This window comes from Ochotona princeps, chromosome 2 (assembly GCF_030435755.1).
Source record: "Ochotona princeps isolate mOchPri1 chromosome 2, mOchPri1.hap1, whole genome shotgun sequence".
Classification (NCBI taxonomy): Eukaryota; Metazoa; Chordata; class Mammalia; order Lagomorpha; family Ochotonidae; genus Ochotona; species Ochotona princeps.
Genome location: NC_080833.1, coordinates 6,990,430 through 7,123,164, shown reverse-complemented (window position 1 = coordinate 7,123,164; position 132,735 = coordinate 6,990,430). Strand labels below are relative to the sequence as shown.

The window sequence follows — 132,735 nt, the reverse complement described above, 5'->3', positions numbered from 1 at the left end:
GGCCCGGGGTGTTCATTGCTGAGCTCCGTTCTCACGTGCGCACTCCCCACCCCTCCAAGTCATGCATGAGTGTGACCCTCCGGGGTTGGCTGCCACCCCTCTGTGCTCTCACTCTGCTTGCTGCTCCTTCTCCTCTCCTTCTCCACCTGCAGAGCATCATCAGGACCTAAACCACCGGATGATCCTTCACGGTGAGGTTCGGGCACTCATGCTGCAGTCTAACAGATGTGCTTGCGCGGTAGGAAGCTGCTCTTTGCACGGCGTCAAGTGTGACCTTCCACAGTCTGCTCCTTCCGTGAGGAGCCCTGGATGTTCTCCTTGCCCTCAGGACAAACAGCCCTGTTAAGAGGCCCCTTGCCAGCCCTGAGACCCTCAAACTTTCCCTGAGACTTTCATGAAACACCTCATCCTGACACCTTTATCCTTGGGACAAATATCAAAGATAAAGGTTCTCAAGCAGGCGCAGTGTGGATGGGTGATGTATTTCGCTCACTAGTGCCGTTGCCAACTGCCCACAACAGTCTGGTGTTGGGGTTCAATGAATTTGAGCGAAACTCCAAGGCAAGTGAGATGACTTTAATTTCCAGCCCAAGGGGCAACCTCTTGCCACAGGCAAGAAGCACCCTGGGTCCAGCGCGATAGCGTAGTGGTTAAAGTCCTAGCCTTGAATGCGCCGGGATCCCATATCAGCGCTGGTTCTAATCCCGGCGACCCCGCTTCCCATCCAGCTCCCTGCTTGTGTCCTGGGAAAGCAGTTGAGAATGGGCCAAAGCCTTGGGACTCTGCACCCGCGTAGGAGACCCGGAAGAGCTCCTGGCTCCCGGCTTTGGATTGGCTCAGCTCCAGCCGTTGTGGCCACTTGAGGAGTGAACCATCAGATGGAAGATTTTCCTCTCTGTCTCTCCTCCTCTCTGTATATCCGCCTTTCCAATAAAAGTAAATAAAACCTTTTTTAAAAATTAAAAAAAAAAGCAAAAAGTGCCCTGAACGAAATGATGGTGGGTTTTTTATAGTAAGAGAATCAAAAGCAACGTGACAGTGAGGAAGTACATGATTAGGGGCTAACAGTGACACAAAACAGAAGGCATGTGACAGGAATTGACAATGGATAAGTTGGGGGTTCTGATCACATCACTTCAATACAGACAGTAATGAAACAGAATGCCTCAAAGGTAGCTGCTTTCCCGTAAATCCAAAAGCTCCTAGATTCTCTCGATGTCCTGCCTGCCTCCTGGTCTTTCAGGAAACAGGAGCTTTGCTCATAACAGGATGCAGGTGTCTCTTGGAGATTCCAGACTTCCAGGAGCACTGTCACTGGGCTGGGCCAAGCCAAAGCCAGGGACCTAGAACTCTCCAGGTTTCCGTAAGAGGCACGATGCCATGGTGCTTGGGTCGTCGTCTGCTGCCTCAGGAGGCTGTACCCACAACTAGAGCCACGAGCTCCAGTGTGGGAAGCAGGCACTCCAGGGGGCTGCTCCTACTGTCTGCCCCGATGTTTGTGTTTTTATTGCTGACTTGTAGGAGCTCTCTGCATATTCTGCAGCTTTATAAATTATCCGTTTTGCAAAAGTTTTCAAACGTGGGATGCCTTTACTTTTTTTTCAAGATTGATTTTATTTATTTGAAAGGTTGAGAGAGAAAGATCTTCCATTGGCTTGTTCAATCCCCAAATGTCCACAATAGTTGGGGCTGGTCCAGGCAGAACCCAGAAGCCAGAACTGCATCCAGGTTAGCCCTATGGCTGCAGGACCCAAGCCCTTGGTCCATTCTCCGCTGCCCTCCCAGGCACATGACAGGGAGCTGGGTTAGAAGTAGAGCAGCTGTGGTGGGATGGATCCAACTGGCTCACCATGGCTAACTATGACAGCACCAGAACAGCTTAGACACTGGGGGAGATGGGAAGCGGGGTGCCATGTGGGGGGAACCTCTCTCCCAAGGCCACGTCTCCTCTCCGGGCGCTATCCCTTGCGCAGGGGCACTGGGCTGTGCTGCTGCTGACTTCAGCGATGAGATAGCTTGGGGATGTGAACGGACTCGCAGGCCTGGTAGGATGTCAGGACATTTCCAAATCCTGAGTCAACAGAAAGTGGTGAAATGGCAACAGTGACCTCAGCCTTCTGGTAAAGCCGCTTTCTTTTTTATCCTAGAAAAAAAAAGAAGAAGAAGTGGAGCAGTTGGGACTCAAACCCCACATTCTGATATGGGTTACAGAGCTTGCAGGTGAAGGCATAACCCACTGTGCTACACAGCACCATATTTTCAGTTTCTTGATGGTGTCCTTTGAAATGCAAAATCTTTAATTTTAAGAAAGTTCAATTTATCTATTTTTTTTTTTTTTAGAAAAGATTTACTTTATTGGGAAATAAGCTTTACAGAGAGAAGGAGAGAAAAAGAGAAAGACCTTTCATCCACTGGCTCACTCCCCAAGTGGCTACAACAGCCTGAGCTGAGCCAATCTGAAGCCAGGAGCTTCCTCCAGATCTCCCACGCGGGTGCAGGGCCCCAAGGCTTTGGGCCGTCCTCGACTGCCTTCCCAGGCCACAGGCAGGGAGCTGGAAGGGAGGTGGTGGACAACCGGGACACAAAATGGCGCTTACATGGAAGGTGAAGGATTAGTCACTTGGGCCATTGCATTGGCCCCCAATCTATCTATTTTTTTCCATACTTGCTTATTCTATAAGTGCATATCTTGCTTAATCCAAAAGACAGAAAATAAGCGTGGCAAAATATTTTTAGAGGATTGTGTCTGGGTAAGGAGTATATTGAAGTTCTTAGAATTATTCTTGTGACTTTCCTGTAAGATTTCAAAACCAAAGCATCAGCCGCTTGGAAGGCCTTGAAGGCCCCCAGGGATGCGGCTGTCGCCTTGTGTAATATGTCCCTGCAGGGATCACGTAGTCCCTGCAGCCAACCCCAGACCCTGTCCTTGCACGCCTCTCTCAGCTGAGTCGCTTGAAACACTACATCTTGTGTGGTTCTGGGCTAGAGGCCTTCATCTTTCCTGGCCTCTGTTTCCCCAACAGTTAAACAAAGAGGGACCTGGGGTCGGTGCCATGACAGCAGCTTAAGCCTCCTCCTGCAGCATCGCCATCTCATATTGCCAGTTTAAGTCCCAGCTGCTCTGATCTCACTGCCTCCCCTACTGTCTGTGGGGCTCTACTTTTCAAATAAAATGAAATAAGTCTTGGGAGAGAGAGCGAGTGAGCAGAGGTTGACTCTGAGAAGCTGTGGGGAGAAGGAGTAGAAAGGACCATGGCAGTTCTGGGGGAGCAGTGGCTCTGAACTTGACCAAAACAAAGCAAAATCACATGACCTGCCCCTTGTGAGAGCAAAACCACATGATGCTCCCTTGTCGTGCTCTGAGGCCTCCTCCGATTGTCCCCAGCATCCTGGTTCCTAGGTTCTGACCTGCTCGGGCAGGTTCTAAGGAAGGAGGCGCCTGCCTGCACGCCACCCTGCTGGCCGCACAGGCCCTAACCAGCTGCTTCCTCTGCCTGGAGGGGATGGGACCCACGACCCTGGCGAGAAGGTGACTTCCCAGAACAGCGCTTCATCTCTTGTCCTCTGCCAGCTCAGCCTTTCTGTGGAGGCAGCTCCACCCGGAAGTGGCATCAGCAGAGGAAGTGCCAAGGGTGGGAGAGAAGGCATGGTTGACCACCATCACACTTTCAGAGCAGCCACTTGGAGACAGGGACCCCTACACCCAGGCCACTGGGTCAATAGTGGCTGACGGGTAATGAAGACAGGTCACCCCCACAGGCGATAGCTTTCCAGAGAAGTCCTGCATGGCCTGGCTCCTGCAAGCTGGGAGGAAAGTGCTGGCAGCTCAGATCGGCTGCCAGAAACGCAGCTGGGAGAGACAAAAAGACAAAGAACAGCCAAGGTGCCTGGGAGCTCCGCACCTGCCGGGTGCCAGAGAAGATCATATTGTTCCTGGATTTCTGTGTGGAAACAGCAGTACAGAGAGGCTGGGTGACTGGCACCAAGTGGCACAGCTGGTAGTGGGTGGTTCTTGGCACCCAGAGTAGGTAGCTTTCAGAGGGCGTGGAGTGCATGACAGAGGCAGGGCTGAGGTCCAGAGCTGATAGGGAACAGGAGACTCGGGGGATGGTAGGGGACAGAAGCAGGGGAGACAACTGAGGATTCACGAAGACCACAGGGGCAGGCAGGGCTGCGCAGCCAAGTTATCCCTGGAATTAATCCTCAGCCTTCTCTGCTGGGGGTGCTCCTGGGCCCTACTGTCTGTGGGGTTGTCAAAGTTGTGGCCTTGGCACATTTGAAGCTGGGCAGGAGCGGGACATTGGTACCTGAACACAGAGAGGCGCAAAGAAGGGGATGGAGCTATAGAAAGTTTGGAATCACACCTGATCATGCATGGTCCTACTTCCAAGTACCTCGGGACAGAAAGACCCCTCTGTGGGGGAGGCAAGTGGGCGGTGCTGGGCCTTGCACACAAACCAAGGACTTCATCCAATACAGGGCTCCCCAGCTGACCCCTTGGGCTTTATCAAAAGGGCAAATAAAAATAAAGAAAGCAGGGCAGACTTATTGGCTTGCATACCTTGAAGGTCCAAAGTGAACATCAGGGATTGCTGGATCCAGGAACATGAGTGCTTTCATCAGATGCTGTGGGGACAATGTTTGCTGGAGGTGGTGGGAAGGATACGGCGATCTTTTCAGAGCTCTGATATCCTTATGAGGTTAAAGCAGTGGTGTTGAGGGGAGAGAGAGAGAAGTACCTTGCAACACACAGGCATTCCAAACAGCCCTCAAATACTCAAACACTGCTGGGAAGGCCAGACACGGGGGAGTGGGAAGTTAATAGCTGAGTTTTTCCAGGCTGCCAAGTTCAGCCTCCCACCCTTACCGTCAGCCTGGAGACTTACATGGAGGGCAGAGCTGGTCTACAAACCCATGCTGGCTTCCAAAGGCACACACCTCCAGTCCTCCCTACGCCCTCCTCATCCTCTTCACTCACATGTCTTCCCAGCTGGCCAGGCTCCAGCAGCCCCCTGAAGATGCAGGTGGATTCTGGTTGTTTGAAAATATCTGTGAATCACTGAAGGAGTGGATTTCCGAGGGCTAGGAATTGGCACAAACCCCAGCACGCGGTGGTGGAGGGTGGTTTACTAAAGTTGAGGTCTCAGTGCTTGACAGTGGTCCTGGGCTTCTTTCTTCGTGGTACTCAGGCAAGGCAGTGGCCCAGTGCACAGCAAGGAGCCCACAGAGCCACACAGCCAGCAGAGACCAAGACACCTGAGTGCTTCCCCATTCCCTGGCCAGGCACAGTGCTTCCTTCCTCATCCATGCTCAGGTGCCTGGCCAGTGCTCTCGCACCCACTCTTGTGCTTGTCCACAGCTGGGCTGGACATAGGAGCCCAAGGAGGGCTGTGGAAGAGTACCATTGCCCACGATGCCGGACTCCTCTCAGTTCTCATGATTAACTTGTTTGTTTTTATCTGAGTGATTATCTGAGTGACAGGAAGACCGGAAATGGATGTGGGGGAGGAAGGAGAGGGAAGGAGAGCTCTTCTGTTCACTGGCCCACTCCCTGAATGCCTGCAACAACCCAGGCCACAGCCAACAGCCAGCAGCTCAACCCAGGTCTCCCTCATGGAGGCAGAGACCCAGTCACATGAGCCAGCACCTCGGCCTTCGGAGTCTGCACTAGGAACACTGGGTAGGAGCAGGGCTGGGTTTTGAACTCAGGCACTGCAAGGTGAGATGTGAGCATCCTAACCTCTAGACCAACCTCTGCTACTGCATTCCTGTCCTTTGACGCCTCAGCCCAGCCCTCCTTCTTCAGCCAGTGCTCCCGCTGCGTGCACACAGCATCCAGGACTACCCACCACTGTCCGTCACTGTGCCCTCCTGACTGGGTCTGCCTTTCCTTCTGCTCTGACAGCTGCTTAGCGCACATCTAAAAAAAGATCTTATTTGTTTATATGAAAAGCAGAGTTACAGAGAGGGAGAAGCAGAGAGAGGAAGAGATCTTCCATTCATTGGTTCACTCCCCAAATGGCCTCAGTGACGAGGACTGGGCCAGTAGCTTCATCTGAATCTCCCATGTGGGTGTAGGGGCTCAAGCACTTGGGCTATCTTTTGCTGCTTTACCAAGTACATTGACAGGCACTCGAACCAATGTCCATATGGGATGCTGGCACTACAGGCATCCGCTTTACCCACTTTGCCACACACTGTCCCCCCCACACCTGCACATTTATGTATACACATTCATTCTTGCAATAACCAGGATCGCACAGGCAGCAACATGTTGAGGCAAGATTGAATCCAGTCTGAGTGTGGTCCTTGGAACACTATAGCTCCAGATCCTCAATGTCGTGTGTGTGTCTGTGTATAGAGTTACAGAAGGAGAAAGAGTCCTTCCATCAGTTGGTTCATTCTCCCAAGTGGCTGCGGCAGCTGGAGCAAGGTGAGGCTAAAGCCAGAAGCCAGAACCTCCAGCCAGGTCTTCCACAGGGGGGCAGGGACCCTAGCACTTGGACCACCTTCTGCTGCTTTCTTCAGGTGACTTAACAGGGAGCTGAGTTGGAAGTGGAACAGCTAGAACTTGAACTGACACCTATGTTGGATGCCAACATTGCAGGCAATAGATTAACTTGCTACGCCACAATGTTGGTCCCTCTTTTCTTCCTTCTCCAGTCTCTGCAAACCGCTCACATCCCTTGGTTAATGGCCTCTCCCTCCATCTCCACAGCTAGCTAGTGGCTTCTTCCTTCTCTGACCTCCAGCTCCACCCTCACATCTCCTGCACTCACCTGATCCTCCACTGTCTCACTGGGAAGGACCCATGTGGCTACCCTGAGCCTCCCAGATGGCCTGGGGCTGCATCTCACTCCAGATCCTTCACTTCATCACACCCATGCAGTGCTTTCTCCATGGAACATCACACACTGAGTTCTGGAGAGTAGGATGTGGACATACTGGGGGCTTGTGGGAGATTGCCCATGGGTCTTCGCATGCTACCTGGTGGGTGTGACTCACATCTTACCTGCAATTAGCCTGAGGCACAGCTTCCAGCCATGTGTGAGGAACTGATCTGTGACTTGACTAGAGGATCTAAGGAAATAGATAGAGCCTTCCAGCTAATTACAGTGTCATTGCTGGGTGGGTGGGTGGGACTGTCGGAGACGCCCCTCTGCCCCTGGTCTTCACTAATCTTTATAAGGTTGTAATTTTTTCACAATAAACAGACATCTCTCACCGGTCTGTCTCCGATGGTCCTGCCACCAAAGGATACTATTGCCTTACCCCTGGGTGGCCTCGGGGTCCGCTGGCAGGAATAAACCCTGAGAACTGGTGCCTGAGGAGGGACCTGAAGACATCAGGTAAGTTCGGGCGAGGCCCCGATTTTGCCTCAGTAGGTAAGCTGTGAGTCTTGCCCACCAGGTAGCAGGCAGGCACACAGGGACAATCTCCCACAAGGCGCTATGGTCCAGCTTAGCACAAGTACCATCTAAGTTAGCATTCCAATGCACTGGAATGCTGTGACTTCGGAGGTATGGTTGGATGCTGATGCCCAAAGCACAAGGCGTAGAATAATTGCTTGATAAATACTTGTGGGACTGATCTGGCATGAGAACTGATGGGTAACACACCATCCTTCACTAGGCTGTTCTCAGGCCTGAGTTCGCTAAATTCTTCTCCCACATTCCATTGGCTGCGGACAGAGAGGGGCTCTATGTGCCCCATGGGGTAGCTCTGTCTTCCCAAAAAGGTTGCAATTATGCTACCTGGTTTCCTGGGCTGTTTTACACTGTCATGAGTTTTAGATGTCACTTCTCCTCACGTGAGATTCGCAAGGTGGGAGTCATATTGATTTGTAGAAGTGTCAAGCAAGGCTTGAGCCTTAGGCAGAGTCAACACTTTTTTTTTTTAAGATTTATTCAGTATATTACAAAGTCAGATATACAGAGAAGAGGAGAGATAGAGAGGAAGATCTTCCATCCGATGATTCACTCCCCCAAGTGAGCCGCAATGGGCCGATGCGCGCCGATCCGATGCCGGGAACCAGGAACCTCTTCCAGGTCTCCCACGCGGGTGCAGGGTCCCAAGGCTTTGGGCCGTCCTCAACTGCTTTCCCAGGCCACAAGAAGGGAGCTGGATGGGAAGTGGAGCTGCCGGGATTAGAACCGGCGCCCATATGGGATCCCGGGGCGTTCAAGGCGAGGACTTTAGCCACTAGGCCATGCCGCCAGGCCCAACACTTTTTTGTTTTTTAAAGATCTATTTACTTTTACTGGAAAGGCAGACATACAGAGAGAAGGAGATACAGAGAGAAAGACCTTCCATCTTCCGGCTCATTCCCCAAATGTCCTGAGCTGATCAGGAGCCGGAAGCTTCTGGGTCTCCCATGTGGGTGCATGGTCCCAAGACTTTGGGTAATTCACGACTGCTTTCCGAAGCCACAAGCAAGGAGCTGGAAGGGAAGCAGGGCAGCCAGGACATGAACCCACATCCACATGGGATGCTGGTGCCACAGAGTGGAGAATTAGCCTGCTGTACCACTGCATGCAAGGCAAGGATTTAACTAATAGGCTATTGCCCTGGGCCCCAGAGTCAACTCGTGGTAGGTATTGGTTGAAGGACTCCGGTTCTTTGTGACCCTTCATCTTGTGACGTCTAGCATACAGGACTGCAGGCTCTTGGCAGCCCCGCTCCCTGCCCAGACTCAATATCCTAGACTGTATATTGTTGCCTCCTTCACTTTTTGTTAGTCTGTGGATAGTGTTCCTGTTGTATTCACACATGCACATGCAGGTACACACACACACACACACACACACACACACACACACACACTGCTCTAGCCCCCAGAACCTACCTAGGAGGCCATCTCTGTGCAGCCCTCACCTGACCTCCATCTTTTTCTGTGAAATACTCATCTTGACACACACCTTCCTTCCTCCCCACACCCAACTACTAGACTTAGCCCCCCAACACCTCCCACCACTCTCCAGAGGACAACTTTCCTAAGCTTTCATTGATGAAGAGGGATACAACCAAGGTTTCTTCCAGAAGAAGCAACTTGTGACCATGCTAGCACTTTTATGAACTGCAGGACCGGAACTCAACAGCTGGGTGCGAAACCAGGTCTTACCATTCGCCAGTGTTGTGACCTGCATGAAGCTGATCCATTCATCTGAGTGCTTTTCGTGTCTGAAAAAAATGAGGAATTACAGCAGGAATTTGATCATTTAACACTGGAAAGCAGCTGCTTGCCGATATTTGCTCCTTTGCTGTCTCCATCAGCCCAGCCCAGCCCAGCCCAGCCCAGCCCAGCCCAGCCCAGCCTGCTGCTGGTGTTCGGTACTCTTTAACAGGGCTTCTCTGGAAGGGATCACAATATCTGGGCGAGGGGGTCGTTATGCTGCTGTCACTTTCCAAGGCCATTTCTCTCATGAGCCTCATCCTCATAGCAGAGAGGCCCCAGACCCTCTGGGGGTGATCTTGGTCTAGGGGTGATCAGATGAAGGGGGCGGGAGGAGGGGTGCACCTACTCTCTCAGACCCATCTTTTTCCACCCTGATATTGTCTGGGGGGTGGGGAAGGTGTTGACACCTGAATGAGGTGCCACAAAGATGACTTCATCTCCCCCGCCTTGCTTTTGAAATTCCAGTCAAGTCAAAGCTACCCTTTCCGAGAAGGAAGAAGGGTCAGCATTCCAGAACTTTCTTGTCATACCCAGGTTTTTAAACAGCTGTCACGGAGGAACTACATCCTAGCATCACGAGGCTCATGGTGGCGGGGAGTGGGGAGGGGCCGAGAGACGGGAGTTGTCTCTGAGGTCTCTTGTCCACCGCCCCGTGAAAATCCTGCTGGCCTGGAAATAAATCCCAATGAGAAGGGCGGGTCCTGAGTTTGTGCTTAAGTTTGTGCGGGTGCGGTCAGCACCACGGCCAGCGCCCCCAACATCCCGCGGCTGCTTTCCCGAGTTCCGCAACCGCTAGCTCCCCGGTGGAGGGGACTCCGGTTGGGGCGGCCCTGTAGCCTCCTTTTCCAGCGATGGCTGGGGTGGCAGGGAAGAGGGGAGCGCCACGCGATGGCCCGGGGTTTCTGCAGGAAGGGAGGAAGCGGGAGGCGAGGACTTGCTGGGGCCCCCGCGCACCCGCCCCCTGCCCAGCCCGTTTCTATACAAGGCCTGCTCTCAGCCTCCACCGCCCGCCCTGAGCTCAGCGGGCCGGAATGTGGCTGATAAATCAGAGATAACGGTGCCTCCGCCCCTCGTCCAGGGAAAGGAGTGAGCCGGCTGGGGATAAAAGGCCGCGTGAGTTTGTCAGAGCAGCCAGGAGAGCGCTTGCTGACCTCCAAGAGGTGGGACGGGAACCGAGCGCTGCCTGCAGCAGCCACACAGCCCAGCCAAATGGACACAACAGTACTCTCCCGCGCGCTCCTGCTCCTCCTCTTCTTGCACCTGTCGCCACAGGGGGCTCGTTCGTACCCGCTGGGCGACTCACCCGAGAGCGCTGAGAAATTTTCTGGATTACAGGTGAGGGGCTGCATGGGCGTGGGCTGCGGCCATGAAAGGTCTACAGGGTCTCCCTCTCCCCCTTGGGAGCTAATGATAACGGTGAGGCCCAGTGCCAGGTCCTGTGGGGAGTTCACTTGGGGATGGAGTGGAAGGGGGAGCCCAGGTGAGAGGTCCTGAACCTCTGTCTGCTTCCCATCCCGCCACAGGCCCTACTGGAGCAGATCCTGATGCAGCTTTCCCAGCTGGAGATAGAGCAACTGGCTACCGAGTCCACCCAGCAATCTGAAAGCACCACACAGGAGACCCGGCAGACCCAGGAGACTCAGGAGACCCAGGGGACCCAGGAGACCACCCCAGCCCCAAGACTGAGACAGAGCCAAGACGGGACCACCCAGACCCTGAACAAGTCCTACAGCACCCAGATGAAGCAGAAATTGGGTTGCTTTGGGCAGAGGGTAGACCGGATCGGCTCCTCTGGCAGCCTGGGCTGTGATGGTGAGTGCCCTCTCCCCACCCTGCCCAGGGATCAGGCATGGGGGTTGCACCTGCACCACTCTTCCCAGGCTGAGACTTCTGGCTTATTGTTTGGGACACCTGAGTCTCATTTCTTCTGCATGCATCACCCACCTGCATCCCCACCCTCTTTCCATCCTCTTTCATCAAAGGGACCAGGAGAAGCACCCTTGGGATAGTGTGTTCACTGGAGCCCCTAGCATATGGCCTCCTGGGTTCCCTCCAACCATTCAGAACCTCCAAGGCCTCACCAGGGTGATGATAACTTCCAGTTGATGAAGAAGACCATGGAGGCCCAGAAATTCCAAAGCCTCTAGCATGGTGCTCAGCTGCTCACTGAGATGGGGGAGTGCACAAAGCCGGAAGCTCAGCCTCTGGCTCCATCCCACCGCCCCAGGCCCTCACCACCTCTCGCTTGTCTCCACAGGGTTTCGGAGGTCCTAGGAGGTGCGCTGGTCACAAGAGCCGAGGTTCTGAAGCTCCAAGAAGGGTACCCTACAACCCCAGTCCATGACCTCTTCAGAGCGGCTCCTATTTATTTATTTATGTATTTATTTATTTTTAATTGATTATTTTTTAAAATCTGATTTCTTAACCTTTGAGCATGACATTTCCACTATGAAATAAAATCAATGTGATCTTTCTCCTGCAGAATCTGCTTTGTCTTGGCCCCTTCAAAACCCTTCCTTGTTGCAGAAATAACAAACCAAGACAGAACCCCATACTTGCTGGAAGCTCCCAGCAGTTTCTTAATGGTGGGGTGGGGATGTGGCCCAATGGCTGGGCCAATGGCAAGATGTGGATGGTGATGTTTTCTTTCTGGGCCAAGTGGCAAATGCTCTGAAGTGACCAACTGTCCTTGCTGTTTGCATCTGCAAGCAAGGCAGCTTCTCCTAGGGAGTTGGAATGACACTGGCTGGTGTTAGAGCATGCAGGCCCCTGGATTTCCCCGCTGCCTGGGACCCCATCCTAAATGACCATCCCTGTCCCTGGCCATGGCTATTTCTGGAAGTTGAAGTTAATATGTCAGAGATTGGTGTGTGTATGTGTGTGTTGCAAATTGGTTCACCTGTCTTCCCAAGTGGGGCTGAGACCCCATCATTCCCCCCAACTCCTGATGTCAGAGAGCCCTCATAGCCCCAACCCAATAAGTCTTCTCGAGGGACCCTCCTTGTCACCACTTCTCCCACCTACAAGCCCCCCAGGCCTTAGTTCAGGACATCCCCTCCCCCTTATTGCTGCTACGGTCTGAGTTGTGATGCCACTGCGGGATGAGGTACTGTGAAGTTAGTTTGGTCATTGTCCTGTCTTTCAGTTGAAAAAGAAAAACAGACCTCAAAACCAAGTGTATTCCAGAGACATGAGGCCACCAGGGCCGGGCTAGGGCTTGAACTGGAACCCAGTTGACTTTCAGGCCTGAGTGCCATGTCCTTGGCCTTGAGTCACACCCTCTTCCCTTTCTGACATCATTCCATGCTTCCTTGAGAGCCATTGCTCATTTTAGCTCAGTGTGCCCCACAGATTATGGCTATCTAGAGACTGAGTAAGGATTTTTAAGGGACTGGGTGTTAAGCACCACCTACTACACCTGCATCTCATATGTCTCCCGGCTGCTCCATTTCTGACCCAGCTCCCTGCCAATGCACCCGGGATGACCCAAGTGCCAAGTGCTTTGGGCTCTGCACCCGTGTGGCAAACCTGGATGAAGCACCTGGCTCCTGGCCCAATCTTGACCATTGCACCACTGGATAAATTTATCTGCAGTATCTGCAGTTGGAAAATCTGCCTCTCCCTGTCTCTCTATAACTGCCTGCCAAATAAAGGGAAAAAAATTAAAGATTTATTTATTTTTATTGGAAAGTCAGATATACATAGAGGAGGAGAGCTTAGAGGAAGATCTTCCATCCCATTCACTCCCCAGGTGGCCACAATGGCCGAAGCTGCGCCGATCCGAAGCCAGAAGCCTGGAACCTCCTGCGGGTTTCCCATGTAGGTGCAGGGTCCCAAAGCTTTGGGCCGTCTTTAACTGCTTTCCCAGTCCACAAGCAGGGAGCTGGATGGGAAGTGGATGGCCAGGATTAAAATCAGTGCCCACATGGGATCCCAGGGTGTGCAAGGTGAGGACTTTGGCCACTAGACTACTGTGCCGGGCCCCAGAAGTAATTTTTTTAATGAAGGATGTGTTTTTAAGATGACGTATTAGGAGAAGAATATTCTCAAAACAAACAAACAAACAAACAAACAAAAAACCCAAATGAGTCACCATGATCTAATGTCTTGGGCTCAGGGAGAGCAAGGAGTAGTTAGTTGACATTTCTAAAGGCCTTGTTAATATACCAGCTGTAGCTACATGAACTTAAAAAAAAATTTTGGAATTTTTTTGTAAGATTTGTTTATTTTTTTGTATTTTAAAGGCAGCTTTTGCAGAGAGAGGAAGCTGAGCTGATTCAAAGCTGGGAGTCAGGAGCTTTTCCTGGGTCTCCCATGCAAGTGCAGGGTCTCCAGGGTTTGGACTGTCTTTTGCTGCTTTCCCAGGCCACAAGTAAGGAGCTGGAAGGGAAGTGGAAGCCAGAACATGAACTGGCGCCTGTACTGGTGTCATGGTGTGGAGGATCAGCTTGCTGTACCACTGCACTGGTTCCTGTTCTGTGAATGTTTTCTAGTGTTTATTATTATTATTATCGAGATTTTTTTAAATTATGAAGTCAGATATACAGAGAGGGAGAAAGATAGGAAAACCTTCTGACTATTCACTCTCCAAGTGACCGCAACGGCCGGTGCTGTGCCGATCAGAAGCCAGGAGCCAGGACCCTCCTCCAGGTCTCTAAAACAGGTGCAAGACCCCAAAGAATTGGGCCGTCCTTGACTGCTTTCCCAGGCCACAAGCAGGGAGCTGGATGGAAAGTGGAGCTGTCAGAATTAGAACCGGCGCCCATATGGGATCCTGGCATGTTCAAGGTGAGGACTTTAGTTGCTAGGCCACGGCGCCGGGCCCAAGATTTATTTATTTTTATTGGAAAGGGAGATATATAGAGAGGCAGAGAGACAGAGATGAAGATATTCCATCCATGATTCACTCCCCAAATGGCCACAATGGCTGGGATTAAGCCAATCCAAAGCCAGAGCCAGGAACTTCCTCCAGGTTTCCCACACGAGTGCAGGCTCCCAATGCATTGGGCAATCCTTCACTGCTTTCCCAGTCCACAAGCAGGGAGCTGGATGGGAAGCGGCGCTGCTGGGATTAGAACAGGTGCCCATATGAGATCCCAGTGCATTCAAGGCAAGGACTTTAGTCATTATGCTACTGCATTGGGCCCATTTCCAGCTTTTTGTTTATTTCCCTCTGGTGACAGAAAACATCTTCCAATTCTGAGATTCTTTCTTCTGCTTCATTCATTCTATTTTGTAGACTTTCCACTGTACTTTTAATTCATTGCACTTATTTTTCATTTTTGATTTATCAGCTTTCATTTGATTCATTTCTTATATGACATATTCCTTAAATTCTTTGAACTCTTGTATTACGTGCTTTTCATTGTTGATAAGAAGCTTTATAACAGTTATATTCAGTTATATTCATTGTGCCTTTATTTCTTCTTTTGCTCTTGATCGTTGTACTTCTGTTATCAGATTCTTCTTCTTGGGGCAGGTTTCTTTCTTTTCTTTTCTTTTTTTTCTTTTTAAGATTTATTTATTTTTATTGCAAAGTCAGATATACAGAGCAGGAGAGATAGAGAGGAAGATCTTCCATCTACTGATTCACTCCCCAAGTAACCGCAATGGCCGGTGCTGCGCCGATCAGAAGCCAGGAGCCAGGAACTTCTTCCAGGTCTCCCACGCTGGTGCAGGGTCCCAAAGCTTTGGGCCGTCCTCGACTGCTTTTCCCAGGCCACAAGCAGGGAGCCTAGATGGGAAGTGGAGCTGCCAGGATTAGAACTGGCGCCCATATGGGACCCTGGCATGTTTAAGGTGAGGACTTAAGCTGCTAGGCCACGCTGCCAGGCCCTTCTTTTCTTTTTTTAAAGATTTATTTTATTTTTATTGCAAAGTCAGATATACAGAGAGAGGAGGAGAGACAGGAAAATCTTCCATCTAATGATTCACTCCCCAGTCACTGCAACGGCCGGTGCTGTGCCGATCCGGAGCCAGGAGCCAGGAACTTCCTCCAGGTCCTTCATGCAGATACAGAGTCCCAAGACTTTGGACTGTCCTTGACTGCTTTCTCAGGCCACCTGCAGGGAGCTGGATGGAAAGTGGAGCTGCCAGGATTAGAATTGGCACCCATATGGGATCCCTGCAGGTTCAAGGCAAGGACTTACAGCCGCTAGGCCATGCCTCCGGGCCCAAGAAATGTATTTTTAGAATACATTTCTTGGGGGCCTGGTGTGGTAGCCTAGTGGCTAAAGACCTCACTTTGCATGCATTGGGATCCCATATGGCTGTTCCATTTCCCTTCCAGCTCCCTGCTGTGGCCTGGAAAAGCAGTAAAGGACGCCCTAAATCCTTGGGACTCTGCACTTGTGTGGGAGACCTGGAAGAAGTTCCTGGTTCCTGGCCTCTGGTTTCTGATCAGCTCTGGCTCTGCCTATTGCAGCCACTTGGGGAGTGAATCAGCTGATGGAAGGTCTTTTCCTCCCTCCTTCTCTCTGTAAATTTGACTTTCCAATAAAAATAAGTAAATCTTTTAAAACATTTCTCGGGCCTGATGCAATGGCTCAATTGACTAATTCTCCACCTTACAAACACAGGGATCCCATATGGGAACCGGTTCATGTCCCAGCTGCTCCATTTCCCATTCAGTTCCAGGCTTATGGCCTGGGAGAGCAGCAGAGAATGGCCCCAAGTTTTGGGACGCTGCACCCATATGAGAGACCTGGAAGAAGCTCCTGGCTCTGGGTCAGTTCAGTTCTAGCTGTTGCCGTTTGGCAGTGAACCAGCAGCTGAAGGATCTGCCTCCGCTTCTCTATAAATCTGGCATAATATCAACAACAATAATAACAACACATTCCTCTTTCCTCAGAGCCAGATCTAAACCAAATCTTAGACTTGGCGATTTGTCTGCTCACAGTGCAGCCCTCAGTCCTCTCCCGATGGGGTATTCTCTTTTCTGCCTTTGTTGAAACATCAAGTCGCACAGGCCTGGGGCCATCCTTGTAGAGCTGCCTGGGTGTTTTGGAAATCAAACACCAGATCTGCTGGCAGTTCTGCCTCTGTTACTGTAGTGACTGTGGGCTTTGGCCCTGACCTCGCTGCATCCACCTGTGTGTACCAGCTCACTGCGCTTTTCTGCCTGGGCCCCTCCTGTGGCAGTCAGAACCCACTGGATGCCCGCAGGGCAGGTAGGAAGTGCAGGGACTGACCTCTACTCAGAGCACAGGGTCGACCATTATTTGGCATGGCACGGTGCATTTTGCACCTACCCAAACCCGAGCAGGTGACAGGCAAGCAGGGGCTGTTTGTCCACCATGTTCAATGACTTTCCTCCTTTCCCAGGCCGTTCTCTCTCTCTCTCTCTCTCTCTCTCTCTCTCTCTCTCTCTCTCTCTCTCTCTCTTTCTCTTCCCTGCTGATATTTCTTGGGATTGTCTCCAAACCAGCCACTTACGCTGGAATCTTTTATCTCAGGTTTGAGAGAAATTAGACTACTCCCAATGATGGAAGCATGTAGCAAGGCCCATCCTGGATGACTGGAGCCCTTGGAATGCTTCTGGACCTGGCTGGCTGGCTGGACTTTCCAGGCAGCATCAGGTCAGCTGGTGCTTTCCCCATACCCTCTCTTGAGCCCAGCCCTTCTCTTCCAGCCCAGTTCAGGCCCTCCCGACCGTGCCTGCATCACTCACCTGCTCAATAAAGGGCCTCCCCGTTTCAACTGAGGGCTGACTCACTGTGGTCATCGAAATCAACACCACCACCATCATCATAATTGTCGTTGTCATCATTGTCATCATTGTCATTGTCAGGTTCCTAGGGAAAGCCAGGTGAGTGATGGGCACTCCCACTGGTCCACGTCTGACCCAGTTTCCTGCTAATGTGTATGGAAAGCAGCAGAAAATGGCCCAAGTTCCTAAATGCCTACCATCCACGTGGGAGACTCTGATGCAGGCACACACACCTGTCTTCCATCTGAGAGAGTGATGGTCATGTAATTGGAGAGATGTGGCCCTATGCCAAGGGAGGTGCCAGGCTCCCTACAGTGGAGCCCTGCCCCTCCTTGTAACTTTCAGAGGGAGTGTAGCCTTGCGACTCCCATCTCACACTCATAGCCTCCAGGCTCATGAGACAACCCTGCTCTGTTGGTTAAAGCCCTACATCCACACATGTGGTCCCATGAAAGGGACGTGAGGGCTCTTCTAGTGCCTCCAGCATTCCAGCAAGTTGCCAAGCATGGCTGCCCAGCCACTGCTGTGCTTGGCAGAGCTGTGGCCAAGCAGGTCACACAGCCCTGATGTGTGCTGTACTTCCCTACCACATTTGGGGTGCCCTTCCCCTGTAATCCTATTCCTGACATCTCTTCCGTGGCATGGAGGTGGGGCGCTTGAATCTAAGCAGGACCCAGCGATTATATGGCACAAACACAACAAGTGTCACTTCCCTTAAAACACTTATTTTATTTTTGATAATGTTTACATAGTTGAGATGAATGTATGCCCATGTGGACTGCTGATCAGGGTTGGAGGCGTCAAGAAATGGGAGAAAGTCAATGAGACAATTGCTTCCATTTTTGTTTCTCCCTGTATCTGGGGAAGAGGTGAGAGAAGGAGAGAGGCTGTTCCCAGCAGCCTAACCGTATCAGTACTTCGGGTTCCCCAACCACCCACCTAGTAGGTGGGTCCCAGAACCCGGGCTAGGCAACCTGAGCCCCTGCGAGTCTCCCACCCCCGGGGCTCACAAACACAGCATGCTCCTCACAGGTGGGTCCAAGGACCCGAACCAAATCCTGGCTCTCACGCTTGTCGGTGGGAGCTGCAGTCCATTGGAGAGCTGTCCACAGTTTCCCTACTGAGACCACTCCCAGCCCCAGATCTTGCGCTTTCCAGGTGCCACGGTGGTCTAGCCTGACAGGATTTGCCCCCAGTCCTGGCACTTGCCAAGAGTCTGATCAGCCTTACACTTAGGCTCATACATGCACCAGTAGATATGGTCGCTTAGCCCAGCCTGGCTCTCCCCTAACCCAGCTCATATGCTGGCCAACAGGTTTTGTAGCTCTGTCCAGTGTGGTTTGCCCCAAGTCCCAGCTCTTACACTTATCAGTGGGAGCAGTGGCCCAGCAGGTGAGTCCCTGCAGCCCGCCCCCTGTCACCAGGGCCACCCACTTCTTCACTCTCAGGGTGTGCTGGTGGAAGCTGTGGCACTCAACTTTAGGGACTGTGTTCTGACACAGGCGTTCTCCAAGATCCTATATCAGGCCACCTCCTGATCCCAGATCTCATGCGCACCGATGGATGCTTGACTCAGCCTGACTGGGACCTTATCCTTCTCCAGCAATCATGGAGAGGCACAGTAGCTTTGTCCAACCAGCCCACACCCATTCCGGTTCTTACCAAGCACATGCATGGCTCCCCTGGCCCATGTCAGCTTGCTGGCCCGGGGCCGTATACATCCTCCAGCCTGAGACCAAGCACGTGTGCAAGTCCCAGGGTGCTCTGCAGCCCCAGTGGAAACTGGGGTGGAGCCCAGTTGTCACTTCCAAGATTAAGAGACAAAGACATTATGGATTCCATAGCCTTCCAAAAAATTCCTAACAGAAGTTGGCTGCATCTCTACAAGATAGGCCCACACAACGAGAAGCTGATGTCTCCAATCCACAGACATGAGTCAGTGAGGACCTGGGGCCTGCCGCCAGCCACAGGGCCAGTTTGAAAACAGATCCTCCCTCGGTCAGCCAGTCAGCCACAGCCCACATCTTAACTGCAGCTTGGGCGGGTGGGGGGCAGAGGCAAGGCAGGGAGCTCAGCCGGAGCGGAGTCCTAACCCACAGAACCTGGGACTCGCGGCGACAGGTGCACTGCTCTAAGTTACTAGAACTTGGGTAATTGGTCTCGTAGCCACACCTTGCTTCCCTTGTACTTCCCTCCCTTCTGCTTTCCAGTCCACAGAACCTCCCGGAGATTGAGTAGTGAGAGGCTCAGTAGCGTAGTGGCCAAAGTCCAGGATCCCATGTGGGCGCTGGCTCATGTGCCGGATGTACCACTTCCCTTTCAGCTTCCTCTCTGTGGCCTGGAAAAACAGCAGAGATGACCCAAGGCTTTGGGACCTTGTACCCATGCGGGATACCTGGAAGAGACTCCTGGTTCCTGGCTTTGGATTGGCTCAGCTCCAGCCATTTCGGCCACTTAGTGAATGAATCAGCAGACAGAAGATCTTTCTCTTTCTCTCTATGTAAATCTACCTTCCCAATAAAAATAAATAAATCTTAAAAGTGAGCGTCTGCCTTGGGCTCTGGATTCTGGGGAGTATATTCCCAGTTTCTATCTCCCCGTGTCCTCTGCACTGCACCTTAAGTATGCAGCTGTGGCCTGCCAGGGTCTCCTCACTCAACCCAGGTCAGATTCCCCAGGTTGGAGAGGGACACACACGGCTGTGCTGGGATATTGCGGCTCCATGCGGCAGCTGCAGCGGCACAGGGGAGAGCGTGGCTGAAAGCTCTGGGCAGGAGACAGAGTCACCCAAACGTGGGTCTTCTCGCCCTGGGGGCCTGGTTACTGTGTCAAGTGACTAAGGCAACTCCTTTCCAGTGCGGAGGAAATGAGGGCTTTGCTCGCAGTTTGTGGGAGAGTTGGGAGTGGGGTCTGTCATGTTTCTGCTCCTTCACTCCTACAGGCTGCCTTCCAAACACCCCAGTACACACTGGCCCCCCCACAGTCCCCTCTGAATGTAAGCAGGAGCCTGCAAAGGAAATGCCATTCTCCATTAGGCTCAAATCAGAGGTTTTGTTTTGTTTTGAAGGTTTTTTTTCTTTTAAGATTTATTTATTTTTATTGGAAAGGCAGAGTTACACAGAGGAGAGAGAAAGAGAGAGATAGAGATCTTTCATCCTCCAGCTCACTCCCTAAATAACTACAACATTCAGAACTGTGCTGGTCCCAATCCAGGAGCCAGGAGGTTCTTTCGAATCTCCCATGTGGGTGCAGGGATCCAAGCACTTGAGTCGTCCTCTGCTGATTTTCCATACGCATTCGCAGAGAGTGGATTGGAAGTGGAGCAGCAGCCAGAACTAGAACTGGCACTGATATGGGATGCTAATGCTGCAGACAGAAGCTTAACTTACTACACCACAGGGCCAAGCTCATGTTTTTCAGATTTATCTACTAGAAATGCAGTTATTAAGAGATGGAGAGAGAGAGAAAAATCTTCCGCTGGTTTGTTCCTCAGCCACAATGGTCAAGACTGGATGAGGCCGAAGCCAGGAGCCAGGGGCTTCATCCAGGTCTCCTATGTAGAGGCTGGGACTCAAGTACTTAGTCATCTGCTGCTTTCCTAGGTGCATTAGCAGGGAACTGTGTTGGAATGGAACGGTGGGGATACAAACAGCGCTCCACAGGGGGCTTGCCTGCATCCCTGCAGACAGGGGCTTTTCCTGTTACTACACACGGTTCACTTCCAAGATCAGGCTTTGATAGGTTGCGTTTGGGAGTTACTCTGTTGTCACTAGGTCACTAGGGAGTGATGTTGGGTGCAAGCACAGTCCGCTCCTTGCCGACTGCTGACTTTAGACGGTGGCTCAGAGGGGGCATGTTGCCCTCCTTCTGGGAGGCCATCTGCCAGGCTGCTGTGCTGAAGTCTGCCCTGGCATCAAGGGCTGATCAGGCATGCCCTGAGGCAGGCAGCATGACCTAGGCATCCGAGGGCGCTGTCCTCAAAGGGCTCTCCAGGAGGCAGGCAGCATGACGCAAGAAGCGGGAGTGCGAGCCCCATTAGGGAGCTTGCTTGCAGGCTCTTGCAAACTCTTGCCCCAAGCCACTGAGCAATAGCGTCAGCCATCATTCCAGGGATGGAGGGTTGGCAGAAGCCAACTGAGAATGGCACCCATGCCCCACATCAGTTGGCTTTGTATGAAGGGCAACTTCAGGCACCCAGAACAACAATGTGAACATCCTGGTGGGAGGGTACCTGCACAATGTTTAATGGGATGTTAGGGTACCCTGCAGCCCGCACATGTCTAGAGGGCCTGTTTCCTAGGGATTCCTTGGTCAAGTCGGTGGCCTAGCGTGAGGTGAACGGTAATAGGCCTGGGACCCTTGCTAACCACATGGGAGACCCTGACTGAGTCCCAGGCTGCTGGCTTTGTTTGACTTCTTGTTGATATTTGAGGCATGAACCAGCAGATGGAGCTCTCTCAGAGTCTCTCTGCCTTCCAAATAAAAACTTTAGAAATGGAAAGTAAATATTTTTTTAAAAAAATATTGCACTGTAAAGATTTGTTTCTTTCTCTTAGAAACCCTTTTTTTTGGGTAAATATTTCTTTTTCTAAGGGCTATCTTTATCTTTTAAATACTTATTTATTGGGCCGGCGGCGTGGCCTAGCGGCTAAAGTCCTCGCCTTGAACGCACCGGGATCCCAGTATGGGGCCACGGGGCTCCCTTCCATCCAGCTCCCTGCTTGTGGCCTGATGGAAGCAGTTGAGACGGCCCAATGCATTGGGACCTGCACCCTGCTTGGGAGAACGCAGGTTGAAGGGGCCCAATGTTTGGGACCCTGCGATCGCGATGGAGTCGGAAGCGGTCCCGTTGCGGCATCGATCGGATGTGGAGAAGGTCATCGGACGGAAGATCTTCCTCTCTGTCTCTCCTCTCTCTCTCCTCTGTATATCTGTCTGTAATAAAATGAATAAATCTTAAAAAAAAATAAATACTTATTTATTTGAGGGAGAGACAGCAATCTTCATCCATGGTTTACTCCCCAAATGCCCGAGCATCCAGGACTGGCCAGGTTGAAGCCAGGAGCCTGGAACTCTACCACTTACCCAGGTTTCCCATGTGAGGTGGCAGGGACACAAAGTACTTGGGACGTTCTTCCACATCCAGGCACATTGACAGGGAAGCTAGATAGAAGTAGAGTGCCAGGACTCAAGACCAATGGCCACATGGAGATGGCCTTGATGGCCTTGGAAAGTGGTGACTAATAACTCATACTCCACAACACTGGTTCCCAAAATAAGTTTTAAAGGCAAATGGCCTGACTTTCTTGAAATGAATTCCTGCTTTAGGACTCCATAACAGCCCCTGCTTTTATTCAAGCAAGGAGTTGGCACAAACGATGGATCATGGCCAGCACAGAGCTGGTGTTGATTCAAGTCTTAAGCCTGCAAGAAGCAGATCAGGCTCATGGTACAGCCCTTTTCCCCAGATAATGTGAAAGGGAGACAGTACCCAAACTCACCAGCGTGGTCAAGCAACAGCCCTAGTGTAGGTGGTAAGGGGCTTGCTCAGACCATGGGAGTAGGGTGAGTCTAACTGGGGATGCACCTACAGAACAAAGAGGGAGTAGAGTGTGTGAAGTGATGGTGCCCACTTTCAAGAGGCAACAATGACAATGAAGCCAACCCCGTTAAGCTCTCTGTGCACACTGGGGCACATTCCCAGAACTGGATACAGGCAACGGTTGTCACAGGCCACAGGGACGGAGCGGTGCAGGCCTGGAAAGGTGTTCACACAGTCTGAGCTTTGTTTGAACCCTGAGAAGTAGCAGGCAGGGTAGGTGTCAACTTTTTTCCTTCTCTCAGCAGTGGAGGAGATGGATTCAGCTGGTTCACCTGGGACTGGCCCTGTGTGTCTAACCTGTTACCCTCAGCGTCTGTCCTGTGGAATGGGACGCTCACCTTGACCTCAATACTCCGCCAATGGAGGCCACTCACCAAGGGTGGCCAGCCTCACTGCCTGATGCTTCTCTTTGGGGATGCTCTCCTGGCCTAGTCACTTGCCTGGGTCTCGGAGGGAAGCCACGGAGGATGTCAGGGGAGTTGGGCCAACCTTATCCCCATACCCTCTCTCCATTAGCCAGCCAACTTGCCAGGCATATCTCCCCAGAAAATCTGGGGGGCCAGTTCCAGTCTCAAGCTCAGAGAAGGAGGAGTCAGTTTCCCCCCACCCCTTGGCAAGGCAGAGATGGGAAGGCGGCCCATCTCAGTGCCCACTCCAAGGAGGAGTTTTGAGGAGGGATGAGTCTACCCCCACTACAATTTTCTTGGTGTTGATATTTAGGGGCTGAATTCTTGGCATCTTCATCACGTTTGCTTCCTGGCTGAGTGCCGAGAGGGAGCCGGCCAGGGGGGAGGACGGCCTGTCTGGGACAAGAGGGTGGCCTGCGAGGCTGATGGATGAGTCAGGTATGAAGCCAGCCTGGGCATCTGGACTCCCTCGTTCCGTCGGCCCGCCGCTTCCTCCTCTTCCACCCTTATTTGGAGCCTCTGACAGCTGAGCTGCCAACAAACCGGGGGAGCTGGGCTTGGGCCAAGCCGTCCCTCGGCTCCCCCGTGAGCATCCCGTTGCCCGGGAGCAAGAGGTCCTGAGGCGTGGTGGGAGATAACCAAGGACTCTTTTTTGCTCTTCTCACACCTTTGAAGTGGGAACCTCTTGAGGCAAATCAACAAGAATGTGGCTTTTGCCGTAGAGGGTCCCGGGTGCGGCTGGGGCTGCTGGAGGCAGAGGGGGCTGTGACAAGCTCTGCCGTCTGATAACTTTAAAAGGGCATCTTCTGCAGGCTCCTCACTCAGCTGCTTTATCGCTGCAAGTGACAGAATGGGGAGGGTTTCCACCCCTCCGGTGCTCCCCAGAGAGCTGAGGGGCTATAAAAACAGGCTGCCCCGACAGCTGGGAGACGGTGACGGACAAACACGGAGAGAGGGGGGACCAAGAGGAAGGCGAAGCAGCCTATAGCACATCACGCCTGACCACCACGCCAGCATGGGCTGCTGCTCCACTATCATTGTGAGCTTCCTCTTCTGCCTGGCCTTCCAGCCCCCTGAGCCAACCGGAGCTAACCCAGTGTACAATGCCTTATCCAACACAGACTTAATGGATTTCAAGGTAGGACTAAGAAGTGGGGGGCACCCGGGGGCTTTTGGATCCTTGCTCTTCCCCCCTCGATTTTCTCCAAGTCAATGAGCATGTTCCTCTCCTCTATGTTTTCCCTCGGTGAAGAATTTGCTGGACCGTTTGGAGGACAAGATGCCTCTCGAAGATGAGGCAGCGCCCCTACCAGCGCTAAGTGAGCAGAGCCAGAGCGAAGATGCTGGGGCAGCTCTCAGCTCCCTGCCGGAGGTGCCTCCCTGGACTGGGGATGTCAGCTCAGCCCAGAGAGATGGGGGAGTCCTCGGACGGAGCCCCTGGGATGGCTCTGAACAATCTGCTCTCCTGAAAAGCAAGCTGAGGGCACTGCTTGCCGCTCCTCGGAGCCTGCGGAGGTCCAGCTGCTTTGGGGGAAGGATTGACAGGATTGGAGCCCAGAGCGGCCTGGGCTGCAACAGCTTCCGGTAAGACGCACTGGGGAATGGAAACAGGATGGGGAGGAAGGAGGTCATGGTATTGCTTTTTTTAAAGGGACCCATGTAGAAGCTTGTTTCTCCTGAGATTTCTATCCTAACTTGGGGGTGTGCGAATCTCAGAATTCTGTCATTGGTGAGGTCCTGTTACAGAAATGCTAACAAAAACAGAAAAGGAAGGAAGGAAGGAAGAAAGGGAGGAAAGAAGGAAGGAAGGAAGGGAGGAGGAAAGGGAGGAAAGGGAGGAATGAAGGGAGGAAGGGGAGGAGAAGGAAGGAGGGAGAAACAAAAGGAGGAAGGGTAGGGGGAGGAGGGGGAGAAATTAAGGGAGGGAGGAAGGAAGGATGGGAGGAAGGAAAGGGAGCAAGGGAGGAATGAAGGAAGAGAGGAATGAAGGGAGGGAGGGAGGAGCAAAGGGCTGGAGTGAGAACTATCATCACAGGCACTGGAGAGCATGGTATTCCTGGGGCCCGGTCATCTTTGCATGGCTGACTGGGTCGGGGGAGATGTTCTTCCCTAGAGTTTCAGAATCCTGAATGAGTCCAGTGAGTGTGACAAGGACTACCCTCACTTGCTCTCCTGATCAGCTTGCTTACCAGTTTATAAAGCCCAAGAGGGTCATCAGGCTGGAGTGCGGGCTGCTGAGTCAGTCATCAAGAGGTTTGCACAGTCATGTGAGGCTGACGTTTCCAGGCTACCAAGCCCAATATGTTTGTGTTCCTTTGTAGTACCCGAAGATAACAGCCAGTGAGGAAAGGTGGCCAGGACAACATTCTACCGAGAGGTGCAGACTGCAAAGACATCCTCACCCTCTCGTGTCTCTCACGTCACCTTGTCTCATCTTAGTGCACTCTATTTGAGCCTCAGCATCCTGTTAATGTTTCTCACACCTGATGCTAACTGTAAAGTGGTTAAACTGTGACTTTTGCTGCCTCTCTCACGTCAAGCATTAAAACTTAGCATAGACCCTTTGTTACTGAGAGCTGTTTGAAAATAATAATAAACTTCAGCACCACGGACAGCGACCACGGTGTTCTTTGTGGCTTCTTTATTCTTTGTCCGAGAAAATGAATGTTTTTTTATTCCAATTATTTGCTTTTCCTTTCCCTGTTAAGGGGCATGAAGCCTCAAAACGTAGCTCTCCAACCTACTTTCATCTTACCCCCAGCCTCAGATCCTGAAAAAAAAAAATCCCAACGGATTGAAATGGCTTATATACTCAGATTTGCTCACATTCAGGGCTTCTTATGCACCGGAAATACACACTTGGATTTTTTCCTTCACTTTTTTTTCTTTTTGCTACAGCATTCTAGGGCACATTTATCCAACAAAAATACAGATCAGGTTTTAAAAGTGAGCTGCTGGCGTTGAGGGAATGACACTCTTGTTTTCAGTACAAGTAGGCAGAGTGTTGGGTTTCACACTGAGCAAAGGGGAGAAAGCTGTGTGTGTTGGCGAACTGCAATCTGCTGAGCCATTTGAAAAACACAGTCTTTCCCATGATTCAGGTGCAAGCAGCAGACCTGACAGGGCTGAGTTATGGCCAGCTGAAACACATGCAGAGTTTTGTCTCTGCTTCTGGAGCGGATGCCCAGCTCACCTTCTGCACAGAGCAGTTCCTCTAACCTACTCTCCCAGCGTGAGCCTCACACTTCCCTCCCGAACAGAACCCCTGACATTCTAAACACCTGCACGTGCTTGCCTCTCTATGCCCTTACTTCTGCTGTCCCTTCCACCTGGAACAGCCGGCACAGTCCTCCAAGGCCACGTCTCCCTTCCTGACACCAAGTCCCTATGGAAGGCCACGCTCTTCTGGGGCATCTGTATCTTACTGTTGCAGCACCAGGCACCATGATGCCTAGAGGTCCCTAGCTGCCAGCCCTCATCCTCTAGCAAACGCCTCTTCAGCCCCACATGGCAGGACATGCTCCCTGACTGTAGGGCTGAGTCTCTCAGTATTGCACAGAAACTGGAAGAAGAGGAGACTAAGTAGTAACGTGCCCTTTGTGGAGGGCAGCGGAGGCCAGAAACCAGTTGCTGTGAAGGGGGTGGACTGCTTCTGGTTGAATGGTCTTTATCTGGACTTCAAACACAGAAGAGCAGAAAACCAAGTAGAAAGTGAAACACAAGACAGCATAGACAGGAAAAGACATCTGTTCCCACATGGCTCCTGAGGTCTGAGTGACCAGGAGGGGAAGAGTGTTGAGCAGGACAAACACTCGGGTGTCACCGCAATAGGCCTCCCAACCCCCACCAAATGGAACTCTTGGAAAATGACAAATGCCCAGGCAGAAAATGTTCCTGGAATTCAGCACAAATGTGGGCATCAACTGAGTGGGCGGAAGGGCAAAATTGAGGCAGACCAGAGAAATGAGGAAAGTCCTCTCTCCAGCAAAGAGCAGGAAGTGGACAGTCCTGACAGATGCACTGACAGCTTGCCACGTGGTCTTAACAGCCGTGGACCCAGCTCCATGTCCTTTCTTCTGATTGGCTGTCAGGGGAAACCTATGGGGCCCATTTCCCAACACAACAGTCAGGTTTTTGCAAGGTCCTCTACATACAGCTCCAGGAAGCAGCCACAGGCAGGAAGAGGTTATAACAGGAAGAAGGGATTGGTAAACAAGATGGATCAGCATACACTTGCAGGACAGCAGGGAGCAGTGCGTGTCCATTAACAGCCAGGGGACAGATTGCATTCTTAGCAAAGCCATCGCCCTACACTACACACACGACATCTAAAGGACTTAATTGAGCGTTGTGGAAATCTCACAGAATTGAAATCCTGGGACTTCATGGGTTAAGGCAGTAGCCTTCCTGCTGGGAAAGCTGTGCAAGGAGAAACATGGCTATAAAATCAGCTAGCACAGCACTTTTCACACACTGGAAATCCAGGGAATAAAATAAAAACCAGGCTCCCCTAGAAAGAAAGGGCACAGTGGAGACCAGAGGTCAAGGAGACAGGGGCAGACATTTTATTCTGACGTGGTACAGTCGTCACAAGAACTTCCAAGTGCCAAGAGTTCAAACAAAAAATAAGACTTTACATTAAACAAAGAAATCACGACTTCTATACACAGTGGGCTGAGCAACATCACTGCCTGAACAAACAGTGCAAACAGAAAAACGGAAGCTGCGATGCGGACACGACCAAGGTGCACAGGCATGGGGCAGGGGAGGTCACGCTGCATGGGACGCCGAGGGGCACTGCAGTCCCATGGCCACTCTGTGAGTACTGGACACCTAGATCGAGCGAGTGCCCGCTTCATCTGGGAACTGTTAGCTGAACAAGGTTGTGAGCAAACGATTCCTTAGAATGCCGAGCAGCCAGTCGGGCCTGGGGACCAGGCTTTTGGCCCCACTCCCCACCTTTGCTAGGGAGCCACGCAAACAACCACACTGGAGCTGAACCGAGCCTGGACCTTCCACACCCCGCTCTGCAGAATTCTGCTTTATCCTGGTGCCATTGGTCAGGAGGCAGCAGGGTTGGTAGTGGGTGAGACAGAAACCCAGGGAATCAGGCTCAATTCCCATGGTTACGGCTACAAGGGGACGAGCTGCCATCTTTGGGTTTATGTGGACCAGGTGGGGGAGAACACAGGACCCCCGTGCTGGCCTCAGGTCCTCCTCGGTGGTCACCAGGTCAGTTCAGAGTGAGGCATTCACGCCCTACTGTCAATCTCCAGACTAAATGGATGGGAACAGAGTACCTGGGGACTTGAATGCAATATGATGTGTGCGAGGGACAGATCAATTCCAACCATATCTGCCCGTGGCAGAGGACTGCGCCCTCCCTTGGCCTCTGAGAAGTCCACGCAGGCTTGGGGAGGGGGAGGGGGCAGGCACGGGGGTGGAGCTTCTGTAAGAGGTATCCTGTCAATCTCCTGACATGGGCAACTGGTCCTCTTAGGAAAAATTAGCAATAATGGGGTCAGGCCACCACACCATCAGGTGGCATCCAGTTGTGTGCAACAAGGTTTGCCTTTTTGGTCCTTGCAACTTGCTGAACTGTCATTCCCACTTCACGAGGCAGGTGCATGCAGGGAATCTGAGAAACTCAGAACTTGAAGCCATTCTAGTCCAAGGGTCAGAACACAAGGAGAGTGGAGGGGGCCCAGGCAGCAACAGATCCTGAAGCAGCCGACACCTGGTGGTGAGCGAGCCCACCACAGATCCGGGGCAGAGCTGCTGGCCTCACCCCAGCCCTCTGGTGACTGCCATGGATGGATAAAGCTCAGGACATGAGTATGCCACCCTGGGCCCCAAAGTACCTGGCCCCAGGGAAGCTTCATGGGCCAATCACCATGCAATGGGCGAGGGCAAATGTCAGGGACCAACCAGTCAGGCCAGTGAAATCGCCCAGAGACAGGCCCCTCTGCTTCAGGCTTAACCTGGGCATGAGCTGCAGGAAGCCCCCTGTCCGCCTCTGAGTTGCCCAGAGGGTGGGGCACGGCTGGCATCCGGGAGAGGAGGAGGTTTGGCAATCTCCCTCGGACTAGGCCTCTGCTCAGGACCAACACACACCTGTCCCAGGCCCCGGCTCAGGAGGGATCTTGTGGGGCTCACGGACACTCTCACCTAGGTACCTAGGTGAGTCTCTCCTTCCAGGTAACCTGAAGGCGATGCTGAGATGCTGGGAGATGGGTCTGCTCCATACAGGGCCTGGGAAACTTGAGTCAGTCCTGGATGTGAAGGAGACAGGGATGGCTCAGAGCAGCCACATGTCATGGGGAGGCGGAGAGCCACTGGCAGAGCGAGACAGAGCCGATGCATTCCAAAGAAGGCCAGGTGTCCATTTGAACCACCACCCCCATTTACTGCTCAGAGCGCCCAGTGGGACGGGGCTGTGCTGTGGGTCCAGAGGCGTGGCTGGAGCCGCTGCTCATGCTAAGACTCCCGACGAGTCATACTCCCGACGAGGCTAAGACTCACGCCTCCCTGAAACCTGGGGACGTTTCTCAAAGCCCAATTCTTACACTTGGAAACTCGCTGCATTTTATAACTTGGACCCCAGTGCTTGCCTTGGCCCAACACTTCCCAAAATGGCAAGGCGGCAGCTTAACCACCTGGGAAAGTAGCTGGGGTGGGAACACTGCTCAGGGTCCCTCAGAGGGGACCAGGCTGACTTCCACCTGGGGGCCTGAGCCGACAGTGGATGGACACGAAGGACACGGGGAGCTGGGAGCAGGCAGCAGGAGGCTACTCGCTGAGGAAGGGGGAAAAACCCAAACTCCGAGGGCTTGATGCCCTCTCCATCCGGGACCTCCAACCACCAAAGCATCCGACAGCTCCAGGCTCTCCAGGTGAGAGGGTGGGGAAGTGGCTGGAGGTCGTCGGTGGTCCGGGAGCAGCCCTGGCCAGAGAGCGCGTGAACCGCCCGCCCAGGCAGCCCCGCAGAGAGGCCAGGCCGTCAGAGGGTTTGGTAGTGCTGCCGCAGCCGTGCCTGCAGAAACTCGTAGGTCAGGTTGTGCCGTGTGACAATCCCGACGATCTAGGATGGGGAGAAAGACCCGTGTCACCAGCAGGGTCCCAGCCGCTGGCAGGAAGCGCAGTGGACAGTGCTGGCGCGGCTCAGATGAGCAGGTGCCCAGGTGAGCAGACTAGACAGGACGGGCCAGCTCCCTTCAGAGGCCCTGATTTTCAGATTTCTCCGCTAACCAGGGTTCATGAACTGCAGGTCAGTGGCAGATTAGCTCCTTGTCTGAGGGTCTCCGCTGGGCCGGCTACCAGGTGATGGGATGTGCCTGGGAAGGGGCAGGTGTTCCAACTCTGCTCTCGGCACGTGCGGCCTGCAGGCCATGGCACAGAGACTCCCTTGCAGGACCCCCCTTTGTCACAAGTGCAGGGCACCCCAAAGCTATACCCTCAATGGTCAGAACTGGGCAGTGTGGTCCAAAGGAGCACAGCTTAATCGACTATGACTATGACTATGGTGGGCATGCATGTGTGGTGCTGTGCCAGGGCCAGGCTGCATGATTTTCCCTTTAAGGGGATGGCTTCCTGTGTGGCCACTTGGCAACATGTCCAGGAGGTCTCAACAGGGAAAGACTGCTGTGGTGAAAATCCATGAAACAGCCAACCACCCAGGACACCGAGGAAGAGATGGGGCAGCCACACCATGCGATCATTAAATTCACAGCACATGGGCAGGTGTTTGGCCTAGCAGCTCAGGTGCCTGAGTCCCACACTGGAGGCCCCAGGTGATGGCTTCAGTGCTGGAGGCCCACATGGGAAATCCAGGTGGAGTTCCCAGTCCCAGGCACCGAGCTAGTGGATGGAGTGTGCTGTCTCTCTTACGTCTCTGTCTCTATGAGAAAAGCAAAAAATAAGTAAAACGACACTACAGTAAATGTTTTCTGTCATGGAGCTGTTTTCAACAGATTATGTGAAAAGTCAGGCAATAATTACATGGTAAGAATAAAATTCCATCTTCTCCGATACCTAGTGTATAAAACGTCTACCCCAAGATGCAAAGAACAGGGCGGTTCGCCTGTCCAAGCTCCTGGGGCCCCTCTGCAGGGCATAGCTGACCTGCGATTTGGGTGTGCTTGTTTGGTTGGTTTTTTTTAAAGATTTATTTATTTTTATTGGAAGGGCAGATCAGATTTACGGAAAGAATAAGAGACAAAAAGATCTTCCATCCCCTGGTTCACTCCCCAGTGAATGAACTCCCCAGCAAATGGCCACAACAGGTGGAGCTGAGCCAATTTGAAGCCAGGAGTACAGCTGCTTCTGGGTCTCCCGCGTAGGTGCAGGGTCCCAAGGCTTTGGGCCGTCCTCCACTGCTTTCCCAGGCCACAAGCAAGGAGCTGGATGGGAAGTGGAGCAGCCAGGACACGAACTGGAGCCCATATAGTACCCCAGTGCTTGCAATTGAACCATTGGGTTGAGCACTTGTTTCTGCTTTTCTACTCATCTGTATTTTCTTCTACAATGAAGTAACAATATTTGTGTAATAAGAAAAAAAAATGGGGCCCAGCACGATGGCTCAATTGACTAGTTCGCCCCTTGCAAGTTCCAGGATCCTGCAACGGCCACTTGGGGAGTGAACCAGTGATGGGACATCTTGCCCTCTGCTCTCTTTCTCTGTTAATCTGTTTTTCCAATAAAATAAGCACATTTTTTTTTTTAAAAAAAAAGCAGGTTTGTGATAATTATGGGGTGCTGGATTCCTAGGGAATCCACTCTGTTGTGTAACTGAACTTGTCAGTCTGGGACAGGGCTGATGGAGCAGGCCTGGGGGCTCAGGAGTCTGCTGCCACCTGCTGGCCGAGGCTTGGAACATGCGAGAGGCCCCGGGGATCCTATCTCCCGGGGGTGGGCACAGCAGGCTCTCCTCCCAGTCCATTTGTTCCCCACCCCCAGATCCACTCACCTCTCCCACGGCATTCACCACCGGCAGGTGGCGCAGGCCCATCGTCCTGAACAGGTTGAAGACTTGGGATACGTGGGTGTTAGGTGAGACAGTGAAGGGTGATGGGTTCATGTACGGGGTGACATCCTGCGGAACAGACAGCATCACTCACCTGCGGCCTGAGGTGCTGACAGCCCAACAGGCAGGGGGATGGGCGGGCCCGGCCCTGCTTACCACTATCATGCGTGGGTTCAGCAGGGTGAGGTCCAGGTCGTGGATGTCAGGGAAGCGTGGGTAATCCTCGGCCATCTCGGCGTAGGAGAGGCGCGGCTGGCTGGCGCTCTGCAATTTCAACCCACACACGGCCTGGAGTTAGGCAGCGGCGGCAGGCAGGGTCTCCCCAGGGGCCCTTCTGCCTTCACACCATAGCCCTGCCCAGGGGCAGGTGGAGCCGTGCCGTGGCAGCTCTGAGGAGACACCTGGACCCAAAGCCATTCTTGGACATTTCCTAGCTGAATCATCCTGGACAAGGAACCTGTTCTCTCTGAACTTTCTGCAAAATTGAGATGTAACTGGGTCTTCAAAAGTAGCAGTTATGGAGTGGACCAAGTCCACCAGAGAGATGGGGCCATGTTTCTAAGCCCTTATTTGCCACAAAGTGCCCTTCCAGGAAAAGGGTCTTTGCAGATACTGTCAGCTTCCAACGAGGTGGGCACCTGATCCAGTGGCAGGTGTCCCTAAGAAGAGGGAGGACACAGGGAGGAGGCCATGACCACCTGCTGGCAGCCACGGAGAGCCAAGGATTGTGGGCCGCTAGCAGGGCGGAAGGAGGCACAGGGCCGGACTCTCTTCCAGCGCCTCCCAGGGAGAACGGGACCCCGCGGCCAAGAATCAATCTGCCATCTCAAGTCAGCCGGAGTGCAGATGTTTGACGCAGCAGCTGCAGGATGGTTCCTGGGCAGGTGGGCCCGTGCCACAGGGCTCAGGCTGGGCACACTGAGCATTGGCTCCTGCCCAGTCTGAGCCTCAGCTCCACGGCTAGAACACAACTGTGTACTCCTCCACGCCCAGCCACTGGGGTACCCTGCTCCATTCCAGCCACGCTGCTTCCCTCACCCTCGGCACGACACCCTGTTGGTCCCAACCGTGGGGACTGCTCCTCTGCTGGCTGCCTCTGTGTCCAGAAGCCCACCTAGGAGAGTCACCTGGAGCCCAAGGCTCTGGGTCTCTCAGTCTCCTCCCACAGAGTGGGATGTGACAGGAACCACCTGGACACCACATCCCCCCAAAATAACAGAGAGAAGAGGTCAGTGCAGACGGCAGAAAGAATGGTGTCTCTTTTGGACAACACTTGTGAGAAAGCTTACTGACTTTTCCCAGAAATTAAGACATGGAAGGGCCTGGCGGCGTGGCCTAGCGGCTAAAGTCCTCGCCTTGAACGCACCGGGATCCCATATGGGCGCTGGTTCTAATCCCAGCAGCTCCACTTCCCATCCAGCTCCCTGCTTGTGGCCTGGGAAAGCAGTCGAGGACGGCCCAATGCTTTGGGACCCTGCACCCGCATGGGAGACCCGGAGGAGGTTCCTGGTTCCCAGCTTCGGATGGGTGCGCACCGGCCGCTGCGGCTCACTTGGGGAGTGAATCATCGGACGGAAGATCTTTCTCTCTGTCTCTCCTCCTCTCTGTATATCTGACTTTGTAATAAAATAAATAAAATCTTAAAAAGAAAAAAAAAAGAAATTAAGACACGGAAACTTGATTAAGAGCCTGCAGGCCAGACGGGATGGCTGGCCAATCTCCCTGGGCTTCATCAACTAGCCCGACGGCACCGGCGGGAGCACAAGGGTGCAGCCCATGGACACAAGCGCACAGAACCAGCTCTCCCTCCTAGGACACAGGTCCCTCCTGCCTGGTGGGACCAGCGGAGACTCACCGACTGACTTTCGGAGTAACACACGCCTCGCACAAGCAGGGTGACGAGCTGTGAGCGGAGGATGAGGCCGTGGAAGGTCAGAGGGCGGAAGCGTTCCTCCATGGTCCAGTCTTCGCTTGGGGACTGGTCAGGGTACAGGTTGGGGTACGGAGTGTATCTGTTACACAAAAACCAGATGCTGCTTCATACACCTTGTGGGACCACTTCTCTCCCCCATACCGCACCTGCTCCCCACCTGCTCCCTGTGCTCCTGGGAGGAGTCACCTGGGGGGGCTCACCCGGGGAGGGGCTCACCTGGGCAGGGGGAGGAGCTCACCCAGGGAGGGGCTCACCTGTGGAGGGGGAGGAGCTCACCTAGGGAAGGCTCACCTGGGGGAGGAGCTCACCCAGAGAGGGGTTCATCTGGGGGGGTCTCACCTGGGGAGGGGCTCACCTGCGCTCCAGCATCTGCTGGAGGAGGTCGTCCTTCTCGGCCGGCTCCTCGGAGGCCACATGCTCATCACACACGTTGCGCAACTCGCTCGATGGGTAGGACTTCATGGATTGGCTCCGTCGGCGTTGCTCGCCGGCCCGGGTGAGGATGCTGGACTTCTGTGGGCGGCAGGGGACAAGGACGGGGATGCCACAGACTGCTGTACACAGGGACATGAACACAGCAGTGCCCCCTTAGCTTGAGGACCGGGAGGCAGTAAGGGTCGGGGGTACATCATGCCTGCCACGGAGGGACTCGCTATGGCTCCAGTGCTTAGCAGTCAAGTGGCTGAGCGGGGGTGGGCATGGGCCTGGGTTTGAGGTGCCAGCTGGGACACCTGTCCCCCACATCAGGGTGCCTAGGTTAGAGCTCTGGCTCCAACTTCCCGCAGATGGGGACCCTGGGAGGCAGCTCTGTTGGCTCCTGCCACCCATGAGGGAGACCTGGATTGTCTCCCTGGCCTGACCCGGCCTAGTCCTGGCCACTGGGGAGTGAACCAGCAGCCGGGAAGCTTTTCTCTATCTTCCAAATTAAACAAGTATAAAAGGAGATGAGCAGGGTCCCAGGACACGGTTGTGAACTCCACAGTCACGTCCGCAGACCTGATTCCTTCATTTCTGATCTGGAAAAGCCCCTCAGCCCCCAGAGGGAAATGAGCCCTCACTGTGCCCCATCTTGGCAGGACATCAATCAAGGGGCGTCAGCGTTCAGCCCGAGGGAGGCAATGGCACGTGACTGTCACACAGGTTGCAAAGCGGGGGTGATCCGAGGACAGAGAACAGCGGGTACCTGTTCCTTGTGGGGTGCAAGGGCGTGGTCAGACCCTGGACCCACATACCCAGAGCCTACGGGGTTATGGCTTCTTTCTGTCCCAGAGCTCCCAGCTGATTTGCTTTCCTTTCCTAAGTGGGTCAAAGTTTGTCTCTCTGGCTGGCAGTTCCAGAACCCTCCCTGATACCTGCACACAGATGATGATGAATAATGAAATCTGCTGACGTGAAATAAAGCTCTATTCCCATGTTTGCTGCAAGAATGAACACACACATTAGGGTCTGACAGCTGCTTCTCGCTGTGGAATCCACACTCACTGGGGCGGGGAGTGTAGGCAGGGCTGGCTTTCCCTGCAGCCTCCCCATGCCGCCTCCATCTTAGGGGCGTGGGGGATGACAAGCATGAGGCAGGAGTGCTGAAGAACCACTGGCCTTTTCTCTCGGGCTGTTCCATTACCTTAAACTTGATGTTGTTGCTGATGAGCTGGTTGCCCTTCATGAATTCCTTCTCATTGCCCCGGTTCTCCGTGACCACCGGGAAGGCGTGGTGCACCGTGGTACGCAGGATGCTGACCAGGGACTGGATGCGGGTGTGTGGGTAGACGTAGGTCAGGTTGGGCTCCATGATGTCACTGGCTCGCAGCCTGCGGGTGGGAAAGCCAATTCCAGCTCAGCAGCGTGGCCCCAGTGCCGCAGGAGAGCTGTGCTGGGGCTGGGTGGGCTCCCATCACTGCCTGGAGCACGTGGGCCTCTTTCTGAACCATCTCCAGTGGTCCCCTAAACCCAGCACTTCCCCTGGGACTCCCACTCCCTCACACATGCTGCTCCCCACACGAGGGATGCCCTTCCCTGCCATCATACTAGGTTCTTTACTCGTCCATCAATACCCACAGTTCCCCACCCTGAACCTCATCAGCTTGTCCAGGGGCTGGTCCTCCTCAGCACACAGTACCACTGGAATGGCCATGGTGCCCCTGGCATTTAGAACTTTTCTGTAGCTCTTTAGGCCAGTGGCTGGCAAACCGCAGCCCACAGAGCAAACCCAGCCACATTTACTCACACACATCATCCCCCTGCCACGGCACAGTTGAGCCCAGGCAGCCCCCAAGGCTGTGTGTCCCTGGCCGTTGTAACCAAGGCCTGCTGGCTTACATTGAGGCCTGTATCCTCCAGTCCCTGGCAATGCTAAACACGGTCCATGCAATGGCCCAGCCTGCTCTAGCCCCTCCACAGCCCTGGGTTCCCTGCCTTGTCCCCTCTGCCTCCCAAACCCAAGCTGCTTTCCATTCCCCAGCATACATGGGGACACTGAAACATACAGGTTTACTTCCCACCCAAGAAGTCTGAGTTACAGCTTCCTACACTCATACCGACAGCCCCTGGGCTCTGGAAGCTAGGGGTTCAGAAATAGATAGGAGAAAGCCCGGCCTTACTTGTCCATTTCCACCTCCGTCTCCCATTCCAGAAGCGGCACTCCTCGCAGGCCCACGTGGATATCATAAATGCCCTTATTGAAAAAATCTCCTGTCCATTTGGCGACCTGAAACACAGAGCCAAGACTTTCACATGGGCCCTCGTGTGGTGAACGTGGCACTGCACCTGCCGAGGCCCAGGAGGGCGTGCTCACCATCAGTGTGATCATGATGGGCAGCCCGTATGTGATCTCATTGGTGGACTCGATCAGGATAACTGTGAGACTGATGGTCATGCGGACCACCCCGCCCAGCAGAGCCGCGGCGCCGATCAGGGAGAAGGTGCCCGAGTAGATGTGGCTCAATCCAATGTAGCTGAAGGGAAGATGAGATGATGCCTCGCAATTATGGCGGAGAGGGACTGGGAAGGGGGTGGGAGGGGCTCCAGTGGGCACACTTGAGCTTGGGCAAGACACGTGTGCACACACAGGCACGCGAGCGCATGGTACCTTTTTAGGACGTTGGCAACGAGACGCCCGAATGCAGCCCCACACAGCAGAGAAGGCACAAAAAGGCCACTCGGCACGGAAATGCCATAAGTCCAGCATGCCAGCAAGAAATAGAGGACGAAGAACAAGGCCAAGGTGATGGGGCTGAATGTTCCTGCAAGGCAAGGGCCGACCTGAGTACCACAGCAGACGCTGGAGAAGCCCAGCAGGCCCCCCGCTCTCGCCAGGCCCTCCCACACCCACTATCTCCATCCAGCCCGACACGAAAGCGCCCGTCTCTGTCCAGGTTGGCATCAGGCGGGGATGCCCCAGGCACTCACCGTCCTGGTGGAAGAGCTGCAGGATGGCAGACTCCTGGGGGTTGAAGAAGAGCGTGGCCATGTCGTTGTAGGTGTCATTGGGACAGAAGAACGCCTTGATGCTCGAGTTCACATCTGATGTGACCTACAAGGCACGAGTGACAACGTCAGTGAGGCTTTGTGCAGTGGCCAGGGATGCCGGCATTCCACACGAGTGTCGGCTTGAGTCCTGGTTCGTGCCTTCTGTCCAGTTCTCTGCCTGTGTACCAGCGGAAGATGGCTTGAGAACCTGGGCCCCTGCCACCCACGCAGGGAAACCCGGATGGGAGTTCTAGGAACCCGGCTTCAACTTGGCCCAATTCCAGCTGCTGTGACCATCCGGGCAGTGAAGCAGCAGGTGGAAGCTTGGTTTCTCCCTCCCTCACTCTACCTTTCCAAGAAGTAAAGTCAACAAAAGGCACCTGTCCAGGGCCCTCTGGAGCCTTCAAGAGGATGTAGCCAACTAGATTGGAAAAGGTTGCCTGGTCAACTTTACCTGCAAATTAAACAAGCAGCAAAGACCAATCTATGTTCCCAGCAGCCAACGGTGACGCTGAGCTCTTTGCATTTTGATAGCATTCAGTGAAAAATCCAGTTAAGGCGTTTGTTCAACTGCGCTAATAATGAAAATGTCACTACAACCCTGACTCACAGGGGGTGAGCCAAGTTCTGCATCCTCAGCCCAGGCTACGAGTGACTCATGATGCAGCAGAAAGTCTGACCTGAGGAAAGGTGAGGCCAGGCCATCTGGGAAGGGGGTGCTCCTGGTCACCACCTGACCCAAGGCCCCCCTGACTGTGGCTCTAAATGAAAAATGCCTTTGCCTTGAATTGGCTGTAGAAGAACACGCCGCCCGGCCCGATGTGAGACCTGGGGCTGACACCGTGCACCGAGCCTTGCCTCCCTCTAGACACTGACTGTGGCGCAGAACCTAAACTGGGAAAAATGAATCAGTACATCTCAGGGCCCTGATTCTTGCTGGGAGGAGGAGAGGCTGATGTGGTCTGACGCCCTGGAGGGAAGGGGTCCTGGCTTGTAGTCAACGGAGCTCAGGGCGTACACTGTGCAAGACGTGGGTAGAAGTGTGACCTCAAAGATCAACTAAGGGTGTGGGTTATTCTACTAAGGCTGCAGCAAGACCCTCACAGGGACAGTCCAACAATTCCAGCGAGTGTTTGCCAGACAGCGCCCCTGCTGGCAGAACCTGGCATAGGAGCGAGGAGAGGCCCAGGCTGGCTGGACTGGCAGCTTGCTGGCAGTGGCCACAGGCACCATTCTCAGACAAAGCCTGAAGGGCCTGGGCGTCATAGTGTGTCTTGGAACTCACTGTGCGTGCCAAGGCAGAGCACAGACCTTGGTGTCGGATGCCTCTGACCCAGCCTGCCGCTCTGCAGCAGCCATGGGAAGGGCGAAAGGTGTTTGGTTTAGTCAAGCCTCAGTTTCCTCATCTGTCGGACAGGGATGACACCTGCCCCGCAGTGCCACACTGCAAGCTGTGGGGTGACGGGATGGGATGTCACCAAGCAAGATGGCCCTGCTGGCCAGCAAGGTGGTAGGGAGCAGGACACGGGATCCTGCAGGAGGAGAAGGGCTTGGCCAAGTACCTGTCACACAAACATCGGAACACAGCCCAGAAGACCAAAGGGCCCACAAGGACCTGCACTAAAGAAAGTTACTTAGAGAGTGTGCTTTGAAAAACATCTATCTGATTTAGTAACGGACTGACCAGGGTCAAAGGCCACCCAGACAGCCAGAGTTCACACTTCCCATTTGGCCAGCTACGTGCAGCCTCCGCAACATGTTTTTCTTTTTTTTCCTTTCATGCTTTAAGATGTAAAAACTGTTCTTAGCTTGGGGATCGCACAGAGACAAGCAGCTGCCAGGTGCTCCACTTAACCAACCTCTCAGCCGACAGGCTCTGGTTGTCCCGAGGCTGTTCCTGGGGACCCTGAGAACACAGACCAAGGCTCTGACAGATGCCTGCAGCCACAACAAGGCAGCCTGGCCCAGAGGCCAGAGCACACACGGCCTTCTGGAGTGGACCAAAACAGAGCAGCAGGGTAAGGTCCGATGCCTTCACCAGTGGACTGTACTCCTCAGGGCAGAGTTGTGAAAGATACCACCTACCCCGAGAACGGAGACGGATAAATGCAACAAGCATGAATGGGATCTGTGACATCCAGAGGCACTGGAAAGAGTTAAGATGGCCATTCAGGGCCCGGCACCGTGGCCTAGTGGCTAAAGTCCTTGCCTTGAATGCGCCAGGATCCCATATGGGTGACAGTTCTAATCCCGGCAGCTCCACTCCCCATCCAGCTCCCTGCTTGTGGCCTGGGAAAGCAGTCGAGGACGGCCTGAAGCCTTGGGATCCTGCACTCGTGCGGGAGACCTGGAGGAAGTTCCTGGCTCCTGGCTTCGGATCGGTGCAGCACTGGCCATTGCAGTCACTTGGGGAGTGAATCATCGGACAGATCTTCCTCTCTGTCTCTCCTCCTCTCTGTATATCTGACTTGGTCATGAAAATGAAATAAATTCACCTGTCACAGCTGTCACACCTCCCTCACACCTGCAGACTGCCTCACAGCCTAGGCAGGGGCCCTTCTAGGCCCAGGGAGTAGTCAGCTTCCTCACACATCTGCTTCTCCTTAGCTCTGTTCCCCAGCTCTTAACCAGCGCTGCTGCCCAGGGCACCTGGGGCACGTCCTCTCACAGGTGAGAAAACCATCACGAATCCCAGCACATCTCTCAGCAACCCACTATAGCTGTGGGATGGATGACGAACCCCGTACAGCTATCTGCTCTAAACAGAGGCAAGCTGTGTATTTCTGGATTCTTCAGGGTCCATGAGGTAGCAGGTGCACTGGGGTTACCTGGAGCTTCAAGGAGCCATTACTGATCTGACTGGAGGATGACAGCTGGCGGCACTCTCCTAACACCATCGAGGCCACAAATACCACCAAGGTGGTCACCAGAGACACCAGGAGGCTCTCTAAGACTCTAGAAAGGAAAGCACAGCCGTTTTAATGCCACCCAGAGGCGCCCTGATCCCAGGAGTACTAAGACCTCCAGCCCTCCTGTCCCTCAGGAGCATTCCCAGTGGCCCCTGGCCAGTCACCACACACGTGCAGAATTGGTCAGAGCTGGGCTGGCTTGCAGCCATGTGCATGCCACTCAACAGGGGGCTGCTGCAGCCACACCACCTCTCTCCAAGGGAGGCAGCGATCTTCCACGCAAATCCAGGGCAAGGGGGCCTCCCAGCAGGGAGCCTTTCCACAGGGTCACACTGACCCCTCTCACTGCATCACGTGACCGAGTGACTGGCCGTCAACCAGCACCTATGAGCTTGAAGCTCACACGCAGCCTCTGGCTTGTCCACCAGAAGTGGATCTGGGACCCTGAGGACTTTCACTCAGCTGGGGAAACAAGGCTGGCGTGGCAGGCAGGTCCAGCTCACGAGGCTGTCTTCCTTGGGAGAGAGATGAGGTGGCACACACCACACTCGGGGAGCCACAGCAGGCTGGGGAGGCGACTGCAGATACCTGACCAGCTTAGGTTTCGGGTGCACGTTGCGCATCCGGTACTTTGCAAGCCTCTTGTTCAGGCAGTTGAATGTGGCTCCCAGAAGGCCCCCAATGACCCCCATCACGACGAAGAAACCCATATCCATAGCTGTCCAGAGATGGCATTTTTTATCAGAGTCAGAGCACTGAGAGAAGGGGAAAGGGAGGGAGAGAGAAAAACCAGGGTGGCCGTGAGCACAGCAAGGGACAGAGAGGAGAAGGCAAGCAGCAGAGCCGGGGCTGAGCTCCCTTCCAAGGGAGCCAGGGTGGGGTCCCTTCTGGAGGAACAGGAGCCGTGCTGGGACCCTGCTCCCAGCCAGCAGGGCATGCACGAGATGAAGGGGCTGAGATGCTGGGTCTACCCCCCATCACGACTGTCTGCTCATGGGTCAAGTGCAGCATTCTAGGAGGATAAGGGCAAAACATACCTTAAACTCGCCGAAGTTCAGCAATCCTGGGAGCTGGAAGGAACCCCAACTTCCAAACTGAATCCCAGAACGGAAGAAGTTGAGGGTGAAGGTGGCAGACATGGAACAAAAGAGCTGGGGGTAGTGACAAAAACAAGAGCACTTAACGCGATGCAGGCTGCTCCGCCCCTCCTACAGCCCATGGCCCTGCGGCCTACGGGGCCAGGTGAAGGGAGACCAGGCTGCAGGGAGCTGGGAACAGGGCCGGAGACATGAGGCAGGCGTGACCAACTCTCCACCAGGCCCTAGGATGCTCTCAGACTGATTTATCCAGGGCCTGCTCTGGACAGGAGTCCACGCTTGAACGAAGGACTCACAACGGGAAGAGAACCCTCTGCGGGGAGGGAGGAGTGGGGCTCCAGTCTCTGCTTCCTGCCCCATGATATCACCTAACCCCACATTTCCACACGTGAAGGCTGATGCAGAGACCATGGCAGTCTGAGTTGGCCTTCACTGTTTGGGAGAAGAGGGGTGAGTGCAGCTAGGACAGTATTAGAAACTGCACAGTGCAGGTGATGGGTGTCTGAGCCCACACACCTGGTCTCGTCAAGGCCACCCAGAGCCCTGCAGCGAGACTCCCAGCTGTACTTTAGGGTGGGGTTACATCCTGGAGGTGGTTTTCATTGAGGGTCCTCCTCACCACTTTCCATGTGAGCCCCTGGTTCCAGAAGGATGAGCCCTCCTCCAGGCTGAACAAGGTCGCCCCAATCGGGGCCCCAAAAGCCGCAGCGATCCCTGCAGCGGCTCCTGCTGATACAAAGTCTCGCTTGTCTCTGGGAAGAGAAAGAGAGAGGCAGGAAGGGGGAGGGAGGGAGAGGTAGGCAGAGAGGAAGAGGGGGAGGGAGGGAGGGAGAGAGGAGGGAAGAGGGAAGGAGGGAGGAAGAGGGAAGGACAGAAGAGGGAAAGAGAGAAAGAGAAAGGTTTTATCCAGAAAAGAGCCCCCAGGCCACTGAAGGCTGTCCCTCACTTTCTCACCCATGAATACTTGATCTCATACTCGAGGAAAAGTCAGAGATCACAAAAGAGCAGGACCCTGGAGGGGCAGTCCTGCAGCCAATCCGGGCCACTGAGGAGCCGGATGCTGTCCACCTCAGTGCTGCCTTGGGTCCGAGAACGGACGCTCCCGACGCCTATGGCCTTCCATGGCTCCCGGTTCATGAGGCCAGTCCCTTACAAGGTGCACAGGTTAGTAACATACATGAACCCACAGGGCCACAGAGTGTTCTGAGCTGAGCACCTCCTGCCCAGAAAGGTGGCTCAACAGGCTAATCCTCCTGCAAGTGTTCGTATTGCAAAGCTGGTTCATGTCCCAGCTGCTCCACTTCCCATCCAGCTCCCTGCCTGTGGCCTGGGAAAGCAGGAGAGGATGGCCCAAAGCTTTGGGACCCTGCACCCGTGTAGGAGACCCGGAAGAGGCTCCTGGCTTCAGACTGGCTCAGCTCTGGCTGTTACCATCATTTGGAGAATGAATGAGTGGATGGAAGATCTTTCTCTGTCCTTCTCTCAGCAAATTTGCCTTTCTGATAAAAATAAACAAACATTAAAAAAAAAAATCTTCTTAATAATATGCCTGCCTTTAGCCTTTCTCAGTTAGGCTTTTTTTGATTTGTTTCCTCATTTTTCAATTCATTTAAAAGACAAAGAGAAACAGATCTCCTATCTTAATGCCTTCAACAGCCTAGACTGGGCCAGACCCAAGCTGGGGATCAACAACTCAATCTGGGCCTGCCACTGGGGGCGGGAACACAACTACTTGAGCAATTTGCAAGAATCTAGAATAAGAAGCAAAACCAGGGCCCCGTGTGGCCTAGTGGCTAAAGTCCTCGCCTTGAAAGCCCTGGGATCCCGTATGGGCGCCGGTTCTAATCCCGGCAGCTCCACTTCCCATCCAGCTCCCTGCTTGTGGCCTGGGAAAGCAGTCGAGGACGGCCCAGTGCATTGGGACCCTGCACCCGCGTGGGAGACCCAGAGGAGGTTCCAGGTTCCCGGCTTCGGATTGGCGCGCACCGGCCCGTTACGGCTCACTTGGGGAGTGAATCATCGGATGGAGGATCTTCCTCTCTGTCTCTCCTCCTCTGTGTATATCTGGTTGTAATAAAATGAATAAATCTTTAAAAAAAAAAAAAAGAAGAAGAAGCAAAGCCAGAATCCGACCCAGGCATAGACACAGCATGGTGCACCACCTCTGCCAGGCCCAACGTCTGCCCAGCGTCTGCCCAGCGTCTGCCCAGCGTCTGCCCAGCGTCTGCCTTGTCTTTGGGTTCCCCTCTCGGGCTGTTTTCCTGGCCTGAGATTTCCACACCTCACACAGCATGACGGAAAGAAAGTCAGGACACCAACTCCCTTCTTGCGCTTCCTCCCGAGAGTAACTCAAAGCCCCCTCTTCTCCGACCCTTGGATCTCACATGTCGCCTGCCTAGCAAGGGCAGCAACTAGCAGCTGGCCCGAGAGCCTGCTATGGCCAGCAGTCCCTTAACATTCTTTTTTCAGCAAAATCAATTTGATAACTTTTCCTTACCTGTCACTTCGGAAGTAGGGGAAGTTAAACTGGATCTTCCGTAAGGAGATGCTCTGAAACTAAGCCCGGAGAAGACAGAGTTGGAGAATGGCCGCCAAGCACCAGAGAAACCCTGGCACCAGGGACCCTGTGCTCACGCCCACCTAGCGGGGGAGGGGTGTGAAGTGGGGGGTGTGGGCAAGGAGGCAGAGCATGACAGCCATGTGGAGAAAAGGAAGTGGCTCCGCTGGGAGGAAGCTATTTTCCCTGCCCCCACACTCCTAAATCCTTCACAAATTGCATTACGTGCAGAGTCAACGATTCAGGGCAAAAAAAGAGGAATAAGCTGAGCAAAGGGTCGGGAGGAGTTGGCAGCAACCGTAGAGGCACAGTGCGCACCACTCGGGCCATGGCAGCACGGACGGGGCCCCTGCTGCCTGCCCTGGGCCTGGCCTCTGTCCACCTTGCAGCTCGATTCTGAAGACTTGGCAGCTGAGACAGCAGCCAGAGATCAGAAAACCAGGCTCCGGGAGGAACATGCCTCCATGTGACAGCTCACGAGGAGGGGAGGGGCCGCCCCCTTTCGCCCAGGAAGGCCAGCTGCCCACGCAGGGTACTGGCTCCTCAGCCTCTCCGGGCCTCAGTTTCCTCATCTGAGAAAAGGGGTGATGGTAATGGGGCCTGACGGTGGCTGTGCAGGACAGGGTTGGGACGCATTGGCCTGCAGTCTGTCAGGCAGACAGCACTCTGGCAGCTGTTCCTGGGACTTGGCCACATTAAGCAGAATCAGAGCAGTGCCCAAGATAATCCTGCCCACCGTGCCCAGCCTTTGGTCCTTTGGCAGTAATGAGGTGACCTGCACACCACCTCCGTGGAAGCACTGGCCAGAGGCTGTGGGGGCCCTAGGTTACTTTGCCTCGGGCTCTGTCTGCATCCAGCCTCCACTCGAGACACAGCACCATCTGCTGTCGACCCAAACGGAATTGGGTCCCTAAGTCACGTTAGGACGCTCCTGTCCGCGAGGCTCCAGGGGAGGGCCACTGCCTTACCTGAGGGAGGCCGGCTCCTACCACGGCTCCACTGTGGATCATGGGGCCTTCCTTCCCCACAAACAGCCCTGGGACAGGGAAAGACCATCAGCCAGCGTGCCAAGTCTCTGGTCAAGAGACCATACTACCTAAACTTCTCTCAACAGCTGAAAACCAGATATGGGTTATGACTTTATCAGACAAAGACTGAGCCAAATTCTCATCTAGTAAGCTTTGTTTAAAGCACTGCTAACGGCCTTTAAGTGCCAGGCCTTTGCCATCACTGCCAGCATTCCGCACAGGGGGAGTTGGCTCAAGTTCTGCTGACTCCGCTTCTGGTCTAGTTCTGTGAATGGCCCAGGAAGGCAGTGAAGGGGCCCAAGTTCTAGGGCCCCTGACCCATGCAGATGCAGAAGAAACTCCCAGCTTCAAACCAACCCAGCTCCAGCCATCGCGGCCACTTGGAGAGTGAACCAGTGAGTGGAAGATCTCTCTCTGTCTCTCCTTCCCACTCTGTAATTTTGCTTTCCAAATAAAAATAAATCTTATAAAATAAAGTATTGTGGGCCTGGCACGGTAACCTAGCAGTTAAAGTCCTCGCCTAGCACGTGCCGAGATCCCATATGGGTGACGGTTCTAATCCTGGCAGTCCTGCTTCCCATCCAGCTCCCTGCTTGTGGCCTGGGAAAAGCAGTCGAGGACGGCCCAAAGCCTTGGGACCCTGCATCTTTGGGGGAGACCCAAAAGAAGCTCCTGGCTTCAGATCGGTACAGCTCTGGTTGTTGCTGCAGCCACTTAGGGAGTAAACCAGTAGACAGATCTTTTTGTCTTTCCTCTCTGTAAATCTGTCTTTCCAATAAAATAAACAAATCTTAAAAAAAAATAGTAACACAATTTCTACACTAAAATATTAAAACAAACAAATGAAAACCTACAGTCCATGAGACAAGACTCATGCCCTGCCTGTCGTTATACAGCCCGGGAGCCAAAAACACCAAACCAGCATGGCTTTTATATTCTCGCCTGTTATGGAAACACCCACAACGTCTCCTCCAGTTTCCTTCCCGGCCCTCAGAGCCTCCATTATTTACCATCTTATCACTGACACAGAAAGCTTGCTAACTCCAAGACCAACAGGATGGCAGAATGGCATGTCTGTCAAGTCTCTCTGAATGGTGACAGACCAACAGTACCTCCCTTTTCCAAAAACAAGAGCCCAAGCACTGCACGGGCAGACATCCTGCATGCACTGCAGGCAGTTCCCTGCAGAGATGAGACCTACCTCCAGCCACACTGAAAAGCACCCCGAAGACTTTGCACAGCAGGGTCCGCAGCCGCACAATTCCTGGTACCTTGACGCCATTCAGGTAGCACTTGATCTCTGGGATGCCCGAGCCTGCGGCCACTGGCTAACAAACAAGAATAGGTACTCCCATAAACTCAGTGACTCCACTGTCCTGCAGGCCCACCCTTACCGAGTGTGCAGCTAACCAGGGAGAATGGGACCTCTTCAAGGGCAGTGTCAGCTCACCAGGAGGGCTGGCTAAGTCACAGGTGCTGACCCCACCTGGACTTCCTGCTCAGCAGCTCTGAGGGACACAGGTGCACCTGCCTCCCTAACAAACTCCCATGAGTTAGCATCGCCTGGGACATCAGCAGTCAACATGGTACCCACTAGCAGGGATTCTGACCACTGGTCAGAGCCGGGCCAGGTCCGAGCAGTTTTTAAAAATTCTCCGGGTGCCTCCGAGTGCTGCTGAGGCCAGAACTGCCACCCATCACAGACTGGAGTCTGTGAGTGGATGAGAAGCCACTTTTGTAGGAAATCTGTGTTCTCAGGGTAGCTGTTGCCTAAGGCTCTAGAAACTGAGAGGGGGAAGATAAGCAGAGCCTGGACAGACACCTGAGAGCACCTCACCTCAATCAGGACGAGAAGGCTGGCCAGGAAGACGAAGGTCAAGTTAAAACCCAGGAGTTCAAGGAGGGACAGGGCGAGGCAGCCCTTCTGGCTGCACTCCTCCACGGCTGGGGAAACGGGTTAAGGAAGATGCAGGCTCACACCTCCCTGCCTTCACAGAAGCAGTGCACAAGTGCCATCCATGTCCAAGTTGACTAAGGGGGAAGGCACTGTGGCACAGCAGGCATCCCACCTACACCTGGGAAAGCAGCAGATGGCCCAAGTGTTGGTGATCCTGTACCTGCATGGGGGACCCAGAAGAGACCCCGGGCTTCGGATCAAGTCACCTCTGGCTGTTGCAATTATTTGGAGATTGAACCAGTGGATGGAGGATCTTTGGCTCTCCTTCTTATGACTCCCATGTGCGTGATGGTGGCCAAAGCACTAGAGCCTTTATCCACTACTTCAAGAAACAGAAGCAGAGGAGCCAGGATTTGAACCAGCAGCTGCAGATGGGCTGCAGGTGTCACATGCACGGGCTTAACTCACGGACCAGGATCCTCCCCCTCTAGAGCATCTTTTATTGGAACTGCACTGAATTTAGGACAACCAGCCTCACCATGTCATATGTGCCTTATCAACAACAAACATGGCACGTCTCTATGGATGTCTTCCTTTTGTGTCTTTCAGTGAGAATGTAAAACCCCTAAAGCTAAACTCGAATAAGCTGCTCTTCAATAACATGCTCATTGCTAAACCCATTTGCAGACAATTTCAGTGACCACTGTGGCCCAAGGACCACACAAAGGATACAGGCTTCTACCACTCCAAACTTGAGTTGGGTGAAGAGCTGCACGAAGAAGTCCACGAAGAGACCCACCTGTGAAAAGCCAGAGACCCATCACCAAGCCTCCCTCCCACCTGTCTCTAACGCCGGTTCTAATTCCGGCTGTCCCGTTTCCCATCCAGCTCCCTGCTTGTGGCCTGGGAAAGCAGTTGAGGATGGTCCAAAGTCTTGGGACCACCTGGGCACCTGGCTTTGGATCAATTCAGCTCCAGCTGTTGCAGCTACTTGGGAAGTGAAGCTACGGACAGAAGATCTTCCTCTCTGTATATCTGACTTTCCAATAAAAATAAAATAAATCTTAAAAACAAACAAACAAACAAAAAAAAAAAACAGGAAGGGAACACAGGTGAGCTGAATGAAGCCAAGTAAAAGAAAGGGGGGAGAGATGTGAAACTGAGGAAGAGTGTTTGGAGTAAGGGTGCTGGGTTGTTAGGGGGAGCTACTGAAAGCTCTCCAAAGGTAGTTTGAAAAGAAGAGCAAAAGTCTTCCAGGATGCTTGGTGGAAGAATGGGCATGACCTGGACATTGGTTTGCGTGCTCCCAAAGGACCATCAGTTAAAGGCCCCCAAACTCACAGGATCATGGGTTAGGTGTGAGAAGCCTGATGGTGAGGCCTCTGGGAAGTGATCAGGATTAGGCTGCTGGGGGGTCCCGAGACTGAATCTAGGGGGCTTTTATAAAAGGACACAGGGCCGTGGAGGACACGCACGGCCTCTCAGCTCCCTGGCTCACCACCTGTTCCTTCTTCCACCCATTTTCTGCCATCTCCCGCCCTTGCTGGATGCCAGATCAATGAGGCCACCCCTTCTCTGTGACCCTTCAAACCATGAGCCTAGCTAAGCCTTCCTCCTTGAGCAGCTCCACCCAGGTACTTCGGCTAGAGTTATGTACAGCTGACAAGTACAAACGAGCACACAGGCTATTACTTTATTACTCCAAATACTCACTCAGGCACGCGTGGTTTCTGCATATTGATCATTAACAGCTTGCATTTCCTAAGTCATCATTTTGATTGACACCCATTGCACAGTCAATGGTAACCCTGGGAAACAAGCGGGATTCTAATACCCTATTCTCCTGCGTGCTCAGAGGCTAAATGGAGAACTGGGAAGGCTGCTAATTTAATGGATGCAGGATCAAAGGCTTCAGGCATTTAACTCTGGCCTTCTCTTGAGCCAGTGTCTGGAGGCATTCCAACACTGATGTGGTAAGCAGTAACAGATCCAAGGATGGGACAGTTAGTGGTCAGAGGAGCTAGCTGCTGTATTTCAAGGCAGGTGATTGTCCTAGAATCTAAGACATGAGGCAGATTTACTGGTTACTGGCAGCTCGGAGGAGTCAGAAGCAAGAATTGCAGAAAGATTGAACCATATGGCCGATGACTTGCCCACCACAGGGAAATTTGTAACCAGGAAGACATTTGGCAAAATAAACGCTCAGATTCACACCAGACTAATGCAGCCCAAATTAACTCAAAATGGTGTCCATCCGAGTGTTGCCAAGGAGGTCTTCTGGATGCCTGCCAGTGGGCCACTGTGGCTTAGCCACAAACTGTGATGAGTGCCATGAAAGCAAAACTCGAGGCTGGCCCTTGTGGCTGTGTTATCTGGCACCTGCTTACACTGTGCAGATCCAACACGCAGCATTAAGTAGAGACTAGTGGCTGCTCCAGAGGAATGCAAGTACATCCCCAATCTAACTTTGTACTGATGGAAAGTCAGACTGCACATTCATCCTTCTGATTCGCTAGTGTCTTTCCTGGTTCTTCCTTAACATCAGGTAGCTGTTATGTTCCAAGCATTCTGCTATTACAAATGTTCCCATCTTTGCCTGTGATGTCACCTGCCAGCTTGCAGGGACCCTGTGCAACACCCGCAACAGCCAGCTCTTCTTGCTAGGCCAAGTTAGCAGTGGGTAGGGCAGAGCCCAGGAGAGCCCAGGAAATCCCCTATAATTTGTGATGCTCACCCTGTTACTAGTTCCTTGTGCTAACAAAAGGGCATCATGTCCTCACTCCTTTGCTTTTTCCTCACAGGATGACCTCAACACCCACAATGTACTCTACCACTAAGTTCCCAGCCCCACAGACATAGATAGGCCTACAGGAGAGAGGCTTAACCAGCTGGATTTTATGACTTATGATCAACAAATATCATAAAACATGAAGTCTTGACCAAATCTTTGAGTGCTTTGAAAGTACTACAGATAGGGCCCAGTGGCGTGGCCTGGTGGCTAGGGTCCTCGCCTTGAATGTCCTGGGATCCCATATGGTTGCCAGTTCTAATCCCAGCAGCTCCACTAACTCTCTGTCTCTCCTCCTCTCTGTATATCTGACTTTGTAATAAAAATAAAATAAATCTTAAAAAAAACAAAAACAAAAGAAGAAAGTACTACAGATATACAACTCATTTTATCTCAGAAAACAAAAGTATGTGAAACTGGGCCAAGATTAATTTCAAAGAGAGAGACAAAGAAAGAGAAAGGCTGGGCTTCGTTATAATGACAAACGTTAAAATGCTATATATCTAACGGCCCTGGTGACAAGTGACAGCTGTCATTCGCCAGGCCAGGGTTTCCCTGGGACAGGCCACCCCTCTGGCCCACCACATGCCCTGCCCCATGCTTACCAGGCCAGTGCAAACTCCAATTGCAAACACCACCGTCCACTTCACCACCTCATACCAGCGACCTTTCTGCGCACATGGAAAACGAACAAATGAGTCTGGTTTGGGATTATGCGGTAGAGGGAAGGAACATGCTGTGACCAATCAATGTTAGACTAAATGCCTCACAAGCAAGAGAGCAAGCGGGGTGAAGCCACGCCCACACCCCAGGTGCCTTACAGCACAGGCGTGAGAAATTCTAGCAGGTTGGGCCAGGTACACTGATAGCGGCTATGTTGGCTGGTAGAATGAGGAATTAAGAAATTAAATGCCAACATCTCATGAGATGACTAAAGGATCAAGGGACTGGGATATTCACTGAAGGATTCCAAAGAGAAGAGAGTTGTCTTCGGACTGATTTGGTCCCAAGAGGTCGAGAAAGGCAAGACTCACTTTATTGTCCATGGTCTCCAAAACCTCCAGGTAGGGGTCGTTGATACAGCGGTCGTAATCCAAACTCTGCCAGAGGAGCACAGGGAGGAAATGTCACTTCAGGGGGGAGAATCGCCAAAACCAGAGTAGGGATGGTCTCTAGGCTGCTGCTACTGGCCGGGTGGATGGACAGAGCAGGGCCACCTACAGCACCTGGTGGACCTCGGCAAGGCAGCAGTCGCGGAGGCTGTGGCCTCCAGGTACTGGCCAGTGCAGCAAAATTCACACAACACTGTTGTGAGGTTAACACCTAACCTAGTTAGGGAGAGTCTTAAAATCACAGACTTTTACACTTCCTGTTCCTGAGAAATACAGAACTGTAATTATTACCAGGCTCACCCAACTTACTTCCTTAGATGTGAACAAAAGCTTCAATGAACTGCAGCTAATTTAGGAAGTCAGCATTTTTTTAATAGTTAGCATCCATGAAAATAAGGTTCCTCAAGAGACAAAATAATATGAAGATACATTTTAAAAATCAGCGTGTGGGACCAGCACTGTGACTCACCTGGTTAAGCCATCACGTGAGATGCGAGCATCCCAGATGCGAGCCAGTTAAAGTTTGGGCTGCTGCACTTCAGACCCAGCAACCTGCAAATGTGCCTGGGAAGGTGGCAGAAGATGGGCCAAGCGCTTGGGCCCCCGCCACCCATGTGGGAGACCCAGAAGTTCCAGGCTCCCAGCCTCAGCTGGACAAAGTCCTCGTTGTTGTGGCCATTTTGGTGAGTGAACTGGTGGCTAGAAGAATCTTTCTCTTTTTCTCTTTCTGTAACTCTACCTTTCAAATAAATATAAATATATATGTATATTAAGATTTATTTATTTTTATTGAAAAGGCAGATCTACAAAGAGAAGAAGGAGAGACAGAAAGTTCTTCTGTCTGGTGATTCACTGCCCTAGTGGCGCAATGGCCAGAGCTAAGCTGATCTGAAGCCAGGAGCCTGGAGCCTCTTCCGGATCTCCCGCGTGGATGCAGGGTCCCAAAGCTTTGGGTCATCCTCTACTGCGTTCCCAGACCACAGGCAGAGAATTGGAAGGAATATGGGGCAGCCAGGATATGAACTGGCGCCCATATGGGATCCCTGCCAAAGCAAGGCAAGGACTTCAGCCACTAGGCTACTGTGCCGGGCCTGCAAATAAACACTCTTTAAAAAAGAAAAAAAAAAAAGGTAAACAATCAAAGGCAATTGTGCTTTATGTCAGCAAGAGGCAGGCATCCAGTCCAGCTCCTAAAGCTCGGACATCTACAGGAGAGTTCCTTAGACCATGGTTCACAGAACAGAGCCTTCCAACAGCTTACAGCTACAGATCTGTAAAAAAACAATCCTAACATGGCCTGGAGGAGCAGCAGCAGTCTGACAACAAAGGAACACGGTTGATCCAGCCCTCATTCCTTCCCCTCCACACCACACCTCTAGGCCAGCTAATAAACAAGAACTTGGCCAGGCAGCCACACTCCAGGCAGCAGGATGTCAGCCAACTACAGCAATCACTCAGGACAATTTATCCTACAATTTATGACCTCCCACAGTAAATCCAAGTTCCTTTTTTATGACAGTCCTGGATGTAGCAACAGGTGACTAGTAATCAATTATTATAACCGAAACTGACAGCTATAGCAATCAAATAATGATATGACTTCCTCTATCTCCACAGAGAGACCCGGAAAACGTCTAGGTTAAGCAACAAAAACGAGATGCAATAGAAACATTTTTTTTTTTAAGTTGCAGAATTTTTAAAAAAAACCTGCATAATTCCATCTCGAGGAGTTCAAATCGGGATTATGTGTGTGTCAGCATACATAATTCAAAAACATCGGGAAAAGCATCTGCAAAGTGCTTAAAGATGTTTACATATGGGTATTGTTTCAGATTCTCTTAAAAAAACATGTTTTTCATATTCTAAAAAAAATCATCCTTCTCTCCCCTTATTCTAAAGCAAACAGAGCGAGCAAAATATTTCTGCAGGGAAACTGGACTCATTTGAGTGATCACACACAAACAGCCTCAAACACAGAGGCACACTGCTTAAAAAAAAACAAACAAGTGACATCACACTCTACCAACAAATAGGGGGAAAAAACACTGAAAAATACAAACCGGTTCTCTGATTTGTTAAATTTACTCCAGTTTTCAATCTGTTACCTGACAATCAGCTCCTAAAATCCTTGGAATATCTGGATGCCTGTCTTCGTATGCTAATGAGACGCCTGGTTGCTGGGCCCCTGGCTAGCTTCAAGATGGGGACTGGGCACAGCAAAGCCCACGGTCTGATTAGATCGGAGCTCCAGCCCCACCCCCAGCCTCCGGGGAGGGGCTGAAGGTTCAGCCCAACACTAGGGATGCAATCAATCATACCTACGTAATGAAGCCTCCAAAGTGCCCCAAACCACCTGGGCTCCTGGAGCTTCTGCAACCCTGGGGGCGCAGGGAGGGTGTGGCCTCTGACCCTCCATGAATCAACAGCTTGGAAGGGTGGGGTGATAAGCTATATGCCACCGGCACTTGCAGTGGGAAAGGTCTGGGACGGAGCCCGCCCTACCTCCAGAGAGACAGTGTTAGACAGAGGACCCTTGGCCACTTCCACTTTGTGTGGGCAACAGCGCCACACTGCGGTGTGGGCTAGGAGATGGAAAGCACTTCGGCTTTTTCACATGTCTCAAATCCAAGCAGAAACGACTGGTCCATGGAGTGCCTGACGCTTCTGTCCAATACTGCTACTATTAGAGCTCACACAAGGCCCCCGAATCTGCCCTTTTGGACTTCAAGCTGAGAGCAGGAAGTCCAAAGCAGCAAAGGCAGGGGTGGGCTGTTTCAAGTTCCCCTCCTCTGTCCCTCCAGGAGACCCCAACTGTTGTCAACTCCTTCCCCAAGTACCTCCTCAGAGGTGAGACCAGAGTTGACACCACAGCCAGGTCCCAGGCCAGCTTGGCCCATGGATAGTGAATGGTCCATATCTCCCCCCTAAAAGCCCTCTACTCTGCCTTTAAAATTACCTACAAATTCCTCTTTCCCATGAGGAGGGCTCAGAAGCTGGATTATTGGGGACTGGTTCCTACATTAATTCCGCAGGTAATGCCAGCTTCCTTCCCATCAATCTGTTTCCTGCAGCTCATTTCTCGAGAGAAGGCTCTTTTGTCCCTAGACTATGGCTTCAACCACACGGTAAAGGCTTTGGATGTCCAAAAGAGGCAAAGCTGGGGACAGAGCGAGATTAGTGGTTGCCTAGGGTCAAGGCCAAAGGCAGCAGCCAAGTCAGCTCATCACTCTGGAATGATGGTTGCAGAACTCTACAAATACACTTAAAAGACTATTAAATTCCATAATTTAAATGGACAAATTGAATTCTATGTGAATTACAGCTATTATTATACAGTGTTCGCACTGTGGCACAACAAACTAAGCCTGTGCCTGCAGTGTAGGCGCTCCCACATGGCTGCTCCACTTCCAGTCCACCTCCCTGATAAAATGTCTGGGAAAGCAGCAGAGGATGCCCCAAGTCCTTGTCTCCAAGTACCCATGTGGGAGACCTGAAAGCTCTAGGCTCTTGGCTTCAGACGGGCCCCTGTCTGGCCTTTGCAGCCATTTGAGGTGTGAGCCAGAGGATGGAAGCTCTCTTTCTGTCACCCTCCTTCTAACTTTGCCTTTCAAATAAAAATAAATCTTTTTTTTAAGTGTGTCATAACCTAGTAAAGTTTAAATAATAGATAAATAAAACTACTAAAAAGGGCTTTTTGAAATTGCATCACCATGGTGCCAGCACTGTGCAGCAACAGGTAAGGGCACAGCTGGTTAAGTCTGCAATGCCAGAATACTGCACGAGTGCAGGTTCAAGCCCCAGCTGCTCTACTTCCACTTCAGCTCCTTGCTAACATGCCTAGGAAAGCAGCCAGAGATGGTCCAGAGCAGACACATAAGTGGCCCTGCCGGCTGCATGGGAGACCCAGATGGGGTTGTAGGTTGCTAGCTTCAGTCTGTTCCTGCCCCTGCCAATGTGGCCATTTGGAAATTCAACCAGCAGTTGAAAGATCTCTCTCTCTCTCTGTAACTCTGCCTATCAAGTAATGAAAATAAGTTTTTTTAAAAAATTAGTTTTATAAATATATACCAATGGAGGATGGCATGGTGGCTCAACAGGCTAATCCTCTACCTATGAGTACCAGTATCCCCAGGCTACAGCATTGGGCCTACAAAAAATTCTATGCTACACTACTTATTTGAATGTGCACACAAAATTCTACAGTAAAACTTAAAAAAAATTACAGAGAAAATGAGTTTGAGTATATCTTAGCATGTTAAGTTTTTCAAATCTACATAATATTAAAGAAAGGCATTAAACAATATACAAGTCCCACTTGTTGGAATTAACCTAAAGGGAGCAATTTAAGGCCAACAGAAAGGCTGGCTGCCACCACTGTGCAACTCATCCCAGACGAGCTGGGAGGAGCCCAGGGTGCATTAAGTAAAAATCACAGCACGAACACTATTCTCTTATTTTAAAAACATTGCAGATAATAAGTCTAAGGTGATAGAAAAATTGTACTCCGAGGTTGAGAGAAGAACAGGTTAAAATAGTACATGTATATTTGGTACACCCTCACTTTGTTACCTAAGAAAAGCATGTAGGCTGTTGGGCCCCTAATATTCTCCATCATGCAACTCCACTGGCCCCTCCAGTGGTGCCAGCCATAATTTCAAGGATGCTCTCCTCCAGTTTTCTCTTCCCATAGTATTTTGAAGGAAATCCTATACATTGTATCATTTTACTCATTAATAATTCCACATGCCCCCCCCCCCCCAACTGGGGAGCACACAGGATTTAGGTCTGGGATTACCTCAGACAAGATTTCTTTGAGGGTTTCCCAGCCCCCCCCCCCCCTGGAACCGCTGGACTCAGAAGTCCAACCATGGGGAGAGTGGCAGGACCCGTGGTCTGACAGTGCAGTGCGTGTGTCTGAACGGGACCTCCTTAGTTACTGAAGATGGAGCAGTGGACAGCACGCCCAGATGCACACGGAGGATTTGGCAGTCCACTGGAGCCTGCGGAGGACATCTGGTACCACAACAGAGGAAGGAGGGCAGAACAAATTGGTTAACTACCCCAGCCAAGTGTTGCCAACAAATATCTGGGAGAATGAAGACTCTAAGGTGGACTATGTCAGCCAACGGACCTTGGAAGGATTTCCTCATCCTTGGATTGGCGAGACCAACAGCATTTCAGAACTATCAAACTATTGAAACCACTTGAATAGAACCCTCAGAACATGCTCCAGATCGGGGACCCTGGGACGACATCAGGTGGCCACGCCCCATTCCTGGGTACTGAGAATGGCTGGGATGCTGGGTGTGGCTTCTTCCCCTTGTCTCCCTCCTCCCCCCAAATTATACAACAAGATAAGGAAGGTGTGGAAATAGTGGTCTCACCTGCTTCCCCTGGTCCTCTACCCTTCCCACCCTAATCAATTGTATAAATATCACAAAAAAATTTTTTTTTAAAAATTCAATGTGGGCCCGGCGGCGTGGCCTAGCGGCTGAAGTCCTCGCCCTGAACGCCCCGGGATCCCATATGAGCGCCGGTTCTGGTCCCGGCAGCTCCACTTCCCATCCAGCTCCCTGCTTGTGACCTGGGAAAGCAGGAGAGGACGGCCCAATGCATTGGGACACTGTACCTGCATGGGAGACCCGGAAGAGGTTCCTGGTTCCCGGCTTCGAATGGGTGCGCACCGGCTCACTTGGGGAGTGAATCATCGGACGGAAGATCTTCCTCTCTGTCTCTCCTCCCTGTATATCTGACTATGTAATAAAATGAATGAATGAATGAATCTTTAAAAAAAAATTCATGGATTTAAAAAAATATTTAAAAAAAATTCAATATGTGTCTCAGGAGGAAAGGAATTTTTAAAATGTTTACCATAAAACATTATTATTACATATAAAAATAATTTCTTGGCATTAAATATGCAATGTTCAAGCTTTCCAGTTTTAAACGCTATATTAATTTTATTTGAATCCATTTCTACCAAAGTTCCTTACATTCTATTTGTTTATCTTTCAATCTTAGGTTTCCACTCTCAACTGGTTTGTCTTTGTAATTTGTTTACCAACACAATTAAGACTTTGGAATCTTCTTCCATGTACATTTTGCCAATTATACCACCACGGTGTGCCATTCTGCTGAGACTGGGTCAAAAAGCACTATATGTGCTGGTGTGTTTTCTTGTTAATTTTAAAGTATTTATTTCCTTGTATATGGTTGAGAGGTTCGTAAGAAATTAGTGTAAGGCATTCCATATCGTGCTATCCTCTTGGCTGCACTGCCATGCCTGGGACAGCTTTCTTGCCCCTTGTCTGGGGCCTCACCACGCCTTCTACTTGGTACCTGCCACTACCAGCACTCCACTCACTTCGCTGAGTGGTTCATATATTGCTGTCGGCCGCCACATACATTCTCCTAACTTTGAAGGGTCAGTGTCCTTTCCTGGCACTAATTTGTATTTCTCAATCAGCCATGGGCATACGAGTCTCTGGACAACACCTGCTCTGTTTAAGCCTGTTCAGCTCGGCAGCGGAGCAGAAAAACCAGCCAGGATGTGGTGTCCGAAGGACCAATTAGAGAGCCCTTCTGTAAACTGTTTCCAAAGTGTGCTCTTTCTTCCTGCTTTCAAAGCAGTTTGTTGCCTGTTCTTGACTCTTTGATTAATTACGCAGCTTATAAGGTTCAGAATCCCCAATTTGACATCCAATTTGTGATGGATGATTTTTGAGTAATAACCTCTACTCTGTGAAACGGGCTTTACCAAACAGCAACATTCTCACCAGGTCACAGAGCCTGCCTGGCTCGTTGGAGGTAGAAAAGGGCACCTCTCAGAGCAGAAGCCTGGGAGACAAGCCACATCCCGGGGTCCCGGCAGTTGGAGATGACTGCTGTGCCAGCCAAGATGTCTTTAGATCTGGGCTGCATTTCACACCCCTCTTGCCCCCATGGCCAGGGATATCAGCCTCACAGCCCACGTACAGCATCCCTGCAGGACACCTGCACAAATTGTAAAGAAAGTCACTGGGCCAGGCATTCACCCAGCTGTTGAGACGCCTGTGTCCCCTGCTGACATGCTTGCATTCAGTCAGCTAGAAGCAGCTCCATCTCCCGACTCTAGCTGCCCCTGGTACAGACCCTGGCAGGCGCTGGTGATGGCTCTGGTGTTCGAGTTTCTCCTGCCACCCTTTGTGGGAGACCTGGCTCCTAGCTTAGTCATGGACGTTCACAAAGACAAAGCCAAGAAAAGAGAACAGTACACAGTTTTAGTAATAGATCATATATTCCACTGGTGCATATTTATTTATTTGTTTTTAAAGATTAATTTATTTGTATTGGAAAGGCAAATTTAGAAAGGAGAGAAAGATCTCCCATTTCCCGGTTCATTTCCCAAGTGGCTGCAATGGCTGGAGCTGGAGCTTCTTCTGGATCTCATCTGGGTGCAGGGTCCCAAGGCCCTGGGCTGTTTTCCCAGGCTACAGGCAGGGAGCTGGAAGCGAAGTGGAGTAGCTGGGACATGAACTGGTGCATGCAGGCAAACGTGGAAAAAAATGCAGAAGGCCCACTCAGATTCTAGGTTTTTCTCTACTTTAAATAGGTTAGTATTTCTCTGTCATGTACCTGGCACAATGGCTCAATAGCTATATCCTCAACTTTCAAGTGCCTGGATCCCACAATGGTGCTGGTTCATGTTCCAGCTGCCCCACTTCCCATCCAGCTCCCTGCTTGTGACCTGGGAAAGCAGTCGAGGACAGCCCAAATCCTTGGGATCCTGCACCCACGTGGGAGACCTGGAAGAAGCTCCTGGATCCTGGCTTCAGACTGGCTCAGCTATGGCCACTGTGGTCACCTGAGGAGTGAATCAGCAGGTGGAAGATGTTTCTCTCTATAAATTTGATCTGCCTTTCCATTAAAAAAAAGAAGAATTATCCACCACAACCATGGTTAGTTTTGTTGTCATGAACTGATTAGGGGGCCAACACTGTGGACAGGTCAAGTTGTTGCTCATGATACCAGCAGCCATATCCAAGTGCTTGTAGAGTCCCAGCTGCTTGCCTTCCAATCTAATTCCCTGCTAATGTGCTCGAGAAAGCAGAAGATGACCCAAATGCTTGGATCCCTGCCACCCATGCGGCAGTCCTGGCCCTACGTTCAGCCTGGCCCAGCCCTGACTGCTGCAGCCATTTGACTGAACCAATGGACTGGAGACATCTATATCTTTTCCTCTCTCTCTTGGGGGTCTGGGGTGCAGGCCTGCAGACGACCTGGTGGCTTGAGCCCAGATAGGCAGAGTGAGCATGGGGCTTTCTGCACTTGTTTGATACGGGGTGGGGGTAGCATGCTGGCCTGGTGTGCTAGTCAACCAGGCTTAGGGAGCTGTGAACGTGCTTAGGTCTTGGGTGGGCAAGGAGGTAGGGTCCCAGGCCAGCGTGCATGCCAGGAGCTTGGGTTTCTGGTGGAAGAGTAGAGCTCCAGGCCAATATGCCACATCACCAAAAGACTGGGCTGGGGAACCCATGGGCTCCCAGGCACAGAGACTGTAGATTGTTCAAGGCAGGGAGTATGGGGATGTGTGGGAGGGAGGACCACTGAGGGAGTACACTGCAGGTAAGGAATGACTTCTGGGGAACTCCCACCAACAAGGCCACTATAAGTGCAGGTAAGCAAGGGGGCTGAGACTGAGCGGTTTGGAGGGAGGGAAGCTGAAGAACCTTTCTGAGTCAGACCAATGCACCCACCTATGTGGGAGACTGAGCTGGGCTAGCTGGTAATGACCACGACCAACTACCACCCACTGGCGCACATTACAGCTAGGGCTGGCAGCCTACCTGGCAGAGCTGGATCACAGTACCCGCCAGTGAGTTTCAGAACAGAAGATGGGTAATCTTCGGCTGGGCAATGACAATAACCAGCATGTGAGAACCAGGTTAGGAGGCAGATTCTGTGGAGGATATGTGAACTCACTCCTGTAAGACTGTAATACCCACTGGTTTACTCAAAAGCTGGGAGTAGTAATGGGCTGAGTTAGGCATGACCATGGGACTCCCCCCCCACACACACTCTGCATACTGGGGTTGAGAACAGGCTGGACTGGTCCAGGCTGCAGCACGCATAGGGGCACCTAAAAACAAGGTGTGAGGCAGCTTAGGCCACAATATCCACTAGCACACACAAAGACTGAGACACAGGGGACAGATTATGCCATGTAATGGCCTAGTCACATGTCAGATCTTGGTCTGGGAGTGGGCCTGATGAGGAAACTTGGGGAATTCCCCTGGTGAGACATAGCTCCCACTGGTGAACATGTGATTCAGGCCTGGGGCTGGGCAAGGCAGCTCCATTTGTCAGCAAATATGTGGGCTGGCTCAGGGAACAGACCAGGCAGGGCCAGGCCAAACCATAACACACCGCATGTGCAGCAGCCAGCATGGGGTGCAGGCCACGCTGGGCTAGGCTATCACACTTACTGGTTTGCATGAAATCCAGGGATGAGGGCAGGCTGAGCAGGCTTAGGCTGCTGACCCACCAGCAAGAGTTGGAACTGGAAGTGGGCCAGGATGGGGATGGGCAGGCTGCAGCATCCAATGGCAAAGGCCAAGGTGTACATGAAATAGACAGGGCTGGGTTAGAGCAACCACCAGCATGCACAAGATCTGTGGCTGGTTTGGGAGCTAAAGGGAAACCCCGGTTGGGCTGCAGTTCCCATTGGTGAGCGTGAGAAATGGAATGGGATGATGAACTGGGCTGGACATGACTGCATGTACCTTAGCATGGGTGTGGCCTAGGTTTGCGGTGTGCCAGACTGAGCTAAGCTCCAGCACCTGCTGGTGCTTGGAGGAGCCAGAACGGGTTTTGGACAGGGTGGGCTAAGTCTCTGTACACTAAGAACCATGTGAGAGCCGGGTGTAGAGGTGGGCCAGGATGTAGCATCCAATTGTTAGAGCTAGATTGGGTGTGGGCTGGTCAGGCACGGCCACTGCTCCTGCCAGGACAGGATGTGGGCCAAGTCAGGTTGGGCCAAGAATCCACAGGTATGAGTGAGGTCTGCTGCTGGAAGGTGACCTGATAGAGGAGCTTTGGAAACTCCTCTGTCAGGAAGCAGCCCCTGCAGGTGACCGTAAGAATCAAGATTGGGAGCAGCATAGATCAGGATACAGTACCAGCCAGCATACATGTGAGTCAGGTCTGAGGATGGGCCAGACTTGGCAAGTTCATAGCACCCACTGGCAGATGTGAGAAACAGGATTGGGTACAGGATAGGCAAGGTTGGGCTGCAACATCGGCCAGTTCACATTAAGGCCTGGACTGGGTTCAGTCTAGACTGGGCTAAGCTGCAGCACCCATTGGCATAAGATGAGGTGAGGCGGATCATGTCAGAATGGGCCACAGACCCACCAGCACATATAAGACCTGGGGGGTGGAGGGGGCAGTGTAAGCCCGGTAGGGGGGCAGCAAGGATTCCCCTGCTGGGCCACTGCTCCTGCTGGTGAGCAGGAGAACTGCACCAGGGGCAGATGAGGCTAGACAGGGCTACAAAATCCATTGGCCTACATGTGAGCTGGGTTACGGGGAGAACCAAGCGGGGCTAAGCGACCACATCTACTGGTGCAGACATGAGCCAGAGTAAGTGCAGGCTGGTCTGGCTTTGCTGCAGCATGAGCTGGCAAGTGCTGGGAACGGAAGCAAGTCCTGTCAAGCTGGACTGCAGACCCACCTGGAAAGTGCAAGATCTGGGGCTTGGAGTGGGCATTGGGAGGGGTTCTGATGGAGGAGCCTGGGCAACTCCTCTGGCAGGACACAGTCCCTGCAGGTAAGCGCGAGAAGCATGATTGGAAACAGCCCAGAATAGGCCATGGAAAGTTTCCCACTGGCATGCATTCGGCATGGGTCAGGAGCAGGCCAGGCTGAATCAGTTCATGTCATCCTCTGGCAAATCCGATCACCAGAACAGAGTGTGGAATGGGCCGGGTTTGGTTGCGACAAAACCAGTACACATTCTGGAACGCCAGGGCGTGGTTGCCTGTACTGGATATGAATGCAACACCCATCCAGCACACGTGAGATCCAGGAAGGGAGGGGCAGAGCTGGCGGGGGGGTTAAGGGGCTGGTCCCCTCGCTGGACAACCACTCCCACTGGAGAGTGTTGGCTGGGATAGAGACAGACACGACTAAGCAAGGCTACAACACCTGTGCGCTGCATGTGGACAAGATCAGGGCCACAGCATCAGCTGGCAGAAGCTGGCACTGGGGACTAATTCTGTCGAGTCAAATCACAGGACCACCTAAAGAGTGCATAAACCGGGACAGAGAGACCTGGGAGGGAAAAAGTGGGTTCCCCCTTCTTGGGTCACTATTCCCGTGGGAGGGCATGAAAACTAGGACGGGGGCTGGGATGGCTAGACAGAGGCACTCAACAACATCTGTGAGGGCTGGATGGTTGAGTCGATTAGATAGAACTAAGCTTTAATACCCATTGACAAGTACCAGAGCCAAATGGGATGGGGGACAGACTGGTCTTCTGCTACACAAATTGGCAAACCAGGGTAGGGGGCAGGCTTGGTGGGGGTTATTGTGGGTCGCCCCGACTAGGCTGCAGCTCCCACTGGTTGATGTAAGGGCCGAACCAGACTGGACTGCAACACCCATTGGTTCCAGTGCAACTCGGGACTGAAAACAGAACCAACACAGCAATTGCAACCACCAGCTGATCAGGGTGATGGACTGTGCCGGGCCCTGTGCTTGCTAGAACATACAAGAATCTGGTCTGGGAATACCTCAAAGTATCTTTGGAGATCTCCCCACTTGAACTGCTGGACTCAGAATTCTAACCAAGAAAAGACAGAAGACAGAATAGGACAATCATTCATCTCAGCTACATGTTGGCAGCGAAATATGGGACAAATGGAGACTTCATGATGGACCATATCAATCAGTGGACCACCTCATCGAGCGAAACTGGCAGTGACTCATAACTGGAGAACTATTAACTCCACTTGAGCACATATCTCAGAGCATGCCCCACATATGGGACTTGGGGTGGGCGGGAAACCGGGTAGGGCTTCTCCCTCAATACCCCCTTTTACCTCAGATACATGATGGAAACAATATGGACATAATAGCATTGCCCACCTTCCTATCCCCCTGAACCTTTTTTTTTTTTTTTTTTTTTTGTTTCCTTCTCTTTCTTGATTTTCCTTCAACTATAGTTAACTATGTAAAGATTGTCAACAACAATACAATAAAATGGATTATATATAAAAAAAAAAAAAAAAAAAAAAAAAAAAAAAGAAAGTGCAAGATCTGGGGCTTGGAGTGGGCCTAGCAGGGAAACTGTGGGCACCCTTCTGATGGGCTACAGCTCCCACCAGTGAGCATGAGAACCAGGGTTGAAGGCAGGCCTGGCTGGACAGGAGGTAGCATCTGCCAGCTTGTGTGGGGTGGATACTGAGGTGAGTTGGGCTGAGCTAGGCTGCAGTACCCATTAGTGTATAAAAAAGCCAAATGGGATATGGAACACACAGGACCAGTCTGTTGCACACATTGGCAAGTGCAAGAACCAGGACTGGTGGAGGGCCTGGTGTGGTTATTGGGGGTTACTGACTTGGCTGCAGTTCCTGCTGGTATACATGAGGACTAAGTGGTGTGCAGGGTTGGGCTGGAAACAAAACTGACCCATCAACTGCAACCACCAGTGTAGGCTGATGCGGGTGATGGATTGAGCCAGACTCCAGACTGGCTAGCACACACAGAAGTTAAGTCTGGGGTTACCTCAGATGAAGTTACTACGGGGATCCCTGTAACTGAACTGCTGGACTCAGAACTCGAACCATGGGGAGAACTGCAGAATCTGTGATCTGACTATAGAGTGCATGTATCAGAACTGGGCCTTCTCAGTTGCTGAAGCCTGGGCAGTGAACTGCATGCCCAGAGGCACATGGGTACATGACAACCAGTTCATTGAGGCCTGCAGCGGACATCTAGTACCACAGCAGAGGATGTAGAGCAGCATAAATTGGACAAATCTTCCAGCCAAACTTTGACAGCAAGTATGTAGGCAAATGGAGAGTGTAAGGTGGACTATGTCAGCCAGCGGACTTTGGAAGGATTTCCTCAGTGTTTAGAGAAATGAAATCAACATCTCAGAACTATTAAAACCACTTGAGCAGAACCCTCAGAGCATGCTCCATACTGGGAGCCTAGGACAACATCACTGACGTGGGGTAGGATGCTGGGTGTGGCTTCTCCCCTTCTCTCTTCTCTTCCCCCAGATACAGGAAGAAAAAAAGGAAATTGGAAACAATGGTCTCATCCACCTTCCCCCATTCCTTGACCCTTCCAACCTTAATCAGTGGTGCACACAGATATGTATCCTTCTCAACTATATAAGCATCATCAAAAATAAAATTTTTAAAAATGTATCTAAAAACCAAAAAAGAATAAGAAACTTATGAACTGATTAAGTAACAAAAAGTCATGGATATTTAGTTTCACCTCAGCAGTACTGGTCTTATGGAAAACATATGTCCTCAAATCGGGCACTGGGGCAATGTTTGTGATGCCACCATCCTGTATTGGGCTGCTCTGCTTTTGAACCGTTCCCTGCTAACAAACCTGGAAAATCAGACGATGGCTCACATACTTGGGTCTCTGCCACCCACACTGGGGACCCAGATGGAGTTCCAGGCTCCTGGCTGCAGTCATCTGGGAAATGAATCAATGAATGGAAGATCTCTCTCTCTCCTTCTCTGTCATTCAAACGGCAGAGAGACAGAGGAAGAGAGGGAGACAGAGAATCTTCTATCTGCTGTTTCACTCCCCAAATGGCTGCATTTGGCTGAAACTGGGCCAGTAAAACTCCGGGGCCTCTTCTGGATCGAAGGACTCAGACCATCATCCACTGCTTTCCTAGCCACACTCGCAGGAAGCAGAATCAGAAGTGAAGCAACCAGCACTCAAACTGGTGCCCCTGTGGGATGCCAGAGCCACAGGTGGTTCCGGTGCCAGCAGAATAAACAAACCTTCAAAAAATCTTAAACTAAAAAATAAAAGCATATACTCTCTAAAACATTAATAAGACTAGAACGCCAATTGAGAATCTTTCAGAGACAGGTTACTTGGGTAGGAAACAATCATCTGAAAGCGGACTTCTGTCCAAAAAAGCTGTGTACCTGTTAGGAGCACACACTGTCAGTAGCTTTGACTTCGTGGTAAAAACAAATTAGTGGCAAATGCACTCTACCCAGGCTAAGGTACTGTTGTAAAAGCACAAAGATACCAAGTGATGTTTGGGGTTTAAGGCTAGAAACGGGCTTCTTAAACAGGCCTTTTACTCACTTGTTTCTTGGGACAAGATCAAACGAATCTCTGGTTGGGTTGGAAGTGACCAGACCCGTGTCACCTCAGACAGCATCTGAAACTCTCACCTCATAGTCTTTCCTCGGAAGGATCTCATCCTCCTCCTCTTGTGTTTCTCCAAGGATGGTCTAGAAAAATGGATCCACAGAACACACAAGGCTTTTTAGCGGCTAAGAGTGAAAGGACACACAAGTATTTTCTGAAACCAGCTGCCAGCTTCTAAATCAGCTGCAGCCATTACCAAACACCTCAAAAAAAACAACTGCCTTTGGGGTGGGGTGCCCTGGGGGGTGGGGATCCGGTGGTTCAAATGAGCACTGTTTCTTTAAGAGTAGCACATCAGACAAATAACCACCCTTGGTTTCCCAACGCCAATCTAAAGGGAGGGGAGGGAAAAAAAATCACGTTCCATCTGACACTGTGTCAAATCAGAAGGCACCTGTCAATTCCGGGAGCACAGCGGCTCAAGTCTTCCCAGGTTGCTTTGCAGAGGGAACCTGGATTGTCAGTGACCCAGAAAGGGTGAGGGAGAAGGGGGTGGCGAGAGGGAGCCAGCTGCAGGGGAAGCATACAGTTTGGATTAAAGGGCGCTTGTTTGCTGCAGAACCTCTTTCAGATGCAAATAAGAAATATACGGATGGGATCCGCAGGATGCTCCATCCTTAGCTTCCAGACAGGATGGGGAGAAAAGATGCTAGAACCCGGCGCGGTGAAACCAACAGGCGCAGGGAGCCCGGGCTGCGGTCCCCAGCCACCCCACCTGCTGGGCCCTCTCAGCACGGCCCCACCCCCAGCAACGCCTCGCGCCGTCCCTTAGCAACCGCCCCCTCCCCAGCCCGGCCTCGCCCGCGCCTCACCAGCTCCTCTGGGGTTCGGGTCTCGCGCTCGCCGCAGCAGCAGCACCATCGGCAGCAGCAGCACAAGGAGCCCCTGCACCCCGCCATCTTCCTCCTTGACTGCACTCCGGACCCCTCCGCCAACCCCCTCCCACTCAGGATCCGAGTCTCACGTGACTGGCCCGGGAGAGTCACGTGGTCCTCTAGCGCTTGGGGATGCAGACAGGGAGTGGCTGCAGACGGGTGGGGCGAGGGCCCGCGTCACGTGACGGTGGAGGACCGGGTTCCTAAGAGGCCGCTGGGCGCGGCCATATTAGAGGCGGGACTTCCCGTCTCTTACACGGGTGATTTCCTCCCGGGCTCGGCCTCCCTTGGCAACCTGACACGCGGGCCTTCCCCGCCTCCTCCCGCCGTGCGCCCTGCCCCCACCGCACTGGGCGTCAGGCGAGCGAGGACAGGAGGGTGAGTGATGATGACGGTGGGTGACCAAGGAGGGACACCGCGGAGCCTGGGAGCAGCCCCCGGGAGCGGGGATTTGCCTGTGGACGGGAAGCTCTGGAGGCAGACCCCCCTGGACACAAGGGGACAGGGGCGTCTCACCCTCTGCACTGTCTTGAGGGGGAACTGGCGTTAACCGCTCACCACAGCCGCCCCCACACTCCTGAGGGGAGCTTTTAGTTTGGCCCCCCGCCTAGACCGGTGATAAGGGGGCTGAAGCCGGGGTCAGGACCCCTGCCATGACCCAGTGGCCCGGTTCCTGGCTCCTCGGGTCCCCCATTGCCGGACACCACCCCCTCCCCCGCCTTTCCAAATGGTCTCCCCGCCAGTCCCTGAAAAGGAAAGTGAGCCACTGGTGCTGCAGTGTGAGTTACTGCGTACACGTCAGAGGGCGAATTAGAAAAGGGGGTGACGGCGCTGGCCCTGGGCCTCAGTGACGGCTGTTGGCTGCTGGTTCCCATGCCAAGCCCTGCGGATGCGGCCGGCCGACAGGATCCCGGGGTCTGGTCTCGGGCAGCTGGCGCAGCGGGGGGGAGGCAAGCCCCGGGGAGCTGTTAGAATTTCCAGGAGGCAGAGGAATCTGGCACGAGCCTGGCGGCCCAGGACTGCAGTAAACCTTGAAAGGCTTGCAAGTGTGCAGCCGCCGGTTAATGAGGCAGCGCTCCTGGTGCAAGACACAGGCCAGCTGGCTGCTCTCATCACTGCCTCTTTCCACTGCCCACCAGAATCAGAGTCTCCAGGAGAAAGTTCTGGGTCTGGAATCAGCGCCCTGACGTGGGCTGCATGCTTGCAGCTGTGTGCATTTGTGTGTGTCATAGGATGAGGGAGAGGAAGTGATTCCGCCAGAACGTTGGCCTTACATGGTTGCGGACAACCAACTTAACAGTGGACATGCCCTGAAATGCCTGTTCCTTTTTTTGCTTTGGGTCACCACACTGCAACGTCCACTATTTGGTGTTTGCCCATTGTGCAAGAGTGGGGCTTGGTTTCATTTGCTTTGTCTTCCTTTCCTCACCGCGCTGCCAGGTGGCAGCAGGCCTGCCTGAGGGCACGGACATGATGGTGCTGCAGTCACTGGCCTTCCTGGACTGCAGTGGGATGAGGACTGCCTGCAAGGCGGGCGCCGAGGGAGGGGTCTTTGTTCTAAGTTGGACAGAAACTGCCTTTTTTAAACCTGCTTAGACCAATGTCAACCTTCAACACGTCTTTTTAAGGTAGCTTGTGCTCAGGAGAAATTTCTGCTCAGCATGCCCTGCCCCGGGCATCCTGCTCAAGAGTAACAGGAGATGGGCCAGGCGTGGCCAGCCTGAGCCAGCCATTCCTTCTTTGGAGAGGGATCCAATGACCTGAGTGACCGTTGGCTGCATCTCTGCAAGTCCAGCCGGCCTCCGGCCCCTGCATCCCCCTCTTTCCTTTGGTCCAGCGTCTTTTCAGCACTGAGCCTGGGCCCTCCCTGGGGCCTGGAAGCCTTGCCTCCGCCCCCAGAGCTGGCTTCCTTTATCCCAGCTCCGCCCAATTGGACACACCCGCTGGGGAAGGTTCTGTGTTCTTCCCTGCTGGCCCGAGTCTGAGCTGGCAGACATGGACCGGGGAAGAGCCAGGGTCCTCCCAGCAGGACCCCACTGCCTCCCCCTGGGAGCTTGGGCCTCTGAGGCCCACAGTGGCAGATCCTCTGTGCCACCCACCCTCAGGTAGCTGTGGGCTGAGGGGGCACATTTCCGTGCTGGGTAGGGGCGGTTGTACAAGGAGACAGGCAGCACAGGAGGGCGAAGCTCAGAGTCAGGAAGCGCAGGTGATTGTCACTTGTGGAACCTGGAGCCACAGGGCAGGGACAGCGTTAGCAGGACCCTCCCTGACCTGCCTGCGTGGAATTGCAGCATCCCTCACCTGATCCTACCGCTTGGGTGCCTGTATGTGCTCGGGGTTTGGCTGCCTGCCCTCTGATGCCCCCTGCCCGTGCCCCCACCCCATGTAGCAGAAACCGGACCATGGTGAATGAGGCTCGAGGGAATGGCGGCCTCAACCCCCGCTCAGAGGGCAGCAGCAGTGGCAGCGAGAGTTCCAAAAATAGCTCGAGGTGTTCCACCCCTGGCCTGGACCCGGAGCGGTGCGAGAGACTGCGGGAGAAGATGCGGCGGAGGATGGAGTCTGGGGACAGGTGGTTCTCCCTGGAGTTCTTCCCGCCTAGGACTGCTCAGGGGGCTGTCAACCTCATCTCCAGGTAAGCTGGCTTAAAGGGAAGGTGGGGCCGAGTGGGGCCAGGTGGTGCTGCAGGCAAGGAGTGGGGGATGAACTGGAGGTGTAGAAGCGGCAAGGTTAAGATGGGGGTGAGAGCGGAGATGGGAGAGGCCACTCGATGTCACTCGATGGCTTAAAAATGTTGTTGCTTCCAAACCACGTTCTTTGGCAAAACTTGGGATTGTGAGCACCGTGTGGGAAGTCAGAGTGGTGGCTTAGACTGTTTGCAGCAAGTTAGAGGTCCAGCTCTGTCTCTTGAAATCTGGACATGCCAAGTGAATTTCGTTAGCACTTTTTGAATTACAGTTCTCTTTTTGATGTTTAGATTTTCCCCCCATTTGCACTTCTTGTGTGACACACCCAAAGTTTGAACGTTTAAAGCCCAGGCTATTTAAATACACGTGATAGAGTGTTGTCAGACAAACACTTCCTGGTTTTGGTGCCTGGATTTGGTCTAGTTCAAGAACTTGGCCCGAGTGACAGCAGTGACGAGTCTTGTGTCTGGTGACCCGTGTTTCCCTGTTCTTGAAGTGAGGCTTTGCTTGTGACTCTGAGGATTCCTCTCCCTTTGGGCCAGCTCATTGTCCTCTCAGCCGTGGAAATGTCTTAACTCGGGCAAAATGATGGGTCCTACATGGCGGCTTTGGCCCATGTGGTCCCTGCTGTCACGGTAGTCCTGATAAGACTGAGTGCTTGCTCTGTGCACCCCAGTTCTGGGGGCTGTGGGGTCACCGGTCTTGACACTCGCCTGGTGCTGTTGTGGAGCAGGTGCTATGCTTGCATGTCAGACGCAGAGAGCCAAAGGAGTTTACTCAAGGTCATGCAGTTCAGAGGGAGCAAAACCAGGAGGTGCGCAGGCTTGCTGGGCCTCCAGCTGGCCCTCAGGCCCCAAGGAAGGCAGAGAAGGGTGGTGTCGCCCGTCTTCAGAAGGACATTCCCGGCAGGTTTGACCGGATGGCAGCAGGCGGCCCCCTCTTCATAGACGTGACCTGGCATCCGGCAGGAGACCCCGGCTCAGACAAGGAGACTTCCTCCATGATGATCGCCAGCACTGCCGTCAACTACTGTGGCCTGGAGACCGTGCTGCACATGACTTGCTGCCGGCAGCGGCGGGAGGACATCACAGGCCACCTGCATAAAGCCAAGCAGCTTGGCCTCAAGAACATCTTGGCGCTGAGAGGAGGTGTGAGCTGGCACGTCCCCCTCTCCAGATTGCCCCTTTCGTGGCAGGCTATCCTGTCCCTGGACCAGTCCTGCTCTCTGCACCCCATGTTGAGCTCTCTCTCTGCATCCCCCCTGTTAGCAGCATCAGTGGGCCGTGTGGATAGTGACTCGGCCACAGGCACAGGAGTCGCACGTCCACCTCCTTGACCTCGCAGCCTGGGTTCAGGCAGGAAGGTGGCCAGCCTCTGATAACCCCGTGCCCTGCTGCACAACTCATTGATCCCTGGCTGTGCCCAGCATTTGGCCTGGCCACAAGCACAGTTCTGGCCTTTGTCCAGGCATGAGAACAGCTGCTTGGTCTCTGGTGCCTGCTGTCAACACGCCACCCGAGTGTGAGAAGAGGGACTCTGAATGGTGAGCACAGGGGCTTTGTGCTCCCGACCAAAGTCCACTTCTCAAAAGATGAGTAGAAGATTCTGCCAAGGGACAGGAGGTGTGGGGAGAAGGTGCAAGTAGAAAAGGGATGCCCAGTCCTGGGCTCAGAGGAGAGTGTCAGCTGTTTACTGGGCCACCTGCAAGTAGCAGGCCTGCCCCGAGTTGGTATTCGGTGCTTCCTTGCCTCCCACAGGGTACCAGCTGCTGTGCTAGAAAGAAGAGATCCAAACTGAATTATGGGGAGTCTGCCTTCGAGGAATGCTCAGCTCTGGGAGCAGGTGTAGGTAGAGGGAACCAGAAGACCAGGCGAGACCCTGTAACAGGGAGCTCTGTCCATCCTGCAGACCCCATCGGTGAGCAGTGGGAGGAAGAAGAGGGAGGCTTCAACTACGCCGTGGACTTGGTGAAACACATCCGAAGCGAGTTTGGGGATTACTTTGACATCTGTGTGGCAGGTGAGTGGCTGGAGGGTCCGCATGGGTCACGATGGAGAGGAAAGGCGGGAGGAGGCGGATCAGCTGCTGTAGACACAGATAAGGTGCGCTGTGGGCCTGCGTCCCAGCCAGATGAGGGACACGTAGAGGTGAAGAGCTCCTGTGCTTGCTCGCACCCTCCACCCTGCATTTCTGTTCCTCTGCCCACCTGTTCCCGTTCTGCCTCCCAGCCCCATTCTCTCCAAGAAGAGAGGCAGTTTTTATTATGAGGACTAGAGGTGACAGGGAACCTCAGAACCCAAGGTTGGGAGCTGACATCGGATAGCTTGACTGTGGCAGCAGGCAGGACACAGGCCCTCCCTCTAACTCTCTGCGGCTGCTTCCCTCTGTGTCTGCTTCCTGCCGTGGTCAGCCCAATGCTTGCTCTTGTCCATCCCATGACCTGCTCTGGGGTCATGTCATGTCAGTTCCAGCAGTGCCCCAGACAGGTGGCCGCGTCTCAGGCCAGTTCCAGAATCAGACTGATTCAAGTCTAGTTCTATCTGCTGCAGCCAGGGACCTCGTCAGGTTCACGTGGGAAAGGAAGCATGACCTTTGATTCTTCCTCACCTCTTTCTGTCCTCGAGATTGGGCCCAGGTGTAGTAAGGCAGTGTGTGCCAGGAACACAGAGCTCTGTATTGATGGACTGAGACTGGGAATAACAGTTTCTCTCCACTATTTTGAGGGAAATCTTCAAAAAAAGATAAGATTTGTTTGAAAGGCAGAGTGAGAAAGGAGGTTCGCAGAGAGACAAGCTCTTCCATTCTCTGGTTCGCTCCTCAAACGGTCACAATGGCCGGAACTGTGCCATTGTGAAGCCAGGAGCCAGGAGCTTCTTCCAGGTCTCCCACATGGTTACAAGAGCCAAGGTCTTGGGCCATCTTCTGCTGCTTTCCTAGGTACGTTAGCAGGAAGCAGGATTGAAACTATAGCAGCCAGGACCTGAGCTGGTACCCAGGCAGCCGTTTAACCTGCCATGCAGTAATGCCAGCCCCAAGGGAAATTGTATTTTTATATTAAACATAGCTGTGTACAGAGCAGCATCTCAGATGAATTATTTAAAAAGCAAGTGGCTTCAAGAAGGTTTTTCTTTGAGGGTCCCTGTGGGTTTTTCTCCAGGCACCCAAGTCCATGTCCAGTCTTCTGCCAAGAAGGGTATTTGGGTGGCTTGGTTAGGACTTAAGGACAGAATGGCCATTTCCAGGGGTCAGCAGTACATCTGTCATTCATGCTGCCCTCAGCTAGCCAGTGATTGTGCCATAGGAAGGGCTGTTAGGTGATCCCAGCTGGAAAGTCGCAAAGGTGGGCGCCTACTCTTGCCTGATGGCTCTGTGTTTTGCCTGGTCATAACGGTCACTTGGTTAGGGCCTAGCACAATAGTTCGGTGGCTAAAAATCTCACCTTGCAAGCACCAGGATCCCATATGGGCACCAGTTCTAATCTTGGTGCTGTACTTCTGTCCAGCTTCCTGCTTGTGGCCTGGGAAAGCAGAGGATGACCCAGGTCCTTAGGACCCTGAACCCGCATAGGAGACTTTGAAGAAGCGCTAGGTTCCGGCTTTTGGCTTGGTCAGGTTCTGGCCGTTGTAGCCACTGAGGGAGTAAACCAGCGGATGGAAGATCTCCATCTCTCCTTCTCTCTGTAACTCTATCTTTCAAATAAAAATAAATAAATCTTTAAAAAAATTAATTGATTAGAGAGCATCAAGCCAAGGGTGATAGAAATAATAAACTGAGCCAAATCCAGCTATATTTGTTTGGTGATATTTAGATATTAGGTCATAGAGTTCCTGGATTTTCTCTGGGAAAAAATGTGGGGTTTTTTTTTCTGCATTTATTTATTTATTTAATTTTGGTTTGTTTGGGTATGATTTAATTAAAAACTGAGCAAATTCACACTCATTCAGGCGGAGTGGGCAGAGAGGGAAGAGGTGGAAGAGAAATGTTTCTGCTTTCATGTTGTGTCCAGAGGTAGATGGGGAGCGCCCCTCCCCGTTGCCTGGCTTCTTGTGGACCTGGTGTCACCCTCCAATCCCGGGTGAGGGCAGTCCAACTGGGGAAGGGGTCATTTGAGTGACAGATAGGTAGACTGTATTTTTTTTTAAAAGATTTATTCATTTTATTACAAAGTCAGATATACACAGAGGAGGAGAGACAGAGAGGAAGATCTTCCGTCCGATGATTCACTCCCCAAGTGAGCCGCAACGGGCCGATGCGCGCCGATCCGAAGCCGGGAACCTGGAACCTCTCCCGGGTCTCCCACGCGGGTGCAGGGTCCCAATGCATTGGGCCGTCCTCAACTGCCTTCCCAGGCCACAAGCAGGGAGCTGGATGGGAAGTGGAGCTGCCGGGATTAGAACCGGCGCCCATATGGGATCCCGGGGCTTTCAAGGCGAGGACTTTAGTCGCTAGGCCACGCCACCGGGCCCAGCAGACTGTATTAAATAGGGTTGGGGAGGTATGTTTTTTACCTCATGAACCTGAGCTGCCTGATGTTTCTGACCCCTGTTCTTCAGGGTTGCTGAAGGATGTAGTTTCCTCTCGTCTTCTGTAGCTACTTGTTGCTGACTAGGTGTGTAGGCCTATCTCCTCTAGTGGATCCAGGTCCCAAACCATAGAAAGTATAGCTGGTGCCAATGGCTGTGTCATTCTGAGAAGTCATCGGCGTCATTCTGAGAAGTCGCTGGCCTTTTTCTGTCTTTGGCATCTAAGAGCCTTGATCAACTGTTTCGCAGGAATAGACCAACTAGTCCTTCAGATACACATGATCCTCTCCCCTACACAGAAGTTAGCCTGGAGATGGCACAGCATGCTCTGTGTCCCAATGCATTTGGGACCAGTGGGACATGAAAGCTCAGAATTCTTGGTGACATCAGTGGGCTTCAACCCCTGGACTTCAGTCTCATCCACCCCGTCCCGGCCTAGTACTGTTGGGATGACCTAGAACCCATCAGCGTAGTGTCATGCAGCCATGACCTGCCCAGGAACCATCAGGTACCTGGCCTGCCAAAGGCCATCAGTGGGCCATACATATACAGGACCCAGCCTCAAGTCCCTGGCCAAAGTCAGTGTTACGCTGTTAGTGTGGCCTGCCTAGGGGCCCAGCATCAGACTCTTGGCCAAGGTCAGTGGTATGCTCCCAATGTGACCTGCCTAGGACCCCAGCATCAGGCCCCTTGCCTGCCCACCCCTAGACCAGTGTTTTGGTGTGCTGCAGGCGCCACCTCCCTATTACCCATGAGGCCACTGGCATGCCTGCTCCCACAATGTTGTGTTGACACGCCACCGGTGCAGCCTGCTCAGGACCCCAGTGTCAGGCCCCTGGCCTGCCTCTCCCTGGTTGGCGAGTATTTATTCAAAGAGTTGTCAGTTGTCTATTGACCATTCCAGAAAGAGTGTATGCAGATTTGGAGACTTCACTATAGAAGTTGGACTAGGGCCCGGCCGCGTGCCCTAGTGGCTAAGGTCCTCGCTTTGAGTGCCCCGGGATCCCATATGGACGCTGGTTCTAGTCCCGGCAGCTCCACTTCCCCATCCAGCTCCCTGCTTGTGGCCTGGGAAGGCAGTTGAGGACGGTCCAAAGCTTTGGGACCCTGTACCCGCGTGGGAGACCCGGAGGAGGTTCCTGGCTCCCAGCTTCGGATCGGCACAGAACCAGCCTTTGCGGCTCACTTGGGGAGTGAATCATCGGACGGAGGATCTTCCTCTCTGTCTCTCCTCCTCTCTGCATATCTGACTTTGTAATAAAAATAAATAAATCTTTTAAAAAAAAAAAGTTGGACTGAAGTGTAGGGTAAACTGCCTAAAGCTGAGTAAAGTTTTTTAAGATTGGTGTCATGTGACATACCAAGATCCAGTAGCGGCTTCCGGAGAAGATCAAGGGAGGTGATCAGTAACACATGTCTGCCGTAAAGTGTCACAGCCTTAATAGAGACAGGAGATAGCAAAGGCTATGTTTACCTTTTGCTTTTTCAAAGAAGTGTCTGAGGTCTTTAGCTAATTTGATGGAGTATGTAGGTTTATCTTTTGTGCCTTCCTAGTCTCATGTGGTGTGGCTCCAGCCACAGGTCCCCTCCCCAGCTTGGCCTGTGTGTTTCCAGCCTTGGGTACTTTGGAGGGACCCCAGCCAGCCCACATGGTGTTGCTGCAGCTCCAGGCTCCCCCCCTGCTGGACTGGGCAGCACCTCGGCCCATGTGGCTCTGGCTTTGGGCCTCTTCCAGTGACCCTAGCCTGTGGAGTGCAGCTGCGGCCACAGGCCTCCCCACCCCCACCGTCTGCTCCCTGTTAGGCTGGGCAGCCATCCGGGCCTTGTGGCTGTGGCCTTCCTCCCACCCCCGCTGTCCCCCAGGGACCCTGGCCTGTGCAGTGTGACTCAGGCTCTAGGCATCTCCCAGGGAAAGGGGGGAGGGGAGAGGAAGGGGGAAAAGGAAGCAGTGGTTCTGTTATTGGGAGTATGAAATGCTGATGCTACTCAACTGTGCTCTCCTTTAGGCAGTCATTTTTGTGTCCAATTTTTTTTTTATTCATTAATTACATTGTATTATGTGACACAGTTTCATAGGTACTGGGATTCTCCCCACCCCTCCCGAAACCCTCCCACCATGGTGGATTCCTCCACCTTGTATTTTTGTGTCCAATTTTAATGACTCAGGGTTTCTTAGAAATGAAATTGTTTATCACAACACAGCAGCTTGGCTTCCAAGAGCTCAGCCTCTGGTCTGCTGCCTGGCTGGCTCCTGGGGATGAGGGGAAGGATGGGACCGCCTGGTAGGGGTGGGTAGGCCTGCCTGGCTGGGCTGGGCTGGGCCTGCTTGACTAGGGCTGGGTAGGCCTGCCTGGCAAGGACAGGAATGGCCTGCTTGGTGGGGCAGGGTGAGTCTGCCTGGCATGAGTGAGGTGGGCCTGCCTGACTGGGACAGGGTGGTCCTGCCTGACTGGGATGGGGTAGATCTGCCTGACTGGGATGGGGTGGGCCTGCCTGGCTGGGACGGGGTGGGCCTGCCTGGCTGGGATGGGGTGGGCCTGCCTGGCTGGGATGGGGTGGGCCTGCCTGGCAGGGATGAGGCTAAGCCAGCTCCCTTCCTGTAGTTTGACTAAGGCCTGTGAGCTCTCTGCTTTCAGGCAAACAAGGCTGCTAGTAAGTCCCCAAGAAGAGTCATCAAGCCCCAGAGCCAGTCAGGAGTCTGGAAGTCGTGGGGTCCCACATCCCAGACAGCTCTGGCTCCATAGCCAGCCTGTGGTGTCCCACTCCAAGACATGCTGGGGTCGAAGGGGTGCTGACTCTGCCATCACACGCAGCACAGGCCCTGATGGACAAGGACCTATCTGGGGTCCGTCTTTTCTGCAGGACAGACCTTCAGGCTCCAGAAAGTAGTTAACTGTGTCCCCTCTGTCCCTTGTCTGCTGCATCAGCTCTCCTGCCGTGACCCGATTCAGTTCCTAACTTTTCATTGTCTTGCACCAGGTGACTTTAATGTTAAAAATAATGTTTTAATCCAGTGCTCGGAGTCCAGTGCCATGTCCCACTGGCAGTATTGTCCTTTTCCATAGCCACGAAGTGCAGGCCTGGTTTGCCTGGCTGGTAGAGGCAGGCTCTGTGGGCATTTGGAGCAGTCTGCATCCACGCTAGGGGGGATCATGTCCAGGTCAGGGTCACAGGGACCTGAGTGCAGCCACTCGCACATTGAGCTCAGCCCGGTGCGCTGTGGGAGAAGGTGAGGCTGGCAGGCCTGAGGCGGAGGATTTGCTCCCATCTGCTGCATTGTTCGCTCATCCCGATGGAGGGGAGGCCGCGTCGCCCTACTCTCACCTCTGTGGACAGGTTACCCCAAAGGCCACCCCGACGCAGAGAGCCTGGAGGCCGACCTGAGGCACCTCAAGGAGAAGGTTTCCGCGGGCGCTGATTTCATCATCACACAGCTCTTCTTCACGGCAGACACGTTCTTCAGCTTTGTGAAGGCTTGCACCGAGGTGGGCATCACGTGCCCCATTCTGCCTGGCATCTTTCCCATCCAGGTGAGGGTCCCAGGAGGACTGCCCAGCCCCCACACCCACCCACCTGCCAAGCCCTGTCAGCTTGGCCCAACACTGTCTTCACTCTGTGTTTGGGTTTTTGTTTTGTTTCATTACAAAGTCAGATTTACAGAGAGAAGGAAAGACAGAAAGATCTTCCATCTGCTGGTTCACTCCCCAAGTAGCTTCAAAGGCTGGAGCTGAGCTGACCAGAAGCCAGGAGCAACGGGCTTCTTCTGGGTCTCCCACGCAAGTGCAGGGTCCCAAGGCTTTGGGCCATCCTCCACTGCTTTCCCAGGCCACAAGCAGGGAGCTGGATGGGAAGTGGAACAGCCAGGATATGAACTGGTGCTCACATGGGATCCCGGTGCATGTAAGGCAAGGACTTTAGCCACTAGGCTACTGCATCGAGCCCATGTTTGGGTACTTCTAATCTCACCTACCGATAAGTGTCACTAGATGTGAGTATAACTCTCACAGATTTGGGTTAAACCAACTTTCCCCAACTTGGTTATATCAGAACTGTTATATCTGCTTTTTCTGGAAGTTCTGTGGTGGCCCTGGGCATCTGCATTTTACTTTTTGGGTTTTGCAGGTGATTCTGATGGTCATTGTGATCCGGGCACAGCTAGGTTAGGCGTCCCTGCGTGATCTGTAGACACGACAGGCTACGGGGTGGGCTTGAACCATGGCAGCCCCTGCACTCCACTGAATGGAGAAAGTGAGACAGGCCTCCGGGAGCTCTGGCAGGAGACCTGGCGGGCAGCGACAGTGCGGCAAGCCTTTAGGGCAGGAGGTGGCTGCAGATGACCCCACAGCGCCCATGTGTCTCGGGCAGGGCTATCACTCCCTCCGGCAGCTCGTGAAGCTGTCCAAGCTGGAGGTGCCTCAGGAGATCAAGGACGTGATTGAGCCGATCAAAGACAACGATGCCGCCATCCGCAACTATGGCATTGACCTGGCCGTGAGCCTGTGCCAGGAGCTCCTGGCCAGTGGCCTGGTGCCTGGCCTGCACTTCTACACCCTCAACCGTCAGGTGGCCACCACAGAGGTGCTGAAGCGCCTGGGCATGTGGACTGAGGACCCCAGGTGAGGCGCAGTGGGCTCGGGCTCCCCCACAGAAAGCCCGAGAGTGATCATGGACATGGCATGGCCCGTCCCTTTCCCAGCCAACCCATTGTCCTCTGTCTTCTTCTCATGCAGGCGTCCCCTGCCATGGGCTGTCAGTGCCCATCCCAAGCGCCGGGAAGAAGATGTGCGTCCCATCTTCTGGGCCTCCAGACCCAAGAGTTACATCTACCGCACCCAGGAGTGGGACGAGTTCCCCAATGGCCGCTGGTGAGGCCTGAGGTGCCTTGCCAACAGACTGCTCCCCAGCAAGTCCCAGGCTTGGGAGGAGGGACAGAGGCAGTGGCCCCACCTGGTGGGTGGGCCCTGGGATGACTGCAGCTGGGTTTCCAGGGAGGGCACCTGGGCTGGTGGTGGCAGCTGCCCTTGGCCAGGAGCTCACAGTTCAGGAACAGGTGCTGACTTCAGGGCCCCTCCCCTGCAGGGGCAACTCCTCTTCCCCAGCCTTTGGGGACCTGAAGGACTACTACCTCTTCTATCTGAAGAGCAAGTGCCCTAAGGAGGAGCTGCTGCAGATGTGGGGGACCGAGCTGACCAGCGAGCAAAGCGTCTTTGAAGTTTTTGTTCGCTACCTCTCGGGAGAGGAAAACCAGCATGGCTACAAAGTGAGTGCTGCTGGGGGGTCCCTGGTTACTTCCCTACAAAGTGAGTGCCGCTGGGGGGTCCCTGGTTACATCCCTACAAAGTGAGTGCCGCTGGGGGGTCCCTCATGACTCCTCTATAAAGTGAGTGGTGTTGATGGGTCCCTCGTGACTCCCCTCGCCCTGCCTTTGGCTCTGGGCCAGACTGCATCTCCATGTTGTGACTTGGCCGCTCAGCACAGAGTGAACCTGAGCTGGGGAAGGGACCCAGAGTCCAGATCCCAGCGCTGCCCAGCCCTGCTCGACTCTCCCAGGTGACGTGCCTGCCGTGGAATGACGAGCCCCTGGCGGCCGAGACCAGCCTCATGAAAGAGGAGCTGCTGCGTGTGAACCGACAGGGCATCCTCACCATCAACTCCCAGCCCAACATCAACGGGAAACCATCCTCCGACCCCATCGTGGGGTGGGGCCCCAGCGGGGGCTATGTCTTCCAGAAGGTGTGATGGCGATGCCCAGAGCCAGCCCAAGGCGCTCTAAGTTGGGGACAGAGCAGCTTTCACTCCTGAGTGACAGTCACAGCAGACAGGGGCTCATGCTTCATGAGCAGACCTGGGCCGGCAGGCCTGTTTCCTGTAACATGGGATATGCTGCATGTTTCAGGGTTGAAACATGGCAAGACACGTGTCGTTAGCCCTCGGGAAGAGCCTAGCCCCACATCTGCTGGTCCGATCCCAAGGAACATGTCCCTCCTATAGGCCTAGGCCAGAGTTGCCCTGAGAACTTCAAGCCCTGGCCCTGGAGACCTGGGTTTTGGTGCCAGCCTGGCTGCTTCCTGGTACTGGGGTCAATCTGCTCAGCTGCTTGAACCTCCTGTCCTCAGCTGGGGAGGAAGTGTTCAGTTTACAGGATCATGTGCATTCCAGCAAATGGATTTAAGTAAGTCTGGCTTAAGCTCTGATAGGTGCTGGTACTAGAAAAGAAGGCTATGTCTCTGTCACCGAGGCTTTGCCCACGGTGTCCCCACAGGCACACTGGCTGCATGAGGGAAGGGTGCGGGCAAGGGTGCGGGTTTGATGGGTGGGCACTGTCTCCCACAGGCCTACCTGGAGTTCTTCACCTCCCGCGAGATAGTAGGGGCCCTCCTGGAGGTGCTGAAGAGGTACGAGCTCCGGGTTAACTACCACATCGTCGACGTGAAGGTAGGCTGGCCCGGGGCCCAGGTGCAGGTGCCTGGCAGCTCCCATGTTTGTATTCCCACCTAGCCTGGGCCAGACGTACTGTGCAAGACGGAGAGACGCAGACAAAACCAGGGCCCTGCTCTCAGGAGAGCTCCCAAATAAGCGGACAGGTACAAGTTAGTAAAAGTTGAAAAATCAAGTTCATTGTGGGCTGTACTGCAGGATCCAGAGGAGGCTCACCAAACCTGGAAGGTCAGGGCAGCTTCTGGAAGGGCCAGGTATGTCCCTAATCTTAGGACCGAGAGTGGGCCGGCAAGGAGAACAACATTCAGAAGGACAGAGCAGGGACAGACACCCAGCTGCCCTGTCTATGGAGAAGCCATGAGCAGGGAAAGAGAGACAGAAGTATTGAACAGGGCCAGGTCCTTAGGGCCTCATTGGAACTGGGATTTCCCTAAAGGCTGGGGGAGGCATTTTCAGCAGTACAGTTCCTAGCTCCATGTCTGTGGTTGAGTCACAGCACTCAGCCATCTGGCTTGCAGGCATGGGGAGAGGACCTGCAGAGGCTCAGGTGGACAGTGGATCTAGTCTAGCTAGCAGGAGAGGGCACGCAGAGGCTGCCAGTGAGTGGGACCAGGAGGCTGATGGCAGCAGGGATGGGCTGGGCACGAGGATTGCCACGCACAGGACACAGGCCTGCAAGGGCAGTTGGCAGCCTGGATCCCAGGCTGTTCTGACCTTCCCCCAGTGCCTCCCTCGGGCCCCAGGGTGAGAAAATTACCCCCCAGTACCCACCTCCCATCCCCCAGGGTGAGAACCTCACCCCCCAATACCCACCTCCCATCCCCCAGGGTGAGAACATCACCAACGCGCCTGAGCTGCAGCCCAACGCGGTCACCTGGGGCATCTTCCCGGGGCGAGAGATCATCCAGCCCACAGTGGTAGACCCCGTCAGCTTCATGTTCTGGAAGGTAAAGCAGCTGGGCGGGGGTTGCTGGCCAACCAGAGAATCCCAAGTAAGGCGGTGTTGTTAGTCCCATCATGGCCACCCTGCATGCTCACTCTGGTGGCAGTGATAATGAGGGTCGTGCAGATCATGAGCCTTGTTCTCTTTCTGGGGTGATGTGTTGGTCAGCAGCAAGACCCAGGGACCCTGGCTGGGGTGGCTCTGGCCTGGGTGGCCCTGGTGACCGGGTCCCTGTGTGTGTAGGATGAGGCCTTTGCCCTGTGGATTGAGCAGTGGGGCAAGCTGTACGAAGAGGAGTCCCTCTCCCGCACGATCATCCAGGACATCCATGACAACTACTTCCTGGTCAACCTGGTGGACAATGAGTTCCCGCTGGACAACTGCCTGTGGCAGGTGGTGGAAGATGCTTTCAAGCTCCTGGGCAGGCCCATGCGACAGGAAGCAGGAGCAGAGGCTCCGTGACCCTCGGCTGCGGCCGCTTGGCCCCACCTCCATCCTTGTCACAGCTTTCCTTCAGCCGTCCCCAAACCCTGGTCTCTGCTTCCCTCGTGATGGTCATGATGGCAGCTAGATTGGCCTGGGCCTTCAGGCTCTGGCTGGACCGGAGCCAGCCCTGCAGGAAGCTTGGGACCCCCCCCTACCCTGGCCGTGCTGCTCTTTGGTGGGAAGCTCTGCCATCCAGCAGAGGGCAGTGGGGGGGGGCACCGGAACCCAGTCTGTGAAGTGGGGACTGGTTGCCAAGTGGACCCTCAGTCAGGGCAGCTTCTGGGCAAGCCTGTACAGTGAGCCTGTACTTGGGGGCGGATGCAGAGCCTTGGTGGCCTTGTGGGGAGACGTTATTGTACCTCTCGTCCCTGGGAATATGGCTGCTGGGCCCTGTTGGCTTGGGGCGGATGAGGCATAGCTTCCCTACCGTTCTCACTGGTGCTAGCTTGCTTCTGCACAGGCCCTTGGCTAATGCTGGCTGGTTCTAGGGTATCCCGCCACCTGTACCTGAGGGGTACCTGAGGGATCAGCTGGCCGTCTCCGCCTTTCTTTTGTGCTGCTGTCTGAGCCCTGCCTGCATTATGATGGCTCAAGGGAAAGTGTCTGTCCCTTCACGGTTGAAGGTTATCTGAACCTTTGTTCTGGGCAGAGCCCTTGGCCTTCCCTTCCCCCTAGTCGTGGAAGGATGGGTGCACCTGTCCATGGCAGATGAGCTTCCCTGAGCCGAGCCCAGCTTTGGCCAGGACTCTGGAAGCCCTGCGCCTGGATGAGGATGGGGGTGGAGGGAGGGGAAGGCTGGATACACACAGCAGTGTGGAACTTCCACTTCCCTTGCAGACCCAGCTGGCTGTGGCCCAGGCAATCTTGTACGCATCTGAGTGAGAGAAGGAGTGAGAACCTGGGGAATCTTTTATTGTCCTTCAGCGCTCCAGAGGCTGGTCCCTGTGCCAGCCCACCCCCAGGTGTGTGGGACACAGCACCTTCCCTGAAAGCTGGGCTTGGTTCTGCTTGTGTTTTACAGGAGCAAATTCCCATGGTGATTGCAGGCCCCCATTCAGCTTCAAGCCTGCCGCCCCCGAGGCTGGGCAGCTCCAGCCTGCTCAAGGCTCCCAGGCTGGTGGGAGAGGACTCCTGTCCTTGGGTCCAGCTGTTAGGTGCCAGTGTGACTTCGCGAAGGCCTGGAGTCAGGGACAGGGTAGAAGGGCTACTTGTTTCCACCTCTGTCCAGGGCCCGAGGAATACCTGTGCCCATAGCGTTCTGTCCCCCTGGTGGGGAAGGTAAGGGTGGGGCAGAACGGGCCTCTGTCTGTCCAGGTCAAGTGCAGAGGTCAGGGGAGAGGTCTGGCCGGTGCTTTGGGAGGCTGCCAGAGGGAGTGGTCACTTGGGACCGAGGCCTGCTTCAGGCTGCTGCGAGCAATCTCAGGACAGCGACCGAGGGAGCGAGTGAGACTGGATTGAACGCAGGTTCTCTGATCAGGGGCTGCAGGATCCACGTTGTGTGGTCTCTAAGCCAGCCTGCCCCCGCCCTTGAAACCAAAGGTGCCCTGGTGGCAGCGAGTGGGAACCCCTCGGTTCAGCAGTGGCACTGGTTGGGGAAGAGCAGGCAGGGGCCGCCCCCTCCCTGCCCCCGGTACCTGGGAAAGGAACCGGCTGTCCTCTTGCTGCTGTAGGCGCCGAGTCACCCGCAGCCTCACGACTTGGTGTCGCCATGTCTGCCAGGCCCATCCCAGATACCACTGCCGAAGCTGTGGGGACAGTTGGCAGAGAAAGGCTCCTGCCTTATGCTCCCCAGCTCCCAGCTCCTGCTGCCTCTGCTGCCCCTGCTGGGCCTTGAGGTGAGAGGGATGTGACAAGTTGAGTGTCCACCAAGAAGTGTGTTAGTGGTGGTTTCTGGCCTAGAGACACTGGTTCTAGGGGCTTGGGTTGAGGGGAGCATGGGATGGGTTGTGCCCTAGAACCCCATTCAGTGTGGGTCAGAGGGGCCACATCCACTTACCAGGGTCCGTCCCAGCTGCTGTGCCCCTCGAGTATCCATCCAGCGCTGCCAGGCAACTGCCAGGCACCTGACCTGCCAGGCAGCCTGGTGCTGGCTAAGCAGAGCTTCAAGCTTCCCTCGCTTCGTGTGCTGCTGCCTGTCTGCTGAGCACAACCGGACCGCTTCGTGACCAGGGAGGAGGGCTGGGCCGCTGGCCGGGGCCTGCGCCTCCTGGATGCTGGGGGTGGAAGAGGGCTCAGTTCCAATCTCAGACAAGCCCCTCACTGCCCTATCTACCTACTACCTCTGTCTTGCATACATTTGCACACACACTGCCCTTACCCGAGTCGCCTCGGGTAGACTTTCCTTTGGAGGACTCTGGTCTCAGGGCTGCCGGAGGGCCAGCCAGGTCTGATCCACAGGGACAGGCCTGGGGCCCAGCTGCTGCCTCCAGGCCACTGCAGCCAGAGCTGGAAGCTGGGGCTGGGGGGACTCCCCGCACCACCTGGAAGGGCGAGTGGAGTCAGAGATCACTGTGTGGGTTCAGGAAAGCAGCTTTGTACCTGCACTGTGGGCTGTGACAGGGCCCACAGAGGTGTGGAGTGGAGCACTGCACTTTCCCCCTTATTGCCACATCTCAGGGCCCCAGCTCTCTGGACTGCTGCCCGGGGAGAAACAATGGACAAGGCAGAAGTTGTTCTCTCAGAGTACTCGGGAAGAGGACGTGGGTGGGAGAAAAGCAAGTACAGAGATGATTCCAGACTGGCAACGCCTTCGCCCCTCAGCTACCTCCTGGGTCCCCTTACTCTGCATCCAGGCTGTTTCCTCTGGTGTCCTCTGGTCATCATGGCTGTGCTCATGTGTTGGTCCTGTGGCTGGTGTCCAGCAGCTGTGAGTCTGAGGGGACAGAGGGGCAAATCACCCCAGTGTCCCTGGGCAACCAAGTGGGGTGCTTTTACACCCTTCTCCAGGTCTCCTACTTGGTGTGCACAGATGAGGTGGGTCATGTTGCCTAGGGAATGCCCAGGAGTAGTGTGGCCAGCAGGAACCCATTGCCTTTTCCTTCACCTGTCCTAGAAATGAGCCACTAAGTGTTTTTTGTGTTGGGTACAGCCCTGGAAGGTGGCTAATGATCTTTGATCTTCCCACTTAAGCTTATCTTTAAAAAAAATTATTCATAAAATTATTATGAATAAAAATATTATTCATTTGAAAGGCAGAGTAAGCCATTCCATGTGCTGACTCACTCTCCAAGTGCCCACAATGGCCAGCATGGGACCAGGGCGAAGCTGACAGCTGGGCTGCAGGTGGGTGGCAGGAACCAAATATTTGGCCCCTCATTCACTGCCTCCCAGGCACATGAGCAGGAAGCTGGTACTAGAACCGGGCATTCTGCTAGGGGATTTGTCTGTCCCCAGCACTGGCATAGCCTGCTACCTGCCAACTCCCAAACCTGACAGTGCTGAAAGTTTGCCCAAGAAGTGCCAGAGCCCAAGCCCTGCTACACAAGCTGCCGTTCACCCAGGGGTCTTGTCAGGAGAGGGCTGCTTGGAGACACAGATTCCTGTGTTGGAAGGAGGGGCCTGTGACAGCATCTGCTTTGTTTTTGTCAGCCTCGGTTTCTCATCAGTGTGGGGAGTCCTTATCTTACTTACAGGAATGGGATGGACTTCTAGAAGAACTGCCCTGCAGCACACCTAGAATTAAAATGCCTTGGTACCCCAGACGCTGAGGCTGGCACAGCTCTGCAGTCTGAGTTCTTTCCATTCCGTCTAAGCACAGCGTTCTGCACCAGGACTTTTAGCAATGCCATCACACAACTTCACCTGCCACTAGCTTTAGGGCCATGTCCCTCAGTGACTCCCCAGGCTGCTATGCAGGTCCCCTCCTGCTCGGTAGTCAACCTCTCGTCCCCCTTTGCTGGTGTCAGAACTAACGGTTTTTGGTCTCCAGGGGAAGTGACACCCACCTTTGGGGCAGAATCAAGGATGAAATTTTGGGTTTGTTTGTACTCTGGTTTTCTTGTATTAAGCATATTTTATTTTTCCAATAAGAAAAGCAAAACGTTGACTGCTGCTGTGTGTATGTGTGGGGAGGGGGTTCTGCATGGCACCAAGGTGGGTATTGGGTGATCATGAAAGTAAGTGCCTGCCCTGTAATCCTCGGTGGGTTCTCTGGCCAGATACCAAGTGCTCAGCAGGTACCTGCTGGTGGGCCAGAGAGCCAGGAGCTGGGAATGGCCGCCATCCACACGCTGTTGTGCCTTTAGGGAATTGGTTAGCCATGTTGCCACCATGGGCTGAAATGAGCCGATTCTAAAGGCCACTGGTCTTGAGAGTTGCTTCTGCACCTCATTCCCCCAGGCTCCCCCTCACCTGCTTCCATGGGGCCGGGGCATCCAGCAGCAACAGGAGGCTCTCTCTGCTGGACATCCCAGGCTGGTGCATGAGACCAGCTTCCTGCGCCTCGGCCTTCTGCTCCAGCCGCACTTGGAACAGTGCAGTCCGCCACTGGGCCCAGTGGATCTGCAGGCACCTAAGCCCAGCTTGCTGGACCTGGGTGGGAGTAGCGGCAGCTCGCTGGACATGCTGCTGGGCTGCTGATGGGGCCTGGGCCTTTGGGACCCTGCAGGAGAACAGCCGGGCCGGGACTCCAGGGCTAGGCCTGTAAGGAATCCTCCCCGGGCAAAGCCCCATACTCCTGCCCTCCCTTGGGAGATGCAGGCCTGGTAAGCAGCCTGCATGGGACAAAACAGCCCACAACAAAGACAAGCACCCAGTTGGGAGGCAGAGGGAAGGCAGTGCTGCCAGGCACATTCTGCCTTCCTCCCTACCCAGCACCAGTGCTACATACCCTGGCAGGGCAGGTCTGTCCTGCCAAGTTAGCACACGGCCACCCTGCAGTGCAACACTGCAGCTTTACTAGAAGGTGGCAGAGCTGGGGCTTGATGCCAGGGCTAGCTGCAGTGACCAGGGTGGCATTTCTCTGTCGCCTCCAACCTATCCTGTTACCCAGCCACAAGACATTCCATTACCCGTCCCCAGATGCTCCAGCGCCCAGCGTGGAGCTGCTCTCAGACCCCAGGTACTCACCGGGTGCTCAGCGTCTGAGCTGCATCAGGTTTTGTGCTGATGTGGACAGAGTGGGGCGCACACACCCACGGGATCCAATGCAGGGCCCCCGTTCTCCCTTCCGCCTGCTGTTGAGTCTCACAGCACTGGCCCAGGGCCTGTCGCCACGCTCCAAGGGCGTGCTGCGGCTGGGTCCCCAGCAGCTGCCTGTCTGCCCAGCCCCACTGCCCAAGGCTTCTCCAGCAGGCCCTGGAGGCCTGCACCACAGGCTGATGCCGGATGCACATGTGCAGTGCAGCTGCCCAGGCTTCCTGCCATGTGGCAAAGGCAGCCCGCAGCATCGTCCTCTGCAGGCCATCCCGGAAGGCTCGCCACTGGGCCTGGAGCACACTGGTGCCCCGCGCAGCCTCACACCAGGCCCGGAAGTGGCTGGAAAACAAGAGGCAGAGGAGGGCCCCTGCTGGCTTGCCACTCCTCAAGGCAGGTGGTGGGAGGTTGTGGCGCTGCCCTTTATCCCCAAGTAGGGGTCTCCCTTCCGGCCCTCCCCACTCTCGTGGGTGCTGCTTCTGAGTTGGGAATGGCCGACTCCTCCTCTTCCTCCTCCCCCAGGCCCATTCACCTCTGCATGCATCTCCGCTGAGCGGCCGCCTGCCGCCAGCCCCGGAACGTGACCCTGCGTAGGCTCCGCTGGTGGTGTCGCTCATGCCTCTGGTACCACTCACGCAGTTTCTGCTGTCCTGGGCCGGCGAGACACTGTGGTGCTGCTGGGCGCTCCGCCAACTCCCCTACCTCCAGGCCCTGTTCCGCCAGCCCTCTGTCCTCCAGCCCAGAGGGGGACAGAGGCGGTCCCTTCTGTGTGTGGGGGTGACTGTCCTGTCACAGGCGTCTGTTACCACACTAACCCAGTTCACAGTCATTGGCAGGGGTGAGGATAACGGTATTTCCCTTTTTCTTCTTCTTTTTAAATCTATGTTTAGGAATCAGAGGAATCTAGATTTCCAAGTTTTCTCGGAAGCAAGTTTTCCAAGTTTTCTTGGAGCAAGCTAAAATGAGGTCTGGTTGGGCCCGGTGCGATAGCGTAATGGTTAAGGTCCTGGCCTTGAATGCGCTGGGATCCCACATGGGCGCTGGTTCTAATCCTGGCAGCTCCACTTCCCATCCAGCTCTCTGCTTGTGGCCTGGGAAAAGCAGTCGAGGACGGCCCAAAGCCTTGAGACCCTGCACCCGTGTGGGAAACCCAGAAAGAAGTTCCTGGCTCCTGGCTTCGGATTGGGGCAGCACCGGCCGTTGTGGCTGCTTGGGAAGTGAAGCACTGGACGGAAAGTCTTCCTCTCTGTCTCTCCTCCTCTGTGTACATCTGCCTTTCCAATAAAATAAGTAAATCTTAAAAAAAAAAAAAAAAATGAGGTCTAGTCAACCCAGACCAACATTCCTGCTGGGTTGCAATGGCTGAGGACAGGATGGGCACTGCCCAGAGCAGCCCAGTCCTTGGTGGCAGCCTTGTCTAAGGTGTGTCCATGCATGGGTAGCTCCCCCAGTGGCCCCCGTGATGCCTACTGCCTGGTGTCTATGTCCTGCACAGTGCCCCTGCTCTCCCCTCCCCAACTCAGAGCTCTGTGGCTCCTGGAGGGCAGGAGACGATGCCAGGTATGAAGATGATGATGAAGGTGGTAACACCTCTCAACACCTGAGTTCTAGGCCATGGGATGAGTCCATGAGTTAGAGACAATTTCTCCATTTTACAGAGGAGCAAGCTAAGACTAAGGATGCCTTTCTGGACCCCAGAGTCCCAGCCCCTCGGTCCTGGGTGGACCCTGCATGCTGTCCCATCCTCATCCTCACCCTGGGCCCTGGAACATGGAACACGGGGTCTCCCCAACAGACCCTGGCCCTCTGTCCACCGTGGTTCCCCTGCCCTGGGCGGGTCTCAACTCACTCTGCCAGTAGGCATGCCAACAGCATAGGGCCCTTCGTGCCAGCACCGAGTCCCGCTCCCCAGCTTGCTGTTGGGCCTCTTGCCGCTGCGCTAGCCGTCGCCGCCACAGACCCAGTGCGGCCCTGCAGCTCCGTGCACAGGTCTGGCGGGCAGCCTGTTCTCTCCTGGCCCTTTGGGCTGCTGCCCAGTGGCTCCAGCCAAGGAGGACACTGGGAAGGGGCATGTCCACCCTGAGGACCCAACATCCCGTCTCTTCCCCTCCTCCAACCTCAGCAACAGGGAGGGCCTTGGGGTGACTTCCCCCTGTTTCCACAGTAGAGGAGAGTGGGTTCCTTGGGTTGCAGGGACAGGCAGTGAGGACAGGAAGGGACCCCAGACCCAATACCAAGCCCTGGGCTCCCCTTGCCAGCCGTGACCAGACATATGGCCGGAGGATGTCCATATCTAGCCTGGCTAATGCCCATGGCAATGAACATCACCACCCCTTTTCACAGGTAGGCAGACCTGTGAGATGCTGTGCAACTTGCCCCACATGACACAGCCAGCAAGGGCCAGAGCTGGGATTAGAACCCGGGTAAGCCCCTCCTAAGCGTCTTAAGCATATGAGGAAATAAATGAGGTTGCCACAGCAGTTGAAGTCTCCCAGAGAAGAAATGACCCGGCCCTGGCAGCTGAATCAGCAGGAGGTGTCTGGGGTGAAGGTGATTGGGGTGGGGGAGGGGCACCCCAGGGATGTGGACTCTGGGCACACAGCAGAGTTCACGCTTCCTGGGGACAGGTGCCTACCGCCTCTGAAGGGTGTGTCGGCACCACCTTGCTGCACCCCGAGACTGCTGGGCCCGCACCCGCCACAGCAGAAGGCACTGCCCCTGCCGCTGCTGCCCAGCTGCCCGTAGAAAGCCCACCAGTGTCTCCAGGAGGACAGGGACGCTGGGGGCCTGGGGAGAGTGATGTGCAGTCCTGGGTCCCTCAGTCCAAGCCCTGTACCTGCTCTCTCCACCCACCGTCCAGTTCACCATGCACCCCTGCCCCATCACCTTCTCCAGCGAGGCCTTTCCTCCCAGGATGCTGTGCAGTGGCTCCAGGGCAGAGGCGGTTCGGGGGCTGCATATTGGGGTGCCTGGACCCCATGGCCTCCAGCGCCAGCGCCTGAGGATGGCACACATTGTCCGCTGCTGCATGCTGTGGAAGAAGAAACTGGAGAGGGCAGGTGAGAACCCAGGTGCTTTCTTATCCCTTGGCCAAGCCAGGTTACCCCAACCCAACCGCTGGGGGTCAAAATGGAGGGACAGGACAGAGCTCAACACCTCCCAACCCGGCTGCATGCAGTCACGCAGCCCACTGGGGTACAGCCCCAGAGGTCTGCCTGTGTGGCCTGGGCTTCCAGAGCCCCCCAGTGACACCCCCTGGTTGATCTTACTACACATCACCACCTTTCTAGGGCTGAGTTGGACCCCAGGCCCAAGGATCCCTGAGCCCACGTCCACATACATGATCACCCCCACAACTCCTCTTCCTGCTCAGGGGCCAAGAAAGGCAAACCAAGACCCAGAGAAGCACCATCTCCCCAAGCCCAGAAGAACAGCAGCTCTGGACTCCTCTACAGCCAGCAGAGCAGCCCCAGGTCCAACATAGGGAGATGGTGGCTGTGCCAGAGGACGGCCCTGGGGAGGCAGGGCCACATTCTGAGGCTTGTGGTGTGTTGAGTTCTTCTGGAATTCCAGGGGTCTGTCTACCCAAAGGCCCTGGGGTCCAAGTGTACCCTGTGAGGGTGGGGATGAGGGGTGCCGGGGTGTGGCTTCCAAAGCCCCTGCAGCTGCTGGCTGCTGTCCCTGCTGGCACCTAGGCGGCGGAGCTGGTCCCTCCCTGCTTCTCCCCTCTGCTCCCTGTAGTTCTCAGCCTGGGCTATCAGCAGGGACGGTGGTGTCGTGTCAACTGCGGGACCTCCTGGCTCCTGATTCACAGCGCACTTTCTAGCATGTGGCTGTGGAATGAAGACATGGGGCAGGGGACAGGAGGTCTGGCCCCAGCTCTATCTCTGCAGAACTTTGTTCTATGCCTGCTAGCCCCCAGGCACCTGCTGTGCTAAGACAGCAGTGAGGCAAAAACATGGTTGCTGCCATCAGGAGTGCACATCAGGCAGGGAGCTGGGCAAGAGGCAACTTCCTCCTGCGGCAGTCATCTTGGTGGGGCCCAGTTTTAGGTCCCCAGCTGCTCATGACCTGGTGGTTCTCTACTTTATCACTGCTTCTTAGGGACCTGTTGTCTGCAGGGCAGGGAGCAACAGGACACAGCCAGGGCTGCGTGGGACACCCCTTATGCCATCTGTACCCCTCCAGGCAAACCCAGGGTCCCATGCTCCTAGACACCTACTCAGCCTGCTGGCGCTGGGTCACCCGTGTCTTCCAGAGCAGCAGTACCCGCTGGAGGGCCAGTCTCCGGCAGGCTTCCTGCAGTGAGACTGGGTCTCGCCCAGAGAGCAGCCTCTGGGGCAGAGCCCCCTCCCCTAGGACCCTGGAAGTAGAGGCTCCTGGGGCTGGGATACAGAAGGCCGTATTCCCTGGAAACAGTTAGGAGACAGATGAACCCCTCTGGATCCTACACCACCCCCCTGGGCGCTGCCCCTCCCCTCAGCCCCAACCTTCCCCTGTGCGTGGTCTCCCAGATCCTGGCTTCCCTAGAGCTGCGCATTGGCTGTCAGCCCGGTTGCTCCCTCCAGAGCAGGGCCCCAAGCTGTCCAACAAGGAGTGAGCTGGTGATGGGAGGAAGGGTACCAGGTCTACACGCTAGGCAGCCTGCACCCCCAGAAAGTGCCCAGTTCTACCTGCTCCTATCTGGAGTCCCCACAAATCCCATGAGGGCTTCAGGGGAAGGGCCCCGGGGCCCCGGCCCAGAGGCGTGGAGGCCCCCCCACCCCGGCAGCCACCTGCTCACCTGCCTCCTGCTGGCGGAGGGACAGCAGGGTCACCTTCACACCATCCGAGGCCCGGAGCTGCTTCATCCGGACCCACTGTTGCAGACACACCCTTAAGGTCCCTGTCCGGAAGTCAGCCAGGCAGCTTCGGTGCTGGGCCCCTCTTTGCACAAACTTCTGCCATGCTCCAAAGCACCTAAGAGAGGCCAAAAGCAAGTCCCCAGATAACGACCAGTGACCAGCTACAGCTGTCTGCCACCTGCCAGGCACAAACCACCCAAGCCCTTGGGTAAGCCAAACCATTTTACTTCTGCAACCTTTAATTTTCTCATCTGTAAACTGAGATTGCTATGCAGACAGCAGGGCATAGCTTGCTCCGACTGTGACGTTATCATGTCTGGGTGCCTGGATGGCCCCACCAGCCTCCTACAGGGCCTACTGAGCTCGCTCTTGGTCCCTATTTGATAAGTGTTTAAGGGCTGGTGTTGTGGTGTAGCAAGCTAAGCTTCTGCCTGCGGAGCCGGCATCCCATATGGGTGCTGGTTTGAGTTCTGGCTGCCCTGCTTCCAATTTAGCTGCCTGCTAGCATGCCTGAGAGAGCAGTAAAAGATGGTCCCAAATGCCTGGGAGACCTACATGGAGTTCTAGGCTCCTGGCTTGTGTGTGTGCCTCAGCCCCAGCAGTTGGGGCCATTTGGGGAGTGAACCAACAGATGGAAAATCTTTCCACATCTCTCACTCTATCTGTAAATCTGCTTTTCAAATAAATGGATCTTTTCTTAAAAAAAAAAAAAAATAAGATGCCCACTGACACATGAGAGGATTGGGGTCAAGGTCCTGACTCAGCTTCAGCCAGGCAGGCAGCAGTGACACTCATGTGAGCGGCTTCCTGCCACATCACGGTGAACATCTGGGGGTGAACCCCAACAGGGATTCCTGCCTCACATGAGAAAAAAAATGGCCAGGAAAAGCTGTACTGCTGGGCACACACCCTGGTTCCTTAAGCAGTGCAAGGGACACGGCGTGGAGAACATCACAGACCTCGAGGCTTGGCTAGCTGCTGCCTCGGAGCCTTTCATCTAGTTTTATTGGAAAGGCAGATTCACAGAGAGAAGGAGAGACACTGAGAAAAATCTTCCATCTGCTAGTTCACTCCCCAAGTGGCCACAACTTCTGAGCCAATCCAAAGCCAGGAGCCAGGAGCTTCCTCCCCGTGTCCTACATGGGTGGTAGACACCCAAGGACTTGAGCCATCCTCTGCTGCTTTCAAAGGACAAAAGCAGGGAGCTGGATCAGAAGTGGGCAGTGGGACACAACTAACACCTGTGTGGGATGCCAGTGCTTATAGCCGCTTGTTATGCCACTGCGCTTGCCCATGGACCTTCTTTAGCTCTCAAGTTCTATTTTTTTAAAAGATTTATTTAATTTTGTTGGAAAGTGAGATGTACAGAGAAGAGGAGAGACAGAAAAGAAGCTTTTCCTTCTTCTGGTTCACTTCCCAAGTGGCCGCAATGACTGGAGCTGAGATAGGAGCTTCTTCCAGGTCTCCCATGCGAGTACAGGGTCCCAAGGCTTTGGGCCGTCCTCGACTGCTTTCCCAGGCCACAAGCAGGGAGTTGGATGGGAAATGGGGCTGCCGGGATTAGAACCAGCAGCCATATGGAATCCCAGAGCACGCATGCAAGGTGAGGACTTTAGATGTTAGGTTACTGCGCCAGGCCCAATTATTTTTTAAATTATTTCTATTGGAAAAAGATCTTCCATTTGCTGGTTCACTCACCAAATGGCCACAACAGTCAGAGATGAACCAATCCAAAGCCAGGAGCCAAGAGCTTTTTCTGGGTCTCCCACATACAATCCTCAAATTCCAACACCACACACACTGGCCACACAACTGGACATCTGAACATAGGTCAGGTGCCTGAATGACAGTCCATTTTTTAGGTGTGAGCATGGCACTGTGGCCATGTTACTGAAAACAGCCACTGTTTTTCTGGAATGCAAGCCAACGTATTTACGGGAGACTATGTGCAGGACACCCAAGAAGCAAATTCCCCAGGAGGTGGGATTCATGGAACTGGTGGCAGTGTGGGGAACCAGGCAAGAAAGTTTGGAAGGAACAGGTGACCTGGAATTTCTGCCAGACCTGCTTGGCGGCTCCAGACCCCCACTTTGTGTCCCAGGATGTACCTATGTCCTCTGCGGGAGCAACAAAGAGATCTCATGATGGCTGCATGGGTTAAACCCCACGCGGAGGCTCCATGACAGGCCCGCACTCGCAGGGCTCCCCAGGCTGCACCCCGTTTGGATAGCCCATGGGGCTCCACCCCACCTCCCAGAGGAGGTGTGCAGGGCCCTTCTTTGCACTTGTCCTTCTCAAGCTTCCCCTTCCCCCAGACCTGCCCAGGATGGTCTCTGTGTATGTGGGATGGTCCATTCCCACACACGAATGTGTTATCTCTCCCTCTTAAATGAATCCCACTTTCACTGTGCACCGTACCCATGCCTCTGCGTTGAATTCTGCTCTCTGGGGAAGTGGAAGCAAGCAACAGGAATAGAGGTTAAGATGACCACAGTACGCTGTGGCTTGCCATCCGGTGCACCTCAGCTTTGTGCAAGACAAGAAAGGCCTCAGGGCTGCTGCCGTGGCCGAGTGTGCCAATCCTCTGCCTGCGGCTCAAGCATTTCATTTATGGGCACTGGTTTGAGCCCTAGTTGATTCACTTCTGATCTGGCTCTTGGCTTCTGGCCTGGGAAAGCAACAGAGGCTGACTCAAGTGGTTGGGCCTCTGCACCCATGTGAAAGCCCCCGGCTCTCAGCTTGGGATTAGCCCATCTCTGGACATTTGGGGAGTGAACCAGCAGATGGAAGACCTATCTCTCTGTTTCTCCTTTTTTTTTTATATAAGTCTGATTTTCAAATTAAAAATAAATAAATAAATCTTGCCAAAAAAATAGAAAGGCCTCAGAATAAGAATATAGCCATGGGTCTGGTGCAGTGGCCTGGTGGCTAAATCCTCAGCTTGCATGTGCCAGGACCCCATCTGGCTGCTGGCTCGTGTTCCAGCTGCCCCACCTCCCATCCAGCTCCCTGCCTGTGGCCTGGAAAAGCAGGAGAGGATGGTCCAAAGTCTTGGGACTCTGAACCCATGTGGGAGTGCTGGAAGCACCTCCTGGCTCCTGGTCTCAGATAGGCTCAACGTCAGCTGTTGTGTTCACTTGGGGAGTGAACCAGTGAATGGAAGATCTTTCTGTCTCTCCTCTCTGTATATCTGTCTTTCCAGTAAAAATTTAAAATAAATCTTAAAAATAATAGGGCCTGGCATGGTAGTCTAATGGCTAAAGTCCTCGCCTTGCATGCATGCTCTGGGATCCCATATGGGCGCCAGTTCTAATCCCAGTGGCCCTGTTTCCCATCAAGCTCCCTGCCTGTGGCCTGGGAAAGCAGTCATGAATGGCCCAAAGTCTTGGGACCCTACACCCATGTGGGAGACCCAGAAGAAGCTCCTGGATTCAGATTGTCTCAGCTCCAGCCATTGTGGTCATTTGGGGAGTGAATCAGCAGATGGGTGATCTTCCTCTTTGTCTCTCCTCCTCTCTATATACCTACCTTTCCCATAAAATAAATAAATTTTAAATAATAATAATGCAAATATAAAGAGGAAAAACAAACATATAAGGATCTGTTCCTTCCCTTGTCAGGTGGTAGCTGTACCCTGCCACATGACTGCTTACTTCTGATCTGTTCCCTCACCTGCTGGGGTGCACCAGGGAGGCGGGGTCCAGGCCTCTCCCCACACCCTAGGCCCTGGCTGTGTCTCAGGCATGTCACCATGAGACACCTTTCTCTCACTAGAGGGCACAGGAGCTGACAAAGCGTTCTCCATGTCCCCCCGACCTGCACAGCCAGGCTCTCTGGTGCTTGAGGTCCACAGAGGCCCCTCCAGGCGAGTCTGCACCGGCATGAGAGTGACCACGCCAGGCCTGGAGGCGCCCCCGGTTCCTCGGAGTCCTCTGTGTGGCCTCTCCTGGGACTGCCCTCTTCTGCACAGGCCACTGCTTCTGATGACAGCACAGGAGGAAAACTGGAGGGAGGGAGAAGAGAGAGAAACGAGAGATCAAGTACAGAGGAGTGCCAGGACACGGTCCGGCCTGGCTCCCACCTCCCACCTGGCCTCCCCAGCTCTGGAGGGAAGTGAAGTCCAGCAATCAATGCCTCCCACCCGGGGTAGGGAGGGTATTGTCAGTTAGTGCCTCCAGGACACTAGCGCAGAGGCACACCTGTCACTCTCTGTCCTCCAGCTGTCACCTGAGTTCTCCAAGGGTCAAGTGGCTACAGTACCCAGCCCAGGTCACCGCGAGGTTCGAAGGACAGGGTCGGACAAGTCACCAAAGCGAACACTCAAAAAACCTTCCCGCAGAGGCTCCACCCACCTGGCTTGGCCTGGCTCTGCCGCTCCACTTCCCAGTGACTTCCGCCCCTCATCTCACCTGTCAGCGGTCGCAGAGCCTGAGGGACCTGGGCTGTGCTGCCCCTGTCATCTGGTCTCTGCCCAGGGCACGTCACAGTATGCCAGGCTCCTGTCTCCTTCTGCAGGCTCCCTGGGCTTAAGGGTGAAGTTGCCCAGTGAGAAGCTGATGCCCAGGGATGCCCCTTGGTCCCCTCCCCTGTCTGCCCTGGCCTCAGATGGCACTGTCTGCCCTCCCCCACCCCCCAGCTGGCTTCTAGACAGTCTGTCTCACTCCCAATGCTCTAGTTTACTCCCATGAATGCCTGCAATGGCCAGGGCTGAGCCAGGTCAAAACAACCAAGGTCTCCAACTATTCGAGCCATCGCTGTTGCCTCCCAGGGTTTGCGTTAGCAGGAAGCTGAAATCAGGAGCTGGAGCTGGGACTTGAACCCTGGCACTCCAGGGTTGGTTGGACACGGGCACACTAACCAGTGGGTTAACCCTAGGCCAATGACTATCCCTATTTGGACTTTTTGCAATCAAGCGTTAAAATAAATATTGAAAGAATTACTTTAAGGGTTTATTAATTTTTGTTGAAAAGGTTGGTCCTGCACTAGCCTCTGCCCTGGTGGCTGTCAGAGGAGTGACCCAGCAGACAAACATTCTCTCCCTCTCTATCTCTCTGCCTTTGAAATAAGTAAATCTCAAAAAGGGAAAAAGAAAAATGCAGGGGGAAGATTTCAGGTATTTATAAACACCCTACTGAAGCGCATCCTGCAGCCTCCCACATGGCAAAGCCTCAGTGCACCTGCTGCTCAGCTGTCAGGCTGTGTGGCGGCCCCTGCAGGCAGCAGTGGTGCACAGCAGCCATGCATCTTTGCAGACAACTGCTCCATGCATCCCTGCTCTCCAGTGGGGAAGGAAAATGCAGGCCAGCAAGGACAAGGCTGGGCGTAGGCAGGCCGTGCTGACCAGCCTGGGGGTCCCTGCTGACCTGCTTCTCCAGCTGGGTTCCATCGCTGGCTGTCCTCCCAGGCAGCGGCCGTGGCCCTGGCCTTTTCCAGGCGGGCATGAGCCTGACCTCGCCTGCATGTGGCTGCTGCTCCTGATGCAACTTGGACGTGGCCGCTGCAGGGCCAGGCTTCTCCACTGGGTTAAGACAGAAGGGGAAAGGGATTGTTGGCGACAGCCTGATCAGCACCTCCCAAGGGATAAAACTGATGTTTCTGCCACACTCCAAGGCCTTGACCTCAGTCCACTCTGCACCCTCCTGGGGAAAGTATAGACGAGCAAATGGAGCTCTCCCAAGAGGCAGGGCTTTCCCTGGGAGCAAGACATTGGGCCCTCCTAGAACATTCTCTGCCAAGGAGGGTGGAACATGAACGCACCTGCCCGTGCTGGCTGGCAACCCACCAATCAGGAGCAGCAACCACAGAGTGCTTGCCATGTGTGAGGCAGAGTTCTGAGTCCTTGACATCCATTCATTCACTTAACTTCATGGCAACCCCCAAAAGACTGATATTATTATTACCCCATTCTACAGATAGAGACTGAGGCATTCATAGGTGAAATAACTTGCCCAAGGCCACATGGCCAGAAAGCAACCAAGGCTGGGATTTGAACCCACACAGAGCAGGTTCCTGTCAGGACTGCTAATGACACACTGCTCTGCCGAGTATTGCCGAGGTGCGGCCTGGTTATCCTGGGGCAGGGTCGTCCAGGACCCAGAGCCTCCTCCCCAGATCGCCAGCCCTTCAGTTTGTACCTCTGCAGCAGAGACCACTGACCTCTCGGAAGCTCCGGGCCAGCAGGGCCTTCCTGTGTCGCTGCCCCGCGGCCTCCAGCTGGGCATCCCGCAGCTGCAGTGCCCAGCGTAGTGCCCGCAGGCCTTTCTGCAACAGCTGCCGGCGGCCCAGTGCCACTGCCAATGTCACCACCGCCATCCCTCGTTCTTGCGCCAAATGCCGCCAGGCTTGGAAACACCTGCACAGCAGCTGCCAGCTGGGGACAGATCAGGGCTGATGGGCTGGAGGGTGGCCACGCAGCCTGTCCAGCAGTCCCTCAGGGGAAGCCCAGGCCACAGCTAAAATGCTAGCCACAGCCTGGGAGAACTTGCCTGATGTGGACAGCCACACCTGGAAACCCCAGACAAGAGAGCTCCTGGAGGTGGGGCGGATGATGCCTCGTCTGCCAACAGCCTCAGGAAGCTGTGGCTTCCAGGGTCCCAAACCTGGGAGCAGCTAGGCCCATGCCCCTGGTCCTAGGCATCCATAGCAGAAGCCCCATAAACAGAGGGCCCGCTTCTGTAACTCTGCTACCACTGTCTCATTATCAGGAGCTCTCTCAGAAGGGCAACCCCTACCCTTGACCCTCACTCCCCTCACTCCCTACCCCATAGCTATGACTTTACCCGGCAGCCTGGGACTCTGGCACTGCAGCACATGGGGTCTTGCTCTGAGAAAGAAAGAGGACAGGCCAGGAGCAGGACAGCCGCCACCAGCCCGAGGGAGTGGGGTGGGGAGCATCCCAGCCACCCCCTGCCCAGCCTCCTCCAGCCTTTACCTGCAGTGCTCTCCTCGGCAAGGCTGTGTCTGGCAGGCAGCAGGGACCAGAAGCCGGCCTCTCCTTCTCCCTGCTGGCCTGCTCCCGGGGGACCCCTGCCCCACCTTCTGGCCCAGGTAAGGCTCCCTGGGCTGCCCTAGAGAAGGCTGAGGAACATAGTTTGGGCCCCTCTTGCCATCTCCTGCCACTCTCTCTTGGCTCTAGGCGTTGAGCAGAGAGGAAGCCCTGCCCAGAGTCAAGGCAAACCCCAGAGAGCCCTTGTATAGTGACCTCAGGTGACACTAACTTGCCATGTGCCCTGAGGGCTGGGGGTGATCGTTCGCAGTCCTTGGGGCCCTGAGGACACCTTTTATCCCAGGAAGCCAGGGCAGGCTGGCTAGGCTGGGGGTGGTCAGAGAGTCCCCAGCCACTGTAGCTTTGGGCACCTCTCCGTGCAGTGCCTGGGACCTCCAGGGTTTCTGGGTGCCTGAGACAGGCTGTTTGGTGCTCCAGGTGTTGCACTGAGGCCAGCAGCTGGGAAACAGCAGTGCGTGATGGGGCCTGAGCCTGAGCAGGGCCAGACAGGTCCTTCAGCGTGAGGGGTTCCCCAGTAAGCCTAGAGGGTTCACTCTGCTGGCCACACCTCCATCTGGAGCCGGGCCTGGGACACTCATAGAGGGGGGCACAGCCAGCAGCAGGCCTATATCCTGACCAGAGGGTGTCTGCAGCCTGCAGCTGGGCCCACCCTAGGCCAGGACATGGGCTAGTCATTGGTCCTCTGGGAAGGGGGTTTGCCCTGGTCGGCCTGTGGGACCGAAAGCCTCCCTGGGAGGCAGGGCTGCTGATGTCACCGAATCTCAGGTTGCTCTGCTGGAGACCCAAGGCCCGGGGCTGCATGTTGCTCTGCTGCAGGCAGCTTGCATTGGCTGCCAGGCCCATCGCATCCTTCAGGCCCAGGCTCAATGGGTGCCTAGCGCTGGTCAGGTTAGTCTGGACTGGAGAGGGCTCCTGATACAGCATCATTCTTGGGGAAGCTGCAGTGGCATGCTCTCTGCTCTTGGACTGCCCCCACCAGTCAAGGCTACTGTGCAGGCTCCGCGGCACTCTCCATGGTTCTGAAAAGAGGAGTGACAGTCATAGCTTGAGAGGGACTCAGGTGGATAGGGGTGCTTTCCAGGCCTCATGTGGGAGGGAGCCAGGACTTGAGGGGTCTGCTGTCTTTCTGCCTCCAGCTAGGCAGCCCTAGGACTCCTGGAGCCAAGTGGCATCAAGATTTGGCACAGTGCTATATTGAGCACAGACCAGTGCGAGGGTGGGGTGGGGCTGGAGCGTGGAGGTGGCTGAGAGATCCATGGGGGCCAAGGCTGGGATTGGGGGTGGCAGCGGTGAGGGAAACAAGACTCAGGTGAGCTGCAGAGGTAGAGTCCCTGGCACGGAAGAGGGGGCAAAGGAAAGAAGGTGAGATGAGCATCTGTGGCCTTAAGCAAACAAGTGAAGGAAGCTGCGGGCCCCGGAGCCTGGGAGTTCTGAGCAGTCATGTAGTCACAGAGGGCTGCCCTAGGAACCAGCCAGGCAAGGACTTGTGGATCTGGGCCTGGTAGGTAGTACAGTAGGCTGTGACATGGCCATCTTTGTAGACAGAAACTAAAGCTCAGCTTGGAGCAGGTCAGCAGCCTGCCCCATGGTCACACAGCTGGGAACCAAACAAGTTGGGACGTGCCTGAAAACCTGCATCTGTTCCTGAGCTGCCCCTGCCCTAGGCTGGACCAGCTCCTGGGCCTTCTCACAGCAACTGGAGCCAGAGCAGGGAGGTCCCTGTCCCACAAGCCCTGGCAGACTGACCTAGTGGGGTGGGGGCAGGGAGAGGGCATTTTTGGCAGGGACAACAGACAGGCCCTCTCCTGTTCCCCATATTCCCCACCCTCGCCCTGGCCCAGGCCATGTGCCTGGAACCCTCCCCCTTGGCTCCAGGCTGGGAAGCCTCTGGCCTACTCCCAGCTGACCCTGGATGCTCCCCTCTGGGATCAGCAGACCCTGAGCTGGTCTGTGGGGGAAGCCACTAGGTGCCTTGCCTGGCCTCAGGGGGATAGCAGATCCTGGGGGCGCATTTTCCTTCTGTCCAGCCTCAGGCCTCGACTCCATGGACTGTGGGGCAGCAGCAGTGTTCCTGCTCTGATCCAAAGGGCTCTGTGGGGAGAGGACAGGGTGTTCTGGCTTCCACCCAAGCCCCCCACTCTCCACTGCCAGCTCATATGGTGGGGTAGCCCCTGCTGCCCTTCAAGTGCCTCCCCTATCCCTCCTGTCCTGGCCCCAGCACTGCTCTGTCTCTGTTGCCTTCCAGGGCCCACTCTTCCAAGCACCACCTGCTGATCCCCGCTGTCCCCTGAGGCCCTGCTCCTTAGCCACCTGCTCTCGTGATGGGGGCCGGGAGGGGAGGACCTGTCTTTTTCCCTTGTTTCCTGTTGCTGCTTCCAGACCATTCTTCCATTGTCACCACCAACATATAACCTGCCTTCTTCTTCCATGAGGCCCCATGCACATGGAGGCCTCCAAGGACTCCTGGTCTCCCCTAACCTTGTTCTCCTGCTCAGCCACCTGCTCCTGTGAGAACCTGCAGGCCTGGTCATCCGGAACGCAGGCAGGATCCGTTCCCAGACCTTCCAGTCCCTTCCTCCAGCACTTTGATTCCACACTCCTTTCTCAGGGGACCCCAGCTTGGACCCACCTCCTGCCTCAGTCCCTCCTCTCACAGCTTTAAGGATCACCCTGTTCGAGCCCCCTCCTTCCTTTTGCCACATCTGCTTGATGAACTGGAGTCTACTCTGCCTGCTCTGAGCAGGTAGGCATGGCTGGAAGCAGTGATCCAGCCCAGGGAGTCCTCTCTCCAAGATCACTGCCTTCAAGCTTGGGGCAGCCTAAGAGGCCGCTCAGGATCAGACTCCCAGGACAGGCTGTTGGCCATCTTGAGCAAAATGCCTCTTGGGGTCTCTACAAGCCACGAGTGCCTGGTTTGAGTCCTGGTGGTTCTGCTTCTGATTTCAGCTGATGTACACATGGCCACCGCAAGGGAGAGCTGGATTGTCTTTCAGGCTCCCGGCTCTGGCCTGGCCCAGCCCTAGCTGTCATGGGCATTAGAGAGCTAACAGATGCAGGATTTCTCTCTCTCTCTCTTTCTTTGTAACTCTGTCTTTCAAATAAAAGTCTTTAAAATGAAAAAAAAATGATACCAATGAGAAACCTGCACCCCCACTGGAGTGCTGGGTTTGCATCCCGGCTCCTCTCGGTTCCGGCTTCCTCTTGTGGCTCATCCTGGGAGAGGGCAGGTGATGGCTCAAGCACATGGAATTCTGGGTTTCTGGCTTTGGCTTGCTTTAGCCCTAGTTGTAGGCATTTGAGAGTGAGCAAACCCATGGAAAATTTCTGATTTTGTCTCTGGCTTTTTAAATTTAATTTAATTTACTCACTTTTAAAAAAAAGATTTATTTTATTTTTGTTGGAAAGTCAGATATACAGAGAAGAGGAGAGACAGAGAGGAAGATCCATCCATTCCCCAAGTGGCCGCAATGGCCGGAGATGAGCCTGCCCAATGCCAGGAGCCAGGAGCCTCTTCCAGGTCTCTCATGTAGGTGCAGGTTCCCAGGGCTTTGGGCCTTCCTCCACTGCCATCCCAGGCCAGAAGCAGGGAGCTGGATGGGAAGTGGGGCAGCCGGGATTAGAACTGGTGACCATATGGGATCCCACATGGTTGGCAGTGACCCAAAATACGGGCCATCTTCTGCAGCTTTCCCAGGCATGTAAGCAGGGAGCTGGATCAGAAGTGGAGCAGACAGGACTTGAACCAGAACCCACATAGGATGCTGGCATTACAGCCTGAGACTTTACTCGCTATGCCACAGCACTAGCCCCATCTGCCTTCCAAGTAAATAAAAATCAAACTTACACTGTCCCTCCACCCAAATTCAACTCTCGTTGTAGCCATATCCCACCTCTAAACAGCTGGCAGCTGTAGCCTCAGGTGCCTCAGATGAAAATCCTGGAGCCACTGGGCTCTCCTTCACACTGTGACAGCTCAGCTGCAACCTCTACCCTGCCAAGGCATCCAGGATCTGACCCTGTGCAGCTAGCCCCAGCTTCCCTGGGCCAACCCAGCATCACCTCTTCCTCCCAACTGGTCCAGGTCCCTATACGCACAGAGCCCACAGAGGTCAGATCATGTCTCACATCAACGCAGAGTCGTCTGTAGGGGTTTGAGGCCACACTGAGGGGCTGGCAGGTGGCCTGTTATGTGAATAGGCTTGTTACTCAACAGAACACCCCACCCCTGTTGCTCCTCCGTCCCAGCACTCTTGCTCCCACCCAGGGCCTTGATGCTTTTGTGTCTTCTACCTGGGGCTTGGTCCCTCTCTCCCTCAGCCTTTGCCACGCCTATCACAGGGAGCCTTCCCCTGTTCTGTCCCTGGTGGCAGTCCCTCAGCACCCACTTTTCATTCCTTCCCCCTGTTCTGAGGAACTGGTCTCTTCTCCGGCGGACCCCGAGACACACAAGGATGGGTTCTGTGGTCCCCTTCTCATCCCGCTCTAGTTGCTGGCACATAGCAGGGATTTTAAAACTGGCATTAAGAGTCCAGCATTGTGGTGCAGCATGTTAAGCCACCATGTGATGCCAGCATCCCATATGAGGACTTGTACTAGTCCTGGCTGCTCCACTTCCCATCCAGCTCCCTCTCAATGCACCTAGGAAAGCAGTGGATGATGCCCAAGGGCTTGCAACCCTGCATCCAGGTGGGAGCCCAGGAAGAAGCTCCTGGCTTTGGCCTCTCCCCAATTCCGTGGTGACCATTTGAGGAGTGAACCAGTGGATGGAAGAGCTCTCCCTTTCTGCCTCTGCAATTCTTTCAAACAAATGCTAAAAAAAAAAAAAAAAAAGGCACTACCCTCCTGCGAACAATTCATTGTGTTGTTTAGTCTGCCATCCAGGTCCCTGCTGACCCCTGAGCCCTGCACACTCACAAACAAGCCTGGCTCACCAGTCCCTACGCTGCACCCAGCCTCCCTCGACACCCGCGTCCACTCCAGGGCATTGGCAGCCTCCCTCCACCTTCGATCTACTCTCGGACCTGCCTACTCGGGCGTCAGTCCTCCTTGGGTCCTCCCTCGAGCCGACCGGTCAGAACCTGAGGGGGACCTCGGTGGCGGACGGCTAACGACCCTGGCAGGCGAAGGGGCGCAAACAACGAGACTGCAGAGCGAGGCTGCCCCGTGCTGGCCCCGCCCCCAAGGGAACCGCGGACTCTAGCCCCGCCCCGAGGCCGGCCACGCCCCCAAAGGAACCGCGGGCACTGGCCCCGCCCCGAGGCCGGCCCCACTCCCAGAGGTGGGCTGTGCCCACAATTCCTGCCAGTGAAGACAGAAGGGCTAGCCCTTGGGTACTAGGCATTTGTGCGCGGGCTTTAAAACAAAATAGATTTCGAAACCGCTGGGTTTGGGGAGCTCTAAGCTCCCTTGTGGTTCAAACCGGAAACTCAAGTTGCTGACTCCGATATGGTGGTTTACAAGCTGTTGTGTGCACAACACACTCTCAGGGGTCACCCCCTGGCACCCTGGAGAACTGGACCCGCGGAGTCCTGAGGGTGCCAGTGGGGAAAACCGATTTCCTGAAAAACTGCAAAAAGAAAGCATGCAACAAATATTCACAGGATTAAAGGTGGGCCGGAGTACCCACCCCTCCTTTCTCTGAATAAGTGGACAGTAACACAGGCGACGAGATCTGACATTTATTATTGTTACATCATTTTCCATCTTCACTAACCCCTGAGGCAGACACTGTGATGCTCCCATTTTGCAGATAAGGAAAGAGGCATGGTGAGGTTCGGTGGCCTGCCGGATCCAAGGCTGGTTTGGAGCCAGGGCATGAGAGTTGGGAATTCAGGAGACTGAGGGGGACCGGTGAGCACCCCCGGGGCAGCTTCTCTGGCTTCCTCATCTTGGAAGGCTCAACTTTGCCAAAGCCACAAATAGATTCGCCACCCGCAATAACAGTGACTTCCACCTCTGAACCAGAAGCTGGAGGAACTTGCTTGCTGTGGTGGCAGTTTCTAGAATGTCAGGCCAGACTGAAACCTGGAGATTGCCCTAAAGACAGGGCCTTTTAAAGAGAATTCTGGACCTGCCCTGCCCTCACCCCAACTCCTCTGATGAACTCCAGGCTCCAGCCCCATGGGGCCACCCCTGCCGTCACCTTCCTCCCCCTCCTCCATCCAGCCCACCAGTGAGTCCAGTACCCCACCAGTGCCTCCCATCAGACTGAGGTCCTTGCTGGTCTCACCTGCCTCCTCCCTGGGCACTGGTCACACTGCTCTGCTGACTGCCCAGATGCTGGGCAGGAACATTCAGCCTCAGGCCTTCTGTGGCTTGTTTCTGCCACCTGCAGCCTGGTACTCCGGCAGCGACACAACACTGCCCAGCTCCGGGAGGCTCGGGGTCATGTGTTCAGTGACTTGGGGTTTGTCCCTCGGGTGGGGGGGACTGGCATTGTGGTAAAGCAGGTTAAGCTGCTGATGCAGGCACCCTGTGGCAGAAGACTGATTTAAATCCAGGCCACTGTTTCTGATGCAGCTTCCTGCCAATGCTCCTGGAAGGCGGTGGATGGCAGTCAAGGATCTGGGTGGCTATCACCCATGTGGGGAGTGAATTGGCACATGGCACATTTTTGTCTCACTCCTGCTGTTACTCTGACCTTCAAATAAATAACAACTCTTTAAAAAAAAAGTTTGGAGTCAGCATGGTAGCACAACAGGCTAATCCTCTACCTATAGCACTGGCATCCCATATAGGCACCGGTTTGAGTCCTAGTTGCTCCACTTCCAATTCGGCTCCATGCTAATGCACCTGGGAAAGCATCAGAAGTTGGCCCAAGGCCTTGGACCCCTGCACTCATGTGGGAGACCAGGAAGAAGCTCCTGGCTCCTGGCCCAGCCCGAGCTCTTGTGACCACTTGGAGTGTGAACCTCACTCTGCCTGCAAATTGATCCCTTAGCCGTTCTCCACATGGGGCTTGCGGTGGAAGGGGGCAGCACACTGGCACCCCTGCAGCGCTCCTGCCTGCCTTGGAGGGACCTGTGTTCCAGTAGCCACTTTGTTTGAGGATCAGGAAGTCTCCTGAGGGCTTCAAAGTCACCCTTCTCCACCCCTCCTCTCCCTACCCGCTTCTCACAGAAGCTCCTGGGCTGTCTGGGGAGCCCTGCCTAACACAGAGGCCATGTACTAGGTGGCATGGGACTCGCTGTTTAAAAGTCTGACTTGTGGGCCACACACAGGCCCTGCCAGCTCCCTTGTGCCAGGAGGCAAATAGACACAGATGGCCTCGGTTGGTATCCCATTCCCTTTGGCCATGTGCCATGTCCGCTTAAGACCACTACGACCAAGTACTTGACATGTCCTTCTGGTCCATGGTTTTGTCCTTCACCATGCACACAGCCAAGAATGGCATGGGATGGGCAGTGGTGGTAGGGACTAGTGCTGTGGCACAGTGGGTTAAGTTGCTGCCCGTGACACTGACATGCCATATGAACACCAGCTAAACTCCCAGCTTCTCTGCTCCTGATCCAGACCCCTGCTAATGTGCCCAGGAAAACAGAAGACAGCCTGAGTACGTGGGTCCCTGTCATCTAATAGGAGACTGCAATGGAGCTCCAGGCTCCTGGTCTCAGCTCAGCCCAGCCCCAGACACTGCAGCCATTTGGGGACTGAGCCAGCAGAGGGAAGCTCTCTAGCTCTGCCTTTCAAATAAATAAATCTTAAAAAAGGCTGAGATTTCACACAAGCCCTCCTTGTGCACCTGTCAGCCCGTTCCACCCCCAGCCGGGGAAGCCTCAGCGGCCCAAGCAGGTACGTGACTGCTCGCACGTCCTTCACACAATGAGCACACCATGGCTTGTGTGTGGGTTTCCCAGCAGCAAGGCCATTTCCCGTTCTCCCTGTTCTCCCTCCTGGCTGAGAGAGGCCCCATGTTGGCCTCAGTCCAGCACCTGCTGCTGAGAAGCCCCAGGCACCTTGCTTCCCCTGCAGGCCCAGGACTTCATCTAGCACCTGCCAGCTATTTCAAGAATGGGTGGGGGAGAGCTGGGGAGGGACTGTATCCATGACTTTGACCTCTGATGTCAGAGACCAAGAGAGAGGGAAGTGCAGGCTATGAATAGCCAGAGAGCACAGTTGAGTGGGAATTGGCCTTGGGAGGAGTTCTGGAGCCATGTCAGCCGAGGTCGGCCTCTGAGGCCAGAACACAGGGGCTGTAGCCAGGCACCTCAGCTTCTACCCGGCCCATGCACCTCACCAGCTCGGTGACCACCTAACACCTGGCTGTGACCAGGAGAGCCTCAACACTGCCCACAGCCACCCTGAGGACAGGCAGCCTTTTTCAGAAGACATGAAGGCATGTGCCATGCAGTGGTAGAGCAGGGTTCATGTTGATAGCCAGGTCCTATGATTCGGAGGCACGGATGCCTGTGTGCCACACCAACCTGTGCTCTCTGCAGCTGGGGCCAGGGCTGGGCCAGAGTCAGGCTTGGAACAGACCCGGCCAGCCAGCCTGGTGTGTGAGCCCCTCTCCCCTTAGCCCCAACCAAACAGGCGGCTCAGCCCAGACGTGACCTGAAGAGTCTAGCGAGACACTGTCCCAGCCATGAGAAGCTAGGCCCCAGCCCAGCTAGGAGGTCAAGCACGGCCCGAGACACAGCCCACCTCCAGAACTGCCCACACTTTAATGCCGTGTCTCCGAAAAGGGCACTGCGGGCTGCCTCAGCCCTGGGCCGAGTGGCTGGGTAGTGGGAAATTTGGGGACCTCACTCTGGGCTCAGCAGTTCTGGGTCAAGTGTGGCCGGAAGCACCAGGGGCACCTGTGGAAGGGCTCAAGGAACTGGAGGGACATCACGGAGCTACCACAGTGACACCACGGGGCCTGGGCCTGCTCCATGCAGCTGTGGGGGGGAGGGGGGAGAGGAGAGGGTCAGGAGACCGTGGGCTGCCTTCAGGGGGTGCACAGGAAGCTTGGGGAGGCTGGGCCCCGCAGGACACTGACTCACATGGTGGGGGAGGACAGTCATCTTAGGGCCGAGAGATGGAGGGCAGGAGCGTCCCTCGAGTCACCTCCCGGTATCAGGAGGTGAGCAGTCCGGCTGGAACCAGGCACCTTGCAGCCAGCCTCAGTACCCTCGGGCAGCCTGGTCCCTGCCCTCGGGGCCCGCGAAGGGGTCCGCAGGTGCAGCTGGTGAGTCAATCGTCTGGTAGGCATTGTGTTCCTGTGAAGGTCCAAGGAAGCCTGGGGGAGTGGGGATGGAGGAGGGAAAGAAACAAGGGGAGCACTCAGACCGCTGAGCCCACACCACAATATGCCCTCCAGCCAGGGCTGGGCTGCACCTCCTGGTGCCCAGGACAGCGACCCTGGCAGCATCCCAAACATGAAGCTTTAGGCAAGTGTCATCCATTCAGTGCCCCTGTCCTTCCTTCTCATCATTCCCACTGTACAGATGGGGAAACTGAGGGTCAGTAAGCTGGTTGATCTGCCAGAGGCCGCAGCCTGGCCCAGGACTGGGCAGCAGGACTCGCAGCCAGAGCTCCCAGGCATCCTGCCATGGGCTTCCCCAGGCAGCGCATGCTCAGGAATCCAGGTTGTCACAGCCACAGCACATTATGTTACAGTACCCACAGGGCTGTACTCAGAGGATATGGGCCGGGGTGCCAGGTGGGGTGGTGGGCCTCCCTCCAAGCCTCCGCCCTCTTCAGTCCCACCCGCTACTCCGCACATTTGTCCTGGGCTCCGGGGCAAGTTCCAAAAGCCGTGGGCCTCAGTCTCCCCAACTGTCCAGTGCGAGGGACATTCCTGGCTCCAACCACCTGGCAGCAGGTCCAGGCTGTGCTGAGATTGGCTAACCACCCTCAGGGCAGCTCTGGGCCTCTGCTCCCAGCAGTTCTAAAATAGAAGTCTATACCCCACCTTACCCCACTTCTCACAGAGGAAGGAGGGGGCAGGAAATCAGTGTGTGAGTCAGCAGGCAGGACTAAGGCTCAGTGCCTCAAGAAGTGACCAGGCCCTGGGAGGGCATAGGACTGGGGCTGGGTGGCAGACAAGGAGCCCAGGGGTCAGTGCTATCTTTGCTGATGCTCCCCAGCCCCCCAGGAACAGGAAGACCCTGCGTGGCAGGACCGAGAGTGTCAGGGCAGGGACTGGGTAGGCACCCAGGGAAAGCCACAACTGGAAGGGAAGATACCCCTGCTACACCCGTGGCCACTGCTCCCAGCTCTGCCTGCAGCCTGGCAGCTGGCAAGGCCACGCTTCTCCCCGCCCCAAGCCCCAGGCACAAGCGCAAGGCCGGCTCCTTGCAGTAGGAGCTGGCGGGGGTCAAGCCGAGGGGAGACGGAGGAGGACGGGGGCTGCCCGGGGCTCACCCTCACCTGGGTGGAAGAGATGGTCGCCGCCGCGCTCCTGGTACATGTGGTAGACGAGGTAACAGGAGAGGGGCTTGAGCAGCAGGCTGAGGATGGCCATGCCGGCCCCGAAGCGGCTTGTGTCCGAGAGGCTGGAGCGCGGGTAGAAGACGCCCAGGTGGATTATGTCCAAGACGACAGTGGCCAGCAAGCCGCCTAGAAACTGCACAACATGCCCTCCTTAGTTTCCGGGCGGGGACACCTACTCTACCCCACGGGGTCCCCGCCATCATGCTAGCCTGGCAGCTGGTGCCTGCCTGGGTGCTGAGGGCCTATGGTTGGGCGCTCAAGCCAGCACACAGGCTCCTGGGGATGAGTGCAGATGCGGATGCCATAGCCCACAGCTGGACCCAGGAGGCCGGTTCCGGTCCTAGCCCCATCCCTGCCCACCCCCCAACCTTGTCACCCCCAGGGCTATAATGGGAACCAGCCTGGGTTCCGGGGCTTCCCAGGTAAGAGGTCCCTTGCAATCCATCCATTTCTTTTCTTGGAGACCTGTGAGGCCACGGCCTCAGCCTGGAGAGGCCCAATGGACACAGTGCATGCTGGGAGTCCTGCACCCTCGGCAGGGCTGGGCCACCAACTTCCCCTTCCCAGGGCAGTGAACTTCTCTGGGGCCACAGAGTACACGCACCGCTGCTAGGGACCACAGGCACTCTGGGGTCCCACCTGGGCTCCGTGTCCTATCGAAGGCCAGCAGCAGCAGACTTGGGGTTCGCAGGACCGGCCAGTGGTGCCCAGGCGGGCTGGCAGCCCAGGAGTTGGGGTTATACCACACAGGGAGTGGGGACACCAGGAAGAGGGAGAAGATTCTGGGCAAGGGGGAGAGCCTTGTTCGCCGCACACTCACCATGCTGATGGCGTCGATGGAGTCCCGCTGGGCCACGGCCCACACACCCAAGGCCAGCACGGTGAAGTTAGCCCAGGCATAGGACCCTGAGAACACGATGCAGCCCCTGCAGGAAGAGCCAGGTCAGGTCAGCTGCCTCCCTCCTGCTCAGGTCTTGGGCTCCTCCTCCGAGCTCCTCCTCCTTCTCCCCAACTCTGTGTTTAGGGCGCTGCTCCACCTGACACTGCTGATGTAGCCGTCTGTTATCAATCCAATGAACACCACAGTCAGTCCTCGCAGGACAGCAGCTAGTACCTGGAGCAGGCGCATTATTCATGGGCTTTGGCCTTAACAACTCTTGGAGTTGGGCACTACAGTTGCATTCATCTCAGGGACGTGGAAGCCGGGGCACAGAGAGGGTAAGCAATGTGTTTGGGGTCACACAGCTCTTAATGGGAAGGGTGGGGCTTGAATAGCCTGACTCACCAGTCATGCTCTCACCCACTCTGCTCAACAATGGTGCTGAAAACCTGCAAGGACAGGGTCCTGACCTGCCTGCCTCCTACCTGGACCCACGTGGCCTTGGCTGCCCAGTGTGAGTTGACATGCCATCCTCTGAAGGTGATCAGTGGGGATACAGAGTGCCCAGGGTAGTGGCTGGGCTCTGCTTTCCAGTTCAGCTTGCTGCTAGTGCACACTCTGGGAGCGGGGGTGGCAGGTGGCAGCTCATGCCCTGGCATGGCTGTTGGAAGCCAGCAGGTGAGAGACCTCTAGTCTGCGTTCCTTTGCCTTTCAAATAAATCAGACCAAACCAGGAGGGTGCAACTGGGACCCATATGGCCCCAAATCATCTATCCCATCTTCTGCCTTGAGGAAAGCAGATGCCGGGCCACAGCCTGTCTCACCAACTCAGAAACTGAGAGAGCAACTGAGAAACCTGTCCCCTGCCCCTGCTCCCAAGGCCACGAGCTATGAGCAGCACTGCCCACACCACTCACAGCTGCTCATGAGTATGTGCCCATGAGCCGGCAAGTGCGGGTGCCTATCTTAGGTGGGCAGAGAAATCTCCCAGCAAATGAGAATGCTAAAGGTCAAGTGTGTACTCTCCAGGCCCTCCTGGCCCAGTGGCAGCCCTGGGGCGTGTCTGATGAGCCCTGTCACACTCCTCCCTCATGGCTCCTGCTAGGTGTGCAGGCCGCCGTCCCCACCGCACAGATGGAAGCCATGGCTACTGAGGCAGGTGGCCCCTCAACGTGACCTGGCTACGCCACGGCAGGGCCAGGCCTGACCCAGCTAGCACGGATCCCGGCAGACGCAGCTGGACCTCCTTGGGCCGTCCACTCACCAGGTTGTCAGCAGCCAGTGAATCAGAAGAATCACCTGTGGCACAAAGGGGGCGGGGTCAACACACGTGGCCATCACAGGGGCAGGGAAACTTCCCGAAACAGGTGCTGTGGGCTAAGCCACTGCTCGGAATGCTGGCTTCCCTGGTTCAAGTCCTGACTGCTCCACTTGCCATCTAGCTTCCTGCACATGCACCCTGGAGGCAGTGGCAAATAGCCCAGGTTCCTGGGTCTCTGGCATCCACATGGGAGATCCAGAAGGAGCTCTAGGCTCCTGGCCTCAGGAGCCTTGGCCATTGCAAACATTATTCTGCTTTTAAGTAGTTTAAAAAAATAAATAAGGGCCGACGCTGTGGTACAGCAGGTAAGTTAGGCCTCTGCCACCTGTGCTGGCATCCCATATGGGTACTGGTTTGAGTCACAGCTGCTCCACTTTCTATCAAGCTCCCGACTCATGTGCCTGGGAAGGCAACAAAAGATGACCCAAGTCCTTGGGTCCCTGCACCCCTGTGGGAGACCCAGAAAAGGCTCCTGGCTCTGGACAGGCTCACTTCCAGCCTTTGTGACCATTTGGGGAGTGAACCAGTAGATAGAAGATCTTTCTCTATATATAAATCTGCCTTCCAAATAATAATAAATAACCTTTAACACAAACAAACAGGCCACACACACAGGAGGTCCATGTCTGGCATCTATAAGGGATTCACTGTCAGCTCAGAGAAATGCCACCCATAGCAAGGGGTCTGGGTGAAAGCAAAAAAAAGCATGCTGGCAGAGTTGCCCTGCAGCACACCCGGTATGTGCAGACCCTGTTCCGAACGTGCCCCGTGGCCTTATCTGGGCCAGCCCACAACCTTTGCCACGCACACTGCATTAGTCCCATTTACGAGGCTCGGGGCCAGTGCTGTGGCTTAGCAGCAAAGCTACTGCCTGCAAGACCAGCACTCATCTGGGTGCTGGTTTACGTGCCAGATGCCCACTTCTGATCCAGCTCCTGGCCTTCCTGCTGACGCACCTGGGAAAGCAGCAGCAGACAGTCCAAGTGCTCGGGCCCCACTTAGGAACAGACCTGCTGAAGGTCACCTGGCCGGGCACAGTGGCCCCAAGGCGAAGCTTGCAGACGGAGGGAAGTGGCTGAGGAAGGGGATACCAAGGAGGCAGCTGGTCACCCTGACCTCTGCTTCAGAAACAACCTTCATTCACGGGCCCTGGCTTCCCAAGCTGGACCGGGCACCCCCAGAGGTTGTGAGCACATGGGGCTTTGATTTTTTCCAGAGCAGGAAAGGCCTGTAACAGGGAATGGGAACGAGCAACTGGCCAAGGCCCGAGCTCCACCACCTGTTAGGGAAAATACCACAGCTCTGCCACCTGTTACTGCAGATGCTCACGGTCCCCTCTTGGTGACATCACATCTGTTTCAAAAATACCTAAGAGAGTTAGCTCCCGATGCTCACTGCACTCCTAGACACCCTGCCTCAGTTTCCCCATTTTTGTTTACTCTGCAGTGTCTCCTGTCCCCTACTACAGACAGACCCAGCATCCAGGGAGAACATGCCAGACCTGCCCTGCCCTGCCATGTCCTTCCTGAGAGCTAAGATGAGCAGTTAGTGACTCCCCACAGGGCACAGTGCCTGGGCCTCCCCAGTCCTGCAAGCCATGGAAGACTCGCAGGCAGACAGGCACCCAGCAGCGGGCCCGGCAGCAGGAGAGCAGGGACTGAGCCCCTGCGCTCTCTCACTACTGTGCCCAGCCCTGCTGAGAGCTCTTTCCCAGGTGGGTTGATGGCACCACAGCAGCAGGCTAGGGTGGGGTCTGGGTCATGGTTCACGGTCCCAGGGGCTCCCTCTCCATGGAATGGAGGCAGCACCTGGCATAGTGCTGCCAGAGCCAGGGCCTGCACAGTCATCATTTGTACGTCTTCATGTGACAGCTGTAACCATGGAGTCTACACTGCCTGGCTACTTGATCCACATCATACCTACCTGACAGCAGTAGAATGGAGGCTTGGAGATTAAGAAGTGGGCCCAGGGGCTGGTGCCACTTTTCCATTTTGGCTGCTCCACTCCAACCTAGCTCCCTGCTAATGTGTCTAGCAAAGCAGTGGAGCATGGTTCAAGTCCTTGGGCCTCTGCATCCACATGGGAGACCCAGAAGAGGCTCCTGGCCTCACATTGGCCCAGCTCCAGCCACTGTGGCTATTTGGGGAGTGAACCAGTGGATGGAAGATCTCTCTCTGTCTCTCTCTATAACTGTCTTTCAAATAAAAATAAACCTTAGGGGGGGGAAAAAAAGAGAAGAAGCAGCTGGCTCAAATCATAAAGTTTACAAAAGAGCCTGGAGGCAAATCCCAGAGTTCATCCACCTAGCCTGAGTCTCTGATTGCCGGATCCTCCTCTTATCACTAGATTCTTTTCACAGCGAGGAAACTGACACTCAAACAGGTTGAGAAACCAACTCAAGGCCCCAAGAACTGGGCTCCACCACTGAGCTGCACCATCAGGATCTGGTACAGGGGGGAAGGGTGATGGAAACGGAGGCTGAGGGCAAACCAAGGGGCTGGAGGACCGAGACCTAAACCCAATGCTGTCCACCAGAGAACCCAAGGGCAGTGGGGGTGGAACTTCCCACACAGGCAGGGGACAGCAGCCAAGCCATGGGTGGAGCAATATACTGGCTACATCCCTTCCTGCCAAGGCCTCACCCCTATCCACCTCCCTTACAGCAGACACACAGGGGGGGTGGAGGGGAGGGAGGAAACTGCAGTCATGGCCACCTGGGAGGGGATGTGGAGTCCTGCAGTGATGAACAGCAAGGTGCTGGCTCAGGGACTTGGGCCTCAGCGACCTCAGGCCAGTCCTCTGACCTCTTGGCACTGCCTCCTGCTCTTGTGTGATGCAGTGCTGACGACATCTGTCTCACAGCGTCCTTGTGCGGATCCAGGGGACAGGGATGGAGAGTCGCACATAACACCCAGCACACAGTGCCACACCATGCCTGGTAGCTTTCATCTCTACTACGTAGGAAGCCAACTTCCTGAGCTCTTAACCCCAACACTGCCACCAGCCCCTGGACCGCTGGTTCCACCCCCAGGGCCTCTTCTCACCCAAGCAGAGTCACTTCTAAGCTAATTCTCTAGCTTGGCACTCGTGTTGAGAGGCGCAGATGGGGCTGCTCTGCTAGGGACCATGGCGTGGGCTAAAGACCTGGGGCAGCTACTTCTCACCTGGGCTGGACACAAGCAGGCTCTCAGCAAGTGCCCGGGGAGTGTACAGCAAGGGGGTGCACTGGTGGCAGGGGGCCAGGCCCCAGCTCATCAGGGGTCTGACCTCAGATCATCCCGGAAAGTGCCTGTGGGCAAGTTGCTGACAGCTGGCCTTCTCAGGGCAGGCTAGACACAGCAAACAAAAATACAGACTGGCCAGCGAGTTGTACATTTCAGATCATCAATAACGTGTTAGTATGTCCCAATGGCGAGAGCAACCCGGCAGAGCCCTGAAACCACAAACAACAGCAATGTGAATGTATGCTATGATTGCATTGTTATGCTTATTTACACTGGTCTACTTGGCAATGAGAGCTCAGTCTCCCACCTGCTGGCTTACTCCCTAAATGCCTAGAGAAGCCAGCTTGGGCCAGGCCCAAAGCCAGGAACCCTTAATTCCATCCAGGTCTGCCCCAACGGTGGCAAGGTCCAAACACTTGGGCCATGCCTCCTTCTCTCTCTCTCTCTCTCTCTCTCTCTAAACACTCGGGCCATGCCTCCTTCTCTCTCTCTCTTTCTCTCTCTCTCCAAACACTCGGGCCATGCCTCCTTCTCTCTCTCTCTCTCTCTCTCTCTCTCTCCAAACACTCGGGCCATGCCTCCTTCTCTCTCTCTCTCTCTCTCTCCAAACACTCGGGCCATGCCTCCTTCTCTCTCTCTCTCTCTCCCCAAACACTCGGGCCATGCCTCCTTCTCTCTCTCTCTCTCTCTCTCTCTCTCTCTCTCTCTCACACACACACACACACACACACACACCCCACCCCCAACTCCCAGGGTGCATTAGCAGGAAGCTGGGGCAGCTGGGATCAAACTGGCACTTCCATATGGGACGTGGGTATGTCCAGCAGTGGCTCACTGCACTGTACCACAACTCCCAGCCCAAGACATACGTAGCTAGGATAAAGCTTAATTTACCAACCCGGCACAGAGGTTAACAACAACAATAACGAAACCAAACAACCGTCAGAATATAGTCATCAGAGTTATATGAACATGGCCTCTTTCAAAAGAACCCAACAAAAATTGGTATCTTCTGGAGCCTCAGCAACTTACACACCTGAGCCAAGCTGCTCATCCTTAGACAAGATCAGCTTTCTCAGGTGGCTGTGCCTGACTAGCCAACCTGGCACACTTCAGACTCCCCAAACCAATCTTCTCTGCCAATTCCTGCAGCTTCTTCCCTCAGCTGACCCGCTCACTGCAGAAAAGGCAGCTGGTGTTAACCCCAGGCTGCCTGGAACAGAGTGAGCCCTCGTGGAAATTCCTTCCCAGCCAAGCCCCCCCACACCCCCAACCCCTGCTGTAGACTGACAAGACTTAGCAAGGTTTGCTGCAGTGAGAAGTCGCCCGGGGGCCAGGCATAGCACAGCCCTTGTGTAAGCACCCAACAGGGACACACAGATCTTTTGTCACCAGCTCTGTCTCTCACGGCCGAGTCCCTGACACCAATGGGGTGCTAAGTGCTTAGACACTCGTAAGTAAAAGCGCTTTGCTGGACACAATCTCAGAGGAGCCCCTGCCAAGACCCAAAATGGCCAGCTTGCACCAAAGCTTGGCTCCCCAAGCCCTCGGCTGCGTCCTGGAACCAAACGCAATGCACCCAGGGGGATCCGCCAGCAGTAGAAAGTAAAGCGCGTTATCCTGACCACGGGGCCAGGCCCAAGCCCAGGAAACGAAGAAGCCCTAAAAGCCCCCGGGGGGGGGGGGACAGCGCCCAAGCCAGGATCTTCTGTTTTTAAGTAACCTCCCGATGACATAAGGACGCCGAACTTGCATAACTCCGAAAAACCCAGCCCTGACAGCTGCTGATTTCCTCAGGGTTAGCGTGGGGCCCCTGGGGAAAGGCCGGGTCCTCTTGCCGGCCGTGAGAGCCCCTTCTCGGGTCTCTGTCCGCGCCCTGCTCTGCGGCTTGGGAAGCCTGGGCGCACAGGGCCGAGCAGCCCCTCAGGGCGACTCCGGGTGCGTCGACCCTGGCCCCGGTCCCGCCCTGCCCTGGCCAGCCACCCCCGGAGGCCCCTTGCGGCCTGCCGCCCACCTCCCTCTCCCCTGGGGAGCGTCCCTTCCCCAGTCCCCCGCCACACGGCCCTCCCACCTTCCGTTAAAAAAAAAAAAAGCAAAAGCCCGCCACGCTCCCGCAGACCACTGTCGCTCCGCCCCGCCCGTCGCCACCTTCAGGTTCACAGCAGGCAGCTCCATCACGACCCCGGCCGAGGGAACCTGCGCGGCGGCCGCAGGGCCTCCTGGGATCCGAACTCGGGATGCCCTAGGGCCGGCCCCGCCCCGCCCGTTGCGGCCGCTCCAACCCTGAGTCGGCTCTGGGCCACGTGAGGCGGGCTCCGGCGGCCCCGTGACCGCCGTCCGGTTGCTAGGAGACGGCGTCGAGCTGCGCGCACGCGCGCTCCTGGAGGCGCCAGACACCTTCCACCCGCAGCAGCTGGACAACTCGGGATTTGGCGTGGGCCAGAGGGGCGGTCTCCTCCTGCCAGGCTTGTATCCCGGAGGGAGGACTAATGGGGCCCCCTGCACCTAGGAGAACCTGGAGGATCCTTGTGCACGTTGTAAAGGAAAAAAGAATTATTCGCACACTTGTTACAGCCATAGGAGATGAATGAAGGTTATGAATCTAAGGAAAAGAGATGGGGCTCAACTTGATACAGTGAGGTTTGCAGCCAGGGTGGAGTGCAGTGAGGGGACAGGCGGTGGGAATGCTGGGAGGAGAGGTCAGAGGTGAAGGTTGCTTGATAACCTTGGTAGGGCCGTCACCAGCATTCGGGCTGTGCAGGCGCTGCCGGGACAGAAGCACACACAAGTCAAGGCTGCAAACTAGTCATGAAGGTTTGCCTTGCTCTTGTTTCCAAGGAGGAGAAACTCTGGGAACTCGGGAAACCGCAGAAGTGGAGCCTGACCCAGGCTCCCCGGAGGTCTAGAGAAATGACTGTCCCTAGATGCATGACACAGTTCTGCAGGGTTGCAGGTGAAACGAGATTGATCGATCGATTGATCGATCGATTGATTTAAGACTGGTACTATGATTTGGGGGTAAAGCCACCACCTGCGATACTAGCACATCATAAAGGCTTCGTTCAGGTTCTGGCTGCTCCACTTCCCATCCAGCTTCCTGCTTGTGGTCTGGGAAAGCAACAGAGGACGGCTCAAGTGTTTGGAACCCTGCCACCCACGCTACAGACCGGGATAAAACTCCTGGCTCCTAGCTTGTGCCATTTGGGGAAGAAACTAACAGGTGAAGGCTTCTCTTTCATTCATTCAAATAAATAAATCTCTAAAGAGAGAGAAATCCATGTTCCATCCACTGATTGACTCCCCAGATGGGCACAGCATCCAGGCTTGGGCCTGGCTGAAGCCAGGAGTTGGGACTCCGTCCTGGTCTTCCGCATGGGTAGCGGACACCAAAGTCCTTGGGCTCTGCTGTGCTGCCTTCCCAGGCACATTAGCAAGAAACTGGATCGAAGCAGAATCGCTGGGTCTCAAACTTGTAATCCGATGTGGGATGCTGGCAGCCCAAGCAAGGGCTTAACTCACTGTGCCACAACACCAACCCATATCACAGGTCTAAGTTCATGCCATTTGGAGATGCAGACCACAACAGAAGGAAAGCCAGTCCCGTGTCTGCCATTGGAAACAAGAACTGGCAAACTTTGACCAACCAATGACTGCGTTCAGTTTGGTTTAGGATTAGCTAATATTGTTATCATTAATTATTTCTGCAAAGACTTGTTTATGTGAAAGGCAAAGAGAGAGAAGGAGAAGCAAAGAGAGCTTCCATCTGGTGGTTGACTCCCCACAGTCACCATGTTTGGGACTGGGCTGGGGGGTGGCTGGAAATCAGCGGCTGAGGGCTCCATCAGGGTCTCCCTTGTGGGTGGCACAGGGACCCCAACACCTGGGCCGTCCTCTGCTGCTTTCCCAGGTGCGCGAGCAGGGAGCCGGCTCAGAAGTGGAGCAGCTGGCACTTGACCTGGTGTCCCAGTACCGGATGCCTGTGTTGCAAAAAGTGGCTGAAGTCATTCATTAGTTATCGTTCACTGGCTAGATGTCAGGGCTCAGAATGCCACCCTGGCTTGGGGTGCTGAGTAGGCAGCGGGGGGACAGAGGTCTTGAAGTCTCTGCTGCCCTCCTGTCTCCCATCCCTCTCTCTCCTGGTAAAGTTATGGAAACTAGAAATCACAACAACCAAAACCGGCAGGCAACCTGGGTCCAGCCCTTTCTCCCTTCTTCCTGCGAAAGCCTTGTTCTGGAGGGGTCGTGCCCCTGGCTTGGGGGACAGAAAGCCGCCATGTGTTCCAGAAGCCTGCAAGGTGCCAGCCTCGCTGGGTTCCCCACAGCTGCCAGCACAGGCACTCCTGCCCATGGCCATGGACCCCCAGCAAACCTGAGCACAGAAACCACGGCCTGCCTGGGCCTCTGGTCATGGTCTCTGAGGGCTCTGGGCTCGTATAGGACTTTGATTAGGGGTCGGTGTTGTGTACAGCAGCTGAAGCCACTGTCTGTGATGCTGGCATCCACTGGGATGCCAGTTCCCATCCTGGCTATTCACCTGTGGTCCAGCTCCCTGCTAACACAACTGGGAAAAGCAGCAGACGATGGCCTGGCTCCTTGGGCCCCTGCCATCTGTGTGAGAGACCCGGATGGAGGCCCAAGCTCCCAACTTCAGTCTGGCCCAGCCCTGGCCACTGTGACCATTTGCAGGAATAAACCAACAGACGGAAGACATCTCTTTTTGTAATTCTGCCTTTCCAATATTTTTTTTTCAATTTGACTAATTGATCTGTTATGTTTTTCTCTCATTAACCTGTCATTCATTACATGAGTGTTGGTCACGACCTCTAGGACAGGGGAGTGAAAGGGGTCCCCCCTTCCTGCCTCTACAGGCTGAGGGAGCAGCAGTCACTGTGTGAGGAGAAAATGCTGGTCAGGTAACAACTGGCCACAGACTGACAGCCATCAAGTCCTCCTTTTGTGGTGGGCAGAATGAAAATGCCCACCAGAACCCTGGGAGGCCACATCCTTGTCTGTCCCGGGGAAGGTGACGGAAACCAGGGCAATGCCACAAGCCTGCCAAAGGCACCTGCCTCTCGGCTTGGGGAGGGCTGGTGTTAACCACTCAGTTCCGCTGCCTACGTGGCTGTCACCCCAGCAGCCGAGCTGAGGCGGGGGTTGGGTGCTGCAAGGAGGGGAAGACAGAGCAGGGTGCACAAGGCCACTCTGACTGCCCCTGCTCCTCACAAGGACCCTGCGCTCGTGCAGGCCAGCTGGGGTCAGAGGCTGGGCAGAAGGCAGGAGAGCACCCAGCTGACTGGGAGGGAAGCACAGAGGAGCCCTGAAAGCAACACAGCAGGTGTTCTTGCCAGAGGCGGAGCTCTTTCGTTGAAGCAAGTGCCATAGGCTTTCGGTTCATGTGTCTTTATAAAAGAAAGGGACAGTGGTGGGGAGCTGCACTGGTGAGCATGAGACTCAGGGCTGGGAGCAGGCCTGGCTAGACAGGTGGTGGCACTTGCTGGCGTGAATGTGGGCTGGAGAGTGGGGTCGGTTGGGTTGAGCTGGATTTTAATGCCCATTGATGTGTACAAGGGCTGAATGGTGTATGGGACAGACCAGGCCAGTCTGCTGCACATACTGGCAAGCACAGCAGCCAGTGCTGGTGGTGGGCCTCGTGGGGATTGTTGCAGTTGCTCCGACTGGGCTGCAGTTCCTACTGGTATGTTGGAGGGCAGAGTATGTGGTGGGCTGGGTTGGGTTGGGCTGTAGCAACCATTGGTTTACATAAGAGACAGGGCTGGAGACAGAAATTGATCCAACAGTTGCAACTACCAGTGTGTGTATAAGTTCATATAGGTGAGAGTGAGCCAGACCCCACACTGGCGAGCACACTTAAGTGTCAGGTCTGGGATTACTTCACACAAGGTTTCTTTGGGAATCTCCCAACTGAACTGCTGGACTCAGAACTCCAACCACAGGGAGAACTGTAGGATCTGTGATTTGACCGAGGAGTGCATGTGTCAGAACTGGACCTCCTCAGTGGCTTAGATGGAGCAGTGACAGCATGCCCAGATGCACATGGTGGCTATTTCAGCGCATTGGGGCCTGCAGAGGACATCTGGTCCCATAGCAGAGGAAGAAGGGTAGAACAAATTGGTCAAATACCCCAGCCAAGCGTTGGCAGCAAATATGTGGGTGAACAGAGATTCTAAGGTGCATGTGTCAGCCAATGGCCCTTGGAAGGATTTCCTAATCCTGGATTGGCGAGACTGATAGCATTTCCAAACTACTGAAACCACTTGAGCAGAACATCAGGGACCCTGGGATGACATCGGGTGGCCTTTCCCCATCCCTGGGTGCTGAGGCTTTGGGATTCCGGGTGCAGCCTCTCCCCTTAGCTCCCTCCTTCCCCTAGATACAGGAGGATGAAATAGAGAATTTGGAAAACATAAAAAATTAAATGACACTTTGAAGAAATAAAAAAAAAAACCTGAAATAAATAGAAAACCTGCCCTATCCCTCGATAATCATGCCTACTCAGTCGTTTGATCTTTGTACCTTCACCGAAGGAACTGCTGTGTGGGCTGGCTTTGGGGCATTCAGCCTGTGGTTCAGCCAACCAGGCTGGGAGTTACTGAGTACCTCCTGGCACATCTCTGGAAGTATAGTGTGTGTCAGAAGACAGGTGCCCGATCTAACTTGGAAAGACTGCGTTCCCATTCCCTAGTGTTGTACCCCTGCTTTCACTGTCAGTCCTCGAAGGAATTCCTCTGTTAGTTTGTTTGCTTCTGTCTTCCAGCACCCCTCCCCGACAACTAGATTGAGCCCCAGGGAGGGCTGTGCTCTCCCTGTACCTGGCATGTAGCAGGTGTTCAGTGACCGAACCAGTACACACCACCTGCTAGGGCTTGAAGCATGGTTTGAGGGTGTCTTCCAGCCCTGATCAGGGACTAGGTCCCTAAAACTTTGTTAATGGTTAACAGATTAAGGGCAGAAAGTGAATGTTAATTGTGGCCACTCAGGATTATTTCAGGTGAGAAGTCTTCATCTTACGTTAATGATGAATGGATTACATGTAGAGATTTGAATATTTAATTCTGGCTTCACAGGAAGACATTAGGTCACTGGGTTATGCTCTGTGGGGAAGGTGGTTCTCTCGAGAGCATTTGTTGTTTAAGCCGAGTTCCGGCTTGCTGTTCTCCCTGTCTGCTTCCTGGCTTGCCCTGTGGCAGTTCCTGTAGACATATTCCACCTGCCTCAACCTGCCTCAGACGCCAGGTGACTGGACTGCCCGATTTTCAATCGTGTATGGCAACAAACCGTCCCTTCTTGGTAGCTCCTCCCTAGTGTTTGCTGTAGTGACAAGAGGCTAACTAATTCACCAAGTGCACACATACATGTGTGTGTGTGTGTGTGTGTGTGAGAGAGAGAGAAAGAGAGAGAGATCTCCTGCACCTGCCACTCAACTCCCCACTTGCCCTCAAGGTGCCACCAACAGTCCAGACTTGGCCTAGGAAGCCATGATGTGGTCAGGGCCACGGGGTAACCAGTGGCTAACCGAGGAGGCCACACCCAGTTCCAGGTGCTGGGTTTTCTGGATTCGTCTCTTGCTTCCCCCTGGCTAAGTGGTCTTGGGCAAGCTGTTAAGCATGCTGGGCCTTGGGTTGTTGTGGGGCTCATGTGAGCTCATGTGCATTTGGTGCCTGGCTCTAAGTAGGCACTCAGTATGCAGTGGCTGCCCTGCTGCTGGGGGTCAAATGCAGTGTGTTACAGCGTCTCTCAGGGTCTCCAGACCCAGTCAGTGCCTGTAGAATGGAAGCAGCAGGGAGTGGCCTGAGGATGGGGAGAAAACGCCCACGCATTGCCATAGAGACAGACCTCTCACTAAACCACAGCTATTGCTGACTCAAAGAGACCTTGCCAAGCTCTAGGAATTCTCCCTCCAAGGGGCTTAAAAATACAGGGAATGATCCCAGCGTGGTAGCCTAGCAGCTAAAGTCCTCACCTTGTACGTTCCAGGATGCCGTATGGGCGCCAATTCTTTTTTTTTTTTTTTTTTCATTTTTTATTATATTTTTGACAATCTTTACATGGTTAATTAGGGTAAAAAAAAGGTTCAAGGGCTACAGGAAAGTGGGTAAGATTGTTATTTCCATATTGTTTCCTTCATGTATCTGAGGTAAAGGGGGATTTTGAGGAAGAAGCCCCACCCAGTTTCCCACCCACCCCAGGACCCAGATGTGGGGCATGCTCCAAGATTCTTGTTCAAGTGGTTTTGATAGTTCACCAGTTATCAATCGCTGCCAGTCTCACCACTCCAAGCACAATGAAGTGGTTGAAGAATCCACTGATTGACATAGTCCATCATAGAGTCTCCATTTGCCTGGTATTTCTCTGCCAACATATAGTTGAGGTGGTTGATTGACCTGTTCTGTCTTCTGTCTTTTCTTGGTTAGGGTTCTGAGTCTGGCATTTCGATTGGGGAGATCTCAAAAGAAACTTTGTCTGAGGTGTTCCCAGACCAGATTCTTGTATGTTCTAGCAAGCACAGGGCCCGGCACAGTCCATCACCCCGATCAGCTGGTGGTTACAATTGCTGGGTTGGTTCTGTTTTCAGCCCCAACTTCCACTGGAACCAATGGGTGTTGCAGTCCAGCCTAGTTCTGCCCAGCACATACTCGGCCCTCACATAAACCAGTGGGAGCTGCAGCCTAGTCAGAGCGACCCACAATAACCCCCACCAGGCCTGCCCCTACCCTGGTTTGCCAGTATGTATAGCAGACTAGTTCAGTCTGTCCCACATCCCATTCGGCTCTCATACGTGTCGATGGGTATTGAAGCTTAGTTCCTTCTAACCAGCTCAACTATCCAGCCCACACAGATGTTGTAGGGTGCCTGTCTAGCCACCCCAGCCCCTGTCCTAGTTATCATGCCCTCCCGTGGGAGTGGTAACCCAAGAGGGAGGAGATGGGTGCCAATTCTAAACCCAGTGGCCCGCTTCCCATCCAGCTCCCTGCTTGTGGCCTGGGAAAGCAGTGGAGGATGGCCCAAGGCCTTGGAACCCTGTATCCACATGGGAAACCCGAAGGAGGTTCCTGGCTCCTGGCTTTGGATCAGCTCAGCTCTGGCCGTTGCAGCCACTTGGGGAGTGAGTGAATCAGCAGATGGAAGATCTTCCTCTTTGTCTCTCCTCCTCTCTGTGTATCTAACTGTTCAATAAAGATAAATAAGTCTTTTAAAAATCTTTTAAAAATAAAAAAAACAGGAATGATCCCTTGGGGCTGGCATTGTGGCACAGGGAAGGTAAGCCACCCTCCTGCCGTGCCAGCATCTTATGTGAGCTCAGGTTCGAGTCCTGGCTGCTGCACTGCTGATCCAGCTCCCTGCTAATGCGCCTGGGAGAACAGGGGAAGATGGCCCAAGTACTTGGGCCTTTGTCACCCACCTGGGAGACCAGATGGCATTTCAGTCTCTTCGCTTTGGCCTAGGCCAGCTCTAGCTGTTGTAGCCATTTTGGGGAGTGAATCAAGGAAGGGAAGATCTCTCTCTTGGTAACTATGACTTTTTTTTTTTTTAAAGATTTATTTTATTTTTATTACAAAGTCAGATACACTGAGAGGAGAAGAGACAGAGAGGAAGTGGAGCTGCCGGGATTAGAACCAGCAGCCATATGGGATCAAGGCGAGGACCTTAGCCACTAGGCCACGCTGCCGAGCCCCAGGTAACTATGACTTTTAAATAGATAAAATAAATCTTTAAAAAAATCAAAAAGAATCCCTGATGTTCCCATGACTTTACCACCTAGTGGCATTATGCTGCATAGGAGGGACAGCTTTCCACGGGGAATTGTAAGGCCTGGGTTTCTGCTGGCTTCCCCAGCTGCTGCCTGCCACCTTACTCCCGGATGTCCGTGACCTGGAGTTTGTCACTTACTCCTCCTGACATTTTTTCTGTGCCTAGAAAACAGGCCTGTGTGAAGCATAAAGACATTACCAACCACACAGAGGCTTTGAGCTGAGTCCCAGCTGTTCCTTGATCCAAGAGACCATACCCTGGCTGATGGAGGCGTAGAGTTGAAAACAAAATGGAGTTAACATGACTCATTGCTAACTGCAATACTTTTCACTTTTTTAATAAAAGATTTATTTCTTTTATTGGAAAGGCAGATCATGTTTACAGAGAGAAGGAGAGACAGAAAGATCTTCCGTCCACTGGTTTACTCCCCAAGCAACCGCAATGACTGGAGCCGAGCCAATCCTATCTGAAGCCAGGAGCCAGGAGCTTCTACCGGGTTTCTCACACAGGTGCAGGGTCCCAAGGCTTTGGGCCATTCTTGACTGCTTTCCCAGACCACAGGCAGGGAGCTGGATGAAAAGTGCTAGGATATGAACCATCACCCATATGGGATCCTGGTGCATGCAAGGTGAGGACTTTAGCCACTAGGCTACTGTGCTGGGCCCTACTTTTCACTTTTGTAACTTCTTTTTTTTTCTTTTTCTATTCAATTATTCGTTAATTACATTGTATTACATGACACAATTTCATAGGTACTGGGATTCTCCCCCCCTCACCCCAAACCCTTCCCCCATGGTGAATTCCTTCACCTTGATGCATAACCACAGCTCAAGTTCCGTTGGGATTCCCTAATTACAAGCTCACACCATACAGAGTCTAGCATCCCACTGTCCAGTCAAGTTCAATGGCCTCAAGCTTCACTCCTTGGTGGTCTGAGAACGTGCATGATATGATTTCCACTTTTTAAAATTTGCTAAGGCTTGATTTATGGCCTATGATATGATCAATTCTGGAGAAAGTTCCATGTGCTGATGAAAAAAACGTGTATTCTCTGTCAGTAGGATGAAAGGTTCAATAGATGTCAACTAAGTCCATTTGCTCTAGAGTTTGAATGAGTTCTATTGTTTCTTTACTGAGTTTCTGGTTTTTTGATCTGTCCGTTTGTGTTAGTGGGGTATTAAGGTCTCCCACTATGATCGTATTGGAGTCTATTTCTCCCTTTAATCCCATTAATGTTTGTTTCACATAACTAGATGCTTTGGCATTTGGAGCATAAACATTTATTATGCTGATCTCTTCTTGCTGGATGCATCCTTTGATCATTATGTGGTATCCTTCTTTATCTCTTTTGATGCTCTTCACATCAAAGTCTATGTCATCTGATATAAGAATGGCTACTCCTGCTTGTCTTACCTTACCATTTGCTTGAAATATCTTTTTCCATCCTTTCACTTTCAATTTTTTCTGATCTTTATTGGTGAGATGCGTCTCCTGTAAGCAGCAGATAGATGGATTTTGTTTTTTGATCCAATCCTCCAATTTATGGTGTTTAATTGATGAGTTTAAGCCATTTACATTCAGAGTTATTATAGATAAAGGACAATTTGGTCCTGTCATTTTGGCGATGTGTTGTTCTAAATTAGGTCTTGTGTTAGCATTTTAGTTGGATGTTCTCCACATTTGCCTTTGTTTCTGATGGTTACTATTTCTTTTTTCTTTCATAGGAACTTCCTTGAATATCATTTGTAGGGCAGGTTTAGATGAGACAAAATCTTGAGGTTTTTCTTTATTGTGGAAGAATTTTATTTCATTTTCAAAGACAAAGGAGAGCTTTGCAGGGTAAGTTATTCTGGGCTGAAAATTTTTCTCTCTTAGAATCTGGAATACGTCACTCCAGTCTCTTCTGGCCTGTAGTGTTTCCTCTGAAAAGTCAGCTGTGAGTTTAATTGGGGTTACCCTTTATGACACTTGATTTTTTTCTCGTGCACATTTAAGGATTTTTTCTTTTTGTTCAGCTGAGGAGAGCTTGATTATCATGTGTCGTGATGAAGTTCGTTTTTGATCAACTCTGTTGGGAATTCTGTAGCCCTCCTGTATATTATTTTCTAATTCTTTGCTCAGTTTAGGGAAGTTTTCCTGTATTATTTCATTGAATACACCTCTAATCCCAGCTTCTCTTTCTGTACCTTCTGGAACACCCATAACTCTTATGTTAGACCTTTTAATCCTGTCTTTTAATTTTTGGATATTATTTTTAGCTTGACCTAGCTCTGCTTCTAGCTTTTTGTTTGTTTCTTCGTGATGGCAGGAAATATCTTCTAATTCTGAAATTCTTTCTTCTGCCTCATTCATTCTGTTTTTGAGACTCTCCACTGTAGTTTTAATTTGCTCTACTGTGTTCTTCATTTCTGATGTATCAGCCTTAATTTGATGCATTACTGCTATTTCTTCTTTGAACTCTTGTTTGTACTTCTCATTGTTGACCAGGAGCTTTGCAATGAGTTTTCTGAGTTCTTTGTCCTCCATTTTTTCAATGTCTTCCTCAGTTAACTCTGAGAATGGGCGAAACTTTTGCTCCTTTGTTGGAGAGACTTTAGTAACATTCATAGTGTTTTTTTCTTGTCTTTTTCCTTTTGAAATTGTCAATCTGTTTGACGACATCTCTCTGGTCTGTTACCTCAGGTGTATAAATTAACTTTAATACTCAATCAGTACCCTGGGTTTAGGAAACACAACTGTCCTAAATAATTGCTTTGCTCGGCACTGATTTTATAGGCAGGACTGAGCTTATTACCCCCTGCTAGCCAACACGTCTAAGTACCTCCTGAGGTCGTCCTGGGCAAACTTTGTGGCCAGAAAGATCAGGGGGCTGTCGCAGTCAGCTCCAGGGACTACACAGACCCCCCAGGCTGCAAGACTATTGCCGTGGGCTCAGCTCTGCGCAATCAACCAACAACACACCCACTCTGGATCTCCACTCAGGGTTTACACCTGCTATCCTGCCACCCGATATGGCTCCAGGTGGGGAACCGCAGCTGCTAGCTTTCAACTCCAGGTACCACACCGACCCCACAGGGAACAGAGCCAGTGCTCCCCTCCATCCCCAGACCAGATCCGCACAAACAGTCAGAAAGGGGCCCGTGTGCCGCTCCGTCAACTCCACCCTGCGCCTCTCCACACAAGGTGGCCCCCGAGTCCCCGACTCCCTCCACGTGCAGCTGTTCCCAATCACCAAGCTCAAACTGACCACACCCGCCCTCCCAACCCCCCACACAGACCCAGGCTCCAACCTGGCAGTCACAACGTCCATGCGGAGGCCACCGGCGGATGTCCAGCCGGCACCGGAAATGAATCGCTGGAGTCCGGACCACCGGAGCCCACGGCCCCAAAGGCTGGCGAGTCTCCAGCCGGCCACAAGGTCAGTCACGAGAGCTCTTTGTGCCAGGAAAGCCAGGTGTTCGCCCGCTACCACCGCCCAGCGCAGGGACTCCGAGTCTTAAAATTCCATTCTTTATGTTATCAGTCTAAAATGTTTTGTTGTAGCAACCCACAAATAAGATGAGGGTGGCATGAGCTTCTGTCGCGGGCAGCAGAGCCAGCAACGTGGGCACGGTGAAGGTCCGGGGGTCGGGCGAAGGTCCGGGGGTCTGGTGAAGGTCTGGGGGTCAGGCGGAGGTCCAGGAGTCAGACGAAGGTCCGCGGGTCAGGCAAAGGTCCGCACTGGTTTTTCTCTGCTTCCATGCGACTGCTTGAGACCAAGAATTCGAAACACCAAGGAAGACCTACAAACATATGGAGGCTGAACAATATATTACTTAATGAGCAATGGGTTAGAGAGGAAATCAAAGGGGAAATTAAAAAATTGCTTGAAACAAATGAAGGCATCGGCACAACTTATCAGAACTTATGGGATACAATCAAGGCGGTGCTGAGAGGAAAGTTCATTTCAATTAATGCTTATCTCAAGAAACAAGAAAAGCACCAAGTAAATCAGCTAACCTTACAGTTGAAGGAACTAGAAAAACAACAACAAAGCAACCCTAAGACTAGTAGGAAAAAAGAACTCATCAAAATAAGGGAGGAAATAAACCAAATAGAGACCAAGAGGACTATACACAAGATTAATCAATCAAAGAGTTGGTTCTTTGAGAAAATCAACAAAATAGACTCCCCACTAGCTCGACTAATTAAAAAAAGGAGAGAGAAAATACGCATTAATAGTATCAGAAATGAGAATGGAGATGTAACAACAGATACCTTAGAAATACAAAGAATCATCAGGAACTACTATAAGCAACTATATGCGAACAAATTAGAAAACCTAGAGGAAATGGACAGATTTTTGAACTTATACAATCCACCAAAATTGAATCAAGAAGCAATTAACAATCTAAATAGCCCAATAACATGCACTGAGATTGAATCAACAATTAAAGCCCTCCCAACCAAGAAAAGCCCGGGACCAGATGGCTTCATGCTGAATTCTACCAAACGTTTAAGGAAGAACTAACCCCAATCTTACACAAGCTTTTTCAAACAATAGAAAAAGAGGCAATTCTTCCAAACTCGTTCTGTGAAGCTAATATCACTTTAATACCAAAGCCAGAGAGAGAAACAACAGAAAAAGAGAACTACAGACCGATATCCTTGATGAACATAGATGCAAAGATCTTCAATAAAATATTAGCCAACAGGATCCAACAATACATTAGGCAGATTATTCACCCGGACCAGGTGGGATTCATCCCAGGTATGCAAGGATGGTTCAACATTCGCAAAACAATAAATGTGATACATCACATCAACAAGTTGACTCATAAAAACCATATGATCCTCTCAATAGATGCAGAGAAGGCATTTGATAAAATCCAACACCACTTCATGTTAAAAACCCTAAATAAGATAGGCATAGAAGGAACATTCTACAACATAATCAAAGCAATTTATGATAAACCCAATGCCAATATCATACTAAATGGGGAAAGACTAGAAGCCTTCCTGCTAAAATCTGGAACTAGACAGGGATGTCCACTCTCACCGCTACTCTTCAATATAGTTTTGGAAATTCTTGCCAGAGCTATTAGACAAGAAAAAGCAATTAAAGGAATACAAATTGGAAATGAGGAATTAAAATTATCGCTATTCGCAGATGACATGATTCTCTATATAGGAGAACCAAAAGACTCAGTCAAAAGACTATTGGAACTCATAAGAGACTTTGGCAAAGTAGCAGGATACAAAATTAATGAACACAAATCAATGGCATTCTTGTATACAAATAATTCCGCCATTGAGGAAGAAATTGTAAGTACAGTTCCCTTTAAAATAGAGGAAAAGAATCTTAAATACCTAGGAATTAAGTTAACTAAAGATGTGAAAGACCTCTACGATGAAAACTATAAATCATTTAAAAAAGAAATAGAAGATCTTGAAAAATGGAGAACCTTACCATGTTCTTGGATTGGCAGGACCAACATCATCAAAATGGCCATATTACTGAAAGCAATATATAAATTCAACGCAATCCCAATCAAAATCCCAGCAATATTCTTCTCAGAAATAGAAAAGATGATACAGAAGTTCATCTGGAACCACAAAAGACCACGAATAGCTAAAGCTGTCTTGAAAAATAGAAATCAAACCAGAGGAATCACAATTCCAGACCTCAAGACATACTATAGAGCAGTGGTTATCAAAACAGTCTGGTACTGGTACAGAAACAGAGAAGAAGATCAGTGGAACAGAATAGAAATACCAGAAGGGGATCCACACATGTATAGTCAACTAATCTTTGACAAGAAAACAGAAAACAATCCAGGTAAAAAACCTGGTCTATTCAAGTTCAATGGCCTCTTAGGGAGGCCCTCTCAGGTTTGAAGGCAGAGCCAGCAGAGCGTCACCTCGATCAATTAGAAGCTCCAACATATCATCAGCAATAATCCAGGTACAATGAGACTGGTGCAGAGTCCACTGATTGACATAGTCCATCTTAGAGTTTCCCCTTGTCCAGTTTTTCGCTGCAAACATATAGCTGAGGTGGTTGATTGATCTACTCCATCTTCTATCTTTTCTTGGTTAATGTTTTGATTCCTCCATTTTGTTCAGGGGTATCCCCAAAGAAACTTTGAGGTGTTCCCAGTCCAGGCTCCTACATGCACTACTAGTAAGCACAGTGCCCGCCACAGTCCATCACTCCGATCAGCTGGTGGTTGTAATCCCTGGGTTGGTTCTATTCTGAGCCCTGACCTCCATTGGAACCAATGAGTATTGTAGCTCTTCCCGGCTCTGCCCATCACACACTCGTCCCTCACTTAAACCAGTGGGAGGAGTGCTGGTTGGGTGCTGCATTCCCTACTGGTACAGGCCATTTCACCTTGGCATTTTGTGTTTTCTACTGTTTTTATCGCAACCAAACCTGGCCAGGCCCCCACACAGTTCCAGCGCTCGGATTTGCCAGTGGATGACGCGAGCTGACTCAGCCTGGTCTGCCCCTAACCCGAGCCAAATGTATGCCAGTGGGTCACTTTCCAAAGCCTCTTCTGGGTTGTTTACCTCCATACTTCCTGCGCTTATTTGTAGGGTCAGTGTCCTGTCAGAGGAACTGTTCAGATTCCTCCATCAGACCCCTTCCTGGTGTCAGGTTTCACGCATACCAGCAGGTCCCTCGGCCAGCACCGCTCTTCAACCCATTCTGGTTCCTGCTGTTGAGAGTTTCAGCCCAGCCACGGCTCGTCCATACCCACATATATCTCATATATGGCTCAGTTGGGGTTGAAACCTAGCCGAGCCCGTCCCACATCTACCCTGGTCCTCCGGAGCACCAAACTGTGTTGCGGTCTAACCCAGCATGGTGCGTCAAGTCCGAATACATGTTTGTGCCAAGGGATTACAACTGTGACACGACCAGAACTCAGCCCCCTTCCAGTTCCTGCACCCCTTAGTGGTAAGCTCCACCCAGCCAAGGCCTCCCCCAAGCTCCCCAACCAGGCCTGTTCCTGGGCCCTACTTTTCACTTTTGTAACTTCTGCTTTGCTTTCTTGGCTATGAAACTGTGTAAGACTGTGTGAGTTCTCAGGCCAAGCTGCCTACGTGACCTTCAGCACAATAATTCTCAGTTCCCAGGAATCAAGACCCCGGTCTGGTTATCTTACAGGTGGCTCCAAGACCTGAGTCTGGTTATCTTAACTACCAGACCAGAGAATAGATGGGCCCAGGCTGTCCAGCCACAACAAGCTAGGGTAAACTACCCCTATAAAAACCCTCTAAATGTGCTGATCGGGCCTCACTCTGCTAAGGGATGTTGGTCCCAATTGGCTGGTTGCCTTACTTTTCGTTGTAAAATAAACTTTGCTGTGACTATCACTGGTGAGTGTAACATTCTGTTTCAGCAGTTGAGTGGGTGCAGCAGAGGTCCCAGCCAATATAGTCGCAGTTAAAGTGGGTGAATCAGAAGAAGCAACCAAGTCAAAACACAGCCGGAAAGTCCCAACAAGAAGCACTCGGACAGGTGCTTCAGACCCTGGTGGCTGTGCGATCGTTGCCGAGATCTGACCCAGAGGTCTTCCTTCCGCATTTCCATACATCTTATCCCGAGCATGCTGGCTTTATGCTTCTTGTTCCAGGTCTGATGGAAGGTTCTGTGCCGGAGTCCAGCTCCAGCCGAGGTTCAGAACTCGCGAAGTGTGCGTGGAGTCGGCGTAAAGAAAGAAAGAGACGGACCACCAGAATTCCTTGATGATAGTGGACGACACAGTAAAGCTGTCCGCTTTATTTATACAGAACCAGTCAAAATCTGGCTCAGACTTTCCACATCATGGTCAAGTGGGTGTTTCTAAGGACAACCATGCCATCTGCTTTATCCAAAAACAATAGAAATTCCTGCTACAGTTCTTATCCTACAACCTAATCTTGTGTTACAAAGAAAAGGAGAACCTAAAGATTAAGGAAAGGATGAAACCTAAACACAGGTCCCTTGATTAGCATAAGGTCAATGGGGACACCCAAAACAGTAGGAATAATAGAAGGCCCTTTTGTAAGACATTATCATTGACATTAACCTCCAAGTTCACATTGTGTAAAAAGCCAGTCTCACAATAATGAAAATGCCTGGACAGATTAGAATTCTTCCGCTGAGCTGGCATAGTAGGCACGGGGAATGTCCAAGTGAAAAGCACACGGAGACCATGGTGGTGGTAGAAGTGCTGGGAGCCATCTGCTCCAAAGCCTCCTTATTACATATTATCTCCTCTTCCCCCCAAGTCCATTAACAGGACAATAGGACGTCAATGAGTCTGCAAAGGCCAGGTGCTACTGCCGTAGGCCTGATTCCTGAGTGCTCAGCTAAAGCAATGAAAATCAGCTCCACAGCCCACAACAGTTCTGGAAAGTGCTTGGCTGATCAGGGCTGGCTGGGGATCCACAGACATGGTCTCTTGTCTCCTGTTGAAGGCCAGCTGCCTGGGCAGCAAGGCAGGAAGGGAGGTGGGTGGCGGAAGGTGAAACTCTGGAGCACTGGACTCACGGTAGCCTGGGGTTCCCCTCTCCACACCTCATCCCGCCTCTCTCCAGTCTCTGTTCAGAATGTCAAACTTGGGCCCAGCACAGTGGCCTAGTGGCTAAAGTCCTCGCCTTGCACACATCAGGATCCCATGTGGGTGCCGGTTCTAATCCTGGTAGCTCCACTTCCCATCCGGCTCCCTGCCTGTGGCCTGGGAAAACAGTCAAGGATGGCCCAAGGCCTTGGGCCCCTGCACCCACGTGGGAGACCCAGATGAAGCTCTTGGCTCTGGGCTTCAGATTGGCGCAGCACCAGCCGTTACGGTTACTTGGGAGGCGAATCATCGGACGGAAGATCTTCCTGTCTCTCCTCCTCACTGTATATCTGACTTTGTAATAAAAATAAATAAATCTTCTAAAAAAAAAGTCTTTTAAAAAAATGTCAAACTTGGCCATCACTGGCCACGCCCCTACCCTGGGTCACTCCCAGCCCAGAGGGATATGCTCTGGCTCTGGAAAACTGGGTTTTCCAAGTCTGAGCCTGGAGTCAGTTGCCATGGCTGGTTCTTCTGTCCCTGCCCAGGTGGGACCAGAAGGG

At 53.7% G+C, this 132,735-nt stretch overlaps 6 protein-coding genes across 10 annotated transcripts; 3 read left to right on the top strand and 3 right to left on the bottom strand.

The window, feature by feature from the left end:
- Nucleotides 1-10,285: 10,285 nt before the first annotated feature.
- Nucleotides 10,286-11,649, top strand: NPPB (natriuretic peptide B). Its single transcript, XM_012930026.2, has 3 exons — nucleotides 10,286-10,510; nucleotides 10,699-10,987; nucleotides 11,433-11,649. The coding sequence occupies exons 1-3, from the start codon at nucleotides 10,385-10,387 to the stop codon at nucleotides 11,447-11,449; spliced, it is 432 nt and encodes a 143-aa protein (XP_012785480.2). The 5' UTR covers nucleotides 10,286-10,384; the 3' UTR covers nucleotides 11,450-11,649.
- Nucleotides 11,650-23,839: 12,190 nt separating this feature from the next.
- NPPA (natriuretic peptide A) lies at nucleotides 23,840-25,510 on the top strand. The gene is made up of 3 exons (XM_058675328.1): nucleotides 23,840-24,030; nucleotides 24,145-24,476; nucleotides 25,214-25,510. Exons 1-3 carry the CDS (start codon nucleotides 23,908-23,910, stop codon nucleotides 25,224-25,226), a joined length of 468 nt encoding a protein of 155 aa, XP_058531311.1. The 5' UTR covers nucleotides 23,840-23,907; the 3' UTR covers nucleotides 25,227-25,510.
- A 3,907-nt stretch (nucleotides 25,511-29,417) lies between these two features.
- CLCN6 (chloride voltage-gated channel 6) lies at nucleotides 29,418-66,195 on the bottom strand. 2 transcript variants are annotated; one of them, XM_004596037.2, is made up of 23 exons: nucleotides 65,907-66,195; nucleotides 65,118-65,177; nucleotides 50,623-50,688; nucleotides 50,194-50,259; nucleotides 47,533-47,599; nucleotides 46,741-46,847; nucleotides 46,105-46,231; nucleotides 44,844-44,911; nucleotides 43,816-43,874; nucleotides 41,938-42,070; nucleotides 41,259-41,372; nucleotides 40,810-40,976; nucleotides 40,141-40,267; nucleotides 37,253-37,376; nucleotides 36,933-37,086; nucleotides 36,639-36,798; nucleotides 36,445-36,551; nucleotides 35,469-35,655; nucleotides 34,203-34,360; nucleotides 33,770-33,926; nucleotides 32,071-32,178; nucleotides 31,858-31,983; nucleotides 29,418-29,973 (listed from the first exon to the last, which is right to left on the bottom strand). In XM_004596037.2, the coding sequence occupies exons 1-23, from the start codon at nucleotides 65,991-65,993 to the stop codon at nucleotides 29,893-29,895; spliced, it is 2,610 nt and encodes an 869-aa protein (XP_004596094.1). In that variant the 5' UTR covers nucleotides 65,994-66,195; the 3' UTR covers nucleotides 29,418-29,892. The 2 variants fall into 2 exon arrangements, 1 of the variants encoding a protein (XP_004596094.1); XR_009246877.1 differs by lacking the exons at nucleotides 29,418-29,973; nucleotides 31,858-31,983; nucleotides 32,071-32,178 and having other exon boundaries at nucleotides 33,789-33,926; nucleotides 35,200-35,655.
- Nucleotides 66,196-66,244: 49 nt separating this feature from the next.
- Nucleotides 66,245-81,183, top strand: MTHFR (methylenetetrahydrofolate reductase). Of its 4 annotated transcripts, none has more exons than XM_004596039.3 (12): nucleotides 66,245-66,347; nucleotides 68,359-68,604; nucleotides 69,566-69,804; nucleotides 70,565-70,675; nucleotides 76,516-76,709; nucleotides 77,545-77,795; nucleotides 77,910-78,044; nucleotides 78,259-78,439; nucleotides 78,730-78,912; nucleotides 79,513-79,614; nucleotides 80,445-80,564; nucleotides 80,804-81,183. In XM_004596039.3, exons 2-12 carry the CDS (start codon nucleotides 68,372-68,374, stop codon nucleotides 81,020-81,022), a joined length of 1,968 nt encoding a protein of 655 aa, XP_004596096.3. In that variant the 5' UTR covers nucleotides 66,245-66,347; nucleotides 68,359-68,371; the 3' UTR covers nucleotides 81,023-81,183. The 4 variants fall into 4 exon arrangements, with proteins under 4 accessions (XP_004596096.3, XP_012785474.2, XP_058531192.1 ...); XM_012930020.2 differs by lacking the exon at nucleotides 66,245-66,347 and adding an exon at nucleotides 67,889-68,074; XM_058675209.1 differs by lacking the exon at nucleotides 66,245-66,347 and having other exon boundaries at nucleotides 68,112-68,604; nucleotides 69,583-69,804.
- A 1,067-nt stretch (nucleotides 81,184-82,250) lies between these two features.
- C2H1orf167 (chromosome 2 C1orf167 homolog) lies at nucleotides 82,251-103,158 on the bottom strand. Its single transcript, XM_058661010.1, is given in 19 exon segments — nucleotides 82,251-82,312; nucleotides 83,043-83,121; nucleotides 83,124-83,259; nucleotides 83,364-83,526; nucleotides 83,828-83,918; nucleotides 85,397-85,646; nucleotides 86,114-86,521; nucleotides 86,712-86,829; nucleotides 88,029-88,237; nucleotides 88,815-89,225; nucleotides 90,402-90,588; nucleotides 90,963-91,138; nucleotides 94,840-95,026; nucleotides 95,433-95,548; nucleotides 96,387-96,541; nucleotides 97,180-97,393; nucleotides 97,803-97,846; nucleotides 97,955-99,048; nucleotides 103,051-103,158. Coding segments are annotated over 18 exon segments (3,924 nt in total). The 5' UTR covers nucleotides 98,873-99,048; nucleotides 103,051-103,158.
- A 3,859-nt stretch (nucleotides 103,159-107,017) lies between these two features.
- Nucleotides 107,018-116,170, bottom strand: AGTRAP (angiotensin II receptor associated protein). Its single transcript, XM_004596040.2, has 5 exons — nucleotides 116,019-116,170; nucleotides 110,590-110,624; nucleotides 109,266-109,371; nucleotides 108,383-108,578; nucleotides 107,018-107,249 (listed from the first exon to the last, which is right to left on the bottom strand). The coding sequence occupies exons 1-5, from the start codon at nucleotides 116,043-116,045 to the stop codon at nucleotides 107,134-107,136; spliced, it is 480 nt and encodes a 159-aa protein (XP_004596097.1). The 5' UTR covers nucleotides 116,046-116,170; the 3' UTR covers nucleotides 107,018-107,133.
- Between the last annotated feature and the right edge of the window lie 16,565 nt (nucleotides 116,171-132,735).

Bases quoted from the DNA above. Each gene is read 5' to 3' on its own strand.
- MTHFR (XM_012930020.2), top strand. From the start codon at position 67,965: ATGGACCGGGGAAGAGCCAGGGTCCTCCCAGCAGGACCCCACTGCCTC. The intron at 70,676-76,515 runs GTGAGTGGCTGG...CTCTGTGGACAG, and splicing joins CTTTGACATCTGTGTGGCAG to GTTACCCCAAAGGCCACCCC. The intron at 78,440-78,729 runs GTGAGTGCTGCT...CGACTCTCCCAG, and splicing joins AAAACCAGCATGGCTACAAA to GTGACGTGCCTGCCGTGGAA.
- CLCN6 (XM_004596037.2), bottom strand. From the start codon at position 65,993: ATGGCGGGGTGCAGGGGCTCCTTGTGCTGCTGCTGCCGATGGTGCTGC. The intron at 46,848-47,532 runs GTATCCTTTGTG...CCGTTTCCCCAG, and splicing joins GTTTGGAGTGGTAGAAGCCT to CCGTGGAGGAGTGCAGCCAG. The intron at 36,552-36,638 runs GTGAGCACGCCC...TCTGTGTTTCAG, and splicing joins CCATCATGATCACACTGATG to GTCGCCAAATGGACAGGAGA.
- NPPA (XM_058675328.1), top strand. From the start codon at position 23,908: ATGGGCTGCTGCTCCACTATCATTGTGAGCTTCCTCTTCTGCCTGGCC. The intron at 24,031-24,144 runs GTAGGACTAAGA...CCCTCGGTGAAG, and splicing joins CAGACTTAATGGATTTCAAG to AATTTGCTGGACCGTTTGGA.
- AGTRAP (XM_004596040.2), bottom strand. From the start codon at position 116,045: ATGGAGCTGCCTGCTGTGAACCTGAAG. The intron at 109,372-110,589 runs GTGAGTGGACGG...CTCTTCCTGCAG, and splicing joins CACTGGCTGCTGACAACCTG to GGGCTGCATCGTGTTCTCAG. The intron at 107,250-108,382 runs GTGAGGGTGAGC...CCACTCCCCCAG, and splicing joins CGACCATCTCTTCCACCCAG to GCTTCCTTGGACCTTCACAG.
- NPPB (XM_012930026.2), top strand. From the start codon at position 10,385: ATGGACACAACAGTACTCTCCCGCGCGCTCCTGCTCCTCCTCTTCTTG. The intron at 10,511-10,698 runs GTGAGGGGCTGC...ATCCCGCCACAG, and splicing joins AGAAATTTTCTGGATTACAG to GCCCTACTGGAGCAGATCCT.